General features: G+C 34.5%; 1 protein-coding gene and 1 non-coding gene across 2 annotated transcripts; one reads left to right on the top strand and one right to left on the bottom strand.

Annotated features, from left to right (window-relative positions):
• The first annotated feature begins 63,820 nt into the window (after positions 1–63,820).
• brinp3a.1 (bone morphogenetic protein/retinoic acid inducible neural-specific 3a, tandem duplicate 1) lies at positions 63,821–127,009 on the top strand. Its single transcript, NM_001114437.1, is given in 8 exon segments — positions 63,821–64,313; positions 65,262–65,536; positions 84,572–84,759; positions 89,537–89,721; positions 108,357–108,462; positions 108,949–109,185; positions 114,377–114,599; positions 125,160–127,009. Coding segments are annotated over 7 exon segments (2,286 nt in total). The 5' UTR covers positions 63,821–64,313; positions 65,262–65,306; the 3' UTR covers positions 126,277–127,009.
• A 16,223-nt stretch (positions 127,010–143,232) lies between these two features.
• Positions 143,233–143,314, bottom strand: trnal-aag (transfer RNA leucine (anticodon AAG)). Its single transcript has one exon. It is a non-coding gene; the product is annotated as a tRNA-Leu (tRNA).
• Between the last annotated feature and the right edge of the window lie 865 nt (positions 143,315–144,179).

Here is a 144,179-nt window from a genome sequence, read left to right as displayed (position 1 = left end):
ATTTTTTTATTTTAATTATTGACTTAAAAATTATTATTTTAGGAAGAAAATATCAGTTTTGGTAGGAGACAGGGGGTTGCAAACTTTGAAAAGATTTGCTTTAAGTTATAGGATTGAAACCTGGCTAGATGCATTCTCAACCTCAGCTTGCTCATCGTTAAAATAACAATTATGAAGATAATTATTACACACCTCTACCATTCTGCTATTCAGCCTTCTCAAAAAAAGTGCAAAATAGTTTCCATGAAAACAAGTGCACTGCAGTGATTATGAATATTTCATAAGATGGCATACGGCACTATACTTGTAAAACTGAAATTCCCTAAATCTCAACTTCTAAAATGTGTAACGCCTTAACAAACACCTCGCCTGACAGAGTATGAAAATAGGAGAACAACAAAACATACAGAACAGTAAAGTAACCTTACAACTGAAATGTTTAAGCCACACTCTAGACGACCCTAGTCAACTGTAGGCATTTCCAAGGTCATAATAAAACGTCCCATGCTCAAACACATCAGCACAATTGACACTCAGCCTTTGCGTATTGCCTTACATATAAAGGCTGTACTTACTCGGAGAGCCATTTCTCAGTGCACACTGAACCCTGCAAGACACATCAGGAGAGCTTTTTGGGAGGCTTCTATTATTAAGCAGAAACATGCAATTTGATTTGGGGTGATAAATGAAAGGGCATTGGAATAGCTTTAGCAGAGGAGAGTGCCTCTCTATAGCAGAGATGCTTGAGAGGGGTAGAAGAACTGCACGGTTCAATGGCTTGAAATGATTAATGAGTTCCCCCCTACAGTGGGCTCTCCTCGACAACACTATTTCCCCTGTGAAGACAAATTCTTGGATGTTCTTGCTGTGTCTGGTGGCTAAAATATTCAATGCGTTAACCCATCATTTAGATTCATTGTGAACCACATCACATAGTCACTGTTGGGCCCACAGCTGTACATAGGAGAGACTAATGTTTCTTTTTTTTTTTTTGACTCTGCATGAAGGTTTTACGGTGTCTAACCCACCTAACGTCACCCCTTACTACCAGAGTACTCCCACAGGGAATGCTGAACCCTTCAGAGAGCCCATTAGATGGATTCAATGGTTCATTGAAACTAGAGAGCGTGTTTGGTTTCATACCTGTGAAATGGTTTCTAGGATGGAGTCCCACCATAACCTCTGAAAGCTGTCATCGGATGACAGAATATGGGTCACTGCGCCTCTGGGAGGGTCAAAGCCGATTTTTCTAGTATCTTATTGTGGTTTGGGTATGACTTTATAAAAGTCACTGGGGATGTGACTGAAGGCTGTCAATAAATGACATCTGAGGACAGTAACCTTTTATCTGAAAGTCAGTATTTTAAGTCTGTGCTCACAAAAGTTTGTGAACAAACTATTTAGATTTTTTTTAGATAATTAGATCCCAAAAAATGGGATGTCTAAGGTGTGAGATATTGGCAAAAAGTCTCTCTCTACATAATTTTTGATATATTTTGGTGGGTGTGCTATTTTCCTGATGCAGATTTCCTGTCATGGGTGAATAAAATTACACAAAAACTGGCATTATGTAGAGAAGTGTCCCTGTGGTAATGAGTGATTTTGTTTAATTAATTAATTTTAATTTAATTGATTTATTTATTTCATTACTTACTTTTAGCTTTCATGATGAATTAAAAGAAAATTTTAACTAACTGCCTGGACCCAGGACATGTCTGTGTAGCTATTAAGGACGATAACTGTTTTCAAGGTATACCAAAGTTTGCAAAAGTCAAGGTTTTAAAGCAGTCAAGATTTTATGCTATACCGTAATTTTTTTGTTGTTTTTTTTAGATCCAGCAGGTGGGCCGCGAGCTTTAAATTACTCTAAAAATTCTACTGTAATTTTTGGATTTTAATCAATGATCAGATTAAAATGATCAAAGTAATTAACTTTCTCCTGTTCTGTGATTGATTACTTCAAACTCTGCTCAAAAACAGCCTCATAATTGCGTCTCCAACTAGTTCAGGCAAGTTTGTTCATTCACAAACTGATCGTGAAGTGAAAATCACTCTACGTGTATTTTGGTATGAACTATTTAATATATCCGCATAATTAATGTCCTGTGGGTGTTTTATAACAAACACGCATCCATACAGGAGGATCTAGTGAAGCTCAATAGTGTTTCCGACATAGAATATAAAATAACTTGCATGAGCTTCAGACGCGATCTGGCGTAGCTCTTCACTGTTCCTGTCAGCGATCTTCCAATAATATCAAGCTGCAAACTCAACCGCCATTAGATTGATGGGTTTTAAAAGATTTAGAGTATTGTACTGTATTTTACATTTGTCTGTATATTCTTGAATAGTAAATATTTAGAAATAGATATTCAGTCTGTCCAGTTTAAAGCAGAAGCTGGTCTTTTGTAAGCTCCCTGTTGCCCTGTGGTGCACTTTGAATCTGTGCATGTTTTTTTTTGTTTGTTGTTGTTGTTGTGAATAATGCTGATAATAGAAAATAATAGAAGGCACAACTAATATGTTATTATACACTATAAATACACTAAATTAAATTTTGAAGTTGAATTCTGAAACTGTGAAATAGTATTTTATTGTGAAACATTTTCAAATAACCTTCCTTTATTTACAACTTATAATATGTAACATTATAATATGAATAGGAGGGAATGGGTCCTCAAGACTACATTAGTTTTACAAGTTTTACTTAATTAAAAATTATGCTACAAAAATTCATCACCAGATTTGCTCTGAGGATAAAAAACCTGCACAAGCATGAAGCAGCGATAATCATATTTCCTCTTTTTGATGTCCCTCATGGTGGTGCTCAGGTTAAAGTTTCTTACGGCAAATAGCCAGATTTTAATTACACCCATTATCTACCAGAACAAATGTCGAGCGCTGAATGGCCAGTGGAACACTAAACGTAAGAGTAGCTCTGTGTTTGTTTCCTTTAATTAAAACAGGGCATTTGGACAGTAAAGGAGATGTTTTAATGAAGGCATGCGAACTCTCTTTGGCATGTAATAAATCCCCATTAGGGATCCTCGCCCTTAGGCTGACAATCATGCATTTGCAGCCACCACAATCAACCTTAGCTGACTTTTAAACCTTCTCATTATTAAAATACATTAGTTATGATAATCCTTGCCATGGCTCCAAATTCAGTGAACACTCAGCATTAAACTTTTAAGCTGTGATTAAGAAAAAAAAAAAAAATACAGTGGTTGCAGTCCCTAAGGAAAGATTTGCCTCCAATCCCATTGTAAATTGAGCGCACCTACTAGTTTGATTTGGTATAATGAGGAATTAACGGATGAATGCAGCAACTGTGAACACAGATAGGGTCAATGGGACTAGTATTGTGCAGTTTGTAGAGCTTACGATCAGGATTGAATCAGTAAAAATTGCTGCCATGTGCCATCTAAAATTGAGAAAGTCATGATTACAAGCTTGTTGCATTCAAGTGCTTTGTTGTCAGAAACAATAGCAAATCACAAAGGACACCGGGTTTATTTTTTGCCATTTTCTTGCAGAAATCAAATTAAAGCCCAAATGTATTGAAGATATTTAATTTTGAATAAAATGTAGGCCCCTGGTGACTGACAAGAAAATAAATATTCACTATGCTATCACTATGCTCCTGGAATTTCTGTTAAATATGAACTAATTTGAATGTTTAATGCATAAAGCATGCTTCAAGTGGTTATTCATATGTGTAATTGTACAGCAATTTAAAAACAAGGCAAGGCAACATGTTCTGGTAAAATAATAATAATAATAATAATAATAATAATAATAATAATAATAATAATAGATTAGTAATCTCTCAAAAATCATTGTTATTATTTGTTTCCCATAATTAAATAACTTCTGAGGCCATTCAAAAGGAATTTTTGTATTTGTTTGTTTTGTTTTTACAATGATTTGACTAGCACATAATGTCAGAATTTGACTCAATTAAATCACTTATTTATTATTACTGTCTTCTGTCCCATTGTAAGGTCATAATTTGGTTTTTGGTAGTCTCCAACAAGAGGCTGATATCCACGCAAGGTCATAAAACACTTTCAATAGCTATATTTCCATCCAAAAATGCTAATTAACTTTATGCTCAAAACTGGAATATCCGCATAAAAAAACATGCGAATATAGCAGCGTTTCCATCCAACGAGTCAAACAGAACAAAATTGTCAATTCTTGATTAACTTGCTCCAAATATCAACAGTAAAAATGGAATTTACTGCTATTGGAAAAGCTGCATGAACCTTTTCTTTATTAAATAAATGACTCACCTCAGAAAATGGAGTTGACACGCAATTAACGCATGATGACAATTGAAAGCGTGAGATAGAGAGGACAGACGCTCTTGACTATTCTGGAGATAATTAATAATATAATAACACAAATACTGAAACGGTTAAGGTGATTTAGAATGATCAAAACAACATTTCAGATGTTTTACAGTGTGGTCAGCCTGCTGATTTGTCCGTTCACAAACATTTTTATCATCACATGAACTCTTATAACAGTATCACATGACTTTTTTAATGCGCATACTGGAATTTGTTTGGTAAAAGTGTTTCCGTCGTAGTTTATGCCCATCTTTTCTCTTTAAATAAAAAAGTATATCTTACTCAGTTATGCACATACTTTATGTGCATCTCCAAAATACGCATAGAAATAGGTGGATGGAAACGTAGTTATAGTTTTATAAAATGCATCTATTTTTACCTAATTTTCCCAATAACTCCCAAATGATTTCTTCAGCGATTCATTTGTTCCAAACCCCTTATTTGCACGATGTCTGTTGAGATTGGTCAACTGTGTTCAGCACGAGACTTAAAAAAATAAATGCCAACAATGGGTTATCAACACTGTTGAATTAGCCAGAGTGCAGAGTATATGTGTGAGTTCAATGCAAGAATGCATCAAAGCAATCCAGTTAAATACCAGGATATTGCTCTATTCTTAACCATAACCCCAAGCAATAACAATGACATACCTTCAGTATTTATCAACACAGTGGCAAAACCTTGATTGTATAGGTTTTTGTTGTTGTTTGTGTTTTTTGTTGTTCTGGCCAAACTGATTTGAACTTATCTGACATCATAATTACTACTTTCTACCTAATAAACACAAGCTTCCCAGGAGGATTAAAAGCACCATATGCGCAAGAAGCTATTGCTGGATAAAACTGGGATTAAATTGAGAGATATTCTAAAGACCATTTGTGATATGCTGCTGCTGCAAAAAGCTGTTTTTGAAAAATTACAGATATACTCTTGGTCCATATTAAAAAGTGACGGTTGCCAAAATATTGCTTTCCAATTCTGTCTAAATGTATTAGGAAATTCAACTAATACAAATCTTTTTTTTTTCTTTTTTCTTTTTTAATCTTTGCATGCTGTTGCAGCATAATAGTGGAAAGGAATGCCAGTAAAAGTACTATAGAAATAACAAGCATGTATGAACAGCAGGAGATACATTAATACAACTAGCTATGCATATCCTTTGAAAGCAGTGACTTTACTTTTTCATTCAGCCCATATAAATGTTATGTTCAAAATGACTAAAAAATGTATATAAAAAAAATACTAATCTGTAAAATTCTAAATCTTAACTTAAAACATAATTGGCAGTATAATGTGACTTTGAAGTTAATAATAGATGTTTTATGACGAGAGCTAATAAAAGTAACAAATCCCAATTTTGATGTTTTTTTTTTTAAGATGATTGAAATTAAAACAATCTAAAACGTGTTTAGACACAAACTAAAACTAATACTAAAATACTAAACATATGTTGATTGAAGTGTCAATGTCAGATTTGTAGTTTATTATTTTTTTCCGTCTCCTCCAGTCATCACATCGCCGGAAGGCTGTTAGACTGCAGGGCTAAGAGTACTGACCCTGAACAGCCCATCAGCAATTCTCCTGACCTTCACCCAGCGGACCTGATCCTATAGCGGCTCTTAGTTGTCATCATACTTCACTATGTGGCATTAAAAAATGTGTGTCAGGCCTCTGCTTGAGAAGATTACAAACTGGCTCAAAATGGTTCTGGCCGTTTTTTAATCTTGGCGGCACTGTCAATTCCCTAGTTGCGGTTGCAAAAAGCACACTGAGCACAGAACAAAAAGCTTTCCTCTGCCAAACAGAGCAATTTCATCCCTCAGACTTTCCTTTCTCCCAGAATGTGTACATGTTGGAAATTAATGTACATCATTATGGTCAATAATAAAAATACTCAAAGCTTTCTTAAAAGCAAACAATGCCAAGGGCAAGACATTGGAATAAAACAAAGCAGGGGGTACTAATCTATATCCTTTTTGGGTCAGGGATGGAGAATATTACAACTCTGTTGTTCCAAGTTTTAAAGCCTAAAAATAATTCCATGCCAGCATCAATATCGTGTCATGGGGTGTTACTCACACACTGATGGTAATAGTCTAATTCTCTCTAAAAGCTTTCACAGACACAGCAAGGCTTGTACACAATGTACTACCATTCACAAAGCATAACCATCAGCGCGGCTCTGAGGAATGTGAGTGTTTGGTCTCATGACTTACTCAATGGTGCTGAATTGTTTATTATTTTCTTGCTATAATTGGAAAAGCACCACTTAATTCTCTTTTCATTTGATTCAACATGATATAATGCTCTCTTCCTTTATTTACCACTTACACCAGTAAAACGCATAATGGCTTATTAATCAGAGCTTAAGGTTCAGAGACCAAAGTACTAATGTTTATGTCAAAAGACATGAGAGGGAACGGTAACAGATTTTGAAAGTAACAATAAATGTAGTGGACGTCTTTTCAGCACGCTTGGTTATGTACAAATCAGAATTAGTTAAGAGAGCATTCGTTGTCTGAAACAAAGCAACTGTGTGCTAAAAACAACAAACTAATGTAAAGATTATCACCTACCATATCCATGCAGTTTTCTTTTCTTCACTCCAATAAGCTGTGGTAAATCATGAAGAATTCCTAAAATTAAGCCAACAAAAGAAAAATAATAATATTAAAATGATAAAAATATCTGTCAGGAAAAAATGCCACAGAACTCATTTATTGATCACTTTTTAAACTTCATCTAATGCCAAAATTACAATAGAAATTCAGTCAAAATAACACAGACATCAGGAGTTATCATGCAAAACATAATAAAGAATATTTAATTGCTAATCCACATGAATTGTCCAATAAAATATATCTAAATAGTAATTAGCAACATGCAAAACTAATAACTTCTCTAAAATTGCATGACAGAAAACAGATATTGACAGCCGTTATTTGTTAAAGAGAGATCATAGTTAGGAATAACGTATAAAATAACACATTCATTTGTAACTTACATGTAGCTGTTGCTTTATTTAATGTAACATCAAAGAGGCATTTGTGATACTGAGACACAAATAACATGGTATTTGCAGGCCAACTCAGTTCAAAGTATTTCCAGGATTGCCAAGTCACTGCCATAATGAAAGAATTACATGTGTAAATGATTTAGTGCAGTGTTTAATTTGTTTACCTGTGTCAATCGTACACTCCACGTGGCTCAGTTGAACTTGACACGCTTTCCTCACTGCAGTCATACGATGCATTTGGCTCTTTCTATTGATTGAAGGTAAATATATCATTAATTTAGTGCTGCCATCATCCTCATGTAATCAAAGGTGTCGAGTTCTTGTTTTTCAGAAAAGCACAACACGCTGCTTGCTCGTAGACTAAATGATTCGAACTGATTAATGATTCAGAGTAGGCGCCAATATGATGTTTGAATCGTGTATAAAAAAAGATCCGACTCAAATGATTCATTTTCTAAACGGGTGTTTAGAACAAGCTGATTCGGACTCTGAAAGACTGGCGATCTGCCAGAAGAAATGCAACATTGTATCGAGTGACACCAGCAGCTCTGTGTTGAAAAAAATCAATATTCTGTACGGATCTCGTTTGTGCTCTGACACATTGACATGCTGGAACAGAAAGTGACTGCCTCAAACTCTTCACACGAAGTTGTAGGCCTAAGCATACAATTCTCGGTTGTTGTTGTTGTATGCCGTAAAAAGACGTGTCTTCGTTGAAATTAAGCAGCATAGCCCAATCCAACATATAATATGGTTATCTGCCTGATTTGCATTTTAAGATGGATCAGACAGCCTATAACAAAATGTCAGATAGCACATAGGCTACAAAAACAATAGTTCATGCTGAATGCATGATTAGCAGCAACAAACAAAACTTGTGAGCAATTTTTAATGCATTAAATATATATATATATATATATATATATATATATATATATATATATATATATATATATATATATATATATATTCTGATGTAAAAACAAATGTCAATTAATTAAATTCAAAGTTCCTCTCACACATGCTTTCGGGGTCCTCACACTTCTTGAAAGTACTTGAAAGTATTTGAATTGTAGACATGGATTCAAAGCCTGGAAAGTACTTAAAAACAAGCACATGTCCTTAAAAGTGCTTGAATTAAATTAGACATCAATTTTGTTTATATTAACAATTGTACGTAATTGTCAAAAAACAACAAAAAAATTGTGAAATTTATTAAATTCTTAAAAATCTTACATTTAGTTATTGTATAATAACACTGACAAATAATGCACATTTTACTAATATTTCAATCACCGAATTGGAATATCATGAGTATTGAATTCAACCAATTTTATTAAAGTTCTTTGAACATGACTTTTTAAAACAATATATGTTTTAATGTAAATATTAAGTGTGTGTGAAACGTTAAAGACTTTCGTGGTGCTCAAATGCAGGGCTATGAATTAAAAAGGTACTTCATTTAAAATGAATGCCGCTTTAAAAAAGTTTTTTAAAAAGTTGAATCTGCTGTTAATGAAAGCATGGGAACCCTGAGCTTTTATTTTTACACTTATGTTAAGTGTTTCAGTAGGTAAATATACAGATCTGAGTGCAGGTAAAAGCAATCTTTACCTTCACACTTGCTCATTTATTTAAAAAAAACTATATATATATATATATATATATATATATATATATATATATATATATATATATATATATATATATATATATATATATAGTTATTCTGCTGATGTTCAAATACCCAATTAACGATTTTATAATTGAAATAATCTCTTAGCATCTGCACTCATCGGATCTTTGTTTAGTGATTTAGTATTTTTGCTTTTGAGAATTTGATGGCTATTATGTTGAGTTGACAAATTAACAATGGCCAACCCATCTGTTATTCAAAGGGTGCCTATTTCCCTATGCAGAAGCTCGGGCCCAGTGAGGTTATTTATTGCTCGATGAGTAGGAGAAGTGAAATTTCCTCCCGCAGGCTGCGTGAACAGCTAACAGGGGGAGGAAAACTGAAACTGTGCCCCCGACACTCTACCATACAAGACCTTTATGATCATCATTAAAGCGTTTTCCATTTTGTCACTTATCTCCTGTGCCCTTTGGCAAATCCTCGCAGATATATTTGCCAGTGTCTCTATCCCTAACTGGGTCACTGCGCTAAGACGCTATGCTTCCATAGTGTGCCGAACAGACACATCTTTACCAACCTTCACGGTGGATAATACAAGGACGGTGTCAAATATGATTATTATTGTGTGCCATAACTCTCCCTTTACTTAATACAATGGTGCACTGATAGTTAGCTTCATATGTCTGTATAATGGCTGAGCTTCACAAGGCCTTGTCTAATGCATTGTATTGTCTCTCCTCCATGCATAGAACTGTCAAATCTCTGTTGTAAAATATAATGAGATTTTTTGTGTGTGCTGGAAACAGACGGTCTCCTCCAACTAAAGTCCATGAAAAAAAAAGAAGCGATTCAGCCTCTTTTACAATTTTCTTCTCAGTTTCAGCAGTTTTTGAGGGCTGGCAGACAAGCAAAAGTTTGAGTAAGTATCCAAGTAATTCAGTGATATTCACAGAGATAGACCAATAGATAGAAGTCAGATATATTTCCTACTTTTTGAGATACAAGCAAAAGGATAAAAGTGTTAAGAAGTCTTATTTCCAATATAAGATAGCTGCTGCACAATTAACTGATAAGATGACAGACACTCACTGAGATATCAAAGTAGGACATGAATTTCACTAACACATACATTTAGCAGAATATGCATAATACAGTAAAAATCAATAACGCCTATTCATTCCAGGGGCTGGGCATTATCGCAAAAAAAAAATTATCACGATATCATGTTCGTCATTGATAATTATTGAACATGTGTTATCAATACATTTAGATTAGAATATTTTTATTAACCACTTTCTTTTAATTCACCAGTATTAGTAGGGCAAATAGTTTTAATTGCCAAAAACGAAAATATTAAAACAAAATATACTGCAACCTTAAAAATTGTGAAGTTGAATGACTATTACCCTATGCTTAAAACTCTTTGAGGTGGGGGGCTAGCTGGATGCACAAGAAAAGAAAAATCTTTAATAAAAATTTATCTCCTCACTTCTGCTTTCCACCGCACTCGTTTTTACACGTTGTTCTGACCTGAAGGGACAAGCACGAGAGTGTGGTTTCCTTTAATATCTTAAATAATATGTATTCACGCTCCCTGCTGTCTCTCGTGACTAGGCAGCCATCAACAGTTTCCTCAGACGATGACAAACAGACAAACCATTGCTGCAGCTCCAATACAAGTTTGTGGAGAAATGAAAAAAGCACTGCAGTGTTTCGGTACACTGTGTTTGTCTGAGGAAATTAGTCTGCCATTATTACTAAAATGTGTATATTCCATACAAAGTGTAAAGCTGATTGTTTAGCTCTGCTTGTGTGAATCACGGTGCACCTTCGGCAAAAATTCAGATGGTTTCAACTAGGTGCACCTGTAAAATGTCACGTGTGCGCCGCTTGCACAACAGGTCACGCCTCCATTGTAAATAATAAACTTACACCTTAAGCTTATTGGCACTGCTTCCAAGGCGTGCTCTCACCAGTCACATTTTAACAAAACTATAGTCTTTATCGATATTGACAATAGTGTTCAGTCAGTAAATACCGATACCAATTTCTTATTCGGAAATTTCCAAAAACTGTCTGAATTTAATTGTGACCAAGTTCAATTTAACTTATTTTTTCTGAATTATGTTGAATATTTTTCCAGTCAGTAAAAAAGTATTAGAAAACACATTCACCTGTTAATTAATCAGGTATACACTTTCAACAGCTATTTTAATGCTACTATCTAATCAGTCAATCACGTGGCAGCGGCTTTTTCATTGAGGCAGATGTAGGCAGGATGATCAGCTGAAATTCAAACCAAGCATTGGAATGAGGAAGAGAGGTGATTTGAATTACTTTGAACATGGCACGGTTATTAGAGCTAGATGGGTTGATCTGAGTATTTTGGAAACTTCTAATCAAGGCCTACTTGGATTTTCATGCACAACCATAGCAAGGGTGTACAGGGAATGGTTAAAAAACCCTGTTAGTGGCAATTCTGTGTGTACCAGTGACAGAACAGCAGATACCCAATTGCTTGTCGTTATATGTATGCAGAAGACCAACATACAGAACATTGAACTTTGAATTAAGCAGCAGAAGAGCAAAAGGGTGTCACTTCTGTCAGTTAAAGACAGCAATCTGAAAATACAATTTACATAGGTTCACCAAAATAAGAAAATAGAAAACTGGAAAATGTTTGCCTGCATTCTGGATTTCTGTTTTGACAATCGGATGGATGAGTCAGGATTTTACATAAAACATAAGAAAGTTTGAATGTATTCTGTCTTGCATTAATGGTCAGGCTCCTGCTGGTGGTGTAATGGTGTGGGGGATATTTTATTAGCACACGTTGGGCCCCTTAGTACCAATTCAGCATAATTTAAACAGCACAGCATACTATTGTTGCTGACCAGGTCCATCCTTTTATGACCACAGTTTACCCATCTTGTGATGGCTACTTTCTGCAGGATAATGAGCCATAACACAAAGCTCACATCATCTCAAACTGGTTTCTAGAACAGGACAATGAGTCTGCAGTGCTCAAATGGTCTCCACAGTCATGACCTTTGGATTGTGCTGTATTCAGGACTGAGAAAGAGTCACATAGTGTACTGGATGTGCAGCTGACATATTTTCTAAATTTTTCAGTTATTTGACCCATCTTTGACTAATTTCTCCTTAATATTTGAATCTTTGAATATTTGAAAACTGAAAATTGTACAAAAAGAAAGCAAAACTACTACCACTATGCAGTGCAAGTAACTGTTTAAGTGGCAATGGTTACTGAAGTTTTTTTTCCCATAGAGATGTTTTTTTTATATATATATATATATATATATATATATATATATACATTAAACCATTATAAGTAATGAACTAAGCCAGCTACAAGTAAAATTGTAGCTTTGCAAACTTTAATAAAAAACAAAGTATATAAAAATTAGACAAAAAAAAAAAACTAAGAAAAAGGACTATGAACTTAACAACTTTAATATAGAAAAGACCTACAATTAAATAAAGCAATGCTGATAACACAATAAAAGTAAAACCAACTGAAAAATACAAAACTATCATGTAGATCTGTTGGTTCTACCAGCAAAACAATGTGATTCAATTTTAATGCTAAATATGGATTCATAAGCAAAAAATCGTTTGAGAGTAGTTTGGGAACTTGGGGGAAATGAGTTTTCAGATCAGATGGTGGGTAATAATTTTCACCCACAAATTAGGCTATTAAACTTGATGATATAAAAAATAAGAACTCATTACAGGTAGTTTTAATGTTTTAAAAGTAGTTCTCATAAATCAGTTTCACTATAGAGAAAATGAAGTATTTACTTCAAGAATCTGACTGCTAAAATCTATAATCAAAGATATCTGTCATTATATTAATTAAAACAATAAGCCACTCAACGCAATGCAAAACTTGAACTACAGTTGAAGTCAGAATTATTACCCCCTCTTTGATTTTTTTTCTCTTTTAAATATTTCCCAAATGATGTTTAACAGAGCAGGAAAATTTTCACAGTATTTGCAATAATATTTTTTTTTCTTCTGGAAAAAGTCTTATTTGCTTTATTTTGGTTTTTAATTTTTTAAAAGCCATTTTAAGGTCGAAATTATTAACCCCTTTAAGCATTTTTTCGTTCGTCTACAGAACAAACCATTGTTATACAATGATTTGCCTAATAACCCTAACCTGCCTAGTTAACCTAATTAACCTAATTAAGCCTTTAATGGCCCTTTAAGATGAATACTAGTGTGTTGAAAAATATCTAGTCAAATATTACAGAAATAAGGAAAAGCAATCAACAGAGGGGCTAATAATCCAGGAGGTCTAATACTTCTGATCTCAACTGCATGTCTAAAAAAGCACCCCCCTTTTTTTTTCTTGTGACCCTGCACCCAATAAGTGTACATTTCTGTGCCTAGACAGGTTTCTTTGTGTGCTCTCAGTTGAAACCCTGCAGATGCTCAAAATAATTCATGACTATACATGCGCCCAGATTTTTAGCAATCTGAAACCACTGCACCTTGGTATGTGTTGTACAAACTAAACAAAGAACAGTTTAAATATAATTACACCATTACAGTCTTGCAGTTTGTTATAGTTTAAGAAGACAAACACAATAAAGTCATTCAACTGTAAGCAGTATTTACATATTCCAAAGCCATCACAGTTCATTTGCACCTTTCTCCCACATCCTCCCGATGGACAACGCCTGACAGCCTGATTGCTTTCCCATTCATATTCATGTAGCTTTTTTTTTTTCAAGCTTAACACATTACAATAAGTCAGGAGATGAGCAGTGTCAAAACAATGAGAGCAAATGCAATATCAGTACGGGATAATTCTGATGAACTTAGGATCAAACCTGTGCAAGGCTTCAGTGGGTGTTTTCTGCAGTGAAGGATGCTGTGGTCTGACAATTCTATGACTCATAATTATATTCACACCATGCAAATGATGTTTGATGCAAATTGGTTTTCGCATTAGTGACTAACTGTGAGAAGGCCAATCAGAGATGAATTTTGCACATCAAAATGAGCCTATCATCAGTAAATGTACAAGCTATGTGAATTTAGAACAGCTAAAGTCTTTCCTGTGAGCATCTTTAATACACATTTCTGAACTCAACATGGCTTCTTTTAAAGTAAAAAATCTTGAAAGGCCAGCTGCTGCCCAGTTTGCTGGTAGATATGCAATGCAAGCAAACCTTTTAATAATCTGCAGAGCATAGATTCCACTAAATTGTCCCCTTGCTGAATTATTACCAGTAATAACGGTCGCAGAGTTACTCCGGGTGAAGAATAATGAAGGTTTTAAGAGAACGATGAAAGAAAATAACAAAACTGTCTTTTTAATGGCGTTTACCCCAGTTACATCTTCCTGCACACCATGCAAATAGATAAACCCCACTACTAAATTGTTTCCTTCCCTTGCAGGTAATTATGTCAAAATTGGCTCGATATTAGTTTTCTCCTAGACTAGTGTGTGTGTGTGGGTGTCTTGACATTAGCTTTCTATGATAATGGAGCAAAATGTCACAGATCTGTAGCTTGCTGTGGACACTGGAAATAATTACTCTCTTTGGGCAAAATGAATGATGTCAGGGTGTACTGTTGTATATAAAATATCCTGATGAAGTGAATATATTTTGTGAGGTTAAGTGGCGAGAGACGGACAGCACTGATGCAAGTGCTTCAGTGAGTAATCATTATATTTACAGGCTTTCTCAGAAGGACTGGGGTTATTGCTGAAATCCAATTTGTCGGCGCTGGTTGTGATATACTAAAAAACATGTAAGACACAGACGCGAGCAATAATAGTGAGAATTTGGCTGCTCGGACAGAAAAAAATAAAACACTTTACCCTTGTCTATTGAAGATGAATTGCCTGAGCAAAGACTTTATAAAACTGCATCTCATCATCCTGCTGAATTTGTAATTGGCTAAAATAACATCCTGTTTCAAGAAAACGATGAAACGCTGATTAGACAACAGGATAAACATTTCTCCACATATTGTAAATCACTAGATGTCTCCAAAGCTGACTAAACTAAAAAAAAAAAAAAAAGATATATTGCCAGACACATTAAAAGAAGTTTTACAAACTCCATACAAAGTTAATGGCTGAACACTTAGCTCTTAGCAAATACAGATAGTGATAGTGTTTCTTTGTCATTAAGTTTAACAGATATGTTAACATAAAACTAAACAGCATATATTCAATTAAATTGAATTTATGTTTATTTGTATAGTGTTTTTACAATATAGATTGTGTCAAAACAGCTTAACATAGAAGTTCTTTGTAAACTGAAAATGCTTCAGTCCAGTTTTCAGAGCTGAAGTTCAGTTCAGTGTGGTTTAAATTTCAATGTCCAAACACTGACAAGCACATTCATCGATGTGCAGCTCCACAAGTTCCAACCAAGCAAGCCAGTGGCGACATTTCAAATATAATCACTATATTTAATTGGTTAAAAATATCTAGCTGACAAATGTGACTTTTTTTTTAGTATATCTGTGGGAATAGCCAAAAATACATTTACTGTGTGAGTTTAGTAAAGAAAATGCGCATATTAAATACAAATCATATTTCATTAAGATATTTTGTAAACATCCTACTGTAAAATATAAAATAAGCTTACATTAGGTTTAGTAATGTGCATTGGTAAGAAACTAATTTTTACACGTTTTGTACAATATTTTCTCAATATGTTGACTTTCAGAACCCTCAGATTTCAGATTTTCAAATAGTTGTAGCTTAAGAAACCTAAACCTAACAAAAAACTTATTTTCTCACCTTTCCGAAGTACAGATTGTTTCAGATTCAATGTTTGGGCTAACACATTACACGTAACATGTAATAATATTGCTTTTCTAATTAATGAGTAAAGTAATGCATTACTTTAAAAAAAAAATGTATTATTTGAGTTACTTTTTAGGTTAATTAATTAACTTTAAAAAAATTAATTGCTGAATTAAAATTAGTCACAATAATTCATGCAGTTAATGAGAGAATGTGTTCTAAGACAAATAGTACAAAAATAGCAAACGCATTGCTTTAAACTTTCAATAATCTGTATACAGTATGTGGCATGTAAAGCTCTGCGGTAACTCAAAATTAATGTAACACATTACTTACCATAAAAAGTAACTATAAGTAACACAAGTAGTTACTTTTTTAGGGAGTAACCCAGTACTTTAATGCATTACTTTCAAAAGTTACTTTCCCCAACACTGAGATTGATGTATCTCAATTTTTAAATATGAACCCTCATGATTTGTGGTCCTGGGTCAATATGACTAAACAAAAAAAAAAAAAACACTTAGGCTGCATCCGGAACCACATACTTCCATACTAAATAGTACGCTAAAATCAGTATGTGAGCCGAGTAGTGAGTCCGAATTCATAGAATTCGAAAATCAGTATGCGAGAAGTGCCCGGATGACTTACTACATGCTGCGGTATGATGCCCCGCAAGCGAATTCATGAATGGAAGTAAAGCGAAGCAACTGACGCACGTAGGTCACGTGACCATGACAAAATGACAGATGTAGTACGTCCGAATTCCATTCATACTTTTCATATTCATACTGTATAGAACGTTCTTTTCTAACGGCCGAGTAGTAGGTTTAAATTCAAATGCAGTACCTACTGAGTAGTTGCCGGTTTTGGACGCAGCCTTAGTGGTTTGAAAGATGGTGGCAAAGTGTGAAGGTTTTAAATGGCACTTGATTAGTATTTTGGGGCTTTGAAGATTAAATAATGTGTGTTAATATGATTTTGTCATGATATTTTTTAATGTAAGTTTGTGGGTAGAAAATAGGTGCAAAATCACAGCACAGACGAGACAGATAAAAACTGCATGAAGAAATCAAACACTGCAGACAGAGGGTCCAGTAAAGCAGATTCCATATCATCTTGAGCAAAGAAAAGAGAGAAAAATATCACAAACACAGCCTGAAGCAACTAACCAATGGCAATCCCTACTAGACAGGAAACAGAAGTGAGCAAAAGGATCATACAACTCACAGAAGAAGACAATCTGACAAACACTCAGATCTGACAAACTCAAAAACATGAACTTCATCCAGAAATCACATACTCTACAATACTACTATGGGATGTGAAAAATGCAAGCTGACTAGTACATTCTAAATCTTAGAAATCGTAGAATTCAAAATAATAAAAGGTAAAAAGTGCCCAGATGACCTAATACTCTAAAAAAGTATATATTTTGTAAACACTTACATCTCATGAAGCAATGGGAATGGTTTATGAATGGGAGTGAATGAATGATAACATGAAGGATGCAGTATGTGTGCATTTCATTCATTACGTGTATTCATATCAATTTTTGCATTTTTTATTTTTTACACCTGTAATGTTTAATTACAACAATAACGTCATTGGCCAGTGTGGGATTTTGAACATAGAGAAGGCATTTCTTAATAACAATATGCATAGTTCAGATTTGCCCTTTGGTAGTTCGGACCATGCAATTTAATAACTAAATGTACATAACTCTGATCTGATCCAGCAGTAGATGCCAGAAGCACTGGCCAAGGTAAGGCTGCATGCTCTGAGGCAGTTTTCAATGTTCTCATCTCATACCAATGACTCCAAGTATATGTTGAAGTAACTTTTCAAAAAGGTGCTACTATATATGCTTTTATAAATATGCCATAACAAAATGTTGAAAACAACTAAATTCTCACCTGAGAAAGTTCTAAAACTATATTTTGTGAAAAATTTTCACGGTTTACATTTTCACCACTGATGGTTATTGGGTTCTTCAGGATGCATTCTGGGATACCTGTCCATAGTAAATTCAGGTCACATCTTGGTGCATCTTCGATAAAAGAGGCAGAGTAAGATCAAATCCAGGGATTTGAACTGTGCTTCCAGATTCCTGACAGCTATCAAATTATTCCTGTTCTAAATATGCCTGACAAGATCTATCTATTTTTTATTCTGTTCTGAAAGAAGTTGTATTACACATTTATGAAGACTCAGATTCAATGAAGTTTGACCTTGTGGTTCTTGTTCTTTAATATTAATTTTTCTTAATTTTACATGTCTTGAATAAGTAATAAATCCATGCCAGTGCATGAAAAAGACATAGTGTACCTGGAAGCAATAAAAGAAACTATGAACCTGAAAGACAAAGGGAAAACTTTAATTTCAAATTAAAATGAATTCATTTTAAAATGAAAGAATAAAGTGATTAATTCAATAAATCTGACAGGCGATAAATTAAAATATTTTGACTTTTTTGTATTTTTTGACATTTATTTTATCACAGTATAACGACTGCTGTAGTAAGTGTCTTGTCTGTACTTTTTTATTTTCATAAATAAATTCACATAAATTGTAAATCATTTCATTGTTTCTTTACAGTTAATCATCAAAACGTTGTCAAACTGATTTATTTACTGATATTCAGTATTTTTAAGGAGTAAAAATAAAAGTACTGTTATTATGCTGTTTCAGATTTTACCTATGGATTCCTATCTTCTGTGAAGAAAGGATAAAAGGTAAGGTTGAATAATTTAGGCCTACTGGATGCCAATAAAATATCCAGTTTATTTACAATAAATAGAGAATCTTCCAAGCATCAAACTCAAAGGGTTTTATCAAAAAAAGTATAATTTATGACAACACAGACCACAAAGATTTATTTTTTTTACCTGCTAGTAAAATTTGCTCCAATGATATATGCTAAACTATACTGAAACTAAATCTCACTCTTTCAATTTTTTTTTTTTTTTATTGAGTTAAAAAGACAATCTGCTCTGTGAGATTCATGAAAAACCAACACAATCTCACGGCAATTTGTAAGTTTTTGATTTAGTGGCTAATTCGTATGAATTCGTACGATCTAACTCGTACAATTTAATACAATTTTCTCCTCACCCAATGACAGTTGGGGTGGGGGTAAGGGGGGGGGGGTGGGTTAGGTGCCACGCGTCCTTTTTTAAATCATACATTTTTGTATGACTGAACTCGTACGAATTTGTATGAAATAGCCACTGATCTGACAAAACCTAAAATACTTACATTTCCTCGTGAGATCAGGCTAGTTTTGTGAACTGAAAGGATACTTATTTCTCATTTAAACCCTTACAAACAGGCCAATAAGACCTAGCAGGATGTCAAGATTTTAAGTATTGATTTCAGTCTGTTTGTGACACAAATTTCTACATGGCATCACAGGACTCGGAAAATAGCACACAAGCCTTATGGGATATTGTTATAAAACTTGTATGTCATTTTGGAGATTGAGAGCCCCAGTCCTCATTAACTTTAATTATATTAAAATAGCAGCCAAGATATTTCCAATAAAAATCACTCCACATAGAAGAAAATCATACAGGTTTACAAAGTTACATTAATGATACTGAAAGAATGTTCATTTTAGAATGAACTATGGCTTTAATTTGCAACACATTGATAACTTTACACATTTAAAAAGATGCAGATAGGAAAATTGCAGACGAGATAAGTTGCACATTATTTCATGCATCATTATGCAAAAACATCAGCAGAGCTTTCTGCTTGAAAGAAGAAGGACCGGCAGATCTCCAGCGACGTGCTGCAGTTTTTTTTTTTTTTTGTCTTCGCAGTATGCCAGAAAACATCATATAGTGTCAAGCAGGGGTGTAGCCCAGATTCTAGGGCCCTATGCAAAAACAGTGTAGGGCCTCATTATCATCATTCATGATCCATGATCCATGCCACTTATCACTTCTTAATAAAAAAAATTAAAAAAAAAACTCTAAGTAATTGTTAACAAAAAACTGATATAAAATCAGCCAACAGTATTAAAAAGAAAATACAACAACCAACAGTATTATGAAGATGAATATTTTTATTGATTTATTAATGATTAAAATACTGTTAATGATTTGTATCTATAATGCGGCAGAGTTTTTGCGTCTAAATTGTGTAATGATAGATACTATACTTAATATTTTTACTATAAATAGAGTACCTCAAGTATCTCCACAGAGATAAGAAATTTATAAAAAAATATTTATTACAAATTTGTTTTGAAATTTTGAGTTTTATTAGCAGCAATATGGACACGCTGCTGAACTTTCTGTGAACACAGTATTTATAAATGAATAATATAATTGCTTAGGATAATATTTTGTAGGTCATACACTATAAAAAACAATCTGTAATTTGACAGTTGTTTGTATCTTGTGATTATTGATTTATCTGAAAATCCTGGGTCCATGCAGGTTCCAGTGGGTCTTCTGCAGTATTTGTGATGATTGGGATGCAGTTCAACAGTTGATTCATCGGAAAATCTAACTTCTGCCACTTTTCCAAACAATCAACTTGAAGTCAAGTTATTATTTGTTGCTCTTACAACTGGGATCGACGACAATACTTTTGTCAGGTAGTGTACATGCAGTAAGTGCAAAGTAAAATGTGTAACATCTTACCCCCCCTTTCCAGTCCAACTTATGACTCCACATTCAAATATATCAAAAATAAATTGACTAATGTTCATATCAGATTCACTCAATGACTGACAAACCAGTTTCAATATTGTTACCACGACTGGGGTGGAGTGACAGGAGACAACAGGAGGTAAGATCCAATATACAGGTTTATTCAATGTCAGGCAAGCAATGGTCAAATCAGGAGCAAACGGGTATATAAAGGCAGTCCAGAATCGTAAACGTTAAACAGGCAAAAAGGTCGAAAGGCAGGTGGCTAAACAGGATAACTAGGAATGCAAGGCTAGGATCTAAACACAGAGAAACAAGACAGGGAGAAATGCTTCGTAATGTCACACTGGGAAAACAAGACTTGGCAAACTGGTAGCGTGAGAGAGTGGCTTATGAATGGAATGAAATCAGTCTGTGAACAAGGTCCAGCTGGTGATGCAATCAGGAAAGATGAATGGACAGGCGTGCGTGTTTGGGAGCAGTGCATTTATGAAAATGTAGTCCTGGGAAATGCGGAAATCTGGAAAGCGATCGCTGGTTGTTTGACAAATATACAGTTGAAGTCAGAATTATTAGCCCCCTGAATTATTTGCGCCCCTGTTTATTTTTTTCCCTAATTTCTGTTTAATGGAGGGAGGATTGTTTCAGCACATTTCTAAGCATAATAGTTTTTAAAAATGTATTTTTAATAACTGATTTATTTTATCTTTGCCATGATGACAGTAAATAATATTTGACTGGATATTTTCAAGACAATTCTATGAGCTTAAAGTGACATTTAAAGGCTTAACTAGGTTAATTAGGTAAACTACGCAGATTAAGGTAATTAGGCAAGTTATTGTAAAATGATGGTTTGTTCTGTGGATTATTGAAAAAAAAAATGCTTAAAGGGGCTTATAATTTTGTCCCAAAAATGTTTTTAAAAAAATTAATAACTGTTTTTATTCTAGCCGAAGTAAAACAAATAAGACCTTTTCCAGAAGAAAAAATATTATCAGATATACTGTGAAAATTTCCTTGCTCTGTTAAAAATTATTTGGAAAATATTTAAAAAAGAAGAAAAAAATCAAAAGGGGGCTAATAATTCTGACTTCAACTGTAAGTGTCACTTAACTTGCATATTCTTTATCATTACAAAAAACAAAAGGTATTTAAAAAACATAGTTGACCACAATGGCAGGGTTCAAAAACAGAAGCCAAAAAATAAAATAAACAAGTAAATAACATGAATGTGCTAAAATCTGAAAACGTGGTAAAAATCAGGCAAGAGCTTTTCTTTTTCTGGATTGCCTTTTGAAACTGTTGGTCTGGTTTAAGGATGTGGGTAAGCGGGTAAATCGATGCTTTTGAAAACACTATTGGTTGGGTTTAGGGAAGTAGGAGGGTGGTTCAGTCGATCGGTCAGTCAGTCAGTTGAAAGTGGCCTCTAGTGGATTTACGCAAGAAAATAAGGCATAATATACAACACAAACCCAATAAAACAATCTCAACCAGACTAGTGGAATAAGAAACCAAAAAGATTGACAAATAAAAAAACAAGGACAAAAAAAAAAATACAGAGAAAAAATAATTACAGAGACATTATTGACCTATACTGTACATCTAAGCAAGCCGGGCCCCATATTTTGTCATACAACTTCTGTTTGCCAAATCTAAAAAAACTTAACCTTTTCGACCTGAGGGCAGAAACCATTTCAGCTAACCATCTTTAAAAATTTGGAGTTGTCGTGGATTTTCACTCAATCAGAATCACTCTCTTGGCCAGCACCATGTCAAACATAAGAAAGAGTTGTTGATGTTTAGGCCAACTTAGAGCCTGGTCTGAACATCCAAACAATGCTAATTCTACATCAATTTAAATGTCAATTTCAAAAGCCTGGGAATAAAGTCTGAAGATACTTTTCCAAAATTTAGATACTTCTGCACAGGACCTGAATATATGATCATAGGTCCCGACTGCGCCTTTGCATCTATCACACCAAGGAGAGATGGCAGGATAAAGCTTATTTAGTTTGAACGTACACACTCTTTATCATTAAAAATAAATAAATAAATAAAAAATATAAAAATATATACATTTGGCATTTCTTTAAAATTCAAACCTTACATAAACCATCTCAAGATATTCTGTAATTTTTCCACCTTGCTATACATGCTCTTCAGCAGATATTGCACAAACGCATGTGGTGCAACACTCTGTTAAGATGATTCACCCTTACAGTGGGAGAAAATAAACAGCTCAATAAGGGAGGCATTAATTATGAGCGTACAGCAGAACATTAATGAAAAACCCAAACAGCAAAAGCATGCATGTTTTAACAGATATGCTAAGATGCTCTTGAAATTACAGTGACGCTCTATTCATCACTACAGCGTGCAGAAATTAATCGTACCCATCTGATAATTATTTCATCAGGACACCTTGTTTTATCATCCATCTTTAAAATATTCTTTTGTTGTGGCTGGCTGGTGAAATGCTTGTAGCTAAATTGGCTCATCAGGACTGATTGGGGTAAGGTTGGATGAAAAATAGACAACTTACCTTCAGGGTAATTACACATCAGCAGAATACACAGAATACTTTGCCTACATGCCGCTGCCTTGTTTCCATGGAGGCAAATGGAGATGGTGAAGTGAGGAAATGGAGTGTTGGGGATTTACTGTAGGGATTGGCCATAGGCAAGCTTCGAGGCAAGGCCAGTCACCCTGAACTATATGTTCATGCATCATCTGAATGAAGCTGGCTGGTCTCAGGTTCATAGCCTTCAGAGATGTTGCTGCATGTGTACGACTACTCAGTGTCCAGAAATCATGGACATCTTTTCAAGGAAGGTGAGTCAAATGATAATTTCAATGTCACTGTGGGAGGAGAGGGAGGGGAAGGTTGTGACTTCTCAGTATTCCTTTTCATCAGTAAAAATCAACATCGACTATATTAGTTTGTATGATAGATAATGTGTTATGTGTGTTGAAAAGCAGAATGATGAAACACTTTACGGTATGTACTTTCATACATTAAACTTTAGATTCTAACTGTGATACTTTTAATGTATTATTATTATTATTATTATTATTATTATTATTATTATTATTATTATTATTATTATTATTATTACAGTGTAAAAATATCTGTTAATTATCAGGTACCATATTTTGTGTTTTCTTTTTATTTACATTTGTGAATTGCATTCCGATCTCTGCTGTCATTTTTTGATGTTGAAAATTCAACTCAACAGGTGTCTTTTATTGACATTTAAACAGTGAAAAAATATAATGTATTTTTAAGCACGTTTGGCTGCATTTTAATCTTTAAAACCAAAACCTGCTGGGCGCTATCATGCATATCCTTTTTTTAAGGATCAGTACAGTATATCAGACAGGAAGTGAAGTGGGGGAGTAAGAAGGGGTAGCGTTGGAAAATGTCCTCGAACCGAGTTTCAAACTCGGGACGCCCTGAAGTGCTTCTGCATCATATGTCAGCGCTAACCTCTGCTTTTGAAAACTGTCAGGTGGGTGGGCGGGTCAATTGCCGACTTTGAAAACACTATTAGTTGGGCTTAGGGAGGTAGGAGGGTGGATCAGTTTAGCGGTCAGTCAGTCAGTCAGTCAGTCAGTCAGTTAGTTAGTCGACAGCAGCCTCTGGTGGATTTACGGGAGAACATCAGGCACGAATGGCACTTGCGAGAGAAATTTGAGATTTCAAAAACCATACACAGTGACCTCTGGTAGATTTGCGTAAAACAAAAACTGTAAAAAAAAAATAATAAAATAAAAAAAAAGCATCTACTGGGATCTATTTGGTGCTCTCCAGAAATGTATATTGCAGTGCATTATCAGAATGAGCCTGAATCGAATAAAATACATTAGTAAAATAATAAAAAAGTGTACTGTCAGCTTATTATAAGGTGTTTGTGCAGTATACAACACAAACCCTGACAATAAATTGTTTTAAACTGTTAAAAATGTTCATTAAAGCCACTTTTTTCAATGTTCCAAGTTAAAAGTTGTCAGACGAAAGATCAACATCTCATAATGTGATTCAAAAGCATGAATTAGCTAGAAAAAATAAACGCACAAATCACAAAACATGGAAAACCTGGATTTTATTTTTCACAGTGTCAGTGTCACTGTCAGTGGGGTAAGCAAAATGATCTTGTTTTTTGTTTAAAATAAGAACAATTTGCTTATCGCATTGGTAGATTATTTTGCTTGCTTCAATGAGAAAAAAGTCATTTTATTTTGGCTTATTATTTATTAAATTTTATTTTTTAAAACAAAACAGTGTTTTTAGTTGGCTAGAAAATGCTAAACAAAATATTTAGACTAGAAACAAGACAATAACTCCAAATAAGAAAAGCATGTTTTGCAAGTCTATATGTTTTAAGTAAAACGTTCTTTTGCATTTTATTTTATATACTACCAATAACATGTTTTAAACTTTTCAAACAAGAATATTATAATTGAGATCATTCATTTGTATAAAATGACAATAAACCTCAATGTACCTTAAAGCAAACATTAAAAATGGCTATAAAATGTGTATTTTAGATTAGTTTACATATGAAAAATGTGAAAAACATATGTTTGTTTGTTTTTCAAATCTGGGTCTTTTTAGAAGACTCTGTCAGTAAAAGTTCTGAACGGCTAATTTAGAAGTTTGCTGCAAGTTTGACATTTTCTTTTAGCTGATAAATAGATATAGATAATAAAATGCTATAGAGGTTTTGTGAGAGGACGGGGGTCACAACACTACAATAACAACAGTAGTTTATTACCTTTCCACAGTAGAAAAAAACAAGCCATCATTGGAAATCTGTCCCAATATAATACCACCAGGCTGCAACATAATAACAGTGATATTCAATATTGTTTCTCCTGTCTCAAAAGCATCCAGAGAAAGACCTGGTGAAACATGGGTCAAATTCTGGTGACCTGTCTTTATTTCTGTTAATACCATGGTATATGAAAATATAATCACTCAGCACCATGTCATTCCATGACTGCAACATTGCAGACTAAAGGTAGTGCTTCTAACAACAACAACTGTATTCATCATTATGTTTTCTTAAAAAAAAAGTCTATATTTATGTACAGCGGGAGAAATACTATTTAATTTTCACTATATGTTGGTAACAACCAAAAAAAGGTCACAAGGAAAAAAGCATTAAACACCCAAACAAGGGGAGGAATTTCAGCAAGACAACTCTCAAATGATTTCAGAGAAAGAAAATCAAACTGTAGATTGGCCCAGCCAATCACCTGACTTGAACCCAATAGAAGAAAACAAAGATCAGATTTGATAGACGAGACCAACAGAAAATGATTTTTAGAGTCTGTTAAAGACTCACACCTGAAAAAAATGCATCTTCATTCTCCAAATGATAGACATCTTTAAGCTGACATCACCAAAAAAAGTCATTATATAAAGTATTAAATACATTTCAGTAGTTCAGTACTTTCTCCTTGTGTCATTTCATTGTTATTATGTTTTTGTTTGTATGTTGTATGTTTATATTGTTTGGAAACTGACAATACAACATGGAACTTGTTCAGTTTCATGTCAACAACTCCTTTAGAAATATTATTACCAGAAAAAAAAAAAAAAAACATTTTCGCTGTAATGATTTAGAAAAGGAGGAAAAAAGAGAGGTAAGCGCAGTATGTCTGTTGAATCAATTACTTTTTTGTATGGAATTATGTTAACATGATAATTGGGTTTTTTCATCTTGCAGTTCTGACCTGTCCTCGCATAATTATTAATTATGAGTAATTCAGAGTTTTGCACAATTATTACTTTGTTTTGTAATTTGTTGTTCTCACAGAATAGAAACTTCAATATGATGTATGAAAAAAACTCAGAATTGAAAGAGGTTAACTTTCAATTGTGAATTTATAATTCTAAATCCACAATTCCAAGTAGAATATTTTTAATTGAGAGTTGTAAATGAGTAAAAAAGTTTATAAAAATTAGTAAATGAAGAGTTCAGATGCAAAAGCCGCTAAACGTCACTTCCGCCAAAAATGAGCTAATGACATTGAGTGAATACTTTAGGCACAAGCGTCGGCGCATTCAGAAATAACAGTTTGTTGGCAAAAGCCGCTAACTGCCACTTGCCTTTGACAGCAAAAGCCGCTATATCCCAAGAACTAATCAGAAGCTTGAATCGAATCATGTGTTTTCAATTTTCATTTGAACTGTTATGGAATTTTAGCTGTTTTTGTTGCCTGTGGCTTTAAAGCTAGTTCTTTCTGCCCACCATTCCCATGTGTCAGAGCTATGGTTTCGTGTAGATAAACAGCACAGTGACAGACAAGAATGAAGCAGAATTCTCTTGCTACAGTAAGAACTTTATCAACGTTTTTTTTTTGTTATATTTATTGTAAACTCATTCTTGATCACATTTGATGATGAATAATGATCACAACGAGCTGAACAGATCTTTTAATCCCAGTTGCCTTGCGCACGTCCTGTCATATGGATATGATTATAAGTGTTACTACAGAGTTAATACGTGTCTGTCAGTCAATTTGGTGGGTGGGGAAACTGCACTCCTACATCACGTTGTGGTGTGCCTCAAAATGAGAGCAGTTTGGATCCTATTTTATTGTCAGGAAAAAAAGAGACTTATTGTGTTTCTATCACTCCAATAAAACTGTGGACAACTATACCTACACACAATTCTTTCCAAACGGCTTCCAAAAGATGATTTTTATCATAGGTACCCTTTAAACATCTCAATGTGCATAACACCAACCTAATGAGAGAGAAAAATGAAAAAAGCCATTATCCATTGGAGCATGAGCCTCTCTTCCATAGGAATTGTGTACATGTTTCTGTTTTCATATAACCCAACAGACATTTGATAATACACACAATCAATCTGTTTTGCATCAAAGACTTATTTTTGGTTACTCGACTGATGTTCTTGCACTCTCCAAACTGCTCGTTCCCCTGCAGTGTCCCTATGCCATTCAGTGACAATAGCCCTCCACCAACTGGAATGCTAAAAACTAGATAAGCAAATGCCAAGCATGGCAAATGATGTCTAAACGACTGTCTGACATAACTAATAATGAAGAGAACAGATGAACAACCTCTTCTGGAGTACTTCATCACAGAAACTCACATCAAAAATGCAACCTGCTCCGCAAAGATAACTGCATCCAAGTGCTGCATCTCGTTCACCGGCTTCTGCCTGAAACCCACAGCCAAAAGGAGGAGGAATAGGAAAGAGAAAGAGGGGGAGATCAGGTTTGGGCAGCAAGGCAGCAGATTTTAAAAGGCAGTGCATAATGTACTCATCGTTTTCACACCGCATGTCTAAGTAAATAACTACAACGGTCCCAGTAGCGATCCACTAGTGCGTTTTATTCATTCTAATACAGAATATAGGCAATCACAAAAGAGCAAAGCATCGGAACAAGCTGCGTGTGTACTTGTACATAATGTTTGCATTTAAATGCAAGAGAGAGCTATTAGTGGGCTCAGAGGAAATCTGCTGCCTTACTTTGCATTTTCTGGGCTGAATTCTGTGGGCTGACTGAAATTCACAAGACGGTAAAATGTGTTAAATGGAAGCAAAATTTCCCAAAATATTTAACAAATGAACACAAATGAGGCGAGGGATATGTTAAATGAATGACAGAAGTTTAGATTTGGTGGAAATCTGCAAAACTGTATTTAGATTATTTATAAGGTTCTGTATTGAAAGATTCCTACATTTTAATGTTGAATATTTAACTCTGCATTTTAACAAACTGATTTGTATAAACTATATTAGTACCAATTCCCTTTGTTAACAACTGGCTAATTACCAGCTTATTATTAAGATATTCAACACAGGCTAATTCTGAAAATGTAGCCCTATATGTTTCTGGAGATTGCAAATTATGTAGCCAGAGCTACGTATGGCTGCATTTTGTCTTTAAAACAAACGCTACAGTGTGGTACGTTGCCGCTTCTTTTCCCGCTTACCTGCATGTGAACGACTTTTCTGCTGTTACCAGTTTGTCCAGAAGCTTGACACGAACAGTATGTCAGCGGACTTGAGATTCAGAGCAGAGTTGCCTGCGAAGACAAGGTTCAAGTCAGATGAAAAATGCCTCTTGCACCTGCGCTGTTTTCGCTTAAAAAGCCGCTGGAGGCCGCTGTCGAGCGACCGTCTGTCCGTCTGTCTGTCTGTCTGTCTGTCAGACTGGCTAAGTGACGGAACGATTGACAAGGCCGCCGTTCAATCGGCCGACCCGGCCACCCTCCTCCTACTCGAACCCAGTCGTCGAACCCGGCTGGCTCCTCCTCCTCCTTCGTGCCTCCACTCTGCCGCCGTAACACGTCGAGGTAACCGGAAAAAAACTGATGTCACTTCGCCCCGTAGCGTTCGTTTGAAAAAACAAAATGCGGCCATATGTACCTCCGGCCACGTAATTCGTGGTCTCCCAAAACGTCCGCGGGGCTGCGTTTTCAGAATGACCTTGGGTTGGAAAAAAACATACTTAATGGAGTCTTATATTAACATTTTGCACAGGTTTTCTATGAGAATAGAGCCATATATATTAGTGTATAAAGTGCATTACACCTATGGAGAGTCCTTGTAAACCACCAATACCAAAATGTTTGTGTGTGTAGTTAACCAACATTAACTTTAACTGTAACACTTTAATTGTTAACATTAGTTTACTACACTGAAAAATGTAACATAAAAACCAACATCTTTTTAGTACACTTTCAGAAATAAAGATACGAGAACTGACCTGAGGGTGCAGCATTTTCATTAAAAAAATTTATATATTAAATTAACAGTACTTTTTATGAGGAAGACTCACTATAATATAATACTCAATATGGAAGTTTTACCTTAATAAATTATTAGTGTGTTGATTATTAATAGCTAGGGATGTTGGTGTAGTGGTTAAGTTTAGGTATACAAATAAGTAATATGATAATAGTAAATGCATGCAGAACAAGTACTAATAAACAGATTACAATTCTAAGCACTAATGAACAGAAAATACGCAAACTAATAGTTCAAAGTGAGAATTGGTCCTCATACTAAAGTGTAACTGAATCAACTAATGTTTATGTTAAGTATTAACCACAAAATGTAACCAATATATCACTATATCAAAATGGTGGTAATATAGGTCACACTGTACAATAATGTGTCATTAGTTAATGTATTTACTAAAATAAAATAATAATAAACACAGCAATTATTAATCATAGTTCAACATTTACTGATGCATTATCAATGTCCAAATTCATGCTTGTTAACATTAGTTAATGCACCGTGAGTTAATATTAACTAATAAACACATAACTGTAATAAATGTAGTCACCATTGTTGTTTCATGTTAGTAAATGTATTAACTAACATTACAACAACCTTATTGTAAAACGTTACCTTAATATTTCTGTGAAATATACGTGAAATGTTCATTATCATCATGCAAACTAAAATCACACAGTGTACTCATTTTCTGGAGACCAATGTACAGTGTTCCCATTTATATTGTCAAAGAGTAAATGGTGTCTGGAGTACAAAAGCACTACTTAAGAGGTCATCTGCTTGTACTCTTGCCAGCAGCAGGACAGTAGACGACACCCTTCTGAAATAATAATAATAATAATAATAAAAGGAATTTTGACTTTTGCCAGTCAACAGCAAAAAAAAAAAAAAAAAAAAATATGGAGAAACTCAATGAGCCTCACCATCCAAACAACAGCAACCTCGGGCATTTTTCTCATCAGTCATTTAACACAAGCATGCAGCTTGACAAACAAACCTATGGACAGAACAGATGCTAAAGAGAATTTTAAATAGCAGTCAAACTCTTAAAATTAGACATAATTTGGATCAATTTGGACAATAAAGTCCAGCATTTCATTAGGTTTGCAGATGTAAATGCTCTTCTCAAAGAATACAGGCTCAAAATGAGTCAACTAATTATATAATTCTAAACACTGCTCTTATTAAAATTCACATTGTCTCTTCATGTATTATATATTTGTAGATCATGGTACACACAAGAAATGCAAGGCTCTTCAATAATATATATATATATATATATATATATATATATATATATATATATATATATATATATATATATATATATATATATATATATATATATATATATATATATATATATATATATATATATATATATGTGCATTTCCTATATATAGCATTTTTATGAACGGCACAAATGCATTTAGTGTAAAAGGTTTTTGGCAATTGATTTGATTAGTACTGACCTGTAATAAACCAAGTTGCAAACTAAACTTATATTTTCCCTTTCATTGAATACAGCTAGTGTTTCTTCCCATACCAATAAACTGGTTAATGTGTCTTGTTTTTAAATTTTAAACGGTTCCTTTTACAGCATTGATGTTTTAATGTAATTAAAATAAATCAGTTTAATAGACTTTAGCATTCATTTAATTATTCAAGTGTAAAATGAGATAAAAAAAAAAAAAAAACATTTTACAAAAAAAAAAAAAAGAGAAAGAAAATACAGAGGTAAAATGAATGTTAATATTTTAAAGACATGGTGCGGAAAAATGTAATTTGATGCAGTGCTTCTTGTACATTCTGAGACATAGGTTATATCGAATATCAATCAGGCAGTGAGATTGTGGATTTTAAAGAAAACAAACCTTAAACATGCAGATTTTGTAACGGCATTGGAAATGTTTGACCCAAGTTACTGAAAAATTAAATGTCGTTCTGCCTACTTCTGCATATACTCTATTATTATTAGATGCTAGTTCCTATACATTTTTAACTTGATTGTGTGGCTAGTGTATGTTTAGAGAATTAGTTATTCTATAAGCACCTGGACTAATTATTTAGATGTCATTACTTGGCACTTAGAACTTTTGTTTTACATACATCTTTAAAAGCAAATTGGGTATATGCAATATAATATTTTGGTCTGAACAATATATAATTTGAGCATCAACATGTGTGTATCCGCAAGTCACATCGCAACACTGTAAAAAAGATAAGTAAAGTTAACTCAAACTGTTTAGGAGAAACCAATTGCGGCAAACCATTTAAGTTTTAAAACAATATGGTTTGAGTACTGTAAACTATATGACTTTGACTATGTATAGAGTCATATATACATTTTATTTGTGTTGATAATTTGTGTTTTCAAACTTTTAGAGTATTGGTAACTTAAACATTTTAAGTTCAGATATCAAATTGCTATAAGTTTAATAAATTAAGTCCAAACAATTATATAGCTACTCAAATGGTTTGGTATTGCTTCTAGGTAACGCAAAAAGTATAACTAATTGATTCATAGCTCATAGTTTTTAGTTCTGCTTAATATAATCCATTCATGAGTTACGGTAACTCGTTTTCATAAAGTCAAAGTAACCTTATAAGTTAAACTAACTTATTTCATTTAGTGATTTTGATTTTACAGTGAAGATTAGATTATTTATTAAGGATTAAAAGATAAATATATTATTAAACATTATTAAATAAAAGTATGTATAATGATGTGCATGTTGTTTTACGTTTGATACTATATATTTATTATTAATTACTAAATGCTTGCTCTAATTATTAGATACTGGTATATATCCATATACACTTGTTCCATTTAAACTAGTTTTAATTAGTTTGATGCTAGTAAGTCGTAAAAGTTTAAATGACTTGCCATAGTCAACCATGATTATTCCATGAGCATGTTCCAACTGTGCTTTATGTCAAATTTCATGAGAACAAACAGAAAACTAAACATTTGTGTCTCCCCCTTTCCTTAATTACAACCAAAGTTGGTGCTGGCAATGTGATTTAGGGTTTGGTGAACACAATGCATACATAATCAAGTCTGAAGGCTGAAATAATGCAACTTGCTGGTTTATGGTTATGGCTACAATATGTTGCCAAGACCTAAAAATCTCACACAAATTGTGTCTGCGTAAAGCTGTAAAAAATCTAACTTTTTTTTTTTTAAATAAAAACAGTAGAGGAGATTTGGAACTTTACAGCAAGTTCTAAATTCATTGCAACATGAAACTGTCAGTGTTTAATCCATCCCAAGCTGATCTGAGAAAGCAGTGTGTGGTAAGCATATGAGACCATTTTGCCACACAGATCAGCTTGAAGCACAAATCAAATTGCTGAAAAAGACTAGTAAAGGGTGTCAGTGCACTAAACAATGCCGCAGTGTGTGTGAAGAGAAATGTAATGAACTCCTTCATGTTAAAGATCGAATAAGACCACAATGAATTGAACATTCCATAATAAACACAGGGTGAGGCAGTGGCGCAGTAGGTAGTGCTGTCACCTCACAGCAAGAAGGTCGTTGGGTTGCTGGTTCAAACCTTGGCTCAGTTGGCGTTTCTGTGTGGAGTTTGCATGTTCTCCATGCCTTTGTGAGTCCTCCGGGTGCTCCAGTTTTCCCCAAAGACATATGCGGTAAAGGTGAATTGGGTAAGCTAAATTGTTTGTAGTGTGTGGATGTTTCCCTGAGATAGGTTGTGGCTGGAAGGGCATCTGCTGCGTAAAAACTTGCTGGATGAGTTGGCGGTTCATTCTGCTGTGGTGACACCGGATTAATAAAGGGACTAAACTGACGAGAAAATGAATGAATAATGAACACATTTTTCACTATATGTTATCATGTTTTTTGTAATATATTTAACGGCACATAACAAAATGTATGAATGCATGTGAAAATGTAAAATATTACAATTTCTAAATAACTAATAAGTCACTTTCTTTCTGGAATGCTTGTAAAGCATTCGTTCAAGCAGTTCATTGTTCTCCACTGAGATTTCTAAAAGAGAAAAAGTACTATAGAAAAAAAAAATAATAATAATAGCACTGGTGAAGAATACTGCTCCAAAAATCTTTTTCAAAATTGTAAATGAGACAAAGATTATTTCTTATGTTTAAAAAAAATAAATATAAATACTGAACTTTCTCACAGGGGCATTGCTAGATCTAAAATCCAGTAAAATATTTTAGTTACAAAATAAACTTCCATTAACTATTTAGAAATCATTCTAAGGAATATATTATATATGTGTTCAATGAATAGATGAAGATCATTAAGTAAATGTTTCTTATATGGGAAAGCTAAGTTGCTGCCGGAAGTCTTGTTAGAGAGACCAGCAGGGGGCCAATCTGCAGTCTGTGTGGGACCTAATGCCCCAGTATAGTGACTGGGACTATTCTGCTCAGTGAGCACAGTATTTTGGATGAGACCTTAACCCAAGGTCCCGACTCTTTGTGGTCGTTAAAAATCACAGGATTTCGAAAAGAGGCGAGGCAGTAAGTAGTGCTGTCGCCTCACAGCAAGAAGGTTGCTGGGTCGCTGGTTCGAACCTTGGCTTAGTTGGTGTTTCTGTGTGGAGTTTGCATGTTCTCCCTGCCTTCGCGTGGGTTTCCTCCTGGTGCTCTGGGACTAAGTCGACAAGAAAATGAATGAATGAATGAATGAAAGTCTTTCAAAAAGAGTAGGGGTTTAACCCCGGCATGGTCGGTCTATCTATCTATCTATCTATCTATCTATCTATCTATCTATCTATCTATCTATCTATCTATCTATCTATCTATCTATCTATCTATCTATCTATCTATCTATCTATCTATCTATCTATCTATCTATCTATCTATCTATCTATCTATCTATCTATCTATCTAGTTAAAGAATGAAAAGTAAATTTTATTTTATAAAATTTGTTATAAAATGGAAAAACTAAACCAAAAATCTGCTTCACACAGCAGCTTTTAGAACACAACATGCAAATCATCCAATTTTTGTTTCCTGGCAAGCTAAGAAACAAGCTAGTTCACCCATTCTTGACCTCTTGACTGGTCTTCCGTAATGAAGGTGGGTGGCTTGCATCTTCAATAAACATGTGAATGAGTATTTTTGCTTCTTTTATTGTATCCCATCTGTCCGTCCGTCCGTCCATGCGTGTGTGCATCCATCCGTCCATGCGTGTGTGTGTCCTTCTGCATCTATCTATCTATCTATCTATCTATCTATCTATCTATCTATCTATCTATCTATCTATCTATCTATCTATCTATCTATCTATCTATCTATCTATCTATCTATCTATCTATCTATCTATCTATCTATCTATCTATCTATCTATCTATCCACCCACCCTCTTACTACCTACCCACCCTCTTACCCACCCTATCCATCCATCCATCCATCCATCCATCCATCCATCCATCCATCCATCCATCCATCCATCCATCCATCCATCCATCCATCCATCCATCCATCCATCCATCCATCCATCCATCCATCCTCTTTCTATCTACCTAACTACTTACCTACTGTACTGTAATATTTGTAATAAAATGGAAAAACTGAATCAAAACATGCTTTACACTGCAGCTTTCAGAACACAACATGCGCTTGGAATGTACTGTTTCTTTAAATCATCCAAAGTCAAAGACATGGATTTTTATTTTTTTTCTGGCAAGCCAAGAAACAAGCTTGTTCATGCATTCTTGACCTCTCGGCTGGATTATCGTAATAAAGGTGGTTGGCTTGCATCTTCAATAAACATGATACAGATAGTCCAAAACGTTCTTACTAGATTGAAAAAAAGAGAAAAAAAAAATACTGTATTGTCCTAATTTCACCAGCTACCTATTACATGTTTATTATAAAAAAATATATATTAAAGGGGTGGTCCACTATGATATCATATTTTAAACTTGAACATAAACAACATCTCTGAATGCAAAAAGTTCTAAGTTTAATGCAAAGGCAGACCTTGGTTTTTACAGAGTTAGCTTAAAGCCTACAATGAACGAATTTTGGGGACTACAAAAAATACTTCCGCCCCCTGTGAGATCACAAAGGTTCGTTTACTGCGCACCCCCCCACCCCCCCCCCCCCACTCCGCAGCTACGGGCAGTGGCCAGAGGCGCTGTAACATTATAGCAGAGATGAAGCAAAAGATATGTGGATGATTTATATTACTTACACCTGCTTATTCTGGATAAATGTGAAAGGCGTCGTGTAACGCATAGAGTTTTAAAAAATACAGGATAGCTCACCTGACTCGTGGTAGTAGCAGAAAAATAAATCAAGGCTCACACAGGTCGCCTCCCACACCTTGTGCTTTATTCATCTGTCACGATTTATTAAAGAAAATAACTTAATCCGAGCATCACACACAATGGCAAACACTCTTAAAGGAGCCGCACCCCATTTTCACACGTTACAGACACTTGTCAGATTTTATTTTAGAGAGCAGGCAGGAGGTTGACTGGCTGTCTACACAGCAGAAAAGCGCATGCTTTTACAGGCATGAAATAGAGCTGATTCCTGAATAGCAGCACATTATGACGATGACCAATCAGTCACTTAAGGGCGGGCCTTTCAGAAGAACTAGGGAATTTGACAGTAGTTTTCATGTTAGCTGAGTACCTGTGTATAATCAAAGTGAGATATATGAAAAAATAACACGATTTCCTTCTAGTGAAACATGAACACACATTGCTTTGCATCTTATAAACACAACCAAGCCTTACAATTACATTCTGGTCCACCCTTTTAATACTTAAAGCCTTGTAAATTGTGTAGCTCCTATATTCCTGTCTTCTTTCACAATCCATACTAAAGTCACTCAAATGAGGCACAGCATTTTCACAAAAACTTTGGAAAACAGACACGCACTTTTAGTTTTAATCAAGATTAATAACACATCTCTCCAACCAAGCATATACATAATGCATGCACATCTGCACATTGTTTGGTTGCAATTCGTACAAGCAACAGCTCCACTAATTACTTTTTACTTGAGTATTACTAGAGCAACTAGAGATCCCGCCAGCTCTAGTTTGGATCCAACTTCATGAAGATTTCAGCTGACCCCCACACCTGTGCAGAGATGATGCCAGACCCTGCAAGCATCTTGAGAATGGCACAAACTCTTAATCAATATACAAAATGACAATTTATTTTACACACCTGATGTTTTGAACTGCATAATTACACGATCTCCATCACAACTCTACAGTCAAGGAAAACGTGTTACCTTGACAATAAAGGAAACACTTTGAAGCTTTTTTTGAGTTATACAAATTATGAAGAGCAATGTACAAATTCAACTAAAGTGCATTGAATATGTATGCGATATGGCATGCAGCAGAGAAGATGCAGAAGATGGATCCCCATTAATTTAAATTGTTTTGACAACATTTCATACAGTTACTAAACAAGCTTTGCCTTTCATAGTTCTAAATGATAAGATTCAGCATTAGTAGCCTTGCTTACTTTTCACCATTAGTTGCGCTCACACTAAAATTTTTGGCTGATTTGTAAATTCAGTAATTTGTTGACGGTGGTCTGTTCTTCGTAGGTGGATTACTCAGTTAGCTGGATTTGGGAATTGACGATTTGACATGACCCAGGATCGTTTAGTTCTTCAAAACACATCTAAGAGTTGATGTCATAGTAACAGGTCTGGTAGCTCAAACCTGGTCGGGAGCAGGCTCATTCATATAAACAGGATTAGATCGGGTCGTTTCAAGCAAAGATAATACTGAAAGTATGTACCAAATGCTGATATTTTCTTACAGTAATTATATACACTTGGGAAAATAGTAAATAAATATTTTTTAACAATATATGTATATAAAATAACTTGCAAATGGTGCTTAATGTAGGCTATCTGTACTTAATCATGTGCAAAGATGTACTCAGACATTTGCAATTTGATGAAATGAATGACAAATTTAATTCTGTTGTGAACAATTGCCAAGTGGTTTGGAGGTTTGTCCATGTTGTTTTGAGAATGTAATTTCTGTTTCAACTTTTTAGTTGACATGCACAATATTCAACTTAAAAAAAAAAAAAGATAATAATATATGCAGTCATGCACATGTTTTGACCGCAAATATACTGGTGATTTGACGCTTCGCAAAAGTTGCAAACACCTTTACCGATATAAAAATGCTTTTTTTAATGCAAAATTATTTAGTTATTCGTTACGCCAATTAAAAAAACTTGAGTAGGCCTAGGCTACTATAATAAAGAAAATCTTCTCTAAATGTAGAACTAAATGCATTGATATACATTAAAATACATGATGAATATCCTTGACACATGAAAGTGTAAAGCCTGCAGCTCACAACAAATGTGGAAAGTAATTTGTGCATCATATTTAACAATATTTAACAATTCCTAATTTTATGTCATTTTGCTCACATAGATAATTGAATATTAATTAGATGATGTCATTACGCTGCTGTGCCGTCAGCCAATCGTTGCATTGCTGATCATGATTTCGGGAATTGATACATCTGTCCTTCACAACACACGCAGGAATATTAGATCAGTTCATTTAGACATTTTAATCTGATTTGCGAACTTGTTCGAATAATCAGATTAAACAGAGATCAGTTATCAAGATTAAAATACTTTATTATTTTTTAAATATCTGATGGCAATGTATTTGTTATGTTGGTCATGTTAAAGGTTTTGGTAACACAAAAATTAGCCATTGACTTGTTCCAAACCAGTTTACCAGAGGTAAATGCTAAAAACCATTGGCATCAATTGGAATTTGTGTTCAAAAGACCAACAAAACTCTGGTTTGGAAGAGTCAAGGGTAAGTAAATGTTGACAGATTTTTTATTTATTTATTTTTTTAGGAGTGAACTAGCTCTTTAAATAAACCACTATAAATCAAATAAGAGTATTACAATCCACCCACATATGTTCTATTTCTTTTAAATCCACCAGAGGCTGCTGTATACATATCTGGAAATCTCAACATCCTGTGCATCCATGAATTCAGCCGGCTTGACCCAACCGATAGTGTTTTCAAAAGCCAACATACTATAGACTCAATCTGAAAATGTACCCTACTGTATGTGCAATTCTAGAGATCTAGAATTATGTAGACAAAGGTACCGAGGGCTGCATTTTATCTTTAAAACAAACGCTATGGAGCGGTATGATGCCGTTCCCTTTCTTGCTTACCAGCTGACAGCTTACCTACATGTGGACAGCTTTTCTGCTGTCACTAGTTTGTCCGGTAGCTCGACGCATACATTGGCAGACTTGAGATGCAGAGTTGACTGCGATAGCAGGGTTTGAGACTGGTGAAAAACATTTCCAGAAAGCAGGTAAGACAAAAACAGAAGCCAAAAAATAAAATAGTAAATAACAGGGTGAGAATGTGGTAAAATTTGAAATTTTGATGAAAATCAGGTGAGGACTTCTTTATTTCTGTATTGCTTTTTAAAACACTGAGGTTGAGTTTAGGGAAGGGGGTATAAATACACAAGTCAGCAAACCAACATACAGCAAGTTAATGTGTTTATAGGGTAAAATCTGTGATGATTGGTTTAGACTAAAGCTGTTTATGACCTATGGGAAAACGGGTTAACGCATTAACTTGTCAATGTGCATTGTCAGCTTATTAAGGTTAAGAACTTGCATGTTAACTTAATTAATGAGTTCCCGACTTCAGAACGGATGCAATCAGATTAATGAGAACTGATATACATTTATATTTAGCAGATGCTTTTGACTAAATTGATACAAATAAGGATATAACAGTTTTCTTCAGTTCAAACTCTTGAAGAATGCTGTTTTTAATGAGAAACAGTGGACTTTTCCCAAAATAAAAATGTTCTTCCTTACTGTTTAGCACTTTTATTACGCCACTGAAATGATAAGAGCATCTTCTCATGTGAGTATTAAATAGATATTTCTTCAGGGGTAAAGCTTTTTATTGTTTCACACAATCAGAGGATACAAGACAGACCGTGAGAAGCCAACAATTCTTCCAAAGCAGTGATGTTAAGCAAATGCATTTTACATGAACCTGTCTAAAAGAATTTGACATTTCATCTCACCCTGCACAAAAGATAACAACTTACTTGCAAACACACGAAAGTTCAATCATGTGGGTTGGTTTTGGGGCATTCGGGTCTAGGAGGGACACAGAATCACACAGACTTCGCCATTCCCTCAGTAGCTCTTTTTTTTTTCTGCCCAAGCACAGCAGTCTACAGTGATGGCTGGGGGGGGCTAAGAACGCTCACTGTTTCCAAATCCCTTAAATATTTCACTCCTCTGACAGAGCTGAACACTGACTCCTCTGTTTGCCTTCTTTGTGCTGCGCATTTGCACCTGTTCCAGCTCTAAGTCCTGATCTGTGCCTCTGTTCCTTCTCACTGCAGCGCCATCCCCCCCTTTTTTAGAAAAATCCTCGCCAGGCTAGCATTATGCTAATTTACCCCACAATAGTTTAGGTGAAGAAAACATATTGCGTGCTATCCTAACAATGACTTCACTCTCTCTGTCTCACTTCCATGCTAATGTACCCTGCGTCGAACTGCAACTTCTCCTGTTGTGTGGTGTTCCTTGCAGGGACATTTGTTCCTAATCAGGGAAGGTATCATCAGCATTGTGCACCATGAAGAATTCAATTGAGAATGCCCTTTTCAGTTCCTGAATTTGAATCGAGGTAGTGAACAGGGTGCATAATAATTCATGTTCGTTCATGTGAAAGTAAAAGCAGCATATAATGGAATTCAAAGAAATTCCTGCAGCAAATGTAGTTTTTGTGGACAGCTTTGAAATTCTGCTTCAAATTTCTTTGAGTTATTATGGCATCATTTTCCATTTCAGGCTTTTTCGACTTGATACAATTGAACTAAAAGTTCACAAATGCTGATGATACATTCACAATTCCTAAACTCTTGTGTACATACTATTGTCAAAGATATCTAAATACAATCCCCATCATGTCATACTGGTGAAAGAAACATTAATCTATAAAATCCCAGGAAACCACATTCAAATAATACTCAATAAAAATATTATACACCCATACACTCTCACATTAACACACTCATTCACAACAGCCAATTTAGTTTACAATTCACCATCACAGGAAACACATAAAACTAATGCAAAACCGAAGATATTTCTGACAAAACAATAGACATCGGGGGAAAAAAATATCCAAAAGACTAAAAGTAGCTTTTAAGCTGCATATTTAGAAGAAAATTAAAAAAATAATGTCAGTTTTAAATGTTGTGTAGTTTGAGAGTGTCACAAAGTGTTTTAACACTAAAACTAGCTCCTAAATCAGTGAAACAAAAGAAGTCTTGAGTCACAAAGACCCAACCACAAACTGTCATAATTTAACCGATGCCTGCCTTACAACATAAACATCATAGAAACATTTTAGTCATCACTTTACGCATGGTGGTTTTTCCATACACAAAAGAAATGTTTTAAAAATATTTGTAAATGTGTAGTAAGACATGCAAAAAAGACTGTATATTCATATCCAACACAATCTCACGGCAATTCGTAACTTTTTGATTTAGTGGCTAATTTGTATGAATTTGTACAATCTAATTCGTACAATTTAGTATGATTTGCTCATCCCTCAATGACAGTTGGGTTTAGGGGTGGGGTTAGGTGCCACACCTCCTTTTTAAAATCGTACAATCGTAAACTTGTACGAAATCGTACGAATTAGCCACTAAACTGGCAAAACGTAAAATACGTTTTCTCGTGATATCAGGCTGTCATATCATATCTCAAAATCTTTTTTTTTTTTTGTGGAAACATTTTTATTTTGAAAAATACACTTGAATATGGCAAAATATATTACACTCTACAAGTTAAGAAAAATTAGTTTGTAACGTTTTTGAGAAAGAATTTTGCCTAATGAGAGAAAAATCTATTGGATACACTGTTAGATCTCACCAGGCTTTTATTTTTTAACAGTAGAATACTGGCAACACTGTTGCCAGCTACTCACTGTAATGGTTTGGTTACGGTGAGTAACTGGCAACAGTGTTGCCAGTGAATTACTGTAACTAAACCATTACAGTGACTAACTGGCAACATTGTTGTCAGTTAATTACTGTAATAGAGCAGTAGCGGTAACTAACTGGAAACTGCTTACAGTTAATTACTGTACTGTAGTGTTACAACTCACAGCAATATACTGCATACAGGGTATGTCATTTATAGTTATTGTAGTTTTATTAAAAATCTGCAAATATCAATACATTTTCTATTGACAATGAAACAAAAAGGTTCAAATAATAAACACATGCAGTGAATAGAGCACAGGTGTTAAACATTTAAATATCATCTGACATATAACAGAGGGCCACAGCTCTGAACAGTTTAGTGTTAACTCTAATTAAACACACCTGGTCAAACTAATTGAGGCTTATTAGAAATGTACAGGTAATGTTGAAGCAGGGTGGGGAACTAAACTCTGCTGGCTGCAGCTCTCCAGAAACTGAGTTTGACAACATTTAAGCAACTGCCAACATTTATCACAACCACATATCTAATAAAAAACTATGTAAATTAATTAATTAACAAACTCTATTCAAAGCGAAACATAAAAAATCATTCAGCACTAATCCCCATGTTGTTCCAAACCTGCAGTAATAAAAAACAAAACAAATAACCTGATTTATGCATTTATTTAAGAAACCCTTTATTCTATAAATACCACTTTTACGTACTTAATTGGATGTTTTCCAGTCAACGTCATTGATCCTCTGCAAAAAAATGTATGGGTTGTTTAGGAGAGACATTTTTTAGTTTCGCATTTAAATGTATGTCGTTCATACAGAATACATAATACTTACGATTGAATAAACTCTATGTGGTATTACTTAACTCCTGAGTTTTTGAAGTTTCAAAATAAGAAAAAATAAAAAATAGCATATCAAATGACAGACACACATACACACATACTTACTCTAGATATAATTAGAAACATGTTTGTCAAAAAAAAAAGACACACACATCAATTCTCAATAAAAAAAGTTTAAAATTATTATAAAAACAAAAATAAAGTCAGCAACACAGATAATCCAAAAGAATCCAATCTTTATTATTATTTACTTAAAAGAGTTCAAGAAAACAAACATTTCTATTGTCCTTAAAAAATCACAGTTGAAAACATAGCTCTAAAAAATACTTAGCAACAAATTCACAACCTGGGACCTGACAGTAGATGTTTGCAAACCCCTGTGATGATTCCTGAGCATGTTAGCTACCTAACTGAGGAGATTGGAATTTAATGGTTTTTATGTGTATAAAATCTGCTTATTTGCCAGAAAGACACATTACACTGTTAGCATCTGTACACCATGGAAATAGGCAGTATATAATGAATAAATATACTTAAATGAGAGTATAAGAAGTTATATGAGGAGAGGCTAACTAGCTAACAATGTAGCCTTCAAGTACACAGTTCAATACAACAACAATATAACTTAGTACACAGACTTACAAACCCTCAAAAATGTTTGAACACATTTTACTTACTTATTGTAAATTCTTATTTCATCAGACTCTGCATTTGAACTGCTAAACAGAAAATGGAGCACTCAGAAGTAAACAAATTACACACCTGGCTCCCTTAAAGGGCCAACATATTCTGAAAACTTTTTTTTCAAAATTTTGTGTTTAGAATAAGACAGACATCCTGTGTATGTGTGAGTCAATGTCTAAATCATTGTTTTCTGCATTAAGATAAATGCACTATTTTATTTATAACACAATAAAAGCATCAGAGTAGATGGGACAGTAATGGTTGACAGTAATTCACCTTTTATTATCACAGTTACTACCTGTAAAGGCTACATAAAGTTATTCTTTGCACTACACAATTTTATACAAATCCTGCTCCTTTACAGTAAAATACTGTTTTCTTTCATCACAGCAAAACACTGGCTATTTTGCAGTTATTTACTGCATAATCTACAGTAAGGGTGACAGTGTATTAAATAAGACTAATCAAAATTAATGCAATAAAATTCCCTTAACTAAAAACCGATTGTATATGTTGAACTACAATATTCTCTTTTTCTTAATATAATTCACCTCGGCCAATATAATTCAATTTCTAACCTAATGAAAAGAAGTCAATTCCTAAATTTCTTGAATACTTATTTTTTAGCCTAATCCCTATGGCAGGGGTGTCCAAGCTCGGTACTGGAAAGCCGGTGTCCTGGAGAGTCTAGAGCGGCGTCCCAAATCGCATACTTATGCACTATTCTACGCCATTTTGTAGTATAAATAGTGTAAGTAGTGCGTTCACACTGAAAACTCTAAAAATAATAAGTGCACTTTAATTACCCGGATAATGCACTCATTCAGCCGGTAAAATGAAGTGTGGAATGATGGACACTTCACGCACTCAACGACCGCAGGTTTGGCTACGTAGCGGAAGGGGCGGAGCTATCGGGCGCACATGTTGGAGAACTTTATTTATTTTGGATGGTGAAAGCAAAATTCTCCTTCTAGAGTGATTATAGCACCTCCCGATGGTGAATGCGATAATACTCACGGCAGGTATTATTTGATAATTCGGTTGTTTATTTCACTGATTTGGCAACCGTCAAACGTCATCAGGGAAACGGTTTGAATTTCCGCTTAGTAAAAAAACATATGTGTGCCATTTGGGACAACACTACATACATGTACTATCCAGTTGAGTAAGTGCATAAGTACATAGTACATGAGTGCAAAGTGTATAGTGTGCCATTTGGGACGCAGCTTATCTCTAACTTGCTTCAACACACCTGTCAGGAAGTTTCTAGTATAAGTATAAGTGATTAGCTGCTTCAGGTGTGTTTGGTTAGGGTTGGAGCTAAACTCTCCTGGACACCTGCCCTCCAGGACCGAGTTTGGACACCCCTGCCCTATGGCAACCAATTCCTGCATGCACAAATATACAGTTGAAGTCAGAATTATTAGCCCTGCTGAATTATTAGCCCCCCTGTATATATTTTTCCCAATTTCTGTTTAACGAAAAGATAGTTATAATAACTAACATAATAGTTTTAATAACTCATTTCTAATAGCTGATTCCTTCTGTCTTTGCTATGATGATAGTACATAGTATTTGTGGTTTGTGGTTTGTTCTATAAAATAAAGTTTTGTTTAAGAGGGTTAATATTATTGAAATTAAAATTATTTTAAAAAAATAAAAACGGCTTTCATTTTAGTCTAAATGAAGCAAATAAACTGTAAAAAATGCAGGGTTCCACGCAATGCATTCATGTTGTCCCAAAACAGATCGATTAAGTTAACTTACTGTAACACTTTTAGCAAATTTATGTGGATTAAACATGAAAAAATTTAACAAAAATCTTAAGGATTGTGTTGATTCAGCTTATTTTAAATAATTAGTTTTAACGAGCAAAAACAAATTACTCCAGAAGAAAAACTTTATAGGAAATACTGTGAAATATTCCTTGCTCGTTTAAACATCATTTTCAAATTATTTGATAAAGGAAAAAAAAAATCACCAGAGGGCTAATAATCCTGACTTCAGCTGTACATAAAACACAGAGGGAAGACAGATTCTTCTTCTTTCCAGTGCAGACATGACACATTTCTTCCAAATTTGTGGCAATAAATATATTGTATCACTGCAGCAACGATCTGGCAAGGGGTCACGAACCATAAAAGAAATAAAGAGAGTTATAACAGTCACAAGTCATGCATGAAAGGAGTCTAGTGTCTCTCCGGAGAAAGAATAGGAGTTGTATGTTTGTGAGTGTGTGTGCGAGACAGAGATAGAGAGCGGGAGAAAAAGAGATGCAAAAGCCACTGAAGGGTGTCAATATATTCTAAAATTGAATTAAAGAGTAATTAGGGAAATCATTACCTGACACTTCAGCGGTGGGATTTGGTTAATTTACTGCGCCATCGTTCAGTGAATGAAGTATGTCCTATAAGACTTCTCCTTTTGCCAAAGGTGATGGGCACATTAGATAAAAGCTTAATTTAAATCAGCAGCCTTGACTTCTGTCCTTGATGCTGCCACAGACACTATTCCTAGTTAAAAAAATGTGATTGAACTGGCGATGTTTAAAAAAGCCAAAATACACACAGAATAAAACATAATTACATAAATAGAAATATGATTAATATAAATAATAAGAATAAATAAGTAAATAAACAAATAAGTAAATAAATAAATATAATTTAAATATATGCTAAATAAATTTGGTAATATGACGCACGATGAAATGCTTAATCATATACAATGATATATTTCATAATTTATATCAGTTTCTACAAAATACATTTTTTAACCAATTCACTCTGGATGGAGGTCAAAGTACGGTGGCCAAGAGAGCTTAATGTAGACATGGTATGATAACGGTGTTCAAGGTATATCACAGTTTGGAAATGTCAAAGTTTTAAAACTGCCAAAATTTTACCATTCCTTGTGTAAGATTTTTTATTTACATTCTTTTTAGAACAACAGTATCTTCAGCAGAAAAAATTCCAAAGATTCAGTTTTAAATTTTAAAGAAAACTGTGTTTTTAACACAAGTGAAGACAGCAAATGATTGATTCAATGATTTATTTGAATTATTCAGCCAGATCACCCCAGCAGGTACACGACATCAACATTTTAACATTAATATTAGGTTAGATGTAGGTCATGACATCAGGTGACTAAAATTCTGTGTCTAGCCAGCAGATAAGGACAACGTTAACTTCGATGTCTAGTAACGACTTCAAATGGTGTTGATTTTTAATTGATTTTGAGTCGTGTTGGAAAGTTACCAAAATCCAACTTTGAGCCAACACCTTAAACCAACATCATATTGAGGTCAAATACTGATATTTATTCATCAATAATTGCAACCAAAATCCGATGTCTGATAGTGGTAACATCCACACAATGTCAAGCTGTAATATCATTAGACGTTGACATTTGGATGATTTTAGGTTAGACATTGGTCAACTTAATTTTCATTTCCAAACAAAATGCAACATCCTCTTGATGCTGGGGTACAACATCAATCTGACGTCATGTTGACACCCTGTGCTCGCTGGGATGTTTACTGTTCCAAAATATATTAAATGTTTCTCATATTAAAATATATTGTGTTCAAAGGGGAAATTATCTATTACCCAGATTTTACCCAGATATTTTATATATATATATATATATATATATATATATATATATACAGTTGAAGTCAGAATTATTAGCCCCCTTTTGATTTTTATTTTCTTTTTTAAATATATCCCAAATGATGTTTAACAGAGCAATGACATTTTTACAGTATGTCTGATAATATTTTTTCTTCTGGAGAAAGTCTTATTTGTTTTATTTCGGCTAGAATAAAAGTAGTTATTAATTTTTTTTAAAACATTTTTGGGACAAAATTATTAGCCCCTTTAAGCTAATTCTTTTTTGGATAGTCTACAGAACAAACCATCATCTTACAATAATTTGACTAATTACCTTAACCTGCCTAGTGCACCTTATTACCCTAGTTAAGCCTTTAAATGTCACTTTAAGCTGTATAGAAGTGTCTTGAAAAATTTCAAGTAAAATATTATTTACCGTCATCATGACAAAGACAAAATAAATCTGTTATTAGAAATAAGTTTTTAAAACTATTATGCTTAGAAATGTGCTGAAACAATCTTCCCTCCATTAAACAGAAATTGGGGAAAAAAATAAACAGGGGCGCTAATAATACAGGGGGCTAATAATTCTGACTTCAACTGTATATATATATATATATATATATATATATATATATATATATATATATATATATATATATACTAGCCCATGCCTAGCTTAGCAAACTGCATTTTAAGAAAATACTTGCAATTACAAAAAAAAAAAACGCCAACAAATTAAGGAAAGATCTTCATTAATTTGCTGAAAGTGGTGCAAACCCTCACAACACACACTTTTTAAAAAACGCTCTGCATTTTCCCACAACGCAAACAATTTACGAAAATGCATTGCATTTTCTCATAACACTTGCAAAAACAATGGAACACAATGGACTTTTTTTTCAAAGGGACCCCAAAACGTGACTATTGCTCAGTGTATTTGTAGGTTAACACTGAAAGGTGAGTTTTTTGTTTGTTTATTTTAACATCCTGATTCGCTTGTCTTTTGTATTTTATTAGCCTAAATAACCATAAACTAAACAGTCAGGTCTGTCACATTTATAGAGTACCCTCGAACCATTTCCACTTGAAAGTGTAGTGTAAGTTCTATTCTATTTGAAAGTGTTGTTAGAAAATGCAGCACATTTTCATAATTGTTTGTGTTTTGAGAAAATCCAGCGTTATATTATTTGTTTGCATTGTGAGAAAATACAGAGTGTTTTTTTAATAATGTGTTTGCATTGTGAGAATTTGCAGAACACGTGCTGTCAAATAGATCCATTTTTTTTTCTTAAATTGCAGCACGTCAAGCTCTCTTGGCCACCGTATGTAAGGTAACCATTATTTTAAAATATAATAATAATAACAATTATAATTATTATTATTAATAAGAATTGCTTCTGTACAGCAAATTATACCAATATACAGTAGCTGACATTTTTTGGATTGCCTGCCAGATATTTTAAGTTGAGGTGCTATTTGTTTTAAAAAATATAAATATATATATTTTTTATTTACTGTTGACCTAAAGTCACAAATTTGTTTAATGTTAAAATACGGTGAATTAAAAAAAGGAATATCCTGGATCTGTTTCTTCTTTCTTCTGCACTTCTTTATCCTTTATGTATTGTAGAAGTATCAGATAAGGTTTCGGCATTGGCAGATACTCAAAATCAAATGACTTGGAGGCAAAAAAATTTGATCAGGACATCCTATATGTATGTATTTATGTATGTATGTATGTATGTATGTATATATATATTTATATTTTTTTTGTCAATTTCTTGTATATTTTGAAATAAGTTTGAATTAAATGTTTAAAAAAATATATGATGATGATATATTTTTTCTTTTTTTTTTACCATATGGGACTGAAACAAGTAATAAGTAAACAAACCATTTGATGGGCAACAAGACTTTGGCCCTGTTTCAGCAAGTCATTTGAACACTTCCTTGTTGACTTTGACTGGGCTATTCCCCTCGAGTGAATCAAATCCCCACTGCTGTCCTCACTGCCATTCAATTACTCCCATATCTCTGGACCTAAGTGAGATCAACTATTCGATTAAGGAAGAGTTAACAGAACTTCAAGAGTATAGACTGCCGTGAGCTGGTGTAAACATATGAAATGACTTCTTCAAAAACAAAACAGATACACTGGATGAATAAATGACCTAGAGATAAATTGCCTCTTCTTCAAGAGTAATTAGTAGTCATTTCCTTTTTTTAATAAATCAAAATATCAATGACAGCAAATTGTTAAAGGCTGCCTTTGGATAGCACTAATCTGCATGCAAGATAACTAGTTATGTAGCAGAAGCCATTAGAGTTTACTTGAGGTCCAGTCTCTGAATTAAAGGAATATTATAGCTTCAATGCAAGTTAAGCTCAATAAACAGCTTTTGAGGATGACAGTTAATGTTTGACTACAATATATCATTCTGAGTTTTTTAGGTTGAGAGAAACTGATGGTTGTGTAAATATCCCCTGTGCTTTTTTCTTTAAACAACAAAATTTATTAACCCAGGCTCATTGGAAATATGCGCCCATGACTACATTTTTGAGAACCATCAAAAATGGACCCTGGTCTACATTTTCTTGCAGTTTTTTGGGGACGGGGCATGTTTTATTATACTTCACACACCCCTGTCCCTATACCCAAACAATGTTTTTTAAAAAAAGAAGAGAAAAACCATCATGGCCACATGCTTCTACCTCCACGTCCCAAGTCTAGTATCATTGAACTATTGAGCTAACCAATCATACCGAAAAAGCCTGTGTTCTGACGATCTATGCTATCAGCTTCAAATGTCAATTAGAAGAAACTACCAATCCAATAAGTAAACACATTTTAAATGGCACATTTCTATACATATTTAAAGCTGACAGTGCTTTCTTCATCCTTATTTAAGATGGAAGTTTATTCTGACAGACCTTTGAAGCTGACAAGATGAGGTCGCCACAGCGGAATGAACTGTTCTGTTCTGGCATATGTTTTAGGCAGTAGATGCCCTTTCAGCCACAACCTAGTACTGGGAAACACCTAAACACACTCATTCCCTCACACGCTCATACATTATGGCTGATTTAGTTTATTTAATTGACCTATGGTTTGCAAACATTCAGGATGCGCACTAAGGTTGCAGAAAAATGGTATGTAAAAATATGTAATTTACATAATGCTTTCAGTGAATTATAACAGCTTGTCACCCAGTGATTGGCACACTTATTTGGCCAAATTAACATTAAAGTGAGCGGTGTTCGCCTGACAGGTCCATTTGCGATAGCACCCTCCCAATGGATACTGGATAAGACGAAATGGCCAAGCATCCAGGCCGAAATAACTACAGTTTCTCATTAAAACTCCAAGTGATTTTACAAGAGAGAAAGGTCTATAAGTCTTTGGATGTCAACAGTTTTGTTCTGTGGTGGTCATGCGCAAGAAATAATGTTCCATGATTACCAGATTCAAAACTTCGTAATGCTAAAAACCAAGGTTCTGCCTAGGCAAAGACAAGGAAAGAAGACGGAGCTGTACAAGGCCTGGGCAATCATCAACAAGCAAATCAACTGCATTCTGACAGCGAACTGCACCTGAATGGCAGAGTATGTGAACTTACATTTTTACATTTCATTCTCAAGCATTTTTAATTAAGTCCTCACTCCATTCAGCTCTTATGATGGCTGTTAGCCAAAGTCGTTTGTGGTTGGCATTACAAGCAGTGTGGTGTATGGTAATTTAAGTTTTCAAATTTAGCATCCTACCGCAAAAACACGACATGTTTACTATTGCAACTGGTCTTTTTTTGCAACTGGCATGCGCAGTTGAACCCGTGTGACATCATGTGTGATGTAGGTTGGTAATTCCCCTATAGTGCATGTCCTTGGACTATGGGGAAAACCAGAGCAGAGGAAACCCACATGAATACAGGGAAAACATACAAACTCCACACATAAATTCCAACTGGCCCAGCTGGGACTTGAACAAGTGACCTTCTTGCTGTGAGGCGACAGTGCTAACCACTGAGCCACTGTGCCACCATGGTAAAATATATTAGTTATAATTTTATGTGTCCATATCTGTAAATGGTTAAACAAATGTAACCCCGTGATGGGTTGCAGCTGAAAGGGCAACTGCGTAAAAACATATGTTGGATAAGTTGGTGGTTCATTCCGCTGTGGCGACCCCAGATTAATAAAAGCACTAAGCCAAAAAGAAAATGAATGAATCATTGAAAAAAAAATGTAAGCAGCCATTTTTGCAATATTTTGAAATATATGCTGCATATATGACATATTTTATGTGAAATCCAAATATGAACTTGTATGCCATATATAATTTGCATATATTTTCATAATCATCCAATTTCTATATGGATACACTGAACTGCAGAGAAGCAGATGTTGACTGATGTAATTGTGAAAACTCTATAATCATTATACTCCATAAAGACTAAGCTTAACAACTGTTACTGTTAAATGAAGCTAGTCTCTTCCCCTACAGCTCCTACCCATCCCTATGTTATTGATTAGACTAATGAAGCGTTTTATTTTAAAGAACTGTTTTCTAATAAGGCTCGGTGTACTAGAGAACCAGCAGATCACTGGTGCAATATGTGCGTTTTCTAATTGCAATATGCGTAGTGCTAGTCTGTTAAGGACTCGATTGTTTTTCTCATTTTTATTTTTTGGCTGCATGGTAAAGGATGGCGAGCCAAACCAAGCACACTGCCAGCCTTTTCATTGACAGAGATTACTTAAAGACAGATGGCAAAAAAGACGATGTTGAAACCGAGATCTTTATTAAATGGTCCTTTAATATCTAAGCCTCTCTTTTGGCAAGATTTAAGGATTGTTTGAAAAGATTATGGTCTTATTATTGTGATCTTTATTCCAAGAGAAACATTTAATCAGCTATTTAAGCAGTAATCACAATAATTATGTCACATCTATCATGTTATTAGATGTCATAATTATTTCGAGAGCTTACTAAAATATCTGTCTGCAAGCTATAAGTTGCAATAAACAAATATGCAAATAACAAAATAATTATGTTTATGTAAAGAGGCTGTTTTTTCAATGCAATGTTGAAAGTATTAGATTCTACGCTACGGATGAACTGGCAATCATTTAGTATTGTTTATCATATTATAATACCTTTTTTTAGTAGACAATGTCCAACATTTATTTAATTTGTACTGTACAAATCAAGTCACTATTTGTATACTATAGATTTTGTACTCAAAAAATAGGATATGTTAAGATGTGCATCTATTAGCTGGATGACAATTTATTTGGTTGGAGTAACAAATTAAGTCGGTTTGCATATTTAAAAAAACAAACAAGAAAGTAAATATGAAGATGTAAAAATGAAATTTGAATTTCAGTAAATGTCACTTTAGTTAGCACAACTTCAACAAATTGTTTGTAATGCTAGCATACTACACTACCAGACAAAAGTCTTGTCTTCAATCCCAGTTGTTCTAGTTGATCATTTGGAAAAGTGGCAGAAGGTAGATTTTACTGATAAATCATCTACTGAACTGCATCCCAATCATCACAAATACTGCAAAAGACCTATTTGATCCTGCATGGACCCAAGACTCTCACAGAAATCAGTCAAGTTTTGTGAAGGAAGATGAAGAGGGCAAGATGAAGAAGAGGGCATTGAATATGAATCCAAAGAATCTTGATGAACTCTGGAAGTCCTGCAAGAACGGTTTCTTTGCTATTCCATTTGACTCCATTAATAAGTTGAGTCATTGGAGAGGTTTGGATGCAGTTGTCCAAGCTCATGGGAGTCATACACAATATTAATTCTTATTCTACTGCACCATGACTTTATATGCTATACTGTATATCATTTCTGTTAAGTGATAGAACATTTGTCTAAGCAGACCACATTTGTCAGACCTTTACTGTCCTAATTAAATAATTAAAAATCAAGGCATGATCATATTTTATTTAGGTAAAATAAGCTTAATCTATAGAGGTCTTTGCCTTTCATATAGGCCACTTCTGATCCCAAATGTGTCACTGTTCATATATCCATGTTCTCCTTTTGTTGTTATGTCTGTCACATGGCTGTGTTTGTTTACCTTTCCTTGACAGCGTGTGTTTCAGTCAGCTGACTAATCAGTGGGGCCACCTGCAGCCTATTATTGAGACCTACTTAAGTAAGTAAGTGTAAGTTAAGTTATTTTGTGTCCAATGCTACCGAAGATTGTCAGCCTTTTTTCAATGTGTATTGTACCCAAGCAATTTAGCTAATAAACTTTTACTTGCAATTGGATCTGTTTACATCTCATTCTTCTGACAAAATTATCAACTAGAAGTCAAGCTATTTGTAGTTCCTAAAGCTTGTATTGGCGACAAGACTTTTGTCGGGTAGTGTAGTATAATAGCTGGTATGTGTAACTTAAAATAGATCAGTTGTCAAAACTAAAGTATAAATTAGTTTTTAAGACTATCATAACTATTCACATGTATGGTTAGTTGCGATTATCACTTCAGTGTTTGCGTTCAATGATATTGTTTCCCATCATTACAGTCTGACTCCCCAAATTATTAGTATTGTTTGCATACACTGTGCTACATGTTCAGCCATATGAACTGTAGTTTATAGTCTTTCTATTGCCATAATGAAGCCAACAAAGTATGAACAAAGAGTGCAGATAAAATAAAAAGGAAACTGTTGAGCTAAATCTGATATTTGCAGACTGATGTCCACCAGACTCACCCCTTAGACTGTGCCATTCATCAAGCAACTACTACAATTCATTGTGCTGTGATATGCCATTTTCTATCAATGACCTGTACAATCCGTTCATTCCCCAGACAAATGCCACCAAGTCCTTTTAAGTCCACCTTATTCAAGCAAAAAGTCACGCCACAGCTAAGATGGGAAAATTGTGTTGCCTCTCGACCATGACAGAATCTAATATCAAGATGGATCTATTTTGAGGGCAGAACATCACACAAATAATGCATCTCTTCAGTGGTTTATTAAAAAAAAAAAAAATGCCATTAGCAAATGGCCTGAGTATTGCAATGACAGTACTCCCCCTTCTTTTAAGTATTTCATTTAAAATATTTATTTATTTTCCCCAACAATAGGTCGGCTTGTAATATCAAAAGGTTTTATTTAATAATATTGCTTTCTATCGAATAACCTTTTTTTCAAGAGATCACTCAGACAGTTGTGAACAAACATTACGTATATCTTGAATATCTTTATATACAAATTATAATCATGTGTTTTGTTTAATTCCAAATACTGGGTTGCAGCTAAAGGGGCATCTGCTGCTTAAAACATATGCTGGCTAAGTTGGCGGTGCATTCCGTCGTGACGGCCCCTGATAAATAAATGTACTAAGCTGAAGGAATATGAATGAATGAATGAATCTTTTGTTTAATTCTGTTCCACTGATGACATGTTTTCCTTTAAAATGTACTTATTTTTGCACAAAACTGAAATAAATGAATAATGATTTATTATTTAACTGTATTGTATATAAATTGACAAAGTTTTACATTTTATTAAAATTGGTAAAATTTTTATAAATATTAACCACCCTTAGCTAATGTTTTTATTTATTTATTTAATTTTTATTTGGACAAACAAACAATAGCATGATAGAATTTGTGCATGGATATATTTTAGTGCAATTATTTTATATATGTATATGTGTGTGTGTATGTATGTGTATATATATATGTATATATATATGAGCAAAATCACAGGAATAGCAATATTGCTGTATATCGGCACACTATTCAGCCATATAACACTGCTACGAGTGTGATATTGTGTTTATGGCATGATCGTATCTAAAAAAAAAAAATTTTAAACAGAGTTGAAAAATACTTTTGTATGAAGAACTACTTCCGCTATTCATTCACATCTGCAGCTGACGTCAGAACAGCAGAAAACATCGATACTTCACAAACGTCACTTTAGACCTAGTATTTGAACGATTCTCTAGCATAATGTCTAAAGTGATGAAAAATATTGATTTTGCTCACATTTTAAGATTAAGGCTGAACGACATGAACTGCCATCAGTCTAGAGACATCTCAACGTAATCTTACGGCAATTCGTAACTTTTTGATTTAGTGGCAAATACATATGAATTTGTACGATCTAATTCGTACAATTTAGTATGAATGGCTCATCCCCCAGTGACAGTTGGGGTTAGAGGTGAGGTTGAGTGCCACTCCTCCTTTTTAAAATTGTACATTTTCGCACGACTCAACTAGTACGAATTAGCCACTAAACTGACAAAACGTAAAATACTTGCGTTTCCTCGTGACAACAGGCTGGACATCTCCTAGTATTTGTCTGTTGCATTTGGGATATTACAATAATTAACCCAAAAAAGCCAAAGCAAACACTACCAGACTATGGTATAAAAACAGCATTACAACATACAAAAGAGAGAGTTCAACTTAGAATGTCACTTGCCTGTTTTATAACATTTACATTTAGTCATTTAGCAGACGCTTTTATCCAAAACGACTTACAAATGAGGACAAAAAAGCAATTTATATAATTTTATTTTATTTAAGCAATTTGATCAGCTGTAGTTTAAAATAACACCAAGTTTTTTCTCCTGTAAGGGCTTATTATAACCATATTTAACCATCTTTGCTCTGCTCAGTATGACAGGCCGAAGGATGCTGACACTCTATATCTCCGAAACTATAAATATTTAAAATAGACATTATCCTTATAAATAAACTGCTTACCTGTAGTTGCAATCTAAACAACTAACATTCTTGCCTAAAATAAGCCTCAAAAGTAAATTTTGTTGTCCAACAGCTGCAATATTTGTCAAACTGTAGTGAGTTTAATTATCTGCTGTCATTTTATGTGGGCGGAGTAATACAGAAGGGTGAGGAGGCTGTATGAGTTCTGAATTTGCAGAATATTGCACAGCTATCAGCCAATCAACTTCAAGAACCAGACAGAACTGTTATAAACTTTTCAAGGCATACATATTAAAAGAATGAGACAAATGTATAAATGTAATGAAATCAAACATGCAAATCAGGGCATCAATAAAACAGTCAATATCTTGACAGCGTTTCTACTTTCTTTTTTAAGCATTCGGAACTTGAAAAATGTCCACAAAATCATGATGAAATAGTTCACATTTAATCAGTTTACACAAAGTATGTAAACATTAGATTAACATCAAAATTAGCAGGTCAGAAAGCTGGCAATTTAAAAACCTGCTAAAACAAAGAATATTCATTTTCACTGCAAAGCCAATTAACTCGTATGTACTCTATGGGACTAAAATATTCAACATTTTCACCTTTTTCTAAAGATCACACACATTTAAACAGCAATTGTATCTTTATATGCATCTGATGCTTGCAAGCTCTCTGTTAAACAAAGCCACTTACAAACTCACAGCTTCGTGCATTGATTTATGTGCCTGCACAGTGACCACGTGGCACTGCGAAGGGAGGGTTAATGTTTTTTCAGACATCATCATTAGACATTTCTAGCTGTTGCAATAGTGCTTGTTACTGTGGAACAAAGCTCATATGTCAGAGTCATTAGAGAAGGAGAGCATGACACTGGCTTGGCCTCATCACTATTCGGGTGATTCATACAGGCAGAACCGAGTCTGACACTTCATCTGCTCAGACTAAAGCTTCACATACTACTTACAACAATTAATAGTCTCACGCTACATTGATAAACATCACTTTTACCTAGTTGCACGTGATTAGATGAAGGGAAAGTCTTTCCACCTCAAATGGTTCCAAATGTTTTCTTTTTTTTCTAAATACATTTTGAAGAATGTTACAAACTTATCCACTGGCATGGATATTTACAGTAGAAAAATAAGCCATGAAAATCAGTGGGATATTAGTAATGATCTGATAATTTACCCTAATCTGAATAAGAAAAAAATATATATTATGGTGTTTACATTAGTTGTTTTTGAAATATTCTTTGCATGTTCCCATTATATATGTTTCAACACATAGATTGATTGATTAACGGCATGCCATTATGATATACTTTTATTTTAGGTTATAAACAAGAGACCAAGACCTTAAGTATGGTGAGAAAAAATTAATGACAGCACCTAAATTTGTCTAGGTAGGCCTACACTGTTTTATTTGCTAACTTAAGCTATTTTTAAAAGACAGATATAATGTAAAACTATACATTTATTTGTATTACTTCTTAATGCCTATATATCTGACAAGCTTTTTAATATTAATGGACAATGCACAGATATTAACGTTTCATAATGTTTTTAATCTACTTTATTTGAATCTACCAAGCTTAGTTTACAATGTTTGCGTTGTTTACATTGCTCTACTTACATTAAATCTAAATCCTAAATATCAGAAATGACAACAAATTGGTAATATTAAATTAATGTCAGTTTTAATGTTATTGATTAATGCACTTGACAGATTTCATTCATTCATTTTCCTTCTGCTCTTTCGCTGGTTTATCACAGTGGAATGAACCGCCACTACTTGACAAATGTAATTATTTATTTAATTATAAGTGGTTTGTGTAATGTGTTTTATGTTTGGTAAAATAATTTCTAATTGCATCTTTAGTGATTCTCATCTAGTTACAGTACACTGTATTGTCTCCATAGGTGGATTTAGAGGTTTTTGTAAAAAAAAAAAAAAAAAAAAAAAACACACGTGGATTTAGTTGTTTTCAACGCAAAAGTAAATCTACCTCGTTAAAAACCAATAAATTGTCTAAAATGACATTTAAAAAAAAATATATATATATTTATCTAATAACCCTATCATTACATTTAAATTGGTAACACTTTACAATAAGGTTCATTAGTTAATGGATTTACTAACATGAATTAATCATGAACAACACATGTACAGCATTTATTAATCATAATTGAACATTTACTAGTGCATTATTAACATTTAAAGAGCCCATATTATACATGAAATAGGGTCATATCTTGGTTGTAAGGGTCTCCAACAACAGTCTAATTTGCATGCAAGGTCAAAAAACACTTTCATGGTCTTATAATCTGCATTTATTTTTACCTAATTATCCCAGCGACTCCTGTATGAATCGACCAGTGATTCATTTGTTCCCAAACCCCTCCTTAACGCGAAGCTAATCTGTGCTGATTGGACCGATGACAGCCTGTTGCGATTGGTCGACTGCCTTCAGTCAGAGAGTGAAATGCCAAACAGCTAATCAGCAATATAAAGTAATCACAGTTCATACACGCTGGATAGTGTAGGCGTGGATTTTAGCTGCCAGTGGGTCAATGTAAATAGTCGATGGACTTGAAAATTCAGACAACTATTTTATTGAGCAAAAACTCCAAAAACTGTCGAGGAGATCACATAGCTTTTCTCACTCTTCTCTTTTCACAGACACAGACACACACACACACACACACACACACACACACACACACATAGACACACATAGACACACATTGCCCTCGTCCTTGCGCATGCACACACACAAAAACACACACACACACCTCCGGACGACAACACACGCGCACACACACACAAACACACACACATACCTCCGGACGACAGCGCACGCGCACACACACACACTACCCTCCTCCACGGAGCTTCGTAAATAAAGCAGCACGCGTCGCGTTTTTAACTTGACTTTGCACGCGATAAGAGAATATAGCCAGTTAACCTGATACAGTACACGCGGTTACAAGTAACAAATCACAACTAAATACATTTGCAAGCTAGAGTCAACGAGGCAACAACTTTAATCGCATGTACTTACACTTGAGAAATAGAGGAAGAAACCCATCCTGATGTCCATCAGTAAGTTACTCTTTACTGATCCTTTAACAAACGCCAATGAAGTATTCTTTGTAGCATGTAGTTTCCAGAAGTTTATAGTAGTTTCCAACTGCTTGGTTATAATGCTGAGGTTTCATCTTTGGGTAGAGACTCGATATAATATCCATCTGCAGTGTGACTTCAATCGACTGGCATGTTTGTGTGCGTGTGTTTGTGGGTGTGTGTGTGTGTCTGGGTTTCTGCGTCAGAGGGCGGGGCCTCAGGTTTGAAATCTCCCGGGTTTGCGCGTGCACGTGAATAACTTGGTTTCGTTCGTACGTCATGGCGAAACACCTAATGACTCGGTATCAAGGCGACTCGTTTGAAGCACTATGAGTCGACTCTTTTATAGATGAATCAATCGTTTTAAACACTGTACTCTTACAGATTTAAGCCTTAGCTGGATACTTCACTTCACTTAGAGCTGTGTTACACACTACATGGAGGGGAATTTTCAAAAACCCATAATATGGGCTCTTTAAGTCCATGCTTGTTAACATTAGTTAATGCACCATGAGTTAACATTAACTTACAATGAACAAGTGTATTTTCATTAACTAACGTTTACTAACATGAATAAATACTGTAGTAAATGTATTGTTTATTGTTTGTTCATGTTAGTTAATGCATTAATTAACATTAACTAATGAACCTTATTGGAAAGTGTGACCTTTAAATTAAACTTCCAAACCTAACTTTGTTTGACAGAAAATGCTCATTTACAAGAAAAGAGGTCTGATGGATTTAGAGGGTTTTGCATCTGAACTCTTTATTTGTATAACTATAAGTGTCTCATTAAAAGTATCATTACACTGGTAAATAATTTATAATAGCTTTGTTAATATTTAACAAAAAACATTGACAAATATAGCTTGTACCACTGCAGTTGGGTGAAAAAATATCAATGATGGGGTTATAAAACTCATTACTAGGGCTAGACTGAATCTGCGGACATTTTTTGCTATTTCTGCGGAGGATTTTGGTAAAAGTCTGCGGATTTCTGCGGAATGATTTTGGGAGTATTATAACTAAAACCTTAATATATGAAATAAAAAGTAATACCTTTTTAACTTTTATTTAATGTTTAAAATGCAAATCCAATTACATTCACTTTATTTGTTAAACAAAGCCTCTCATATAATATCTCTACTAAAATACAGAAAATATGACTGTACAAATTGCATTGTACATAAATCTGATTAACATTTTCATATTAGTCAATAATATTACTTTAATTAATTAAAAAACTGAATAAATACAGATTTTACTCAAGTAAATAAACAGAATTAATGATGGCTTAAAATCTGCGTAGTTCTGCGGAAAATCTGCAGAATTCTGCGCGCGCAGATTCCGTGTGGGCCTACTCATTACATATTTATAAGGTCTGCATGACAATCATCATTAATTGTCATAAGCATGCATAAAGTCTCATGCACATTCACGACATGCATCATGTCATGATTATAAAGGTTTAATGACAATCTAACACCCCTTCAAGTAAAGTGTTACCAAAACAAATTTCCTTTTTTGTTGGGAATTTGTTGTCGATGTACCCACACAAAATGTCTACCTGTTTCCACAATAATTCAAAATATGTTTGTGTTGAACTGAAGATTGGAACAAGTGGAAGATGAGTAAATCATGGCAGAGTTTTTATTTTGTTTGGATGTACTTTCACTTTAATATGTAATGGGCATCTTCAAGCTGATTATGCAGGCAAGTGCACAGTGTTTGCTGGAGTAAATTTCTCAATTACACTGTCCAAAGATTCTCATGTTTTCACAGTCCATCCTATTTACAGGAGGAAGAGAGAGAGGAATGAAGGCGAAAAGTGAATAAGCATAATGCATCCGATGCGATATGCAAAAATGCCTTGCCTCAGCTGTCAAGATGGTGGATAATTAAAATATTATCTTTACTTTGCTTCCTTGATTGCCCTTCACCAAGACAACACTTCACGGACACCATCATTGCTGCATCCGAAGTGAATATTTACCTATTGTAATGGCTTCCTGTCCATGCATTGATAAAAGTCTCTGTGTTGAGATTTCACACAGTAAAACACTCTGGCTTTCAAGACTGCTGTCTCAGCTTTGTCAAACAGCTGTTTTCCGCACAATCCACTGGATGCCTATTCAGTATCTGCATCATCTAAAAACATCTTTGCAGAAACAGTGCTGATATTTCGCTCGCTGTCTTTCTGCGAGGGCATGATTTGATTTTGCCTTTGATTTCTTCCCCTTCCTTTTCTCTCAAGATTGCTCATTTCCTCACATGGCCGATCACCGTGAATCAATTGGAAGCCAATGTCTGACTGTTTCTGCTTATTCTGGTGTTTAAAACAGATGTTAGTATGGTCAGTCCATTGTACTCCTTTGATTAGAAGTTGTTTGTTTCTAGCTTATTAAGAATATAATTATTACCACTATGTCAAAGAAGATACTATTATTATTTATAACACACAATTAACAATTTCCTGGAGAATCTACAGTAACTTAATGGCAGCAGTTTGAAAAAAAAATACTGTATTTACACTACCTGACAAAAGTCTTGTTGCCTATTCATGTTTTTGGAAAATCAAATAATATCTTCTAGTTGATTATTTGATATCAGAAGTGTTTTATAGGAAAAGGCAAAGGCCTCAAGGTTACACTTATTTTATCAGAATAAAATATGACCATGCCCTAATTTTTTAAGGATTAATTTAGGACAGTAAGGTCTGAGTTTGCTTAGACAAAAGTCTTGTCACTTAACAGAAATAATGTACAACATAAAACATAAAGTCATGGTGCAATGAAAAAAGAATTAATTGTGTTCGACTCTCAGCTTGGACGACTGCACCCATACATCTCTGCAATGACTCAAATAACTTATTAATAAAGTCATCTGGAATGGCAAAGAAAGCGTCTGTGCTGGACTCCCAGAGTTCATCAAGATTCTTTTGATTCATCTTCAATGCCTCCTCCTTCATCTTACAAAAGACTTAATAATGTTCATGTCTGGTGACTGAGCTGGCCAATCCTGGAGCACCTTGACCTTTCTTTGCTTTCAGGATCTTTGCTTTGATGTGGAGACTGGAGTATGAAAAGAGCTATCCTGATGCAGAATTTACCTGTTCAACAGATGAATCATTGGAAAAATCTAGCTTCTGCTACTGTACTTTTCCAAACGATCGACTGGACTTGGTCAAGTTATTAAATGTATTTTCAGTAGTTTAAGTCTTTACTTTAAAATATACAGTAATTTTTACAACACAACTTTAAAATACAGTGACATACTGCTTAACTGTCTTACAGTAAAATACAGTTCATATTACAGTTAAATACTGTGTAATTTACAAAAAACGTTATATGTATTTTAGTAATTATAATATTTAGTTTACAAAAATATAGTGTATTAATCATAATATTTATGGTATTTATTTATTATCTTATTTTGAGATAATATTTTATTTAAAATATTGATTCCTATTTTGCAGTGTGTTAGATTTGTATGCCCTTTATGCTTTTTCTATATTATCACATTTAATTTTATTCATGAAAATATAATTGTTTTTCATTTAATATTTTAGTAAAATATGCTGTATATGTAGTTTTTTTTAATATAATTGTTTTTTTGTATTTTTATTTAATTTTTAATTTTTATTTTATCTTTTGTGGAAAAAAAAACTAAATGCAATTATCTTTTCAATTTTTTTTTTGCATAACTGTACTCAAAACACAGAAAGTACATCATTGCATGATTTTGTTTTTGTAGTATAATTTCATGTGCCCTTGAAATACATTTTGATATCGTAACCACGGGGAGTGTCACCAACAACAGAAGTTTGGATCTACGTGCAGGTTTATTAGAATCGTCAGACAAGCAGTGGTCAATACAGGGGCAACCAGACCAATGAGGGCTATCCAGAGTCGAAGTCAAATTAACAGGCAGATGGTCAGAGGCAGGCAGCAAACAGAATTAAATAAATAAGCTAGGCAAGGATCAAAACACGGCAAAGGCAGACAAAGAAAACGCGTTGTAATGTCACTGTGACAGATAACAAGACTCTGCAATGGGAGTGAGTGAGTGTATGGCTTAAATAGTGTGTGCAATCAGTCTCTGGCAATCCTCAGGTGGTGCGAGTGTAATCAGTCTAGATGAGGAAGTATGTGTGAGTGTGAGTGGAGTGCATGTATGAAAATGTAGTCCAGAAATGGCGGATTTGTTGTCCATGTTGTCTTAAGGAGTATGATCGCTGGTTATCGTGACAGATATACCCTATAAACCCACAAGTTTTATTGAATTCATATTAATAAATTTTCTCACAATAAAGTGAACATAGAAGTGAATTGTCAATATGTTGTTATATTTAAAAAATAATAATTATTGATATAAAAGAGTGCAACACGATGGCTCAGTGGTTAGCACTGTCACTTTACAGCAAGAAGGTCAATGGTTGAGTCCCAGCTGGGTTAATTGGCATTTCTTTGTGGAGTTTGCATGTTATCCTCGTGTTCACCTGGGGTTCTTTCGGGGGCTCCGGTGTCCCCCACAGTCCAAAGACATGCGCTATTCACCTTATTCTCCGTGCACCAGCGGGTGCACCCATTTAAATCTTTTTGGCTGGAGACTTCCGGTCTTATTCACTTCTATTTATGTCTAGATAAAAACAGCTCTTTTAGCTGCTTAATATTGTAAACTGATTTTTTTTTTGTTTGTTTTAATATTCTATTTTGTCTGTATAGTCATGCAAACACTTATTTGTAGAGCAAGTAGTTTGACCGTTTTCTGCTGCTCCTAGTCATTTCTCCCATAGGCAACTTAATCGGGAATTCTAAAACAATCACAAAAACGAGTGCACTTCCGCATTGAACAATAAGGTCAATAGGTGAATTTAAGCTAAACTGGCTGTAATGTGTGTGTGTGTGTGTGTGTGTGTGTGTGTGTGTGTGTGTGCGTGTGTGTGTGTGTGTGTGTGTGTGTGTGTGTGTGTGTGTGTGTGTGTGAATGGGTGTGTATGGATGTTTCCCAGTACTGGGTTGCAGCAGGAAGGGCATCTGCTGAGTAAAACATATGCTGGATAATTGGCGGTTCATTCCGCTGAGGCGATCCTGATGAATAAAGGGGCTAAGCTGAAGGAAAATAAATGAATGAATGAAATAGACCACATTTTTTAATCTGTATATGGATTTATTATAGGCATGTGTTGGAATAAAATGTTAGTGAGTGCTTTGTTCCATAAAAGTCTAAAAACATTTAATCCAAATTATAAAAAAAATAATAATAATAAAATAATAACAATAACTACGAAATTAATAAAATGTAAATCCAGTGAAACACATGTTTCGTCAGGAAACTCTTAAAGCTATTATTTTGTATCACAAACACCCCATTCATAAATAAGTATTATATGATTGCAAGCACACAACGTTGAAACTCCCTATGACCCTGACAAAGTGTTTCTCTTAGCCCCGAAACCCCTCCCCTCCCGCGCTGGAACAGCCAATGAGGAGTAGAGGAGGCTTGTCTCTGAAATAAATTGGATATTTTCATGGTGTGTATGCGAAGCGTCGAGTCTGAGCATCCGACATACGCGCAGTTGCACAGAGTGGACCTCCGGAGTCTACATTTATTTAGTGCTTCATGGACACCGGGTTAAGTTAATATGCTGACCGAGGGGAGACAGTAGACTTTAATCGCGTCAGCCGTTAATGGTTATGGGATTGCTTCACCGTAACTTCCAATTCATAAGAGACCCATCTACCTGGAGAGAGAAGAGTGAAGGCAGAGCCGCTGCTGCTCCCCGCGATAGTTTTTTTCCTCTCCTCACCCGGATTATACAGCGCAAGACGTTGGAAATATACTCGATAGTGGAAGCGGAGAGTTGGATGCTGTTTCCAGGGCTCTTCTCGCTTTGCCATGGTGTTTAAAACAAGTTGAACTGAGCCAAATCTTCAAAGGTCACCCTCAGCAATCTGCCTATGCGTTGCGTTTACAATCAGTTGCCGTTAATTGTAAAACTCTAGAGTTTTTTTCTTTTCCTTTTTTTTTTTTTTTTGACTTCAGTGGTTAAAACATCGGACACCTGGAGAAGGTAATTTTTTAACCTATAATTAATTTAAATTAAAATGCACGTATAATTAGAATAATTACAATTAGAATATATTCATTAAAATAACCTTCTAGAATACTAATAACACTAATTACAAGCATAATCGTATGTATGCATATGTATGTACTACATTCTTTTTTAAAAAAATGACAGAAAGTACCAGTATGCCATATAAGAACCTTTTGGCGTCTCTCAAGAACCTTGTTGATAAAAGTTCTTAAACCATTTTTATAGTGTGAAGAACATTTTGACAATCTAAAGAACAAGTTTTTTTTTTTACTGTAAACAACCATTTCTGGAATAAAACCGTTCAGTGGATGTTTTCATAGAACCATCGATGCACTAAATAACCATCATTTTTAAAGAGTGGATACAAATATATTTGAATATTTTAAGTCGTCTGTTTTTATACTTTAAACCAGAGGTTTAATCTTTAAAAACTTGTGGACCCCATACCAGACTCTCAGACAACCCAGAGACCACCAAGCTATATTTTTCCGATAATACATTATTCAAATTTTAATCAACTCATAATTATAAAATGCTAAACAGAACAAAATGTTTAAAGTTCAAATTTACATAGAATCCTAGTTAGATTTAGATTAGTTTCCCCTCAGTATTTTGCTAATCGACAATTATTGCGTATCAATCATAAGGTAGTTGTAAGAGCTAATGTTTAGGAATGGGCTTGCGCTAATAAGGCAATAAGGCAATATACTAGTAATATGCACGACAAAACAATAAATATATGTTCCCTAATATGAAATGTTACCTATATGTATTCTATGGTGTCTCCACAGACCTACTATAAAGACGTCAGATTGAAAACCCTGACTTTTACTGTACTCACAGCTGTGTTAAAAGAAAAAAAGATGTGTCAGGGAGCAGTTATTCACACTTGGATTCAATGTATTGTCTTTGTTGTTTCAGAAGGCGAGGAAAGTTTGGAAAGAATGTCGAGTCGCAGGGTGAAGCATGAGCTGCCAGTGTACTGATTTTAGACTGGCGTATCTGATGAGTCTATGGGTGTGTGTTGTACTAAGCCTTCACTGCTGGGTTCTCGCCCCTGTGGCAGCCTCCCATGATGCCGCTGGTCCATTTGGGTGGCTCCTTTCAGATAAAGGGCCTTTTCATCACTCGCAGGAATTTGCTGAATTTGTGGAGCGTTATCAACAGGGCTTCACAACCAAATACAAGATTTACAGGTGAGTTGGATAATGATGTCTGCTATTTATTGCCAGGGACGGGTAGAATGTGTTGGACTTGTTTTGGAATTTGCAGAATATATGGCGCTTTTTCATTGGTTTGTTCACAATTTATCGTTTAACAAGAGGTTAACAAGGAACTTTATGGTGGCTGGCTTGTTTATTTATTGATTAATTTATCTTCAGAGCAGATTTGCACATATAAATAAAACAGTAAAACAGAGCAGAACACAGCCACTAGGCTGGACTAAAGAATGGGGAAAATGTTGTCATGAAACTGTGCAAATAAAGTAATAAAATATAATGATAGAATAATAAAACAGTTATATTCCATATCAAATATTACAAACATTTAGCAAAAAATATATATTTTTTTTATATAATACAGTTTTAATATGCTGTATTGAATTTTATATTTTGTAAAAAGTGCAATGCCACATTTAAATAAATAAATAAAAAGTGCCTAAAAAAACATCTATTAGTCCATCTATAGATATAGAAATCATAGTAATTTATTGTACACTTTTATACAGACCAGAAAGCTGTACAGACCACTATTACATGTATACTATTTGAACAAATTAGATTACACATTTTACAATGTAAATAAAATTAAATAAATAGAAAAGTTAAATGTTGTACATGATTCATAGACTAAAAATATGAAAATTTTTATCCATTTCTCAGTGATTATAGGCAATGCATTTAGGTGCATTTAAACTAAACAGATTTATTAAATAGGTATATTTATTAAATTATATTTTAGTCACTAAACATATCTAGAAATCAAAGATAATACAATTAAATTATATCTTATACAATAATAAATTATACAATATTAAATATTGCAAAAAATCTTATTTTCTAAATTTGTATTTAATACCTTCCTATAACATATACATTTGGGTGTACTAGTTTTTGGACCGTTTTCATGTTATTTTGTTAGATAAGCTCCAGATTTGGCTTCAGTATTGAATAATCTAATGTATATGCATTATGTAAAGCATGCCTTTGGTATGCTTTTATATGGATGGCATGGACAGGTGACAGTGAGTTTAATTAACATACAAAATAATATTTCAACATTAAAATATGTAATATTTTATTATAACATTCCACAATTCCATTTTTGACAAGGCTTAGGAATAGCAGAGTTTCTTTAGGAGTTTTTCCTAACCTCAAAGTTTTTTCCAACTTCAAAGTGTAGGTCAAAACTTTTAATGCCAGATTATTAGTCGCAACTGATGTGAGGTGAGGTGTTGAGGGAAGTTGTGCTGAGTTAGAGCTGAGGATTAGATGAAGTGATAAACAGCCCAAAAGGGGAGGAGGAAAAAAAGCGGGAAAAGCGTTGGCTGAACTGAACCTGACTGACACGCTCATTTGGCAGGGCGATTGGGCAACTCTGCCAGCTCCAGATGGAGATGGCAACATTGGGGTTAGTCAGTTGCGCTCTCCTCAACATACGTGTGTATCTGTGAATGCTCCACTGGCTTGATTTGAATTTTATTCTTTGCTAGAGACAGACTTTAGGAGTCAACAAAAGTACAGTTGTGCTTTCTCAATGTCAGATCTCCCCCTGCTGGTGGAAAGCAGCAGCTCGAGTGTGCGTGTGTGTGCGTCCGCCTGTCTGGGTGTATGGCTTTACTTTACATGCTAGGCAGGGCTGCTATCCCAACATCCCTTGTGCCTGAATGACTTTTAAGTACCTTGTTCTCACACTGGCACTACAGAGAGGGACAGGTTTGCATCTGCTACAGATCTGAGTTGAGAGAGAATCAATTCTGCTTCCTGGCCTCTTAACACTCTTTGCCTTGTATGAGACATTTGAGGAAAGATAATGATGTGTGACATTGGAACAGTTTTATATGAGCGTTTGCACGTGGCAGACATTCTATCATCTCTTCTTTGGTCTTTTTTTAGAGTTCTTTGAAAAACTGAAGTACGTGTGGTATTGGTTTCTTCACGCACACAAAATAAAATAGTGTGGAAATGGAATTTGGTGAAAAGCAGAAACTGCAAGTCGCATTGGATTAGATGGGAGATCTATAAACAGAAAGTAATTCTAATTTTTAACACACTTCATTTATTTAAAGCTAAATAAGTTAGTTATTTACAAGAACCATGTATAATTAATTACTCAAACTTGTGTTCATTATTACATGGTTACCATAGCTAAAACTATAATAAATACTTCAGCCATTGTCCCTCATGCATATTTAAAAATCCATCAGGGTGATAAATATTTGTGTTTCTCATGTAAACTTGGTTTTAAAAATGTCAAACGTGAAATTAAGACATTAGAAATTAAGTCTGGAGCATTTTCCAATATTAATAGTAACAATAAAAAAGACTCATAATTTACAAGTCATCCTAGTCATCCTAAAACTCTTTTAGAAAAGCAAATTCGAAAGTTCGGTAACCTCAGCATCTGCTTATTTAGTTTGTGTTTGCGCAAATTAACTTAGGTCGTTACAAACTCATAACCTGTACAAAGGAATCTAGTTGGTGTGTGGTGACATAGATCGGATGTAAATTTGTGTCAGATGTTATATTCTCATTCTCCCCATTTACCTTCTGCCAAAGGTTGAACAGAGCCCAAGGGTATAGTAAAGACTCGGTAGTGTCTATCCCTCCTGTCAGATGCATGAAAGGGATCTCATAAAACACCAGACATATGCTGCCTGACAAGTGTATGATGGGAGGCTCTGCACGGGAGGATGGGTGGGTGAGGCGGACAAGCCGATGGCAGTGGAAAAGGTTGCCGGAGCATATACGTGCTCACTTGTTCCTCCCGCAGATGCTAATAGCCAAGCTCCCTGAGCACAAGGTGACAGCAATTGTCGGCTTAGCCAGAGCTGTGTGAGCAACAATGAGGATAAGCAGTAATTCTCCCACGCAAACACTGTCTTGCTCAAGTTTTCCTGCACTGTGGAATGGGACTTGATGTTTAAAGAGTGCTTTGTGCATCAGAATTAGACAGGACATGTGTACTTTCTGTCTTTTACTGAAATTAAAAGTGTTAAGGATATTTAAATACGTAGATATTCTACCTCTTTATGTGCGGTTGTTTAAACTATTTGCTGTTTTTTTAGGATATTAAATGGGCCATTCTTTTTTCTTAGTGCATTAGAATTGTGACTAAGAAATATGATGTTTAGTATTCTTATTTCTCCCATATTTTGACTCTGTAATACAGGGGTCACCAATCTCGGTCCTGGAGGGCCGGTGTCCTTGCAGGGTTTAGCTCCAACTTGCTTTAACACACCTGCCTGGATGTTTCAAGTAAACCTAGTAGGAACTTGATTAGCTTGTTCAGGTGTGTTTGATTAGGGTTGGAACTGAAATCTGTATGACACCGGCCCTCTAAGAACAAGTTTGATGACCCCTGCTGTCATATAACAAATTTTATTTGAAACATTAATGTATATAGATCATTTATGTATTAAAGTCAGCTTCACAATATTAACAGAAAAGGATGCAACCTTCAGAAATAAGTCAAAGTAATATGAAAATGAAAGGGCAACAAATAAAAAAGATTAAAAAACAAAGGAATATGCAGTTAAACTGTAAAATCCATAAGGTTACAGCTCACATTTTTTGATTAATGTAATTAATCTACATTTAATGGGAGACTGTAAAATCCTAAAATGAAAAACATATTTAACTATACCATAAACCCAGACACTGTTTTTTTTTTCAGCACAGGGAATGAAGATGGTGAAGAATTAATCAAGAATTCCAATTAAAAAAGCTTCTGAAAGGGTTTAAGTGGAATAAATATAATTGAATTATTATACATTCTTAAAAAATGTACAAGTCATAAGTGTTATTAATGCCTGAAGCATTAGAGGTCTATTAGCCTCTGGCCTCTTCCACATTCAAATAGCTTTAGACGGAAAATGTTTAGCTTAACGACAGTAATTTCTGAAGATTTTCCATAAAAGCCTCAGATCATTGATTGCTCAATTAGTGGCTCTACTTTGTGCTATTTTAGTGGGATATTTAACTAATGCATTTGTGTGTGTACTGTGTACAGGACATTACTGACAGCTAGGTTCTGCATAAATTCTTTGAACTGCTCTTATCAAACGAATATATCTCGGTGTTGTCCTGGAAATCGAATCGGAGCAAAGACTGTGATGTTCACCGGTGTGGAATTTCAAATTAAACACATGAAGGGCTTCTGGTATGGCATATTTGACAAGTTTTTTCATTCATGGAATGAAAAGGTTGCATTGCACACCTTTTCATTACTGTAGGATTTATTTTGCCTTTGTAATATTTTCTCAAACCAACTATAGGTTATACCTATTTTTAAACTCAACAGCAAGATATTTGCTTTTATACAAATGTTATTAAATCTAGATGTTATTTATTCTCATAACTCACAGTTAGACACAATCTTAGTCACACAAAATAAAATATAAGAACATTTTAATTGGTTTTTATAATTACAGTCATAGAGTCATAAAATTTACCACTTTAACTAAATCACCTAAACAGTACAAGTTTAATATAAATCAAATTATTAAATAGATTGATACTTTGTGCAAAGTTGTTTTATGCTGATCTAACGGAACAAAACCTAACAGTCTTACATTAATGCAAAGTAGTATAAGACTAAAGGGCTTTATTTTGTAAAAGCAACCGCTACATTTACATTACCCTGCTTATTACAAAGTTACGTCCCACAAAACTAAACAATCTGGGCTGTATAAATTTACTCTTTAATTTAAGAACTTACACAAACAAAAATGGCTAAAAGCAGTCTACACTTACCTACTTTTTATTCAGTTGCAAAATGGTGCCAAATATTCAAGAAATAAATGTGGATATTTTTGGATATGCATTTTCTGACAGTCAAGATGATTTGAAGGACTGGCATGAGCCTGTGTTATTAGTTTGAGTGGTGGCTTTATGGAATACTATAGATTATGATTGGTCAGTCATGACATTCGAAGGAATATTATCCCGAGATAACAACTGCTAAATAACACAGGCTCATAAGAAAACTTCAAATCAAATGTGGGATAAAATACATCCAGTAGGGTTGTTTTTTTAAGAATAAAGTAATTCAGTCTTATACAATGATGAATCTATTAGACTTTAGTCTGCAACAAAGTACATCCAGGAGGTTGTTATCGCTAATGTAACACACCTTGGAAAAAAAATAATAATATAAGAGCTGTGTATTACTAATTCTAAAAGAAATGGCATAACTTCTTTGTTACATCAGAAAGTCTTTTTGGACTAATATAGCAGATGATGTAAATATATATATATATATATATATATATATATATATATATATATATATATATATATATATATATATATATATATATATATATATACAGTTAATATATAGACCAATTTGTGATTTCGATTTTAAGCTATATACAGTAGTAGTTGGTATTACATGGTTTTTAGTTATAGTACCATTTTACCTTTAGTGTTCAGTACCACCAGAGTGTGATCAACGGTTTGAAAAGTGAAAATGCAAGTAAAAACAACACTGCCGTAATGTGTAATGTGTTCAGCCTACATTTGAAGTACACATGCTATGTCGCAAAAAACACACTTAAACATATATTTGACTGCAGTTTTCAGATAAAAGGAATGCTACAGGGCAATTTATGGCACCAATATGTGGTGTCCTTTTTCACACTAATGATATTTACAGAAACATATACAGTATGAGCAATTCCAGTGTTATGGATGTAACATTTACAGTAAAAACGTTAAGCATAAATCCACAGAGAAAGTATTATAAAGTATATAAAGTATGTTAATGTTATATTCAACCATCTGTTTATATTTTCCAAAACTACTAACCACAGAGTTATAGGATCAGAAAAACATCAATCTGTAAACATATTTTATGCTTAAAGTGAGGAAAATAAACATGTGTTATGGATGTAACTAAAAAAGTTAGTGAATTTATAGCCTACAACCCAGAGACTCTGTGATTTAAACTGCACAACCCAAAATAAACAATGCAAATTAAAAGAATAAGATGTTGCTCACAATGGAACAAAAAAACTATAGATTTTATTTTATTTAACATTTTTGCATTTAGGAGGAAAAAGATTCAATATGGATGTGACGGATGTGAAATTGGCACTTGTGTGACTTTTTTTAAACAAACATGATTGTTTGAAATCACTGACAAGACATTTTTGAGTATTTTTGCAGTACTGTAAAATACAAGCCCACTCAAAAAAATGTGAAAAAAAGAAAGGATTTTGCTATTTTAGTGAAAACTATATTTATGCAAGATTGGCATTTGCATGGGATTGCTCATATCATCACCTGTCTTTCTCAATATGGACAACTTTTGTTTTATGGTCAGTGTTCTCTATAACAAAATGTACCTCAAATAACATATTTCAGATTTACACAGATGTAGACAGTGCCCTCTAGTGGATTTGTCATCTGAAATGTACGAAACAAACTTGAAGCAACATTTTTTTCATTTAGCCAAAATGTAGGCTGAGGTACATATCAAAAGTAGTTTCAATATATATTTAATTGTTATTTTATTAAAACAACATCCCCGAATTACACTGTACCAACATACATTTTCCCAGATGACAGCACAGCTACCCAACACAATATGCTATACTGTAGGCTAGCTAACATAACAGAGCAAGTAGTGTACACAAGAGAGATGGGGCATCCCATAATACTCTAATTCATCCTATGTAAGACTGAAACAGAGAGAGAGAGAGAGAGAGGGAGAGAGAGGGAGAGAGAGAGAGAGATCAGGCTAGTAGCGTCAGGCCCTAGCTAATCGTCTCATTATTTATGTTTCAAGACATGCATATCCCCTGAGTATGCTTGCACTTGCATTGGAAACACAATCAAGGACAAAACACCTACTGGCTGCTCGGTCATTGCTATGGTAGATTGTTTTCCTAGTTCAGTTTATCAGGGCCAGAGCTCGACTGAGAGAGATGAGCTGTTGGTCTTCCCTTATGGGAGTTGAATGATGGAAACACACAGAGGTGTGTATGTTAAGTCGTATCTCACAACTGACAGGAGCAATGATGACTGAGGCTTTGATGACTTAATATTTCAGTATGAAGAAATACTCTTTGAGTAAACAGCAAACGTCCTTTGTTGAGCAATTAGCTCTAATTTTAGGTCCAGAAAGTTTCCCAAAGTCCTAAACGGCAAAAGTGAGTGAGAGCTTAATGAGCATGTTTACATCAGATTAATGTTAGCATGAAGAAGTGTTTGATAAACACAACTAATGAGGTGTAGCCTCAGCTCTCAATTTGCCTCAGGTTAGACTTCAATTGAAAATCAAGTTAAGACAGCAGTATAAACACAGCTGGTACTTGGTAATAAAGGGCAAAGGGAAAAATAATAGTTAAAGAAGATTCTTAAAATTAGAGCTGATAAAAATCTTAAGAATCAAATGTTTTATCAGCATCCCATCCGGTGAGGGTCATGAAAGAAGGAAACACTTTTTTAACACAAAATCTGATAGTAGCTACGTTTCCATCCACCAATTCTTATGCACATTTTGGATATGTGCATAAAAAACAGTTGATGGAAACACTAAGATATGCATAAACTACGATGGAAACACTTTTACCAAACAAATTTCAGTGTACACAGTAAAAAGGTCATGTGATTTTGTTGTAGGAGATTATGTGATGATGAAAATGAGTGTTAATGGACAAACCAGCAGGCTGCATACTGTAAAACATCTGAAATGTTGTTTTGGTCATTGTAAAAAACCTCAACTGTATCAGTGCTAGTGTTATTATATTGTTGATTACCTCTGGAATCAAGAGCCTGTGCCCTCTGCATATCTCATGGCTTCAAAAGCCACCAGGTCTTCATTGCGTGTCAGCGTTGTCTTTTTGAGGTGAAAGTCATTAATTAAATAAAGAAAAGATTTACACAGTTTCTTCTACCACAGCAAATTTAGCTTTAACTGTTGATATTTGGTGCCAGTTAATCAGAAAGTTTTGATTAAGTTGTTTTTGACTCATTCGATGGAAACGCTAAGTAAATATTGTTTTTAAGGTTTCCACAAGTACAAATTACAAAGCATTGTTTAAAAGGGACAGTTTACCCATTAAATGGAAATTTGTTGGAATTTTTTCACAAACCATTCAGCCATCCAAGATAGTTTATGTTTATATATATATATATATATATATATATATATATATATATATATATATATATATATATATATATATATATATATATATATATATATTTTTTTTTTTTTTTTTTTTTTTTGCTGAAACTGTGGTCCTTGAAGATTCATAAATTGCAAGTAAATAAACAAAACAAAAGTATATATTAATACCTGTACATACTGAGAAAACGTGTGAAAATATGAAGTTACTTTCACACCGGACACAGAAAGCACTGCACTATGAAACCCTATTACTTAATTGTACAATACAAAGGCCAGTTTGTTGTTTAAAATAGTGCAATATTCTTCTCTATGCGATGTTAAAATTCCATTCATGAACACATATATGTATTTGTGTATGAACAGCACATGCTCACCTGAAAAGCAAAGTCAGGACATTTCTGTGTATACTTGTTCCTGCTGCTTGTATAGTCCTACTATGCTGTCATGGCAATGCTGGTAAACTGATGCTTCTCAGCTCATTCACTGTAAAAAATTGTAGATATTGTATTGCCTTATAATGTAATCTAAGTTGCTGAGTTAAACTGAAAATTTACAGACCTATATTATTTAATAACACAATAAATAATTGTTACATGGCATGTAGGGTTTTAGTTTTCGGCCAAGTGCATCCAGAAATTTTGTTTTCATTTTGAGGGATTTAATTTTAAGACACAGTTTAGTTTAGCATTTTTCTGCTTTTCTTTTTTCCTTTTTCTTTTGTTTAGATTCCTATCAATATCTGAAAGTGTCATTCATAGCTATGTGTGGAAAGAGTGCATCAACATGGCTTCCTCCATGAATGCTGACAAAACACCAGGCTTTTATTCTGACTGAAAGCTCTTGACATGTTTTGGTGCAGCAAACGTTTATTACATGAGACTTACTCTAGATTTATAGACTGTTTGAATTGCAGCCTGGCACTGATATTGTTGGACATAAATGCCATCATCAATCCTTACTGTGAGTGTGTTAACAAATAAAACCACTTAAGGTACGTTTGGGGTCAACATAGTGGAATAACAACTCTCGAAAGTTATTAAAAATGCAAAAGAACATGCAAATACATTTTCAAAGCAGAGCACAAATGCAAATGGAATGGGTTTAGTGATCTGTGTAATGTATTGTGAGCTGACAGAATATTACATTCTCAAAAGTTTGCGGTCAGCAAGTTAAAATGTTTTTGAAAGATATTACATATTTATGGCACGGATTACTTTATTTAGGGCTTCAAAATACAGTAAAAACAAAACAAAATATATAATGTATATTGTAAAATATTCAGTGATCCTTGTCTTAGCAAATCAGAATTTTCAGCATCATTACTCCAGTATCTAATACTCCCACATGATCTTTCTAAAATTAATCTAGTGTTATGCTAATTTGCTGCTCAAGGATGATTTTTTTTAAATTATTTTTACCAATGTTAAGCACAATTGTGACACATTCTAATGGGTTATTTGAGGGTTAAAATTTTTGTTTGAAAATTGTAGTAACAACGTAATATCAATGCTTGTTGATAATCATGATTCAACATAATCAACATAATTTAACAATGATTCAACATAGTTCACTAGTGGTACGCAGGCTTCCTTCTAGTGGTATATGCAAAACAATCACTGACTAATAAAAAAATAAAATGAACACACTTTTAACCCCTTAGATGAATATGATTACACTGATTCTCATGTGATCAGACAAACATTGGCTGTTCCCTGAAGCGTACGCTTAATCTGCTTGGTGCAGAGGTGCGTGGCATTTTTGTAAGCAGATACGCGCTTGAGAGAAGCCCTTCTGCTGACCAGTCCTGTTGTATTGGCATTTCAGTTACTGCAAACTAAGGAATTTCCCCATGCTGCATCATTGATAAAATAATTATTACAAATATGTTAAAATGGGTGATCGTAGTTGTGTAAAATAATAAATTTTTTTAATATATAAAGTTATTTGTTTTGTAGCAGCATGGCTTTCAGTTTGTTGCCTCAGATTTAGGTTAATTAATTTGAATGTGATTGAAATGGTGCAGACACAGAACATAGACTCAAGCAACTTTACCAGGCTTAAAGCTTAAAGGTAGAATATATTGAAAGTTAGTCTACGTGTGCACAGATGGAGGAACCGCAAGTCGTAACAAAGTCAGTTTGAAAATAGTGATCAGCGCGAACTTCACGGTTTACTTAAGATGTGATCTCATTCACACCAAATCACTTAAAATACCGCCTGAACTGGTCAAGCACTGTATATATGCATTTATTCACTCGCTTTAAATGACGTGCAGCAGATCTAATTTAATGTTTAGATTTCAAAGATATACAAATGTTCACATGTACATGCAACTTATGTTTCAAAATGTATAAAAATTGTATATCTGTATTACAAATAGGCTTTACTCATGAGGCCCAAACAACATTTCCAGGTTTTGATGATACTATAGTATACTATACTGATACTGTACATTAATACTTTACAAATACAACAGTTTTCTTTTAACTTTTTTTAAGTACAGTGCCATTTTTAATTAACTTTTAAAAGCACATTAAAATGTAAACCTTAAAGTTTTTTATTATTATTATTTTTTGTCTGCAAGCACAGTTAATGCTCAAACTATTTATAATGTATAAAGTGGCTGACAATAATACATATTCTTAAAAATAGAAATTAATTTGCCTCATTTTTTAACTGTGCAGTACTGTAGCTGCTTAATTAGGCCTACTACCCTACTGTATTTCAGTACTGGTCATTATGGTGGTACTTGGAGAGACATTTTATTCTGAGGTGATACTTGGTGAAAATAGTTTAAGAACCACTGGCATAGAGTATTCTGTACTCTCTTTGTTTTTCAAATTGCAGACAGTTTAAATTTCTTTATTTGAAGGCATATAAATCATTGTCCTTTAGGAATAAGATTGCATAGTGTTTAAATCAAGATCACAATAAACAATTAACTCCTGCAGCTCTACCCCAAACACAGTAGAATATTTCCAACCAGAATTGATCAAATGCTTGGATAATCCTGCATCGCGCAGCATGATTGATTGCACCGATTTCATTTTTTTCCATCCATTTTATTTTTTAATCACATTAAAAATTATTAATCACATTAAACTTGCAGCCGAACCTGAAAGTAATTAGTTTAATAATTGAATGCAATTTAACCTAACACAAACCCTTTTTCTTCCTATTCATAAATCTAATTTTAGAGTGCGTTGCATACTATTGCAAAAACGTTGCATAAATCGAACTCATTCCTAATAATTGAATGCAGCAGTCACCTGAATGCAGCAGTCAAACATAGCCTTGCCTTGGACAGTATAACGAGCTGCTCTCATTTGCTTACACTGTGACACCGGCGGTCTCTCTTCGGCTTCAGTCTGCTTCCTCTGGTGCTTGTTCGTCTCACCGTTGACTCCGTGTAGCTGTGGGTCTCAGTGGGAAAGCCTGGCAGGTAGTTCTTCAATATGCCTTCACCTGCTGTGCAGCTCTAGCGTGGGCCCAATGCTGGATTAGCCTCCAGCCCCATCCATAACTGTCCATCAGAAACTTTTGTTCTGACACTGTGTCGATCATGCTTTCTCTCCCTAGCTTTTCGCCTTCTGTCCCTTTTCCCCTCCATTTGTCTTTCTCTGTCTCATTGTCTTTGCTGCTCTTCCATTCTGCTGTCAATAAGCTGTTACTGTTTATATGTTTAGCAAGAGATATTGTGCAATATATTTCTATATAGGGTATAATGAATGAGGAACCCTCAGGTTATGCTGTCCTGAATTTTGACATGTGACAAAAAAATTATGTGATATATATATATATATATATATATATATATATATATATATATATATATATATATATATATATATATATATATATATATATATATATATATATGTCACAATTTTTAATATATCCATTTGTCTGTCCATCCATCCATCCATCCATCCATCCAAGTATTTATTTTTTATTCTTTACTTCTGAATGGCTAATAATTTATTTAAATTAGAACAAAAACAAACAATCAAACATAAAAAAACAACAACTTTAAATTCAAAACATTATAACATTTTTAGTTTAGAATTTTTCAGACATTTTTACCTTGTTTAAGTAAACAAAATGCACCTAATTCTAAATAAAATCCATGATTTAGTATTAAATAATAACGAAATTGTAATGTTAAAAGTCAGAGTAAACACAATCAATCAACCAACCAACCAACCATCTATCCATCTATCCATCCATCCATCCATCCATCCATCCATCCATCCAACCAACCATCCAACCAATCAACTCATCAACCAACCAATGAACCCATCAACCAACTCATCAACTAAACAACCAACCATCCAACCAAGGAATCAAAATTTTAATCTCATATTAATCAAGTTACAAAAACATGTTTTTATCATTTAAGAAGCATTGCCAGAGTTCATTCTTTCCTATCTTTCAATGATGCTAAGAAATTCATGCTTTTATTTTTACTCGGCTTAATTACTGCAATGCTGTTTTTTTATTGGTTTACCTAAAATTACCTGAAATTAAAGAAACGAGAACATGTTACACAAGCATTAATAGAATTACACTGGTTATCCAAAGGATAGATTTTAAGATTTTTGTTTTTAAGGCACTACACAACCTGACACCTTAAATTTCTGACTGCTTATCGAGATACAATCCAAACCGTTTGCTATGCTCATCTAGCGCTGGACTTTAAGAATTTCACTCTGTAAATCTGATGCGATTTGGTGGCACTTCTGTAAGTCACTATACTCCAAAAATTTGGAATTGTCTCCCAAATGAAGTAAAAGAATCCCCCAGCGTTCATATTTTTAAAAAGAGTGTTAAGACGCACCTTTTTAAATTGTATATGAATGTAACAGTATGTGAGGTGTATGGATTTTATGTATTTATGTATATTGTGTAGATGTGTACGGGATGTATGTATGCAAGTAAGGTGTGTGCATCTATATGCATATGCAAGGCCTTTTGTGTGTGTTATTAGGTAGATATGTGCATATATGCATGTACATGTAAGCTTTTTTCTGAGTATATATTTGTTGTTTAATTTGCTTTACTTGTATACATTTTTAGGTCACACTTTACAATAAGGTTCATTAGTTAATGTTAATTATGCATTTACTAACATGAACTTACAATGAACAATACATTTACTACTGTATTTGTTCATGCTAGTTAATGTTAGTTAATGAAAATACAGTTGTTCATTGTTAGTTCATGTTAACTCATGGTGCATTAACTAACGTTAACAGGCATGGACTTGGATGTTAATAATGCATTAGTAAATGTTCAATTATGATTAATAAATGCTGTACATGTGTTGTTTATGATTAGTTCATGTTAGTAAATGCATTAACTAATGAACCTTATTGTAAAGTGTTAACCATTTTTATTTGGTTTATTCTACAAGGCTTGTTTGTTTGTGAAGCGCTTTGAGTTGCAAGTATGTAGGAAAAGTGCTCTACAAATAAAATGTATTATTATTATTATTATTATTATTATTATTATTATTATTATTATTATTATTATTATTATTATTATTATTATCAACCAACCAACCAACCAACCATAATGAAAAATAAACTCAATTAATCAATCAATCAACCAACCCATTAACCAACAAACCAAAAAACCCACCCACCAACCAACCAACCAATTAATCATTTACGAAGTTAGAGGTCATCTTACACCATTAGTTGGACAAGATCATTCCACTGCAAAATAATTTTGGTTAAAAAAATCCTGTATATGAATATTTAAACCAATCACTAAACACACATTATTTTTTAAAGCTTTCTTAACTTTAATCTATTATGTAGTGAAGCATACAGTATATTAATCTGTTTGTATGCAAGTATGCAAGAGTCTAAAAATATTAGGGATTATAGATTTTTTTGTGTCTGGTCTGTCAGCAAGATGAAACAAAAATATGCAAATTTTGGATTTGTTAGAAGGAAGAACATCAAATACTAGGAAACATGGAGTCTGCAATGTAAATGTGAAGTGCTCAAACAGACAGGGTTCTCGTGCGTCACACACCCAACATTGGAGCATCTTCTTTTCCTTTTATCCACCTTGTTTTTTCGCATATAACCAGTTACACCATTGTTGAATTTGATTTGTTTGGCTTTTGATCTAATACGCTTTCATTCATTTCTAATTAATTTTGCTCCGAGGTATTAAAAAGTGTTATTTCTTGTTTTATTATTTTAATGTATACTCCTGGTTTGGAGAGTCAACCTTTTGTGCCACATTAAAGTTTTTGTTTAGTAGGCATCCTATATTAGGTTTACAAGTAAAAGAAAACATTAAATTTATACAGTATATCTCTAAAAAAAACTAATAAGATTGCACAATATAGGACAAAAACTGACATAGTTAATTTCACAAAATAATTTTAGCAACTTGGAAAAAAAGTCATGAATAAACTTTGACTTTGGGAGTTTGACTTTAATCAAGCCTTCGTATGCGAGTGCATTGGCATAAAATATACAAAATGATCTACAAATATATAAAATAAGCTAATTAAAACATGGATAAAAACAATAAAACAATAAAATAAAAATAATAAAAATTATTTAAAAAATTATTTAAACAGCACTTTATAGTTTTCGGTGGAGTTTAACAGTATAGAGGTACAGAAATTCAATAATCAAATGTAAATTAGCACAGCATAGAGTCTTCGTTGTATAAATAAACACAAACATTCTTTGTTAAAGTAGTAAACTTTTAACATATTGCGCCCAAAAAGCCCCTTTATAATTTATTGTGCCCCCCAAAAAATCTTAAATGAATTGAATTAAATTATCTTTTTCTAGTCATACCTACATCAGTCAAACTGACTCAAAGTAATAAGTTAAAACTTAAATATAACTTAAAAAGAAATGTTGAAACTCATTTAAATAGCATTTAAAAATATCATTTCAAAAGTTAAAGGAACTCAAAAGCTTTTGTTGTGGTGGCTTTTTGTCATGTTATCTTTTACAGTGTGGTTTAAATTAGCTTCCATCTTGGAAACAGGCCTTAAAATTACAAAATATATATGATTCCTGGTTAATTATAATCCCAAATTGAGATTTCAGATCCTGTGATGTGATTATTGTGGATTTGGACATTAAATATACAAAATACAATATATTGTGCAGCCCTATAACTTATTTCTAAAGAGTTTCAAAACAATTTGAAGATTATTTATTTCTAACTAAACATAAATATAATATTTTTACTGGCTAAAACTACATCAGCATTCTACCACTGTTCTCCAACAGTACCTGAATAATAAATTTGAATATGTTCCACTAAAAATGTTGTATTGTTATCTGACTCTTTAGTCCTTTCCTGTCCTTACTTGCAAAGCGGCTTTGACACAATCTACATTGTATAAAGTGCTAAAGTAATAAAGGTGACTTGACTTCTCTGAGGCTTTTCTGCTCTCATTGGCCAGTTGGCTCAGACTGCTTTCAATACTGTAGCACAGTAATAAATGTATTGATTATACTACATAGTACAAATTTGAGCCCACATGCGATGATGAACATTGAATAAACCAGCCAACTGATAATTATTTTTCATATTATGTTATTATTTTGTTATTATTTCTTATTTAAATTGTTATAAACAAACCGTACAGGTGTATAGTAGGCGCATGTGTGTGAGAGAGAGCTTTTAACAGATATGTGTGGGTAAACATGTATGCAACATTAGATGCATCTGTCTAAATTTCACATTATTGTGTGAAAGCGTTTCATGTGCTTGTTTGAAAATGGAGTAGTACAAGCATGTCTACTTCACAAGTGTATGCAAATGTCTCATGTACTGTATGTGTTAGCGAAGTTTGATTTAAACCCAGCATAGCACCTTAAACTTGCAAATTCTCTCATAAACAACAAAGTTCAGATATGATGCAAGTAGTAGATTCATTTAACAGATTCCGTGACAAAAACAGTATTTTTGTGTGTGTGTTTTCTCAACAATAAATATTCTCAGCATGATTCTGGCAACACAAACCAGCTACTGTGCTCGAGGCAGGACAAAGTAGTTGTTCACCAGCAGCCAATAAAGAGCATAGGCTAGGTACATTAGGTACAAAAATAAAGATTTTTTTTACAACTTGTTTCAGCAGACAATTTATATTACAGATTTTTTTAATGCTTAAACCAATTTAAATGCCTAAATATTGCCTAAATAATTCCTAAATATTTTAAATGTTTTTTTTCAGTTATCACCTTTAATGGATTGTCTATTTTATTTCAGCATAGCAAAAGAATATTTACATAGAGAGTGGGTCTTACTTTGCATTCAACATTGTGGTGATTAATACGGAAGATACTAGAATGACACTGTCAGCATTTTTTTGGCTGCTACTAAGTACTGAATTCTTGTCATGTTGATCAGCTGATACAGAATACTGGGTAACTTTAGGATGCTGGGCAACAAAGTTGAGGATCCACGTGCAGTTTATTGAAAGCTTAGTCAGGCAATGGTCAAACAGGAACGAACATTGGCATGAGGGTACTCTAGAGATTAGTCGTGGTCATAGACGAATAGGTCAGTACAGGCGGCAAACAGCATAAACAAGGTGTCTATAGTCCTAATAATCAGTAGGCCCAGACAGAATCTACTCCTAATTTCAGCAGATTTTTAGCTCATCTTTGAGTCTATTCATTTACTTGTGTAAATATGTGTAAATTTATATTTATTCAGCTTTGAGATATTTCAGTAATATTATTAACAAATATGAAAATGCTTGTATGACTTATTTACAAGACAGTTTGTAAAATAATATTTATATGAAGATATATTATATGAGAGACCTGCTTTGTTTACCAATTAAGTAAATCTAATTGCATTTGTATTGTAAACATTAAATAAAAATTCAAATGTATTATTTTTAACTTTATATATAAATTTTTTATTTATGATACTCCCACATAAATTCTCAGATTCTGCGCAAATAAAGCAAAAATGTCTGGTCCATCTAATCAGTCATTGATGACCTTCCAGCTGTGTGTGTAATTAGTTAGGGAACTGGAACTGGTGTGTTTGAAGTGCATGATGGGATTTGTAGTTTTTAGTTCATATCAATGGGAGATTTGTAGATATGCAAGCCCTAGATCACTGCTGATCATGATATACTGATTTTGATGCATTACCCTTGACACCCTGTGTCACCCTGTGACATTGCAAAATGCAGGAACTGAGATCCACTGATGTAATGATCATTTAATTTTTAAAAAATGCCCTGACAGTGGCAAATAGCTTTAGTTTAAGATTTATTTTGATTACATTAATGCTTAAGTTAACATTTAAATGGAATACTGGTATATAAAAAACACCTCAGTTTTTTGAAGTGTCCTTGCACTTTTTCACTTACTGTACTGTATTAAAAATGCTGTATCAAAAAGTAATTGTGCAATACACTACTCATTGTTGCATGTAAGCATGTGAAAACACTTGATTACTTGCATTAAAATAATTTTGTTGTCTTGCACTATATTAGATCTAACTACACACTTTTTTAACATTTATTTATTATTATTATTATTATTATATAAAAATAACAAATAAAAATAAAATAAAAATCTGTCTATGTTTATTATTATTATTATTATTATTATTATTATTATTATTATTATTATTATTATTATTATTTATTTATTATTTATTATTTATTATTTATTTTCATTTTTTTTATTTTTATTTTTTTACCAAATTAACATTTATTGAAATAAATGCTGTAAGCAAGACAGTTCAATTAATTCTGCCAAGTAGCTGTTCCTGAGACAGAAAAAGGACAGTGGCTGCTGATTTTTACAAATGAAATTCCAGGTGTTCTCATCTAACATACACCTCGATCCTTTTATCTGTGAAAGAAAGACGCTTGCCATTGTTGCTGATTACTTCCAGTCAGCCCTTATTCAGAGCCAATGTCAGAGAGAGAAAAAATAAATAATACAACAAATTGCACTATTATGTAGAGGACAACTGCTTTAAAAGCTGGCCAGAGCAATTCCTAAAACTGGCCTCCAGTTGAAAAAAAAAATTATAATAAATTGAATGCATAATATGATCTGAATCGCAAGCACAGGGGTCATGCAGTCATCGTATTTTCTCCTCAGCAGGTCTTAACTGAATATGCGTCGTACTCAAGCTGCGTGAAGGTTTCACAGACCTCTCTTTAAACTGTTACTTTTTCTCTTACATTTGGGGAATATACGGAACAGCAATTTCAGAGGAGCTTAAACTGTACAGTGATAAACACTGAACCAGATACACTGAAACCATCTGTCCCAGCTGTTGCAAAAAAAAAAAAAAAAAGTCAGGATTTTACCATAAATAACCAGGATTATAAAATTAAATAATATAAAATTAAGTAAAATTAAATTAAATTAAATTAAATTAAATTAAATTAAATTAAATTAAATTAAACAAAAATAAATAAAACAAAACAAATAAAATAAAATAAAATAAAATAAAACAAAATAAAAAATGTTAAATAAAATTGAATTAAAGTTGAAATGCATGATCATCTTTAAAGAATAAATGAAATTAATAAATAAATGAATAAATAATAAATACATTCAAATGAAATATATTGAAAAATTTACTTTTTATCATATTAATATGAACTATTTCTTTTGTTTGCATCATCCATAGCCTTCTTTTTTTATTTGGGGAATATACAGCGTGCCAATTTCAGAAGACCTTAAACTACAGTGGCAAACACTGCACCAGATACTAAAACAAACTCTCCCAGCTGTTGAAAAAAAATATTGTTCAGGATATCACCCTCCTGTGTCCATTGTGACTCAAATGAAGGACATTTTCAAATAGTGTGTGTGTGTGTGTGTTTTTGTGTGACCTTGCAGAGAGTTTGGGCGCTGGAAGGTGAACAGCCTGGCTCTGGAGAGAGAGGACAATGGAGTGGCTCTACCCCTCGATCCAGAGTTCATGCAAACCATCAGACAGTTGGGCCGCAGACCCTCCGTTGCTGCCATTACTGAGAACATCATCAGAAAATATGGCACACACTTTCTGCTTTCAGCTACGCTTGGAGGTATTGGAACAAAGACAGCAGTTCGTTTTTACCAAATGCCTTCTTTCAGTAGAAAACAAAAGTAATCTTGAGATGCATCTTGGTATATTGTGACATGAGAAGCTAGTGTGTTAAAAAAAGCATGAATATGATCAAGTTGAAATTTCTGTCTGAATTACAGTTTGACTAAATGTATTTTAAGGGTGCGTTTGTGAAGATTTACATGGCAACTGCTTTTTTAGTGGCTGTAAATGCAAACTTTGGAAAACATTCGAATGCAAATTACTTAAAAAACAGTTTTTTGCTGATATACACCAGGCACATGTGTATTACTACTCAGTATCTGTTTCTCTAATAGCTGTGGTAGGTTAATAACAACAAACACCCTAAATAAATAATTAATAATTAATAGGGGTGTCACGATTCTCCAAATCCTCGATTTGATTACATTTTCGATTCTTAAGTCACGATTCGATTCGATTTTCGATTATGAATAATTAATTAATTAATAACAAATTAATTATTTGTAGCCTACCGTTTAAACTACCTGACCTGTATGGTCTTTGTTTTACCCATAAACAAATCATACAGTAAATGAATAAAGGCAAGTTATACACATAATTACTAACTGTCAATCACTTTTTTCTTGTATATAGGCAGTGATCTGTGTCGTTATTATGGCGTCTGTAAAAAAAGGTGCACAACCAACAGGAACCAGCCAACAGTATCTGAGATGTTTGCTAAACACTAAACACTAAGTACTAGTGTGAAAGTAAAAGATTGAAGCAGTCTTAACTAGGTTAATTAGGTTAACCAGGCAGGTTAGGGTAATTAGGCAAGTTATTGTATCACGATGGTTTGTTCTGGAGACTGAAAAACAATTAGCTTAAGGGGCTAATAAATTTGACCTTAAAATGGTTCATAAAAAATTAAGAACTGCTTTTATTCTAGCCAAAATAAAACAAATAAGACTTTGTTCAGAGGAAAAAATATTATCAGACATACTATCAACATTTCCTTGCTCTGTTAAACATCATTTAGGAAATATTTTAAAAAGAAAAAAACAACAAAGGGGGGCTTATAATTCTGACTTCCACTGTATATATATATTTACAGTAATTTTTTTAATGTTTTTAAGAAAACTTATTCAGTTCATCAAGGTTACATTTATTAAATGTAAAAAATGTTAAATTGTTAAATATTTATCAAAATTTTAAATAACTGCTTTGTTATTGTGTGTAGTTTCAAATAAAATTATTACTCCAGACATTATTGCTTTTATTACTATTACCATTAATAAATATAATAATAATTAATATTAGTGAATTCTGAAGGATCATGTTGCTCTATAAAATAACTGTTCAAAAGTAGTTTATCATTTAATTTATTCATTTATTCCAGTGATTTTAAAGATGAAATTTCAGCTTCATTACTCCAGTCACATTTCATAATTTGTATTTATAATGAAATAATTGCAGCCTTGGAGAGCAGAAGAAGCTTAGTTTAACATATTTAACAATCATGCTGACCCTAAACTTTTGAGCAGTTGTGTATAGAATATTTTAGAAGCAAAAATGTGCACTTTAATTTTAACTACCCACAGACATTGTCACCGAATATAAAGCAGAGGTCAGACTTTCTCATATACACAAAGCCTCATTTCAATTTTCAGGTTTTGTAAAAATCGATCTATTGAATTAATCAATCTATTAAAGAAACGTTGGCTAGAATTCTGCATTATAGGCTTAAATTATAGAGAGACATAGCAGATGAACCGAGACTGCATCAGATCAATGTAAATCTTTCTTTCGAGCTGTCAGTGCGGAAATGAACAAAACAACAGGCCTAATACAACATATTATACAATTAAAATATAGAAAAATTAACAAATAGTAATTTCGGTCAATTTTCCTGACGGATAAACCAAGATCAGGCTGGATAAACAGCTCTCGGGAATATTTCAGCATGCTTTTACTTTCATATTTACCGGTAAGAATGACATCACGCCCTGCTCATCATTCTCTCTTCATATAGCCGTATATATGGCTATTACACGATCATAATACACTGTGATATAGCCTGGGTCGTTAGTTTGTTGTATTGTTTTGTTTTCTCACTACAATCGATCCGCTCAGTAGGGCAGAGACCGTCTTATTCAGGCGATCTTGGACTGATTGAATTGGCGCGGATATGAGCGCAACTGCTGGATATATGCCAAACAAACCGCGCTAACGGGGGAAACAAGACAGATTCCGAAACAAACGTCTATGTGTGAAAGCACCGTAAGATTGTATTTGCACACAATTGACAGACAATCGCAGCACGCAGCTCTGGCTCGATCTGTCAGGCAACAAGGCAGCACTGTACGCTGGCCCGAGCGTCTCGCACGCTGGCTCCGGGCTACCGGGCAGTCCTTATTGTCGAGCCCTGAAAGTTTAAGCTCTGTCGATGGGTCTCCTGCGTCTGCACAGTTTAACAAGCACTTCAACAAGCGTGTTGAAGCAAGCCAAGCTGACGTGACATGGGGGCGTAGCAGCATCGAGATTATATTTTTTGATTCGATAATCAAAATCGAGCATAAATTTCGATCGATTTCGATTTAAAATCGAAATCGTGACACCCTTAATAATTAAAAATGTAAATACATAATTTATATAATAATAATATATAGTTGCAATCAGAATTATTAGCCCCCTGAACTAATAGCCCCCCTGTTTATTTATCTGTATCTGTTTAACGGAGAGAAGATTTTTTCAGCACATTTCTAAATATAATAGTTTTAATAACTCATTTCTAATAACTGATTTATCTTTGTCATATTGACAGTAAATAATATTTGAATAGATATTTTTCAAGACACTTTTGTACAGCTTAAAATGACTTTTAAAGGCTTAACTAGGTTAATTAGGTCAACTAGGCAGGTTAGGGTAATTAGGCAAGTTATTATATAACGATGGTTTGTTCTTAGACTATCGGAAAAAAAAAAGCTTAAAGCGGCTAATAATTTTGACCTTAGAATGTTTTAAAAAAAAATTAAAAACTGCTTTTATTCTAGCAGAAATAAAACAAACAGGACTTTCTCCAGAAGAAAAAATACACATACTGTGAAAATTTCCTTGCTCTTGTTAAACATCATTTGGGAAATATAAAATATATTATTATAAATAAATATATTTATAGTTTCTTCTGTGTTCGTCGTCTATTTTCTGCTTAACTTAATAATTAAACAAAATTATTGGCAATTAAATATTTAATATTTTATTCTTTTTGATTAAACACTTTACCCTGAAACTTTATATTTGATAAATATGCTGTAATATAGATTAATAATGCCATCTGTTCCATAAATCTGCTTCTGGTATACATTAATTTCAATTAAAATATCAATTGATTGACAGTCACATTAATATGATTTTAATCAAATGTTCACATTGAGTCTAAATTGATTTTGTACATGATTATTAATGAATTAAGTTCCATAAATTGCATGCATACTTTTTGCAATTAAAAATCCCATATATATTTATTAGATTTAATAAAATATGTTACCATGAAGTATATTCAACTAATATACTTTCATACTTTCTTTCCCCTTTATGTTTATGACATTTTTTTCAACCTTCAAACACACAAACTGTCATGTTTTAATTTTAAAAATCTTTAACTAATTATTTTAATAAACTGACAGTCGTATTATTATGATCTAATTAAAGACATATGCATGAAACTCTTTCTTTAAATGACAGTATTATATATTATCATTTCTTTATATCTAGTTGAAGTCAGAATTATTAGCCCCCCTAGTCATGTTTTTCTAATTTCTGTTTAACGGAGAGAAGATTTTTCAACACATTTCTAAACATAATAGTTTTAATAACTCGTTTCTAATAACTGATTTATTTTATCTTTGCCATGATGACAGTAAATAATGTTTTACTAGATATTTTTCAAGACACTTCTATATAGCTTAAAGCAACATTTAAAGGCTTTACTGGGTTAATTAGGTTAACTAGGCAGGTTAGAGTAATTATTGTATAGCGATGGTTTGTTCTGTAGACTATTGAAATAATATATAGCTTACAAGGGCTAATAATTTTGACCTTAAAATGTTTTTTTTTATATTAAAACCTCTTTTATTCAAGAGGCAATAAAACAAAATAAGACTTTCTCCAAAAGGAAAAATATTATCAGACATACTGTGAAAATTGCAGCTGGAAGGGCTTCTGCTGCGTAAAAACATGTGCTGGATTAGTTGGCGGTTCATTTTGCTGTGGCGTCACCGTATTAATGAAGGGACTAAGCCGAAAATAAAATAAATAAATACTGTGAACATTTCTTTCCTCTGTTAAACATTATTTAGGAAATATTTGAAAAAGAAAAAAAAAATCAAAGGGGGGCTAATAATTCTTACTTCAACTGTGTGTATTTTATTTGAAGTTTTAATTATTGACTTATGTACTTATATTAATTTACATGGATTTGTTACACAGAAAAAAAAAAAAAAAAAAAAATATATATATATATATATATATATATATATATATATATATATATATATATATATATATATATATATATATATATATATATTAATGACATTGAGATTTCTCATTAATTACAAATGTCAGAATAACTAATATATAAAAAAGAAATTTCCATCTTCTAGTCTGTACTCCAGAAACTAGCTTTATATAAAATTCCCTTGCTTTTCTCCAACATAAACACAAAGAACATTTTTTATAAAGCCATTTTCCCCAGCGTGCCTCACTCTTTCATGTTGCTCTAACCCCCATTGCAGGTGAGGAGGCGTTGACTATATTTGTGGACAAGAGGAGGCTTAGCCGGCCGGCGGACCTGACTGACTCAAATGGCACGGCGGTGACTCTGGAGGCCCTGCACCAGCTGGCTGCCTCCTATTTTATAGACAGAGAGAGTACTCTGCGAAAACTGCACCACCTCCAGATCGCCACCACTGCCATCAAGGTAACCCTGTGGCCTAGATGCGCACAGACCTGGGGACCTGACCCCACGTTTGAGTGCTTATTTTTGGAAAAGAGTTTGACTTGAGCTTTGCTGTTTCTATTGTTTTTGCAGCTGCATCATGCGGAGAATCAAAAAAGTGGGTTAATTGTGTGAGAAGCACAGCAGTTTTCTCCCTAATTTCATTCTTTTGTTGTGGGGAGGTGTTAATGAGTCGTAGGTTTGAACAAAATGCTGTGCGGTGATTGTTTGAGTTAAATTGTGGTTGAAAGTCACTGTTTCTGTGACACATCATACATCAGTTAATCCATAGCAAGCTAGCCGTAGCAAGCAATATGTGTCAGGTCAGTGATTGTGCTTAAAACAGTAACCCACATACTCTGCATTAAATGAGTTAAATACCTTGTGCACAATGCAGGAGTGTTTACAATGCGGCTAAATGCATGTTGTTGAAGTTAGGATTGAAATTGTGGTTTAAAAAATACAGTAGAGGATGGTTTAGTATGCATTATATTGAATTCATTGTAAGGATAGAGATTGTAAATATTTGAATCCTTCAGATTTGAGATCTCTCTTAAAGGGGATTCACTTTGCAGACATTCAAATTAATCTTAAGTACTAATAGTAGTTCCTATCCATATGTTATCCAAAATGTTATTTATTTTTTGATAATTTTGTGAGAAAGTTACAGCTTTTTGATTCTATCTGGGAAAACTGGGAGAAGTTGATGAATTGATGTGTTGTAAATTCAGCAGTTTTAATCTCCATTGCAGTGCATGATGCTGCTGCGTGTCATGTCGTAAACCAGACATGTTGCCATGGAAATGGCTGCATTCTAAATATCTCACAAATGTGGTGAAGGTGTTAGCTAAAGTATTTAAAACGCACATGATAAAATGTTGTAATAATTTTGGTTAAACAAGATCAGCATTAAAAGACACACTTTCTAGGACTCTTAGGATTCTCTGCCAAATCCTGTTTAGCACTGTTGTGGGGTCATAGGTGTGCATTTGCGCGGGTCACATGCATGCTTTTCCAGATAAAGCAACCATAAAAGTATATCCATCTTTGATTAAGTAACTAAAAACTAGGCTCAAAATTTTTTTGTGAAACTAGTTTTCTAGTATTTATTTTAAGAAATACTCTGTTTTACATCCCAATAATTTTTTGAAAGTACTAAATAGCAATAGACGACCTCTTTAATTATTCCATAATGGTTTCATAAGATAATTTTACTACTTTTAAAGGGCTTTTAAAGCCCTGTTTAAGCACAGTCTGAAAAAAAAAGTTGCAAAAGTGGGCATGGTAAAACTGTGGAGAGGCCATGAAATAAACATCAAGGCTTTGCACAAATACATGCAGCATTTCATCCTTAAACAAAATAAATATACACTTGGCATGGTTTCACAGTGTATTACAACCATGTTACTGCTATAATTTAATCCCCTCACACAAGCACTATTCAACATGACCTTCTATTGCAAAAATGAACAAGAATCCACGTTTAAAAGGATGTGACTGATGTAGAGCCTTGAGTATAAAAACATAATATTATTGGCAACACTGTTGCAGCAAACTCCACTGACGCTCAGAAATTAAATGTAAAGCAGGTCAGCTAAGGTATGTTAAACTTACATGTGAACATGTTAAAATCATTATGGTTAAACAAGATCAGCATTCAAAAACACACTTATTGGTGACTCATTCTCAGCTTAATCCTGTTTAGCACTGTTGTGGGGTCAAAGATGTGCATTTGCGCAGGTCACACACATGTGCTTTTGCAGATTAACCAATGATAAAAGTATATCCATCTTTGATTAGGAAACTAAAAGCTAGGCTCAAAAAATAGTGAAACTATTTACAATCAAGAATTTATTATTATTATTTTTTTAAGAAATTCTCCGTTTTACATATATATATTTTTTTTTGAAAGTATTAAATAGCTTTATACGACTTCTTTAATTATTCCATAATGGTTTCTTCAGATAATTTTACTACTTTTAAAGGGCTTTTAAAGCCCGGTTTAAGCACAGTCTGAAAAAAAGTAGCAAAAGTGGGCATGGTAAAACTGTGGAGTGGCCATAAAATAAGCATCAAGGCTTTGCTCAAATGCATGCAGCATTTCACCTTTAGACAAAATAAATATACACTCGGCACGGTCTCATAGTGTTTTAAAAACATACATACACAATGTTACTGCTATAATTTACACTCAAATATATGGAAAAAATAACTTGCAGTATGTGTGAAAATACACAAAATACTGTTGCTATTTGAATAACTTAAGGCTTATTTGTCAGTGTTTATATGAGCTGTAAGGTCTCATTTCAAGATGATGTAAAGACCAGTTACAGGCAACATTAAATGAATAGTATTTGATGGGGCATCATCTTTTATTATTAGTTTACTTTTGCAACTATTTATAATAAAACTTTATGCCAGCTTTCACCGTAATGATTGTTAAACTTTTAACACATTTACTGTTATATATTATTGTATAATATTAAGGATTTCTCTGTCTCCTTATAGCTTACAGACACAAAATCATTTAAAACATAAGCACTGGACACCACAAGGCTAAAACAGCACTATATCTCTGCGTTTGACAGCGCATATTGTCAATCAGAGGCTGTTCTCAGGTGTCCTTCAAAAAACTGTCAGTCATCAGACAGATTACCTTGCTTCCATGTAAAGCATTTGGTGTATTTTAATCCCCTCACACAAGCACTATTCAACATGGCCCTCTATTGCAAAAATGGACAAGAATCCATGTTTAAAAGGATGTGACTGATGTAGAGCCTTGAGTATAAAAATATAATATTATTGACAACAACACTGCAGCTCAGATGTAACTGATGTATTCCACTCCACTGCCGCTCAGAAATGGAATGTAAAATTCCTCTGATTTGCAGTGTGTCTGCAGTGAGTTTGTATTTTTATTCTTAAGTACACAGTTAACCTGGAAATCAAATGTTTCCATTCTAATTTGTGCCACTTTCATATGTGGTTTAAAATCCATTGTAAGTCAGATGTTTTGGAATGTGAACCGTAATATTGGAATTCATTCAACTTTAAGATAATTATTTAGATCTTTTGCAAACTGCAAACACATAATTTTATAAATGTAAGCACCCAAATGCATATAGTAAATGTAAATGCTGTCTTCTATGTTTGGGACATTCTAGAATCATACATTATCTGTCCTTAATAAAAACATAAGTACAGTGAATAAAAAGTATTTCATTCCAAAAATTTTCAAAATGAAATAATGGTTGATTTCTGTGAGTTGTTCTGTTAAGGAATATGTTGTACATTTGGTTCTCAAATTTTTGTTCTTTATTAAAAGCACTTTACAAATGTACAAAGCCCTCAGCCCATTTAAACCTATAGCTTTAATAAAACTGTTATTAAGAAAAAAATAATTCAGAGATAGCAAGTATAAGTTTTTATAATTCACATCAAAAACCTTTAAGTTTAAAAACGTTCTACAAATAAATACTACAAATTTATAATACCAATACCTTAACAATTGTCCCCATGTTTCTGTCAGTCCTGTCACATTTGCATTAAATTTAACCTAAAATGTGTGCAATACACCTTTTAGGCTATGACTTGGAAGTGACATTATTTGACCAAGAAGAAGCAGACAGTGATCTTTGATACGTTCTATCATTGAATTGTATAATTTTATGCATGTTTTTGTATGATTCAAGTCAGGCCCTGTCACATTTTTTATAAGTGAAAATGTAAGTTTCTGGTAGAATGTCCCTTTTATTTCTGTATGATAGGACAATGCATGTGATGTAGAATTGTGTTTTGTAGCATGTGGGCATTCCTAAGTTTCTGCTGAAAAAAACATTTGATAATGTTTCTGTGTTAAATGAACACTGAGTCAGTACACTGCCAAAATAATTATTCTTTTCCTTAACAAAGTATGATTACACTTGCACATTACTCCCAAATAAGTAATTTTCCATGTGGTTCATTGCATGTAGTTCAAAATGCTAAAATGATGAGCAAGATTAGTTAACAAACCCGTTCCATACATATTTCTCTCAAAAAGGGCAACTTTTCTGATGTAGTCAGTTTGCACATTAGCTCATATGGTACATTGCACTTGTGATGCAAAGTCCTCTGGGAAGAGTCCCGTGAAGCACAGTTTGACAAAACCATGTAAAGACTATGCAAAATGGCATGGATGTTTCAGTAAGGGTAATTTTGTGTCATGCTTTTGTTAACACTTGGTCAGGTTTAGAGTGTGGTTTAGCGTTGGTCACGAGTGTTTAAACTCGGTCCTGGAGGGCTGGTGTCCTGCAAAGTTTAGCTCCAACTTCCTTTAACACACCTGCCTGGAAGTTTCTAATACACCTAGAAAGAGCTTGATTAGCTGGTTCAGGTGTGTTTAATTGCAGTTGGAACTAAAATATGCAGGACACCGACCCTCCAGAACCAAGTTTCATAAGAAAGGTGCAATAAAATGTACCATAGCAATGCATTTTAGATTTTGTAGAAACATACCCACTATACCTTAAATAATAAAACATGAAAAGTGGAACAAAACAGCAGAAGTAATCTTCAATTTATGCAGAAATGTAGCCAGAATCACGCATTAAGAATGAGCCTGGGTTCATCAATTCTCTCTGGAAATATGATATTGACCACATTTAAAACAATAACATCTATTCAATAAAAGGATCTGTGCAAAAGTTCAACAGTAATGGCTCATTTCCACTGAGCAGTACAGTACAGTATGCACTTTCCATGTTCACTGTCAGATTTACCAAAATAGAGTACTGTACTTTTAATGACTCTTTCATGAGGCTACCTAGCACAGCATTATTCTACCAAAGGGCGGAGTTCTACTTGCCACTTTATGCTATTGGCTTACAGAGAATCATCTCTTGCATTTGCAACACCCTAAGGGAACGACAACACAGGGAGATACATTTTAAATACACAGTTGATATATGATACTGTAATAACACAATGACAGCACCCAGCAATGAACCATGTGCAAGCAAAACTCAACCAGGACTGATAGCCACACGACAAGAAGGAAAAACAAGATCTGCTGTATGTCCAGCATTCAATGAGGAAGAAAAACAAAAAACAATTTATTGGATTTACATTTTTTTTAGGAAATGAGGTTGCAAACAGTTTATTTGGGCTGAATTTATATTAATTTATTTATTTTGTGTCGATTTTGTCTTTTCTTTTTCATTTCTATAAAACCCGTTTGAACACATTTTTATGTTTTTAATCATGTTTATCCTTTGTTGTTTTTAATTCTCTTATGCTTGTATTTTATGTTTCCTTTATTCTTGTCTGTGTAAAGCACTTTGAATTACCATTGTGTATGAAATGTGCTATATAAATAAACTTGCATTGCCTCGCCTGTAAATTCAGCCCATATAAATTGTTATTATAGGGCCATTCACATGTTGTGTCTAAACATGTGAGAAGCATGAGGGCTGTCATTTCCTCTCTCTATTAACTGTGTATACACATTTGAAATTACAAACTTGAGTGTGCATGTTGGTGCCTAGTTTAAATAATGCTCATATAATGAAATGTAACATAAAAACAAACCAGGCCAAAGGCTTTTAACTTATTTATTTATTAACACAAACTACTCACAGAGTCACAAAGTTTTTTTTTTTTTTGTAAAGAACCACGACCAAGACAGTGAGTCAAAGTGAGTCAGCAGGAGACTGTGTGAGTGAGAGAACAGGGATTTACTTCCTTCTGCTTTATAGCTTTATGTCCTCAACTCAACCAACAGAACAGCAAACGTACCAGTGCAAAATACACTTTATGTGAACTGCCAGTACAGCTTTCTTCTTCGAGTGAGAATGATGTTGGTTTAAACCTTCTGGCTTACATGACACCTACCAAGTAGGGCAGTGGTTCTTAAAATGAGGGATTTTTTAGATCCAAAAATCTAATTCCTTTTATTAAACTATTAAAATTACTCTTTTTTTTATCCATAACCTACTGAAGAACAAAATAGTTTTTTTATATTACCATTGTTAACATGTTAATAATAAAAATTTTAAAACAACATGCAAATAAAAAGCCATCAGCCTTTCGATTTATTTATTTTGTGACCCCTGGGATGATTACATTGTATTAAAGATGCAGCAAAAGTGTCAGATGCAGCACATTAATTTTATGGCATTCTTTACATCACTCATGCACATTCAAAATAAATACAGGCCACCACTGAACATACAGGATGGTCTCCAAGTGGCGTTCTCCAAAACTAAATGATGAATAGACTTGGGCCTACTGATATGTGTGCACCTTTGTGTGCAAAGTTTATATATTTATAACCACCTCAGAAAATATTGGGGGTTGTGAGTCACTGGCACTATTATTTTGGGGGTTGCAGGGTGAAAAATTTGGGAACTCCTGAAATAGGGTTATGTTGGCAGTGAAAACGCAAGCCTTATCAGGGTGACCTGTACTGAATTGAATTGTTCTGTACTGAACCATGCCACTCAGTGGAAAATGTAAAAAATATGGATGTTGCAACAGCGCCTTTTGCCATAGAACACTTTGAATGCAAAACTGACAGGCACAAACTCTTGCAAAAGACTGCTGAAATTGGAGCCTGAGTATGCACGGAAGGACTGCCTGATGGAGCCAGAGGCGGAGCCACAGGATCAACTTCCAACCAAACAATTTTACCTCAAACCAACCACACCCCCCAACCTTCTCATTTGACCGGCCATATCTGCACTGTAACAAAGGATCGCTAAATGAATAAATAATTAAATATAAACAATATATGTTGGACTGCAGAAATAAACGATCTTTCATACACTTTAGCCCAAGTTAGACTAAGCTATGAGCACAAAAATATTTTTCTTATAACGAGTTGTTGGTATATATTATATTCATAGGGGTTGAAATACTTGTAAAATAAAAAGATTCAGACCCATAAAAATAATTACTGCTTGATAACGATCACCTGTTTTCCCTGACATGATAACGTTTGGCGTGTATCAGCAAAGAAAAGCCCACATTTAACCGAATAAACAGAAAGTATAGTTTACTGCTGAACAACTTATTCTATCATGGTAAAATAACACAGAATTCAAACATTGATACTTCAGTCACCTCCTTAAGCTCCGACGCTCTGCTTAGAGAAGCTGTCAATCACAATTGTCACAAAGCGATCTAATGGCCGGGAGTGTCACTGCAAAGGAGGCATGCGGCACACTTGGTGGAAACTTCGCATTATGCAGAGTTCAGACTGCATGATTTTCAAAGTAGTCGTGTCACAGATGTTTTTACACTGCTTGACTATCTGGGCCAGCGTTTTGTCGCTGCTTTGTTTACACTGCAAGATGGATCGGTGACAGGGACTTTTACATTGCATGACTTTACTATAGGAAGAATCGCCGACAACTTCGTCCAAACTACGTCTCACAGCCAAAAATACGTAGTATATCTTTTGTTATTAACTACATAATGAGAGAGAAGCCTTTAATGTGGTAGAACATGTACATGTTTGCACACCTGGGTTTAAAGGGAATTAGCCATTTCTCCTCAACGTTGATAATAAACTAATTTCTTTCTGTATGAAATGTCAAACAGACACGGTTGCTCCTGAGTCCTGTCAAACCTCCACTAGTTTTCCCTCCATTTCGTGGGTCCAAATAAACCGAAAAAGAGCGCTTTTAACTTCTCCCCCAGCCTCCCGCTGGCCTGCAGCAGGTATACACACACGCACACACAAGTAAAAGCTGCTCTCTCATTGGCTGTAGGCGATGGCTGATGTTATTTTCAGTCAAAACTCAATTCACACGGCATGATTTGAATCGCCGACAGCTCCAGATATTTAGCACGCCAAATATCTCACAGGCATCGGCGACTCATCGGCGATTCTCTTAGATCGCGTCTTTGATAGTTCATACTGTGTGATCGTCACTCACATGCACGAGCAGCGATTTGCCAGTGATTTCAGGCATTTGTCGGCGATTTCTCAAAACCTGTCGGCGAGCCAAAATCTGGGCTAAAATCACGCAGTCTGAACTAGGCATAAAGCTTGAATGCAAAATTCAGAATTGATTTGCATTTAAATCTTTGCTAGTTTTTTTTCAGTAGTTGCATTCAAAACCCATTCGGATCAAAAACCTGAGCTGTAATTTCTTATAGCTGAGTTGGTAGTGTTGTTACCTGTGTAGTAAGCACTGTTAGTATAGTATTTAGTCAAATTCGTGAAAGAACACACTTCATCTTTCAGGTTCAGTATTCAAAATGGACTTTGTTCCCAACCTTACTTCATATTAGTTGATTTGTAGTGAGCAAGACACATTGCCTCCTGACAGGAAGTGTCTCAGCTTAAGAGCTTATAAGCTCTCTTGATGGAAATGAGTAAATGGAGGTCCTTTTAGATGCCTTTATTTGTCTGGCATTTCAGGTGATTGATGCGAAATATTCTCAGGATCAGCAGTCTTTAATTCAGCCCATAGATTTTTACCTCATGTGGATGAAGACAGATGTGAAAACAAAGGCTCTGCAGACCAAACTGGCGATTCTCTCAGTGGCAAACATACAGCGTTCGAGAGAAAATGGAAGAGATCTCTTCTTGGGGGAGGGTATGTACAGAGAAATAAATAAATATGAAGGTGCTGGTGGAATTATGCATCAGTGTGACAAATTATCTGTTCCATTTCAATTATTTCTTTGAGAACCCGGCCCATTCGTCAGCCGTTTTGAATATAAGTGAGGTGTCAGGCTCTAATGAATAAGGGACTTATGAGGAGGATTTTCTGCACCACTAATAATAAATGAATCTTTAACCTCTATAGACGTGACAGTGGACAGGAGATGCACTGAGTGCCAGTTGACATCAGTAACCGCATTTTATTTTGATTTACAAGGAGGGAGGAGTGTTAGTTGAGGTTTATAACAAAAGGGGAATGTTTGGATACAAAAGGAAAAGGGCTTCACATTTTAATGTGATGTAGCCTGACATGTATCCTGCCGTCACTGTGATATACTTGCAAGCTATCATGCTAAGTGGCCAGAGTTTATTGCTCTGAGTAGGCTTGGAAGAATAGCAGGCGATGGGCTGAGGACTCATTAGATCTTTGATTTTCTAATGAAAGGGACTCAGTAAAAATATCAATTTTCTGATTATTCATGATCTTCATTTAAACAATTCTGTATTGATTGATTGCTCTGGCAGATGTTGCTGTGTTCTTCCTGGCAGCCTTAGACTTGCGATTGCTCATTCGCATCAGTTTTGCAGGATTGAGTCTGCTCTAAATGTTATAACTGTTTATTCCTCTCATTGGAAATAAATTATGGTGTGAAAAGTCTGCATTTTTAGGCTACTCTCTAGGCAATACGTGCTTATCACCCATCTTTATCTTCACTTATCACCCATTATTATTTTTATTTATTGCAATCTGTCAGAAATCTAATAAGACAGATATGGTAGGTTAAGACAGTGAAATTGCAAACAGAAAAAAACATTAATAACTTATTGATATTATTATTTATGGTAACACTTTACAGCTTAATTTGTAAAGAAATCATGTTACTTTTTCATTATATACTGCTGCTCTGCTAATATGAAAACGTCATATTTCCTAGTTCTTCCAAAAGGCCTTCCCTCAAGAGGCTCTGATTGGTCTGCTAATATAATGTGCTGTGATTTGTGGATTGGTTCCACATCACCAGGAAAAGCATCACACCTCTACAAGCATGCACTTTGTCAGTCAGTGTAGCTTTTGGCCATATTAGTTTGTGCCTGAATCGGACAGAAATGACACAGAGGACACAGCTGAACCTCACAAATGCTCTCTAAAATAAAATCTGACAAGTGTCTTTCACATATATTTGGGTTATAAGGATGTGTAAGTAATATGAAATGTTCACAAATGTTTTGCGAGTTTGTTTTTGAGATGATGCACAGAAAGTGGCTGCATAGAGAGACAATGCGGCGCAATCAAGATTGCAGGTTTTTACAGGGGTTTGATGGATAAATATGAATTTGTAACTAAACTGTTTGCAATGCCAAACAGCATTTCCCATTGTTTGCATCCTTGTTTACGTCCTTGCAACAACATACCATTAACTCTAGAAACTATGCATGTCATAGATCAGTTTTAACAAATAAAAATATTACAGGTTGTGGCTCACAATTCACAGCTTCTGCTATTATGGTTGGAAATGCTCCTTCTTTAAGGAGTTTTTAGAAAAATCTAGCACTGAACTAGGAAAGATTCTGGAAGTTCTCCTTTGTCAAATGCTAGCTATATTTTTTTAAAATAATATTCCGGAACATAATTCAAATTAAATTGTAAGCACTTCTCTCTTTGTGTCCTGTCCTTTGGAAGCCCAAATACACAAACAGAAGAAGCTCTATGGAAATAGCAATGTTTGGACTGCATTTTAGCTTTCTCTGCTATAATGTTACAGCATATCTGGCCACGCCCCTTAACTGCGCGGGGTTTATCCGCATGGTGAATGCGCGTAACCTAAAGCGTTTGTGATCTCACTAACCCGAATGTATTTTTTTGTAGTCCCCAAACGTAATTCACTGTGGGCTTTGCTAAGCTAACTCCGTAAAAGCCAATGTCTTCCTTTGCATTGAACCTTGAGCGTATTACATTCATAGATGTTGTTTATGTTCACACAACTACATTACACATCAACTAAAGTTTAAAATATAATACCGTAGTGGACCACCCCTTTAATGCATTCACTAACTTGACCAAACAATGAACAATACTTTGCAGGCAATGAACAATACACGTGATTACAGTACTTGTTCATGTTATTTAATGTTAGTTAATAAATTGTTTGATCATGTTAACTCACGGTGCATTAACTATGTTAACAAGCATGGATTTGGATGTAATAATGCATTAGTAAATGTTGAACTATGATTAATAAAGGCTGTAAAAGTACTGTTCATAATTAGTTCATATTAGCAAGCTTATTGTAAAGTGTGACCTTTTTTATTTATTTATTTTATGTTTTTTATGTTATTTTTATGTTTCATCAACCCTCTTCAAAATGTATTCCTTATAGACCTTTGCTAGATATAGTATCTATCAACAGAAGAAAGTTGGTCAGGTTTTTACATTTAAATTTTTATTGTGGAGGTAGACTGTCCATTTAATTAAACCACATGTATCACAAAATACATATTTTTAATCTCGTTTCTGTCTTATTCCACATTTTTAAATCTCTGTTAAGCAATGGGAAACATTTTGCATGCTGCAAATTCTCTCACCATCTCACTATTGAAGTATATGATCTGTGGAAAACTTTATGAAAGATTACGATTCAGAGAAAGAGTTGGGCATTTTGCCACCGGTGGTGCTTTGACGTTTGCCCGGGTCATCAGTCAAGCATCTCGAGCACAAGCTGGGAGGCATAAAAAGCCCTGCCAGCACCTCTCGACAAACCAGAGCGAGCACTTCCGAATCCGGCTGCGAGGAAAGAACGCTCGAAAAATCAAAACGAATTTCCAGCTAATGCACGCAGATGAAGCTCTCTTGTAGAGCGCACGCCTTTGTGTTTCATTGGAAGATTTCACAAGCTGAAGCTGAGAGCATTAACCACTACTAGCCTCGCCGAGGATTCCCTGCTGCTTTCAATAAAGTCCTATTTTCCGCAGAGAAGGGTATAATTCCATTCTAATGCACGCTTTCCTCCAATGATAAGCTTCCCTCATTGCGTGCACTAAAACGAAGGGTACGCTAACCCACCGGAAAGGAACTTTTTTTATGAAAACAGCTGCTTGAATATCTTAAAGATTGTTTCAATGCAGGGTAAAAAGCCTGATGCAAATACGAAGCGCCTATTGACTAAAGCTTGCTGATTAAATACAGACCCCATTCTATCTGAGACTCGTGTAAAGCAATTGTATAATAAGTGCCGGTGCTTATGAAACATTAATGGCATTCCTAGCATATCAGAAAAGCTGGGATCGGCATCTTAAAATTCATTATTATTCAAATATGTGGCTTTGCGGGCCCACTCAGTGATATTTTCCACAGTCTTTGTCGGATTATTCACAGGTGGGAATTACAAAACGGTCTGTATTTTCCTCATTTACTCAGAGAAATGCAATGGATGGCTGATGCATTTTCAGCAAATCATTTAGTCACTTTTAAAGGATTTATATCATCTTACTGTCATGTTGTTTTTTTCCTCTCTATGAAAATCTATTTATGAATATATTCATTTATAGATTTAAAGATTTTTTTAACAACTTCTTTAATCTTTTCTCATTCTTTTTCACATTGAGGTGTGTAAATAAGTAGTTTTTTAAAAAGGTCTGCTAAAAGTAAAAGTATTTTTAAAGTGATGCAATAGTAATGTTGTGAAACATGAACATACAGTATCATAGTCCCGAATGTGATAAGATGCTTCATTGGAATTAGTAATAAACCAACACCAAAAAACAAAACAAAAAAACATTCCAATTCAGACACAGAAATGCTGTATATAAGCTGATATTGGTGTTTTTGTGGATCTTGCATTCCCATGGTACTTTGGATCAGATATTACTTGCTGCCTAAATTTGTAAGTTTTTACATTTCAGATTTAATTTAGTGATTAAATACACACTAATATGCTAATAAAACCAACAAATATATTATCGAAATAACTCAATGTACCAGTTTACAGTACATGCAAACCAAAATCCCAGCAATGCAAGTAAACCAAGTTTTAAAGATGTAGTAATCTACATATCTAAATTGGTGTTTTAAATGTGTTACGTTGGCTTTCTTTTTCAATAAATGTCAGTGGGAAACGTACACTCACTGGCCAGTTTATCATGTACACCTTACTAGTACCGGGTTGAACCCCGTTTTGCCTTCAGAACTGCCTTAATCCTTAGTGGCATAGATTCAACAGGATACTGTAAATATTCCTCAGAGATTTTGGTCTGTATTGACTTAATAGTATCACGCAGTTGCTGTAGATCTGTCAGCTGCACATCCATGTAGAAATCTCCTCTTACCAAAGGTGCTCTATTGGATTGAGATCTGGTGACTGTGGGGGCCATTTGAGTACAGTGAACTCATTGTCATGTTCAAGAAACAAGTCTGAAATGATTCGTGCTTTATGATTTGTGCACCATGCGTTATCCTGCTGAAAGTAGCCATCCATAAAATCCATGAAGTGATGGACATGGTTAGCAACATTACTTAGGTAGGCTGTGGCGTTGACAAGATGCTCAATATGTACTAATGGGCCCAAAAAGTGTGCCAAGAAAATCCCTCACACCATTACATCACCACCACCAGCCTAAACTGTTAAAACAAGGCAGGATGGATCCATGCTTTCATGTTGTTGACACCAAATTCTGACCGTACCATCCGAATGTAGTAGCAGAAATCGAGACTCATCAGACCATACAGCGTTTTTCCAGTCTTCTAATGTCCAATGCGAATTGTTGCCTCAATTTCTTGTTCTTGGCTGAAGGGAGTGGCACTCAGTGTGACTTTTGCTGCTGTAGCTCATCCGCCTCAAGGTTCGACATGTTGTGCATTCAGAGATGCTCTTCTGCATACCTCGGTTGTAGCAAGTGGTTATTTCTCTCACTATTGCCTTTCTATCAGCTCGAACCAGTCTGGCCATTCTCCACTAAGCTCTGACATAATTTGCACCCACAGAACTGCCACTCAATGGATATTTGCGCATATACTCTTAAGATTCAGCATTTTGACCGTAGCACTTTTACTCCTGCTGCACAGTATTATGATTATGGGGTTAAGTAGCTTGTGTTTACAATATATTTCCTCCAGTATTGCTAAATGTTTGCTTTGTCTTGATGGGCTTAAATCTATAGTAAAGACACATTCCTGTAATACAGCACTTACAGTAAATGTCCACCTCAATAAATCAACAACAAGCAGCTTAATGTGTTTACATACCTGGTAAATTTAGTATAAAGGACAAAAAATCTTTATTAACCAAAGCTATTTATGACCCCCCCCCCCCCCCTAAAAATACTTGACCACCAGTATTGTTAGCTTATCAGACGAAATCAGGTTAATAATTAATTTATTTGAAATTATTAAATTGGAAATGAATTATATTTTACTGTCTTTTTGTATTATTTTTATGTGTAACACAAAATTTTTCTTAAAAATTCTTGTTTTCTTAAACTCATGATGATGTGTAAATAATGAGAGATTTTATTTAAAATGTAATTCCTTTAAAGTGGAGGCCCGCTGTGTGCTATTATTATCATCATTACCCATTCTTTTTTCAATGCAGTGTTTTAGTAGCTCAGCATGGCAGTAAGAGACAAAAGAATGACACAATAACTATGTTTAGAATGACACATCAAGGAGCACGAGTGCCATGGTCTTCTTTAATAAAGATAGAGGGGACAGTCTTATGAACTTCTGGGTGATTGAGAGTGAACGTTACAAGTCACAACTGACCCATTTCCTTGAATTCATCTTGGGCACACTAAAGCAACCCTTCTGCTGGTTACTGATCTCATTAAAGCCTGCCGCCGCTGGAGTTCTGATGGAGTCAGCACAAATAAAACACTGGAGATAATTTGAAAAAAAAATACATTGTTTTCGGTCCACATGGTTTGTACTCAGCATCTGTAATGGATGGCGCAAAGTGCACACTCAGGTGAATATCAAATCTCCAATTCAGATGCACTAGCCGCAGCAACAGTTCTCTATTTTTCACCATTTCATTATAGAAAGGCAAAGTTCTGCACATGCTCCGCTCCGTCAGGCCCTTGTTGCAGGCTGGCTCATTGCTATGCATAGAAAAACCCATCTTTATGCTTCCAATTGGTCAATTTTCGCTTTAGGTCGGACATCTGTCTTTGTTAGAAATTAATCTGCTGATCCCTGTAGAGGCTCCTTGGATTTTTAATTAATTGCGTGGAAGCGTCAATAAGAGGAATGGAAATGCCAGCGGTAGGCTTGCTGAACTTGTGCTTTTCCTCCTCATTCAGCTTTCAAGACTCTCACTAGCTTGAAAGTTATTTCAGCACGCTGAATGGAAATTAAATAAAGCAGCTTTCGATAATGGGGATTTGCTGCTTGTGTAACACATTAGAAATGCTTCCTTGGATTTTCCAGGTCCTCAGTCATTTTCAGTGGTTCACTTGCATGACAACAACTGCATTCTGCTTGGAAGGTTCACTACAATGTTGACTTTGTCTTGTTTTATCTGCTTCACTGTTTATCCGGTGACCCTTGAGTAGATGTCGATCAAAGGCAACTTTTCTTCCAGCGCAGAAGAAGAAAAGTTAGTTTCGCCTGACAGAAATCTCGGGTCACCATTAATCTACAAACACGACATGGAGACTTTTATTCATTCACCGGGGGAAATATTAAAGAAGACAATGTAGAACAGAGAACAATTTGTAAGTGACAGGTAGGGAGATATATTTGCCCACAGGCAGTGAGTTTTCTTCCCATGTGTCAGTCGAACCTTGATTTACAGTGACTTTTGTCTGGGAAAAAAAATGAAGCTTTTGTCAGGAATGATTGAGCTGCGATTGTACGCCATTTTCAACTCGTGGATGGGAACAAAGATTCTGTGTCAATAGTTTTGTCAGTAAGGTGTCGGTAATATGTTCTACTATTATGTCTGCTCTAAAATATTGATTGACTTCTTCTAACAGTTTGCCGCGTTTCTTTCAGTTTAAACTGCATCTTCCAATATGCATCTTCCAATATAAACCCTTTACTCACTTGTTGCTACTTTATTATCAACTGCTATTTAAATACAAGCACGCAGACTTGGTCAAGACAATGAGCTGAAGTTCAAAGTGGGCTGAAAATGGGAAGGGGGATTTAAATGACTTTGAATGTACTGCTTTGAATGTACCGGAATGAACCGCCAACTTATCCAGCACATGTTTATGCTGCAGATGTCCTTCCAGCTGCAACCCATCACTGCAAAACACTCATATGCTCTCATTCACACATATACACTACAGACAATTTTAGCTTACAAAGTTTACCTGTACCTGCATGTCTTTGGACTTGTAAGGGAAACAGGAGCACCTGGAGGAACCCACGTGAATGCAGGGAGAACATGCAAACTCCACACAGAAATGTTGACTAACCTAGCTGAGGTTCGAACCAGCAACCTTTTTGCTGTGAGGCGAGAGCACTACCTACCCATATATGATTTAGTCATCCTTTTTGCTGTTCAATTGCATATGTTATAAGTAGGGCCAGACAGAATCTGCAAACACTTTTTGCTATTTCTGCAGAAAATTTTACAAAAAATCTGCAGATTTACGTGGATTGATTTTGGGAGTATCATAACTAAAAATGCAATATATAAAATAGAAAATAATAAATGTTTAACTTTTATTTAATGTTTACAATGCAAATCCAATTAGATCCACTTATTTGGTAAACAAAGCAAGTCTTTCATATAATATATCTACCATATGTCCACTAAAAGACAGAGAACATTACTTAACAAACTGTAATGTAAATAAATCAAATGAACATTTTTGTTCATTCATTCATTCATTCATTCATTTTATTGTTGGCTTAGTCCCTTTATTAATCCGGGGTTGCCACAGCGGAATGAACCGCCAACGTATCCACCACATGTTTTACACAGCGGATGCCCTTTCAGCTGCAATCTATCTCTGAGAAGCATCCTTACACACTCATTTTCACTCATACACTACGGACAATTTAGCCTACCCAATTCACCACCTGTACCGCATGTCTTAGGACTGTGGGGGAAACCGGAGCATCCGGAGGAAACCCACGTTAATGCAGGGAGAACATGCAAATTCCACGCAGAAACGCCAACTGACTCAGCCAAGGCTCGAACCAGCTTCTTTCTGTGAGGCGACAGCACTACCACTGCGTCACCAACTTTTTTTATTATACAATAATATTACTGAAATTAATTTAAAAACTGAATAAATATAAATTGACACATTTAAACAAGCAAATAAATAGAATCAATGATAGGCTAAAAATCTGCAGAATTCTGTGGATTTCTGCACACACAGATTCCATGTGGCCCTAGTCATAAGTCTTTGTTGCATCAGTTTGTGATAAAAATCTGTGTTTAGCCTTTTTTAAAAGCACATTTTTAATAACCATGCATATCCTTTTTTTTTTTTTTTTTTGCAAAATTACATACTGGTTCCATTTATTGTAGCACATTTTGTGCTAAATACAGTGTCATGCTACTTTACACTAATTTATATAAAATAAAAAAAGTAAAATGATAGGGCATGCCATCACTTCTCCAGTGCCCCATAAGTTGCTCATACTCCTAATGTTACAATAAACACAATGAAAACACAATAGCTTTAATTAAGGTGTACTCTGACAGTTGTGATTTTGTAGAAAGCAACACTTCATGTCACTGTTAGCCAGATTACGTCACTTCCATTTTCCTTGTGACAGTGCAAATGCTGGAGGATAATAGCTCTTGGTGAACCAGGTCTGCTGACTAGTTTTTATAACTGAATTTCTGTAACTACCCTTTGAGAAAGGTCCTGCTTGTTCAGGCTGCTGGTGGTGTAATGGTGTGGGAGAAATTTTGTTGGCACACTCTGTGCCTCATAGTACTAACTGAACATTGTTTCAACACCACAGCCTGCCTGTGTATTGTTGCAGACCATGTCCATCTCTTTATGACCACAATGTAACCGTCTTGTGATGGCTCCTTCCAGCAGGATAATAAGCCATGTCACAAAGCTCATCTCACACCGGTTTCTTGGACATGTCAGTGAGTTCACTTTGCTCAAATGGCCTTCACAGTCACCAGATCCTAGTGCAATAAAGCACCTTAGGGATGTGCTGAAGCAGGAGATTCACATTATGTGCAGCCGACAAATCTGCTGCAATAACATGATGATATGTCGTGCCAATATGGACCAAAATCTCTGAGGAATGTTTCCAGGACTGTGCTGAATCAATGCAATGAAGAATAAGGAAGGTGTCAAACCCAGTACTAGCATTGTGTGCCTAATAAAGTGGCCTGTAAGCATATAGCCTTTTAATGCTGTGTTGGATTTGAAATATCTTTGTTGAGATACCAAATTGATTATAAAATTCAAGTCACTTGCTGCAATTTACTTCCACAACTGGTCCATTAACCTTCACAATTTACGTACAGTGAAAGTACATTACATTCTCAGTGAAATACTGCCCTTCACTACATTACTGAATTTGGTCCAAATGATAGCTTTCTCAATAACAGTCATGACCTTGGTTTAATGATGGAATCACGATAATATTTTGGGCTTTTTACAATCTAGTCATGCAACCTTTCCATTGCACGGTTCAGTTCAGTTCCTGTAATCCAATATCATTCATTCGTTCATTCATTTTATTTTCGGCTTAGTCCATTTATTAATCTGGGGTCGCCACAGCGGAATGAACTGCCAATTTATCCAGCACGTTTTTACCCAGCGGATGCCCTTCCAGCCGCAACCAATCTCTGGGAAATATTCCAACATCAGTTTCTCTTAAATATACCTGTTTGGAGGTTGTAGAAACACTGGAGATATCTGTGTTACTCTGATTTCACAGGGCAGTCGTCTGCCTGCTCTGCATATTTAATGGCCTCAGTGTCATTTCTGCCTCTATTTTGCACAGAGTATTGTCATGTGCTTTCTCTTGTCTTCCCTTAAGGTGACCGAAACAAGGACAGGCCCTCTTGGATGCAGTAACTATGACAACCTCGATTCTGTCAGTTCCGTTTTGGTTCAGAGTCCAGAGAACAAGATTCATCTACAAGGTAGCACATTCATTATTTAACTATATCCCAGACTTGGGATCCAGTGATACTATCATTATTTTAATTTTGTTCTTTTATGTTGATATTAAAAAAGGCAGCAGTGTGTTCACAGATATATTCAACAGACATCTTTTGTTGTGAAAGCACACTCTAAAAAAAGCAATATTCCATTCTGTCTGCAAAGGTTTCAAGGAAATTTCTTAGATAGCAGGTTATAAAATGTATGAGCATATCTTTTATTTAGACTTAAACACTATATTCTGTATATTATATTTGAAAAGATACTTTTTAAATTATTGCAGTGTTCAGTTTCACTTGATCTTTAGCAATAGTATTTCAATGCATTAAACATTTCTTTACTGCTTATATTAGAATTAATCAATCAATAAAACTATTCATCAACTGACCCCAAACTTTTGGAAAGTAGTGTATTGTGGTTTCATATTCATAGCATGTTTATATGTAAACAATTCTGTATTATTTTAGGTCTTCAGGCTATTCTGCCAGAATACTTAAGGAGTCGATTTGTGGAGGCAGCTCTCAGCTATATTGGCTGTCACTCTGAGGGCGAGTTTGTGTGTCGGGATAACGACTGCTGGTGCAAATGCAGTGTGGATTATTCCCAGTGCAACTGTCCCAGTGAAGACCTGAAGGCTATGCAGGACAGTCTGAAACTCATCAGAGAATCATGGACGCAAGCCAACCAAGAGTTTGAAGAGTCTGGTAAGATTTCACAGTACAAAAAATATATATAAATGGTTTTTTATCTGTTCCAGAAATTTTGGAAGACTAAATATTTCAAGCTTCTAAAAGGACAAACGTCAAACAGTAGAATTTTAAATTGAACGGTTTTCATTAAAATTAATTATGAGCCGTTTGTGAATAATAATTAGATTGTTTTTATAAACTGGATGAATTAAGCTGATTGATTTTAAGATTTTTGTCTGATATAGTTCTTGATTGTTCTTAATAATGTCAGTGACTAATGACTTCAATTTATCCAATCATCCTATCCAAATCCAATCCAGTCCCCTTTAGCCTCTGTTGTTGATAAAGGTTTGTTCATACTAGGCAGGTTTGATGTTTTGAACTGCATTATGAACCGAACAAACTCTCTTGTAACTGTTCTGTTAAAGCGGTTCATGTAAATACAGTTGAACCTTGCCCTCCAAGCCCTATTGTGCACCAAACAAGCAGAATAAGATCTGGTTCAGTTCATGTATAATTTGTTTGGAGCATAAAAGATTAAAAGATTTTTTTAAAAATTACCTTGAAAACTTAAAATGAAGGAGTCTTAAACCACTGTCTTTCACACAAAGTAAATATAGAAAAGGACAGTGCTTTTGGAACGTGTCACTGCATTTAGCAGGACAAATTCTCAAAGAGACTAGATTGGAATCTACTTAATATTCTGAATTTACTTAGAAGCCAAGACATTCTCAAAGGCATTAACCATTGGAGGCATCTCTTACTATCTTCCAAATACAATATCATTGGCTTATGTTAGAAACTTTTTTCTGTACATCTGAGAAGCTCTTCACAAGTTCTCAACTGATAAAAATACATTCGCACGTACCCACAGTATCTTGAATATCAAAAATTCTTTATATAAACAAAATGGTTGATATAAAAATGCAATTTTTGGTATGAAAAATCTAATATTTTTTTTCTATTTAAAAATATTATTAGTAGAGCAATTAAATTGTTGATATCAAAAACGTAATTCTCGATATCTTTTACTGTATTTTCACTAGTTCAATGTCACATTAAACCAATTAGAGTTTCATCTCTCATTCTTTTTAAGAGTCAGTTGCATTGCGCCATGGTGCAATTGCTATTTACATGTCAGACTTAGTAAGTGGAGTAACTAAACAATTCACTAGTGAGAAAATAGTTAAACAGAATTCAGCTACTTTACTTTTACTTTTTACTTTACTTCTTTTTCTTTTGTGGATAATGATACGGTGTTGTATGCACTCCACTGAAGACATCCATTAGCCTACATATTTACTTTCATTTGTTAAGTGCAAGATTTGTTTCAAAACTATTTTTAAAATTAGTTCTAATTTCCTGCAAACAAATAAAGGAACATTAATAACAAACTGAGGTTTATTATCCAAACACACATCCTATTCTTATGCCCCATGGTGATGCATACGTCTCCAAATCCCGACTTTAGACCAGCTCTCAGTTGATCAATGGTGCGGTCTATTTCAGTTCCAACAATGCGCCTTAACACACCTCCTTTATAGATGAGCATGCATATGAGTCCACAAAGTGGTGCAAATAGATTTGCTATTTAAGCAATGAGGTGCAAAATGTGAAAATTAGGGTTGCGCTGGTCTGCTCCTTATTGCGTCGGGTGTATGATAGGGCCTTAAGTCTTTAATGCTTTAATAAGAGTTATTAATAGTCAACAGAATGCCTAAAAGGTGTATCAGAATAAAGTGGAACCTTTTTTTTTTTTTTTTTTTTTTTTTTTTTTTTTTTTTTTTGGTAAATTAGCTAATTCTAAGCAACCCATTGTAAACCCAGCACTATGTAATGCCTCTTAACTCTGTAAAAATCATAAACACAGTATAGCAGGCTGTCATTAAACAGCGATTGTTATCACTTGTTACATTTGATGGTTGACAAGGAAATAGTGGGAAGTGCTTCCTGGGATCCAGTGTCATTGTCATTGTGGTAAAGCAGCGTTTTGGACTTGGCAGGCTTACTTGTCCCTAAGCGAGGCACTGAGCCAACATGGAGCAGGTTTTTTTTTTGTGTGCATCACAGCCATGTTGGAGCTCTACCTCCCGCAGCAACAGCAGGGAGTGAAAAACCACTGCCTAATGACTGTAAACCAGATAAATAAACAACAATCATCTGCTGGAGCCAAATCATCTACCAGTGCTGCTCCTCTATTCGGTCGGGGGCAAGACAGTTTTTGTTTCATAATGATGTTCGTAATAAAAAACAAAACTTGCCGACTTGTGCAGATCAATGGCTGTCTAAAAATGGAACTGTAATATTTTCAATTACCTGATGTTTGATTGCATGAGAAATCCAATTCGGCATAGACTGGGATTGTCAGGCTATGATGAGGATCTGTGTTGTTAATTATAGCTACTGAGATCATTTCTTGTTAGATGTTAGCATTGATTGGGGCGTTGAGCGCCATAACACAGCTATCGATTTTTCAAGCCACAAATGAAAATGAACTTCCCTTCGCTTGGAAGACATTTGTGTGGCCGAAAGGATTCTGCTTTTGCTTTAACAACTTGCCATCATGTTAGAACTTAATGTTTCACTCTATTTTTTTCTTTTTTTTTTACTCTTGTTGTTATTGGGGTTAAACCACATGTTTATTTAAAATCATAAGTTATACAATTTTTCTCATTTTAAGGATACATTCATATAACTCAGAGAAGAAATATGTCATAAAATATTAAATTTAGAAGTAGATTTGTCCTGCATTTTGATGCAATATCTGCCCATGCTTTATTTTGATGGTACATCATTAGAAATTCTATGGACAATAAGTAACTTCATGAAAATGAAATAACACCTAACTTTCACCCTTCTCTGGGAAGACATTTGTATGGCTGAAAGGATCTTGCTTTTTCTTTATCAACTTGCCAACATGTTAGAACTTAATGTTTCGCTCTTTTTTTAAAACTCTTGTCGAACCACATGTGCATTCAAAATCATATATTATATATTTTTTTCTTGTTTTAAGGATATAATTATATAATTTGGAGGGGAAATATGTCTAACAGTAGCAGTGATTGGAGTTTCAGTATGATAATATCTGCACACACTTTGTTTTGATGGTTAATCAATAGAAATTATTGTCTATGGACAATAAGTAACTTTATGAAACTGAAATAACCCCTAACACCCAGCCCTAACCCTAACTCTGCTTTTGTTTATTAACTTGTTATAGTGTTAGAACTTAATCAACATGGCTTTTTTTTTTTTTTTTTTTTTTTTGTTATTGGAATCAAACCTTATGTGCTTCTTTAAAATCATATATTAAATATAATCTTGTTTTAAGGATGCATTCATATAATTTGGAGGAGAAATATGTTTTGAAATATCAACATTTAGCAGTAGATTTGTCCTGCATTTTGATGCAATATCAATAATAACTTGATGCACACATTATTTTGATTGTTAATCGATAACTAAATCCACTTGTGCTTTTTTTTTTTTTTTTGCAAAAACCTCTAAATCCACCTATTGGAGACAGTGTAATTAGTTGAAAATTACTAAAGATACAATTAGAAATTATTTTTAATTAAAAAAATTAATTAAAAAAACTACAATAAAAATATATAAATCTGTCAAGTAAGTGGCGATTCATTTCACTGTGGTAACCCCTGGTAAACCAGGGACAAAGCAGAAGGAAAATGAATGAATGAAATCTGTCAAGTGCATTAATCCATAACATTAAAACTGACTTTAATTACATCTTAACATTCTGTTGTCATTTTTGATATTTGGGATTTAGCTTTAATGTAAGTAGAGCAATGTAAACATTGCAAACATTGTAAACTACGCCTCTTTGATTCAAATAATGTAGTGCAAAAACATTATGAAACATCAGTATCTGGTGTATAGGTATTATGAAGTAATACAAAGAATGAAACACTCTCCTTATAAAAGCCGGCATATCAGCGCGCTGTTACATTGAAAACATGTGATTCGATTCCCGCCTTCTGATTGATTCAATGGATATAGTGGCTTTTGCTATCAAAGGTGTTTTGAGGCTTTTGCAAACAAACTGTTATTTCTCAATGCGCTGACACTGCTATTTAGATTATTTGAAGCAAAAATATTTGTTGAACGTACTGCGTGCTTAAAGCATTCGCTTAGTGTCATTAGCAAATACTTGCAGTGGTAACTGGATTGAAACACATCCTTTACCCACAGCAAAAATGGTTAACTAAATGTGAAATAATGTGATTTTAATAATACTTTTATTTTACACTGTTTCTTTTCAATGATTTAAAATTTTTAAAAAGCTGTTAAAATAAAAAAGAACAAAAACTTTAGAAAGCTAAAGCAGAAGTCGACTCCTGGACATTTTAAGGTATTTAGAAACACCGGCCAGATGCATTTTTAAGCCTCAAAAAGCCACTGTGGGTCTCTGCAGAGGACATGACACTGTCTGAGGAAGTGTTGTTGATGCTGATGTTTGGTTATCCTGGGCAAAAAAGTGTAAAAGAATGATAATATTGTAAAAAAAAAAAAAAATGTCATCAAATATACTTGGATGGCTATTAATATACCTGGGCGGCTGCCCAAGTAAAGTCTATGTGTGGGAAGCACTGTGTTTATATAATTTGAAGAAGAAATATGTATTGAAAAGTTAGCAGTAGATTTGTCCTACAGTTTGATGTTGTAGACATTCCGTATAAGTAACATTACAACAGTCACTATCAGTAGGCTAATATCTGCCATCACTTTATTTTGATGGTAAATCATTTGAAATTCTAGCGACGATAAGTAAATTTATGAAAATGAAATAACCCCAAACCCTAATTTAACCCTAAATTAAAAGATATTACTTTACTTTAACAAGTTTCCATCCTGTTAGAACTTAATGTTTCTCTCTTTTTTTTACACTTGTTATTGGAGCCGAAGCACATGTGCTTCTTCAAAATCAGCCTTGTCCTTCTTAGAAATAGCTTAGCGTTTCTTAGCAATTCATTGAAAATACCTCGCTGTCCTCGCCTATCAGTGTTCAATCACACAGGACAATTTTCAATTTTCATCAAAGGAATGAAAATAACGTTCCACCTGCTCCCTTTCCACCTCCCAGTTTCACTGTTGACTCATTTTTATCAAACATGACTGATTTCCTTTTCCTAGACATGAGGCAAAGTCATTCTAGTAATTTATTCTCAACACTTGTCTGCCTTTCTAGAGGACTTCCAGAATTTTGTGAGGAGATTACCAACCTTCTATGCTCTGAACACATCTGCCGTGCAGTACTTTTGGAAGATGGACTCTGGCGTTCAGCAGCGCTTTCAGCTTTTGGAGACCAACACTCAACAGCTGCTCAGCAAAGCACAGCGGATTGTCAGCAAACTCTTCAAACTCAGCAAAAGGTGTCGGACTCAACCCAAAATATCTGTGCCCAGGGAGAGGTAAGATGTACGCCATGTGCCTAATGGGTTAGAAATGGACATGTCTGTATTTATAATTGATTGTGTAAAGTTAAGGGGTAAAAATAGTGTGCCGTTGCTTGCTAAAGGGCTCAGGGTTGATGAAGCAGATTTGTTTTAGAGGAGGATTATGTCTGTTAACATCAGATAATTAGGTATTATGATTGAATTAATTAATTAATTATTTTTTCTCTTCTCTCTCACGTTTGCTTATATATATATATATATATATATATATATATATATATATATATATATATATATATATATATATATATATATATAAATATATATATATATATATATATATATATATATATATATATATATATTTTCTCTTCTCTCTCACGTTTGCTTATATATATATATATATATATATATATATATATATATATATATATATATATATATATATATATATATATATATATAGAAACCTAAAACTGTTCAACAAGACCAATTCTTCTCTTAGAAAAATTTTTTTTGATCTACTTCAAATGTTGGCTAACATAAAAATCACTACTGTTTACTTCTGTCTTAATTTTGTTATTTCTTATTGAATTTCTAGTTCTTTTAGATTAATCAGAATCAAGCATTCTAGAGAGCTACAAAGAAAATATACATACAATTACTACTACTACTAATAATAATAATAATAAAAATGATGATAATAACAAAAATATAAATATAGCTGCAAGCAGTTAAGGGGCCAAGCACTGTACAGGCAGAATAAGCAAAGCAGTCCAGAGACCAAAAGCAACAAGGTTAGTAAGGAGCATCAGACAAAGTGAAATATTTATTTTTTTAAATACATTTGAAGTATGTAATGGCCGACCACCAAAATGGCTCACCTGGCAAAATCAAACATCACACGACTTGGCATGTTCCGTCAGATGAAAAGAGATCAAATTAATGAATTTTGGACAAAAGGTTGAGAAGATATAAATAAAGAAGCCATATTTGTATCTTTGGGCCACTAGAGGGCAGTGCGCCAAAACGCTGCAGATAACCTCAGACCATGGACGTCATTACACACACCAAGTTTGGTGTGAATATGTCAATGCGTTACAGAGGTTAATTCCATTTTTGCAGGCTCTAAATTTGTTCGCAAGTTAAATGAAAATGGTTGGGATAATTAACTTGAATTGCAAAACTTTTGGTCAGCATGGTCTGTAGATCATGTTATTCAATTTTGGTGAAAATTGGATATATAGGACGAGTTCGATCAAATACGTATTGCGGATAATTCAAAATAGCAAAAAAAATTTCATGATGGGAAATGAGGTCATAGGGGCGTTTGAACCGGCTTTAGCCAAGGAATCAGAGGAATTTCGATTGTAGCCCATTCGGTTCAAAAGTTATAATGATAAACATTATTGAAAATTTGGACAAGTAGTAGCGCTAGATAGTTTGAGTTGGAGACTTCATGTATATTTTATTTTTTATTTTTTTTTTTTGTGACAATCACAGAATAGCTTCTCCGATTTCTGCTATAACACCAGTATTTCTGACAACGTCGCATGTTGCGATCTTACACTTAATCACCACACTTGATCTGTTTCCAAATGGATGAACTGACAGCAGACTTAAAATGCATGTCTTCCGAACTAATTAATTAAGAAATGCCTTTAACACACTACTCCGTCCACATCAGGGGGCAATTGTGGCAAGCATAATTGTGTTAAGTCCACTATCTTGGCTGAAGGCCCAGGCTCTCTAAAATGATAGAGACTGTCCCATCTAATCATTTCAAGAGTTAGTGGATGAATAGGTTTTATCTTCCCATCTATAGGCTAAAGTGCAGTTTGTGTTTTAATGGAAGACACGAGAAACAGGTAATTTATGGGCTCTGCACCGGAATGATAATGCAGTGCCTTTGGTAAGGAGAAAGTTCACTACCGAGGGCTGAAAGCGAGTGTTCAAAGATGGTAGAGGGTCAAAAATGAGAATTATGCAAACCACGCAGACTGGCAAGTCAAGTGGAAACTACTCAAGTCAGATGAGGTGAAAGCAGAGCCTAAAGCGATGATCAGCTTCACAGTTGAAAGTTCCTGCTTCATTAATATTCATATTGACTTCTCAGAGACATGCTATATTCAGTTATACTCACATTTTCACTTAAGCCAGCAGGGGGATCTGGCAGTGCAGATGTTGCAGATGCTGTGACATACAGATGCCAATGAAAGTGATATACTTTATTGCTTGGAATGGACTGTCAGCTGTATAAATGCATCTTGCTTCCAAACATCTAATACTTATTGGAACATTTGTGTGATGTTTTCTCAGAATCTTATGGCAGCTGTTGTGCAGTTTATAAATAACACAATACACCAAAAGATAAAGCAAACAAACAAACAAACAAACAAACAAACAAATAAACAAAGAAACAAACATAAATAAAAAAATAGATAGATAGATAGATAGATAGATAGATAGATAGATAGATAGATAGATAGATAGATAGATAGATAGATAGATAGATAGATAGATAGATAGATAGATAGATAGATAGATAGATAGATAGATAGATAGATAGATAGATAAGAGGGGGGGGGGGGGTCACGGATGCCGCCCCCTCACTATTCTGCCACCTCTATGGATGCACCGGCCCTTAATTTCAGAAATACTGACCAACAAAAAAATACATTTAAATAAGGATACAAATTATACAGAACGAAATTTGTTACAAAAAGAGTATTTTTTAACAAAATTAGACTGTATGATTTGGCCAACAATTGTTACAATGTTTCCTGTTGCTCTTTTGGGTTAGTTTAAAAAAAAAAAATCTGTTGTTTTGTTATCAGGTATTCAAAATTTCACTTTGTGAGTCGTCTTTTTAAGAGAATTTTGCAGTTGTTGTAATTACTAAATCATATTGACAGGAACAGAAATTAACTGATTCAGATGTGCATTCAAACCGAAACATCAGAAAACGTGCAATAGGCTACCATAAAAGGCCTGAATTCTGCATAGTTTTGCAAACTTAAAGGGCTTCACAGACTATTCAAATAAAATGGTCTATTGTTGCACAAACGTGTGAGCATTTTAGTGAGTTTTCCACATGCAACATTATGTAATGTAGATAGACTGTAAATGACGATACTACTGTTTACAAAGTACAGTGGCACCGCCAGTATTTTGGAGCCATAGTATCATGATACTACCATAGTACCGGTAAACCATGCAACCCTAAATTCAAATACAAAACAGTATTTTATAATTTGTATTTCATAAGGTTTATAAAAATGGAGTAATATATTGTATCAAATAACTTCAGGATTTTTGTATTTTTTAAATACTGTAAAATACATTGTAAGAAGTCTACATGATGACATCATAAAAATGGGGCCTCGGATTCATGCTTTCTCAGTTATTTGCCAAGGTCAGAGATCAGAACAGAAAATTGATTAAGGAGATAATCAATGCTTGGAGTTTGGATGGAAATTATGCAACACATAAAGAAAATAACAGACAAATGACAACAAAAGTCAACAATCATTAAAAAATTACACTGCACAATGCTCAGACTAGTAATACATAACGGCAGTATAGTGTACAATTTGGCATCAGCATCTTTGCTTAAAAAATGAGATGGTATAAAATATCAGTCCTTAAGAACAGGATGAAGAGCCTTCAGCACATAATCATTCTCAGTCTCAGTGCTGCAGTTGGAAATGCAGAGGATGTTTAGAAATATAAAACGCCTAAAGACTTCAGTACAATTACTGAAGAGATGTCGAAATGGCACAATACAGTATATGGGACACACATATTCAATAATATTCCAGTCTATATAGACTGGTCAAAAACTCCAGACTGTTACACGGCAGCAGCAGGATCTATAGGAAGAGTTTATTTGCAAAAATAGATAAGTCTATTTTTAGAGATATCATGTTTTATGTTCAGTTTGCAATTGAAGGGTACGATTGCAAAAACATGATTTATGGAAATGGAAAGTTTTCAGAAATCATTATTTTTCATTAGGTATTTAAGATTTCAATTGCAAAAAAAATAAAATAAATTTGAACAAAAAATAAATAAAATAACCTCTTCATGTATCACCCTTTTAAAATATAAAACTGTAAGGAGATTTCACTGGCCACGCAATAGATGGAAACACAATAAAGAGATTTAGTGCTATATTCATTATCTGCATTATATATGTTTTTACAGTGATTAAAGAAATCATTTTCAAGACAGGACTTGCTGTATGAATTTGTGCAAAAAGTATATTAAAATGAAAGCATTTTTTAATAAAAAGTAAAAAAAAAAAAATTTTTACAACTGTTAAATGTTACCTTTAGGCAAAATGTGTTAAAATGTAAAAAACATCCCATAATGTAAAAATTTGTCATTTAGGGATTAAATGGGGACTAAGCCGAAAAGAAAATAAATAAATGAATAATTAGGATATTGAGCATGCATAATTCAATATTATTTCAACATTGTTTTATCTTATAAATCTTTTAATTAAAAATCCAAAGTAAACAGGAAAAAGTTCTGCACTTTCTCCTACAACACTGCTGAAAGCATATCTATCTGAGAATTCCATCATATCTCAAGTCCAAATGTACAATACAATAATACTTCCCAAAAATGATCATCATCTCAGGGTCGAGGAGTCTACTGTAGGGCATGAGAACAATAACAGCATGTGCTTGAAATGTTTCTGCGATCTGCCTTAATCAATCTTCAAGAGCTTCCTTCTGCTTTGATAATATATGATTCAAGTTTCAGGCAAAAAAAGAAAAGAAAAAAAAACAGGCAGACAAATAGAACAGACATTTTATTAGACTGCTTTTGAGTTCCTGATTTACTGTTTTGTTTTCTCTGTCATTTCATCATTCACACTTGATTTATTTGATTTCTGCGTTTCCTTTTAATGACATTTTTCATTCCTTTTGTCAAGTAGAATTTATCAACAGCTTGACACATTTGTTCATAAAAAGCATTCCCAAACTGTATATAGTTGAATGTTTGTTACACTTTATGCTTGTTCGCATATCATGTTGTATTATAGCCTTTATAGAAAATCTAGTCTCTAAAGAAAACAAAACAAAAACAAATGCATTTAGGTAAGGCATTTTTTTCATGCACCTATTAGTTTTGAGAAGCTTTTTATAGTGTTCAATTAGCCCAATGTAAAGAAAACATCCCAATATACAGAGCAAAATACAATAATACATTTAATAATAATAATAATAATAATAATAATTATTATTATTATTATTATAATTATTATTATTATTATTAGTAGTAGTAGTAGTAGTAGTAGTAGTAGTAGTAGTAGTAATACATGATGAGCCCTATCATACACCCGGCACAATAAGGCGCAAGACATGTTTGCAACAGCATGTTGCTATTTTCAGACCAGCGCAACCCTAATTTTCCCATTTTGCGCAACATTGTTGAAATAGCTATACCATTTGCGCCACTTTGTGGACTCATAGGTGTTCCAGTATAGAAAAGAGTTGAATTAAGGCGCTTTGTTGGTGTGTTGCTATTTATGAACTGTGCAATAGACCAACTGAAAGCTGGTGATTGCTCAAGACAGATCGCATAGGGGGGATTGTTATAAACGAAGATGGCTGTCATATGAAACTTAGGTTATTTATAGTGGACTTAACCTCTGGGCCACTGTGCCACCCATCTAGGAAAAGAGGGGGAGTAGGGGTGGACGGGGGAATTCTTCAAATCGAAGATGGCTGTTATATGGAACTTAGGGTATTTATTGTGGGTCAGGAGTTGTCTGATTGGTGAATCATAAATTAAATAATGCTGGGCCGGCTGCAAGCAATCATAAGCATGTAATCCTCTCAAAATTAGTTTATAAATAAACTTCACTTAATTTGCCCTATTATCATTATTATTATTATTATTATTATTATTATTATTATTATTATTATTATTATTATTATTATTATTATTATTAGAAAACATCCCAACATGCATATTTTTTGTCAAATTCTGAAAATGTCAATTAATATTCTATGCAATTACGATGCATATTTTTAAAATCTCAAAATAGCTTTTTTCCTGCATAAATTTCTACTTCAGATGCATGTATACAACAAACTTCAGTTTTATTCATATCTATATTCTAATGTTCATGAATAATTTGCCTGATAATATACAACAAAATGTGAAAATTCATTTATGTTCCGGCTTTTGCAGTATTTTCTGATTTCTTTCTGCATTAATACACCTTTGACTTTAACATGTCAAAGCAAAGAAGAGAGAAACAAGAATTTTGGACCTTACTTCATCCAATGTTTAGACTGATTTTTGTGGAAGAATTTTATGCAAAACATTGCTTATTTAATTAAATTATGCCTAATTTGCATATTTAATGACATTTCAGTAACTTGTAATGACTTGACTTTGACATTATATGCTAAAAGATAAGAAAAAAAAACAAGAGAAAATAAATTTGAACCTGACTTCATCCAATTTTTAGATTGATTTTTGTGCAAGAAATTTATGCAAACTATTGCATAGTTAATGAAATGTCTAATTTGCATATTTAATTACATTTCAATAACTTGTAATTTAAAAAATGTTTGCCATGCTTAAAGTAATCAATCAACTGGGGAAGTATCCTATCCCTTTTTTTTCTGTGCCTAGTTCACTGCAGTGTAAATAGAAAATGCTAAAGACAAAAACAAATTCAGTGAATTACATTACCCTTCTGCGACTGGACAAGTACATACACCTTTATAGGCATAATGTTTATAAGGAGAAAAATGCCTCTTTAAGCTATTGTTGTTCTTCCATCAGATGCATTTTTTTAAACAGTCTAAAAATATGGAAATTTGTAAGAAATTGTTTTCTGCTGGAATAAATGTGCATGAGCATGTTTTGTCTCTGGTGTGAATTTCCGTTTCGCCGTCAGTGAAATATGCTGACAGGCTGCTGAGATTTCCTCCATCGCCAACCACCTGCATACTGACTGTCTCTCAGGCAGCCTGGTGCCATGAATATTTATACATTCTGTTGCCATCACTTATGTTTTAATCCAGGGTAAACTGTTTTTCCCTGCGCAAGTGGAAATTGCACGGCGGTGGAAATCTTCGGCTATCTCTCTGGATAGAATAAAAAAGATTCTATGCAAACGCTGCACTAGATTTTTGAACTCATTCATTCATTCATTTTCTTGACAGCTTAGTCCCTTTATTAACCCGGGGTCACCACAGCAGAATGAACCCCCAACTTATCCAGCACATTTTTACACAGCAGATGTCCTTCCAGCCGCAACCCATCTCTGGGAAACATCCACACACTCATTCATACACTACAGACAATTTAGCCTACCCAATTCACCTGTTCCACATGACTTTGGACTGTGGGGGAAACCGGAGCACCCAGAGGAAACCCATGTGTACAAAGGGAGAACATGCAAACTCCACACATAAATGCCAACTGAGCCGAGCCAAGGTTCGAACCATCGACTCAGCGACCTTCTTGCCGTGAGGCGACAACACTACCTACTGCGACACTGCTTCGCTCCAGATTTTTGAACAATGAAAGGACAAGTTTGCATATGTTATGAACGTTTTAGAAATATGGAATTGCTAATCGTTAATATAAGCTAGTTTCAGAGGAAAATTAACATTTGTATTTACCTATTAATTTTATCTTATTTTAATTATTTTTATTAATTATTTATTAACTTATTTTATTACTTATTAAAAATTAAGACACTCCAGGGGAGTAGAGTATAATAAAAAAGAACTTGCCAGATGATTTTTCACATTAAGAAAAAAGCAATATTTGGTTCAATGAGTTTTGTACAATATTGTGTTTAAATAATGAGGCATTGTATAGTTAAATTTGCATATATGCCTTGCACAAAAATGTCTTATAAGTAAATAGAGGCAAAGTCAGAGTTATTGTTTTCATTTTTTGGGGATTTATTAATCTCTTTTTAGCCCTCCATAATTCAGAAAATGCAACAAAATTTGCATCATTTGTTAAAATTTAAAAAACATTTGCATCATTTTTGTAGGAAATACTGAATATAATCAGTCAAATTAAGCCCTTTTTAAATTATATGTGGAAGTGTATATTTATGGCACATTGAAGGAGAAACCAAACAAACAAAAAAAAAAAAAACACCATAAGACGTTAATATTAGGTCATGAAGTCAGATGACCAAAATTCAATGCCTAGCCATCGTCTAAGGACAACATTATTTTGACGTTCAATAACGATGTCAAATTACATTGATATTTGGTTTATTTTAGGTTGTGTTGGAAAGTGACCAAAATCCAATGTTTGATAGATGTCATAGTGGTAACGTCCACACAACATCAAGGTGTACCATGGTTAGTCGTTGATATTTGATTGATTTTAAATAGATTTTAGGTTAGACATTGGACATTGACGTCAACCTGAGATTCGGTTCTGACGTCAACCTGATTTTCAATTCCAAAAAAAAATCCAATGTTCCCTTGACGTTGGGGTACAACATCAAAAGGACGTCATTTTGATATCCTGTGCCTGCAGGGAAATCTCCAAAGTGCTAAATTCATACAAATATAGTGTTTCTGCCTGCAGTGTTTCATCTTAAACTCAAAAAATAGGAACAACATCATTCTCTTCAGTTTGATTATGATTTGATCATTTCAGTCGAGACTGTTCAACAGTGACTTTAATTTGTCTTAAAAATGACATTCAAATATTTGATAAATGCTGTGCATGGATGGACACGTCACTTGCTATTTTAAATCATGTTGGATGAGATATCACTCTGTTATTGTGTTGGGGGAAACAAAGTGAAATTGAAAATGGGAAACAAGTCAGTTTTTAGCTGATGTTTACAGTTTGACTCCATGTGACAGATCGTGCTGATCCACTCCACTGAGTTCATTTGCCAGTGGCAGCAGAGAGAATCATTACAGTGTCTGAATATGCATGTTATGGAAATTTTTGCAGGATGACATTTTTCATGCTCGTAAAATGGATGAAATTATTTGGAAATAATTTAGTGACTAGTGTTATTATTTTTAAGTATAGATTTTTCTGAATTTTCTGCTTGAATTAAATCATCTATTATGAAGATTAAATATCGTCTGTGATTTTCTTAAAGTAAATTACTGACATTTCATGCTTGGGGCATTTTACATCGTATGTGTAGCCAAAAAGACTTTGCTTATGGTTAGCCACACTCAACACGCATACAAACTAACTGTATCCCTAAAGGAATCAATTATTGTGATATTTTAAAAAATACAGTAATAATAATACTAAAAGTACACCATTTTTAAAATAAACTTTTGGATTCAGAAATGTGTGTGCTGCTCAAGGTGTCAAGGTTTTATTGGACCTCTACAGCTGTCCTTAATTAACTTTATTCAAAATATTTCATGGAATGTTTATGAATTACTCTCTTCTGAAATAATGTGTATTTTGACCAAATCTGTGTTTTAAATGTGTCGTTTAAAAAAAGAACAAAACATAGATTCATATATTATGATGCCTTTTTATACAAAAACACACAGAATTAAGTAACAAAATGTACGATTTGCCAAAATGTGGACAAAACACAATCTTCCAGCTGAAGCTTATATGGAGTTAACCAAAGATTTAGTATAAATATAGTGTAATTTATTGGAAAGTTATAAAGGATTTTAAATGGTGACCCGAGTCATGGCATTGTGAACAGAAGTTAACTGGTGATGTGTTACACTAGAAACAAAAGCCATGTTTCTACTGTTGGGCGAAAGCAAGCATGTTAATGCATGTCATAGCCAGTTGCATTTTGTGTCACTTTCAGAAGTTGACCAGGCCTTAGCAGTGCTTTCTTAGGGCCAAGGGCCATTTTCTTATATACCTTTGGAAGAGTCTATTCTCAGATGTTATTTTAATCATACGTTTTGGTTCCATATTCAATCAAAATTTTCTGTGCCTTTGTTGATGTGGATGTTTTCCATCTTAAATTACACTGTCAAGTTAACTTGTATAACTTTAATAACTCTGGTTTTATATCTGTGAGAGTCCTCTGTTGATCTACTTTGGTTTCACCTTGCTATTAAAATTGCAAAGTTTTACAATGATTTATCATGGAAGTGTGTTTTTAAAGTTGCACCAGCCCACAAGTGAAAACACAGCTTACTTATGCCCTCATTGCTCATGGTCTGAGGCTGTTGGCCTTGTCCGGCCTCTTGTTAGCTCTGACCCAACAGTGGAAAAATGTCTTATTTTTTAAAGCTAGAACTTGTGCTCTACATACATGTGCTCTACATACATGTGCAGCAGCCCCTTTAAGATCTGTTCATTCAATATATGTAGAGTTTAGATGCAAAAACCTCTAAGTGCTGTCTGAAATTTTCTTCTAAAATAAGTATTACGTTACTGTTCAGTTATTTTGCTTGAAGGGCAATGGAAATAACCTATTCTTTGTCATAAAATTTAAATCCTAGCTTGAAAGTCTGAGTTAAATGCTCATTTTAGATGAAAATTTCAAATAGCACTTAGAGACTTTTGGAACTCTTCATATAATAAAATACAAAATAACTTATCATGTTCATTCCTTTACCATAGGCCTCTGAGCTACTGGCTGAGGTACATCCTTTCCATCATGTACTGCAGCGAGAACAATCAGATCGGGTCCTACATGGAGGAAACACGGACCTGCTCCTGTCATTATGAGCACCCATCCTGCCAAGGTGTCATCCCATGCTCGGTGGGTGACGGCCCTCACTGCGCCTCATGCTCCTACGAGAACCGCTCACGCTGTGCCAGCTGCAATCCTGGATACATGCTGAGCCAAGGGACATGTAGGAATACCATACCAGATTCTACTGACAACTACATTGGTTTCGAGACAGACCTTCAGGATCTGGAACTCCGCTACCTGCTGCAAAAGATGGATGGCCGGATCAGCATTCACGCCATGTTCATAAGCAATGACGTCAGACTCAACAACTGGTTCGATCCCAGCTGGAGAAAGAGGATGCTGCTGACGCTAAAGAGCAACAAGTTCAAGTCCAGCCACGTCCACATGCTCCTAGGGATCTCCCTGCAGATTTGCCTTACTAAAAACAGCACCCTGGAACCACTGCTGTCCGTCTACATCAACCCATTTGGAGGTAGCCATTCCGAGAGCTGGATCATGCCCATTGACCAGAACAATTACCCTGACTGGGAAAGGACCAAGTTAGACATCCCGCTTGACTGTTATAACTGGACCCTGACTCTGGGAAACAAGTGGAAAACCTTTTTTGAGACTGTCCACATTTACCTAAGGAGCCGTGTCAAAACGGCATCCCCTCAGGGGAACGGCACTGTCCACTTTGAGCCACTGGAATACATGGACTCATCTCGCAATCTAGGCTACATGAAAATCAACAGTATGCAGGTGTTTGGATACAGTATGCACTTTGATCCAGACGCCATCCAGGACTTGATCCTGCAGCTGGACTATCCGTACACACAGGGCTCGCAGGACTCGGCCTTGCTCCAGCTGCTGGAAATCCGAGATCGGGTCAACCGTCTCTCTCCACCGGGTCAACAACCTCTGGATCTGTTTGCCTGCTTATTGCGCCACCGTCTCAAACTCTCTACCACTGATGTGGTCAGAATCCAAACTGCTCTTCAGGCCTTCAGCGCCAAGCAGCCCAACTCAATGGAGTATGAAACTACCAAACTATGTAGCTAATAAGGCACTGCAAGGTAGCAGTATATTTGTAGCTATTTCAGTAACTGTAGTTAAATGACCTGGTATACTTTCAGAAAAAACACATCGGACACATGCTGGGATACAGTGTTGATGGTGATGCCACAGTTCTGGTGTTTGTTTGAACTACCGATGTAATGGGCCAGTTCAGAAGAATGGCCAAACCTTTGCCTTTTCTTTTCCTAACTGCGGAGATGATTTACAATAGAGTGATGACCTCATTTCAGTTTCATGGCACACTGCAGAATTTAGCGTCGGCCCCCAGACCTGATAAACAATGCGTGCAGTAGGACTTTACTGGAAACTGTCAAATTTTAAAGTAAAGTTTTTTGTTTGTTCACCTCTTTTAATTCTCTGTATGCAAAAACAGAGGCCGTAAACGCATTATGAGCCAAACCTTGTTCGTTTTTTTTTTCTTTCTTTCCTTTTTTATGCTGTCTGTCTACACTGTAACTCTCAAAAATATCAGTATCCTAATCAACAATAGAAGTTGATGCTTAAAACTATTTTTACGATATTTGTTGGAAAATGAATGTAGGAGAAAATCTGTTTAAAAAAATATCACACATCATAAGCAAGGTACTTAATATATGCCGTTTCATGTACATTTATTTTTATAAAATCTATTATTTGTGAGAAGTTACAAAGGTAATGTCCATACAATGTATAGAACATGAATTTGTTAATACTCTAAATAAAGGTCATTTTTATGTGCCGTCTGTAAATATCTCACTTTGCTTGAATTGCACACAACTTATAACATTATATTTAGAGGCTCTATTTGCTGTTTTAAAGGGCACCTATGATGAAAATCATCTTTTGGAAGCTGTTTGGACAGACCTGTGTGTAGATATAGTACGTCCACAATCATATTGGAGTGATATAAAGACTATGGCTGCGTCCGAAACCGCCGACTACTCAGTAGGTACTGCATTTGAATTTAAACGTACTACTCGGCCGTTAGAAAAGTACGTTCTATACAGTATGAATGTGAAAAGTATAAATGGAATTCGGACGTACTACATCCGCCATTTTGTCATGGTCACGTGATTTGTACAGCTTGCTGTGATCATCAGTCATCATCAAATGTGACCAAGTCTCAATTTTACAAATGTAAAACATTTTTAAAACAGTGCATGTTTTAAATTAATTACAGCCATTTTACTGTCTTTATCAACACAGCCGCACATCAGTAAAATTATAAAAGTAGATGCTTCAGTCATGGTTTGTGGACGTTAAATCGTTCTGGGACGTGGACGATTGTTGACGTTATTTTTAAAATCTGTACGAATATCCATACAGCAGCATATATTAATGTGTATTATGTCACATTTGCCGTGAAAAAACAGTGTGTGTGTGTGTGTGTGTGTGTGTGTGTGTGTGTGTGTGTGTGTGTGTGTGTGTGTGTGCGTGAACTGTAACAACATTATGTGACTCATCGTTGCAGAAAGGCTTGAAATAACTCCACAGCAAATACATCAAATAATCATTGGGAAAGTTTTTACTGTTGTATTTCTCACAAACGTTACAAGAGATCTGCTTCCTTTATGTCTGTCACTGTGCTGTTTATCCAATGTGTTCAGAGCAGAAAATTCCAAATGTTCTAAAAGCTATTATAAATAATCTGATGGGTGTTTTGAGCTAAAATTTTACAGACACATTCTGGAAGCACAAAAGACTTATCTTAAATCTTGAAAAAGGGGTAAAATAGGTAGCCTTTAATTACAATTTGGTAGAATGGAAACCAATTGTAATTGCAGAAATACAGAAATTACAGTATATATTTACCATCTGAATAAATTATTGACTAGATGTACTGTAGATTTAATATGAATGTAATTGTAAAAAACATGTGTATTTCTTAATATGAATATAATTTCACATATATGAGTATATTACTGTAAATTAAATTATAGTTAACGTATACTCACTACATCTCATCAGGTGAACCTATTCAGTGTGCTTTTTTAAAAAAAAAAGCTGCCAGGCAAGCCTCTGAGCAATGATTCCTTGAGAGAGCCAATTCATCTACGAGAAAAGCTTTGACAACTTGCATGTGAGAAAAAAAAGAAGCTATGTAAGAGTGGTTTTTGGCATAAACAACTGATGACTAGTTCCTCATCATTCTTCAGGATAACCTTGAGATAAAGCAAGCTGCATCATTAGGGAACACATAGTGAAACTGCCACAAAAGAGAAAAGTCAGACAACTTTTTCACTCTAACAGATAAGCAAAAGTTAAATGAGTTATTGATTGGTCATCTGTAATATGTCTGAAGAACGGGCCCAGCAAAAACATCCATTTAAAGGGGCGGCAGAAGGGGCAGACTAATGAGGCATTATGGGAAGCAATTACCATGGACAAAGTTTTCAGATATGATGACTAAATATTGATGATAAACAAATGGCACATACTGCACATCAGACCCATTGGAAAGACTTTGTTTTCTGCACAGACAGTTCCACAATGATATTTCTACATAGCCAAAAACTGAAATTCTAATTTACACAATATAAAGAAAAGAAAACAAATGCATGTCAGAAAGGAGATGACAGACATGTTACCTTTAATTGCCCACTACCAATCTGAAAGTCTGCAATCTAATATATATACTGGACACTTTATTTATCATTATTTATTTCATATTATTGATTTTACTTGGTTGGACCTTTGCACTTTATTTTGCCTTCATAACTGTCTTCTATCATCTTAATCCTTGTGTATTGTTTAAATTGACTCTTTCCGCTATGTTAGTGGCTGTTTTTGCCCTATTAACTTCCATTATAATGACTTTTTTATTGGAAAACCCTGACACCGTATAATCCTGAATTCTTGATTGTTGGTGGTTTTCCTTTTTGAGAAGAGGCCAAATTTGTCATTGTTACTGTTGATTATCAGTTGGCACCATTAACCCTTTAGATAAACCTTGTGCAAAAAAAATGGTTTCTGGCTTTTATATGGAGTTGTATGGAGTTAAAACAGCTAATTATAGTGTGCATGCATGCAATACTTTGTTTAAATGATCTGAGAGCTGAAGTGCTTATTTTGTATGTTCTTAAAAGTATCAAGGTAATTCTGCAAAGGTCTTTACTATGCCTAGGGGGGGGGGTCATTGTATCATTGTAACTGATTATCAGCAATAAAAAATTTTAAAATTCCTGAAAGCCAAAACCACCAACAATAAAAAATGCTTGATTACATGGTGGCAAGGCTTTTGAATCAAAAAATGATTTTATAATGGAAGTCAACGGGGCAAAAACAGTCACTAACATAATGAAAGGGTAGAAAAGCATTTTCCCAAAATGTGTGTCAAAATAAGATTTGTCACCAAAAATCATTGCATTTTTTGAAACAGAGAGAAAGTTGTAGCCAAATTAAGTCTCAAGATCACCCCAGAGTGGATAAAAACATCACCAACAGTACAAAAGGGTAAATGAAGTTTATTCAACAAGATTCTGGAAATATTCTGCAGAGATTTTGTTCCATACAGACATGAGAGCAAATTTGTTTCTGTTTCAGCATATCAAAAAGGTGTTTGGTTGGGTTTAGATCTAGTGACTGTTGAGGCTATTCGAGTCTAGTCAACTGATTGTCATGTTCAAGAAGCCAGTTTGAGGTGATCTGAGCTTTGTGACATTGCTCATTATTCTGCAGAAAGTAGCTATGTGGGCATGAAGGAATGGACATGGTCAGCAACCACACTGCCTATTTTCCTCTGACCTCTGGCATCAACAAGATATTTTCACCCATAGAAACCGCAGCTTACTGGATATTTTCTCTTATTCTGAACATTCTCTGTAAACCTTAGAGATGGTTGTGTGTGTAAAAAAAAAGAACTGCCACTGCTGAACTCTGAGCTACCGTTCACATATTGCGTCTGTTGCTTGCACAAGTTCTTTATATCAAATGTAGACAGGTAAAAATGGAAAGCAATGTAGTTGTAAAATATGTATTCTACACATTTGCTGCAAGTTACTGTGAGAAAATCATTACATTGTTACATCGTAGAAATACAAAACACTACAACACCTAATTATTTTATCCTGTAATGGCCCAAAAGCCAAAATTGGCTAACTTAAGTCACAAGAAAGCATGCGTATAAATAGTTTGAAAGATTTATTTATTTATTTTTTAAGTCAAATGTGTAAATCCAGAAAACACAAACACATGAAACAAAAAGGAAAACTAATTCACAAAGTGCCTAACAGTAGACCAGCTAAATACAAAACAACTCCAGACTACACTTAATCGTACCTACTCCCATGTAAAAATAATATAACTGGTGAGTTTCTGAGCCACTGCTTTCCTCTTTAAATTGAATGAATAACAAAACAAGAAGACAGAACAATCCCTTACCTGAAACAAATAATAATCAAAATGGCAAAACAATCACAAGAATGAATTAACCAAGCATGTAAGCTAATTCAGGTACAAAAGAAAAAAAATGTATAGTGAATTTAGAAATAATAACAAGAGCTGGAGTCCAATTTTGATGTCAGCTAGAAGAACATTAGCAAAGGAAGAGAAAGATCCACCATTGATGCCATTAAATACAGGAAATCCCAGCCTGATCTCACGAGGAAACAAAAGTATTTTACGTTTTGTCAGTTTAATAGCTAATTCATACGAATTCATACAAGTTCAATCATACGAAAAAGTACAATTTTAAAAAGGAGGCGTGGCAACCCCACCCCTAACCCCAACCGTCATTGGGTGATGAGCAAATCGTACTAAATTGTACGAATTAGATTGTACGAATTCATACAAATTAGCCACTAAATCAAAAAGCTATTAATTGCCGTGAGATTGCATTTGAAATCCTCAATGACGTCACATCTTCACCATACCCTGTTAAGGGATCTGGGAAAACTTCACCTATTGACAAAAAAAAAAAAAAAGAACAGGATAACACAGTCGATGGTGCAGACCCGTGTTATATGTACTGTACATAAATAAAATTTGTATCAAAGCTATAGCTAGGATATGAGGCCAACCACACGTGATGTAGCAGTCCGGCTATCCCTCACTACCGATATTGACTGGCAGGTGCCAATCTACAGGACTGGAATTGCAAAGAAACTGGGATTAAAATATCTGTTATAACTATTTTGATCCAGCCAATCCTACCCTGTATGAAATTTTACAAGTATAAACGTTTTTAAAACAGGGCATGTTTTTTTACATGTAAAAGACAGAAACATTGCTATGTAGTTCAAAACCGCATAAATTCAGTACATGTCAGTACAGAACTATAAACGAGGAAGCTTCAATCACACAACAAGAATCCCAGTTGTATGTGTTTATTATTAAGTTACAGCATTGTGTGTGCCTAATTCATCATCATGCGGAAAAGCTGAATAAACTCTACAGTAACTACATCATTTAACCATTTGGAAACTTCCTGGCACAAGACGACACAAGAATTTTAAAGGCACAGGTACAAACAGCTAAAAGTCTACATTTTTCAATCTTATGGGTAGTTTGAGTTGAAATTAAGGGGACAAATTTTAGAGCAGAGATGCCCAAAATAGGGCCCCCAGGCCAAAGTTGGCCCATGATAACCTTTATTTGCCTCACCATCCCATCTGAAAAGAAAGGGAGCATGATAGGGAGGTGGTTGGGTGCAATCCTTTGACTGAAATTAACGTAACCTTTTGTTTATTTATTTATTTTTTTGCTGAGCTACAAAAAAGCCAACTGAAATTGAATGATTCAATTAAATGTTGTAAATGAATCAGACTTTTCAAATGTAAATAGTGTCACTTGACAGATATCTGCGAGCAAATCAAAGTAAAGGCAGGAGCAGTCCGACTAGTGATTTTCGCATCGAATTCCATTGTGTTATAAATGGGATTGTTTATGTTTTTACTGTGATAGGTTAAAAACTGTTACAAATGATACCGCATTAGTTATTATGATTTGTTTGACAATCATAACATGATGACAATGTTTTTTTGTTTTTTGTTTTTTTTTAAATATTACCTAATTAGTTTGGAAATTACCCATGGCAAATTTATTATTTCTAATATTTGCAAACGTAATATTTAATTAACCTGAATGCTATTATAATTGTATTTTTGGCCCACAGCCCTCAATCAAGTTAGCTTTTTTGCCCTTTATGGGTAAAAGTTTGGGTGCCCCTGTTCTAGAGGCACACAAGACTTACTTTGCATCTTGTAAACAAATTGTTCTAGAGTTTGTTTTGAAGCAGATCTAAGACAAATGTAAATACACACTAAAATCACATTACTTCCCCGTTTGGATGCTTAGTTTGAATTTTTGCAGATTGTCTTGACCTCATATACTTGCGTAAATGAATTGAATTGCTGCCATGGGATCGACTCATTAGATATTTGAACTAACAAAGAGTTGAACAGGTCTACCTAATAAAGTGCTAAATGTATATATAACTTACAATATGTGTTTGACTTCCAAGAAATCACAGGATTTTTTCATCATAATTGCTGTTTCAGGCATCAATACTCAAGTGTACCACAATGATTGGCTCTCGTTAAAAAGATGCGTGAAGTGTGTTTTACTTCTCCACGGCCTTAATTAGTTTCAATGGGAATCTGATCAATGGCATTCTTGATTGCTTGGTATGACGTTCATAAAAGCAATGGCTCCCAAATCTGTAATTTAATTGGTTCTTGAAAGATTAGTTCAGCCACAGATGACAATTCTGTCACCATTTAATCACCTCATATCATTGAAAACTTGTATGAGCTGTATAGCACAATAGACGAAAGTCTGAATAATGCTCTGGTGCAATTACAGTGAATATGAACTAAGGCTCAATGATCCGATCACAGTAGTGAACAGCCCACCAGGGTGGGAAATTATCTATGAATAACGACTCAAATTTTGGTTTGTTCCTCATACAAAGTTATACTTTAAAGGGCATGAGTCATGGATCGATTTATGATACTTTTAAGGAGCTTTTTTGCCATTTTGGAGTTTCTAGTTCGCATTTACTTTAAATAAAAATGCAAAGACATTCTGACATTCTTTGATTTTACCTTTTGTTATCCATGGTAGAAAGTCATACTAGTTTGGAATGACATTTATTTTGTAGTGAACTGCACTTTCAAAGTCTTCTCCCTTGTGTGCTTTATAGTTGTTATTTGCAACTCTTACTTATGCCAGTATTACTACGTTTTGTTAGAGCTGGTTACATAAGCACATTTAAAAAGGGGTCAGAACAAAGGGTCAGACTTGCTACATCATTTCTAATGCAAACTGGTGCAAAATTCACAATTACCATGTAGGAAAAGCTGCCCTTACAATAGAACAACGATCACTGTGAGAAATTAAGATTCAAACACACATACACTCTCAGAAATACAGGTAGAAAACCTGTCACCGGGGTGGCACCATTTTAAAAAGTCCACATTTGAACCTAAATGGTATATATAAGTGCCTAGAAAGTACAATGTAATGTAATGTATATTTATTTTGCTCATTTATTGTGTATGGCAATACACCCAAAGCGCTTTACAATCATGAGGGGAGTCTCTTCACACCACCACCAGGGTGTAGCATCCACTTGGATGATGCGACGGCAGCCACACACCACACACCAGCGATTATTGGAGTGAAGAGACAGTGATAGAGCCAATTTGGTGGATGGGGATGATTAGGAGGCCATGATGGGTAAGGGCCGATTGAGGGACTATGGCCAGGACACCGGGGTTACACCCCTACTCTTTACGAAAAGTGCTATGGGATTTTTAATGACCACAGAAAGTCAGGACCTCGGTTTAACATCTTATCCGAAAGACAGCACCCACTGACAGTATAGTGTCCCCTTCACTTTTACTAGGGCATTAGGACTCGCACAAACGCAGATTGAGCACCCCCTGCTGGCTTTTTCTAACACCACTTTTCCCATGTGGTATCCCATCCAGGTACTGACCAGGCTCAGCCCTGCTAAGCTTCAGTGAGTAACCAGTCTTGGGCTGCAGTGTGATATGGTTGTGACTGTGGTATACAAATGTGTACCTAGGATCAGGGTGGGGCCAAGCTGGAGCGCTCACACTGATTCATTGGTTGTGGAAATTCAAAATTGAACCAAAACAAACAATTACGATTGGCTTAAGATTGGCAATGAAAATTTGGAAAATGCAACCAGCAGAACCTGGGAATTTTTTCAAAAGTAAAAGTCGTGTACCTCATTGTAAAAAAATCCTCGGTTCCAAACAACTGCTTCATGTTGTCCTAACACATATTAAGTTAAATTTATTGTATTTACAAATTTAAGTGGATTGGATATTAACAATTAAGTTGCCCCCCACAAAAATACAAAAAAACATTATGTAGTTCAAACAAGTAGCAACGTTTTTTAAGGGCTCATAATACCATGAATTAAATCAAAATGGATTATTTATATTTTATATGTATATAGTAGTACTTGTTATAAATAATGTACACTTCATCATTTTGTAAAAATTATTTTACCCTCATAATCTTTTATACTATAAGCTCTCTTCTTCACTGTCTTCATCAATTTGTCAATTTTCTTTTAGTTGATTAACAACACCCATCGCCCAACAATCAAATTGCTTCCCAAAGGATGAAATCCTGCACCACCCTTCATTTCTTCTCATTTTAGGACTGTTTCAAATGGATAAACTAGGAAAAAAAGGATAATGTCAACTTCTGTTTCATGGCAATTGTAAGGGTACAAAAGGTTCCAATATGCACCTGTATTTATTTATTTGTATTATTCTAATTATTTACCTATTTTTATTTATTTATCAATTACATATTTACACAACAACACAAATTCAGCCAGTTAAAATGTCAAATAACTTTAGAAAACCTTTAGGCAAATGGCTGACGAGCAAAAAACAAAAACAAAAGTGAATGTCAATGTCAAGCTCTGATTGGTTCCTATCACAACCATGCCACAAAACTCTACAATCCGTGAACTGTTTATACTGTTTGTTTTTACTCGTCCTATTGAAAACTCAATGTTCCCCAGAAGAGCAATTTTTGCAAGCTCATTCGGTGCTCTTCATAGTTGATCACACAAGCACAATCAAGAAAACCTCCCAAAGTGACACCATTGCCTTCCTGTACCCCAGCCGATCCAAAAGGAATATGTGCTTCCATATAAACCTAATGGTTGCACTAAAAGGTAATATGAAAGTGCAGTAGCGTAGGAACATTTTTTTTAGGTGAAGGTGACACTCTAACACAAAAAAAATAAAATATATAAAAAAAAATCATTTTCTGTGTGTAATTTGATCTCATCTAGCACAAGGTGCCCTAGCAGTGTTGGGTCAGTTCTAACGAAAATAACTCCCACCCCTAACTTGAATTGGTCTAAAGTGCATTCATTTTACAGTATATGAAATAGAGTGCCCCGGCAGGTAATTGACATTTGTGTGAGTCGCATATTTGTAGTGCAAATGTTTAGGGGCGTAAATGATATTTATGAACATTACATTTTGCTGCCTGAGGGGTGTAAGTGAAACTAATTTAGTGGCAATAAAACTAAATTAATGGACTACAAGCATCTGAGCGCATAAAGAAGTAATTCTGTTTGAAAGTTATATTAACACAGAGAGTATGTAATTGTGGAAAGGGCCTCATAAAAAGTAATGATTTTACACGCCAAAAATAAATGCGCGTCTCGCAGGAATTATCCAAGTTTCAATCAAAGCTCATCAGCTCCATTTGGATCAAGAAAGACAGGGATTTGGCCCAGTGCTGAAAGCGCTTCAGCATATTTAATGAACTGGAAACAGGGCATTGAGATGTGGCTAATGCTGCTTATATGGGCTTTGGAAGAAATTGCTCAGGCTTGTCGCAAGTTAAGAGTTATTGATCTGGTGGCCTTCAATATCAGTAATATATATCCATAAATACCTCCTGATTATTAGGTTCTATACTGGAACTAATTCATCTAAAACAAAATAAAAGAGGCGAGAAATAGCAGTCTACTATATCCTTTTTAACTTGCTTTAGTGATCTGTGAATGTTGATCTAAACTGTATTTGTGACATAGAATAACAATGACTATACAGGGTTTATTATTATTATTATTATTATTATTATTATTATTATTATTATTATTATTATTATTATCATTAATATTATTGTTTATTAAATTTTATTTATATATATTTTAAGCTAATATAAATATTTATTTATTTATTAGTTTGTTTGTTATAATTAGCAAACATCGTAAATATTATTATTATTATTATTATTATTATTATTATTATTATTATTATTATTATTATTATTTAAAATAAACAAACAAACAAACAAACAAACAAAAATAATAAATAAATAAATAAATAAATAAATAAATAAATAAATAAAATATTATTTATGTAATTGTAAAATATTTATAACTTTATTATAATTAGCAAATCAATCTGGTATGTATTATTATTATTATTCTTTTAATATGTTATGAACATATATTTATAGCTAATAGTATATATAACATAAAAAATAATTTATTTACTTCTTTATTTACTATAATTAGCTAAAAATACTTTATATTGATAATAATAATAGTGATGATAATAAAATTAATAATAATAATAATAATATATGTCATATTTATTATTATTATTATTATTATTATTATTATTGGTAACAGATGGGAAAACATCATTCAGTACAACATTAACATTATTATTTGGTACATGTTACCATTCCAGATGCACGTTACAAGCAACAGGCACTTGCAGAAATTAGGTTTATGTGGATGATGTACTGGAAACCAAGCTTCTCTGAAACCACTGGTGTCATTACTTACCTTTTAACTTTTGATGTATGTTAATTTTAGGTCCTGTTCATAATCCTAGTCAACCTGAAATTCACTTTGATTTAGATTTTCCACATGCAGAGGTAAGCAACCTTTATATGAAATATTAAGGTAGAAAACCTGAATTTAAAAAATAAAAAAGTGTTATGGACGTAATTAGCTCAACTCTCGCTTTGCTGTCAGATTTCTGTACAGTGTGAGAAGGCAATTAAAGAGCACAATCCCCATTAACTTTTTAAGAGCGCAAGGAATTACATTCACACCTCATTTGTAACCAGTCATGTTCGTGAGCCATATTTAACTTTGTGGCTTTAAGGTTTATGTTTACTACAATAATAAAGCTTAAGCGTTGTGTGGCGCATTCTGAAGGCAATAATAATTAGAAAATACTTAAGTATCTAGTTCACTTCAAAGCAGCACTCCCAATTTGAAGGAAAAAGGGCAGTATGATGTGCTTTGTTATTTGCTTTAAAGCTTCATTGCACTAAGTTAGTAAAAAAACACAAAATCATATTGCATATACAGTATCAGCTGAGCTTTACATACCACTTGCAATAATTACCGTGATTTCACGCACAATCATACAACTGAGACAACCAATGTCTTCCTGAAAAATACTGGAAATTGCCTTTTTTTCCCTTCTGAGAGAAAGTGTCAGATGAAACCAACAGGGTGGAAAAATAATTGTGTGTACTGTACTGCATGTCATTATCTCACCATACAGTAAACAAAATAAGAGGAAATTCTAAAGAAGTCTATTGATGCACCTCAAATTCAGTCATTTGTCCTCTAATTTCAATCATCATCAAGAGTGCCATTGTAACCGCTGGCACACTGCATTAAGAGTTTTTAAAAGAAGATAGCATTCATTCAATCATTTTCCTTCGGCTTAGCCCCTTCATTCATTTGGCTTCGCCACAGCAAAATAAACCACCCCCTTATCCAGCATATATTTTACACAGCAGATGCCCTTCCAGCTGCAACCCATTACTATAAACATCCATACACACTTATTAACATACATACACTACGGTCAATTTGGTTTATTCAATTCACCTATTCACATGTCTTTGTACTGTGGGGGGGAACTGGAGCACCTTAAAGAACCCAGCCTAACATGGGGAGAACAAGGAAACTTCACACAGAAATGCCAACTGACCCAGCCGGGACTCAAACCAGTGACTTCCTTGCTTTGAGGTATCATTGCTAACCACTGAGCCACCATGTCACCAATAAGTAAGCTGTCTTCTTTCAAAAACTAAATTTCTAAAATGATTAGTCCTAAAACATGGATTAAATTTTTTTGGTGTTTTATTTTATTTTGTTTACTGTATAGTAAGGCTTTTTTTATTGTTTTGTGTTTTGTATAAAACAAAATAAAACAAACAATCTTCTCATACAGTAAACAAATAGAAAGGGAATTAGGATGAATGTCAAACATTGTTGACAAACATTTGTTCCAATCTCATTACTTTACATTGGCATTTACATTGGATTGGCATGTTAGACTTTTGGAAGAAGTCACCAGCATGCATCCATTTTTATCATAAATAAATAAAAATATATATATATATATATATATACGCACATATTTTTGTACGAGATGTGGAAGAAGCATCAAGCACGAGTGATTTACATGTTAAGTCAATGCAAAGGCGTGAATAGACATCCTGCGACGTGAAACGGTTGAAGGTTGAATGAGGCGGTGCAAATGACGCGATTTGCGCGAATGAACCAATCAGGAGCTTGGTCTTGTGGGGGCGTGACTATGATGTATCAGCATTACAGCCTCTTCACTCTTTTGTCACAAGATTGTGACAGAAACTGCGTAATAAGTCCTCAGGAGAGAAAAACTCAGTGTTTTCTTTTTTGCATGTCACAACTACAGCTGATAAAATCATTATAAAACTGGCAAATGACAAATCAATCTCTCTCTCTTTCATTTGTTGTAGTGCTGTTTTTGAACCATAGTAATCTGCTAGTATTTGCTTTGCTTTGACTTTTTCAGGGTAATTTATTGTGATCTTTTGATTGCAACAAAAAATACTCAGAAATTTCTGTTGCTTGCATGTCGTTCGGCCCTTAAACCTTAAATATGAGCAAAAATCACCTGTTTTGGCATCACTTTGGATATTTTGCTGGAGATTCATAGAAGTACCAACTCTAAAGTGACGTGTTTTTAAGCAACGGTTTCTGCTGTTCTGACGGTCAGCTGCAGATGACAGAAGAAAGTATTTACTTGTAGAAAAACATTTTAATGTTATCAAACTGTTGTATAAATGCAACTTACAAACATAGCAGTGCAATATGCCTGTATATCGTCACTGGTGGGACACTGCGGCCTCGAGCCAGTGCTGATATACAGGCACTGCTACTTGTGTGATTTTGCATATATATATATATATATATATATGTGTGTGTGTGTGTGTGTGTGTGTGTGTGTGTGTGTGTGTGTGTGTGTGTGTGTGTGTGTGAATGTAAAAAAAATTGCATTTTTAAAACATTACAATTACAGTTAAAACACACAAAAAATATTTACTTAACATATAGAAAAACAATGCTGGTTAATGAAATTTAAATGTAAGAATATATATATATATATATATATATATATATATATATATATATATATATATATATATATATATATATATATATATATATAATATTTGCTATTTAATTGAATTTAGTTTACTATATGATGCTATTTTATTGTATTACTCGTATTTATTTTTTTATTTTTTTCTTTGATTTTATTTTAAAGTAATTTTTAAAAACAACTACAATGTAATTTTTAAATAAAAAAGTATAGAAAATAAAAGACTCACCATACAGTAAACAGAATGAAATAGAATAAGTATAAAAGTTAAATGTCCTTGACTCAAACCTTATGTTCCAATCTCATTCCAATCATCAACAAAAAATGACCTCATATCCGCTGATTGGCAGATTGCGCTGAAAGGAAAGCTGGCATCGTTTGGACTGAAAATGAAGGTGCATGGCTTGTCACTGTTCTCCCCTGCAGTTAGTGCATGTAGGAGCGCTCTCTTGGGCGTTTTCTCATTTATGATTGCTTTTCACTTCTGGCACATCCAGGACTCCCAATCCCTTTCTTTTTCTCTCATAGTTTGACTGGCGGGCAGTTGCTCATTATTTGCATCCTGATACCTGCCAGCACTAATGAGGGAAGGGACCAGTGGCGCTGTGACAGAGCAGGTGGATTAATGCAAGGAAAGTTGGGGAATAGTTCATTATGGCACATGTACCACGTTTTAACACTGTGATGCTCTTTCTAATAATATGGCATAATAACAAACACCCGAGACCATGGAAAGCCCATCTGAGGGAGCGTTGAGCCTGTGGGGAACACATTGTCTTTTTTGGAGCAATGCGCATTTAAAAGAGTGCTCGCCTTCTGGCTTTTTATTAATAGACGTTGGTGTGTGTTTGTGGCATCTTCTGCTGGGGAATAATGGATTTGTGGCTTTGGAGCTGAAAAATGTTTTAGGTGGAATGCCTGTTTTTTTTTTTCCTTTCTTGCCGTTAAGCTTAGATTTCAGATGCAGGTTCATTGATTTTGCAATGCAAACATGGTGGATCATTGTCAGCTAGCACTATTATTTGGATCAGCATTAGACAGCAGGGAGAACTTATATTTGATTATTATTGAGTCATACCTTTAACAAATAAAGAAATAAAAGAGAGAGAGATTAAAAAACGAGGTCAAAAAACCCTAGCAAACAAAAACATTTGTTAAATAAGTTATGAAGTAAAATAAATTTAATAAATTTAAATAAATTTAATAAATTTTGATAAATTTAAAATTTTAGAATAAAAAGCATTCAATTTTATTTAATGTACAGTGTGTGTGTATTTATACAGTTGAAGTCAGAATTATTATTCTTTTTTATATTTCCCAAATGGTGTTTAACAGAGCAAGGGAAATTTTACAGTATGTCTGATAATATTTTTTTCTTCTAGATAAAGTCTTATTTGTTTTATTTCGATTAGTATAAAAGCAGTTATTAATAAAAAATAATAATAAATTAACATCAAAATTATTAGTCCTTTCAAAATCACATCTGGCAGCAGCAGGATACGGGCCCACACCCCTGAAGAGACTGGAGCCTTAAATCCAGCACCTTAGACCCCTCGGCCATGCTACTGGAGTGTCCTTCATGCCTTGGGCCCTGTTCTGCCTAATTTTCCGAAAGCAGAACAGCAGAGAGGACGCCAAGCTTCCTAGTGAAGCCCTTCAACTTTGGCCAATGAGGCTATGGGCTCTATTTTGAAGGTCCATGCACAAAACGGAAAGCACAGGGCGCAAACGCATTCAGGGCGTGTCAGAATCAATTTTTACTAATTTAAGGACGGGAAAATCCGCTTTGCGCCGTGGCGCATGGTCTAAAAGGGTTGAGTTAATTTTCTTAATGAGTTATAAGTGTTTTGAGAATAAACCAATCAGAGTCTCATCTCCCACTCCCTTTAAGAGCCTTGCATTGCGCCATAAGCGCATTTGCTATTTACATGACGTAAAGTAAGTGTAAGTGTAAAAACTGAGCATTTCACAAGCAAACAGTTAACAGTTTTTTTTTTTTTTTCATTTATTCATCTTCTGCTGCTTTTCCGGGGCCGGGTCGCTGGGGCAGCAGTCTTAGGAGAGAACCACAGACTTCCCTATCCCCAGACACTTCCTCCAGCTCCTTCGGGGGGATCCCGAGGCGTTCCCAGGCCAGCCGAGAGACATAGTCCCTGCAGCATGTCCTGTGTCTTCCCTGAGGTCGACTCCCTCTATGACATGCCTGGAACACCTCCCTAGGTAGGCGTCCAGGAGGCATCCAAAACAGACCCGAGCCACCTCAGCTGACTTTTCTTGAGGTGGACGAGCAGCGGATCTACTCCGAGCTCCTCCCGGGTGTCAGAGCTCCTCACCCTATCCATAAGAGTGCGCCCTGCCACCCTTCGAATGAAACTCATTTCGGCCGCTTGTATCCGAGATCTTGACCTTTCGGTCATGATCCAAAGCTCATGACCATAGGTGAGAGTAGGAACGTAGATTGACCGGTAATCGAGAGCTTTGCCTTTCAGCTCAGCTCCTTCTTCACCACAATGGACAGGTACATCGACCGCATTACTGCTGCCGCTGCACCAATCCGCCTATCAATCTCACATTCCATCCTTCCCACACTCGTGAACAAAAGCCTGAGATACTTAAACTCCTCCACCTGGGGTAAGGATTTTCCTCCAACCTGGAGATGGTAAACCACCTTTTTCTGAATTGAATTGAATTCAATTCAATTTGGCCGTGCCTTGCTGGAGCTCCTCCACAAAGAAAGAGAGCTCCTTAATACCAGCTTAGGAAGCACTCCCACCTTCCTGTCAACCACAGTTCCGTCTCTATTTGAGCACACCTCAAGGCATTTGATGTCTACTCCAATTGGCAGCCAGCTGCGATGCATTTAAGCACCGTATTACAAGGTAACTGTTATTTCACAAAAGAGTGAAAATTACTGATTCCATCACAGCAGACCCCAAATTGTTGTTGTTATTATGTTCAAATCCAGTTATAAAGTATTACTACTCCAATTGTGAATCATTACTGTTCCTGTTTCAACCGGGTGTTCTTGCTAAAAGGAGCAATGGCTGAGAGAGCCTTCCAGTACAGACGTTGCCAAGATCGTGGTAAAGACATTTGCTCCAGAGCAGATCCGAGATTGGGGATGTGTTGCCATCACAACAACAAGTCTGCCGTGAGTTTCAAAGAACACATTATACTGACTAGCTGCCAACTTAAGTGTACTCTCACAATTCCCGGGCGTTTAAAGTGAATACACTCAAGCAGTTTGCTGCCCTCGTGAAAACCACCTCTGGCAGCGGTGGGATTCGAACTAACGCCCCCAAAGAGACTAGAGCCTAAAGCCAGTGCCTTAGACCCATCTGCCACGCTACCCCGGTGGCATTTATACCGTGAGCCCTTTTTCCCCAGTCTTACGAAAGCAGAACAGCAAAGAGGACGCCGAGCTTCCTAGTGAAGCCCTTCAACTTTGGCCAATTAGGCCACGTTTGGATGTGACCGGGAGCATCCAGTACCACTTTGCAAATCTGTTTGCTCAAGCAGAGAGGTCAATCTCAAGGATCCTAAAATGACTGTCTGGCAGCAGTGGGATTCGAACCCACACCCCCAAAGAGACTGGAGCCTTAATCCAGCGCCTTAGACCGCTCGGCCACGCTACCTTACAAAGGTGCTTTTCCTGTGTACTTTTTCCACCAACTTGTTTCATGTAGCGCAACAGCGCTGGAAAATCGATTCAATTTGGCCGTTACTTGCTGGAGCTCCTCCACAAAGAAAGAGAGCTCCTTAAAACCAGCTTAGGAAGCACTCCCACCTTCCTGTCAACCACAGTTCTGTCTCTATTTGAGCACACCTCAAGGCATTTGATGTCTACTCCAATTGGCAGCCAACTGCGATGCATTTAAGCACCGTATTACAAGGTAACTGTTATTTCACAAAAGAGTGAAAGCTACTGATTCCATCACAGCAGACCCCACAATGTTGTTGTTATTATATTCAAATCCAGTTATAAAGTATTATTACTCTAATTGTGAATCATTACTGTTCCTGTTTCAACCGGGTGTTCTTGCTAAAAGGAACAATGGCTGAGAGAGCCTTCCAGTACAGACGTTGCCAAAGATCCTAAAATGACTGTCTGGCAGCGGTGGGATTCGAAGCCACGCCCCCAAAGAGACTGGAGCCTTAATCCAATGAATTAGACCACTTGGCCATGCTACCCTGTAATGGTGCTTTCCCTCAGCACTTTTCACAGCAACTTGTTTCATGTAGCGCAACAGCGCTGGGAATCATTACTGTTCCTGTTTCAACTGGGTGTTCTTGCTAAAAGGAACAATGGCTGAGAGAGACTTCCAGTACAGACGTTGCCAAGATCATTGTAAAAACATTTGCTCAGTCTGCCGTAAGTTTCAAAGAACACATTATACTGACTAGCTACCAACTTAAGTGTACTCTGACAATTCCCGGGCGTTTAAAGCGAATACACTCAAGCAGTTTGTTGCCATGTTTAAAACCACATCTGGCAGCAGT

The sequence above is a fragment of the Danio rerio genome, chromosome 6 (genome assembly GCF_049306965.1).
Source record: "Danio rerio strain Tuebingen ecotype United States chromosome 6, GRCz12tu, whole genome shotgun sequence".
In the NCBI taxonomy this organism is placed as follows: domain Eukaryota; kingdom Metazoa; phylum Chordata; class Actinopteri; order Cypriniformes; family Danionidae; genus Danio; species Danio rerio.
Note: the sequence above shows the minus strand (reverse complement) of the source record. Positions and strands in the feature narration are given on the sequence as shown.